Here is a 144,179-nt window from a genome sequence, read left to right as displayed (position 1 = left end):
AAGATTATCAGGGCATCTCCAGCAAGTGAGCAACAATCACAGCGTGATAGTGGCCTCTCTAATTACTTTCATTACTTCCTACTTTCACCTCATCACCTATAAAACTATCGCTCCCTCAAGGTGAGGCTAAATATCTTCCTGCCTTCCAGTTTCCGGTCTCCATATTTCAGAAGTAAAGCCGAAAATGACTGCCACCGTAGCACGATCCAGAATGTAAGAAATATTTTAAGAAACTCCTCCCTTTAATGGGAAAATATTGCCCAGAAGGTCCATCATGGGGAAGCAAGTAATAAAGGGAAACACAGGCGTTCTCTATCTCTTTCTCTTGCACACAAACACATGTATAACATGTCCAGGCACCCGACTTCGTCTCATTAAAATGCAACAGAAATTCAAGTTTTGCCATTATCGGATCCCTGTGTCATTCATATGAGCCTGAATTGTTAGGTGTCCCACGACTACTACTACTAAAAATAATGCCAGTAGCATTTAATTTCGATCAGAGGATTCTTCGTGACTGATAAGCATACAATCAGCTATTTCAGCATTGATAACATTATGATAATGTTATCAATGTTAACATTGCACTCAATGTTTAAATGTACAATCCAATGTGTGATACGTCAACGGAGAATTATAGACAAATACAACTGAAAATCACTGTGGAGCGGATGGGACGAACAGTAAAATTCTTTGTTCGGAAATATATTAACTCACTGCTGAGAAACAAAGTCCCGCAAGGAAAATACCTGATGTGTGAACACTCCGCATCTACTTGAGGAGGTTTAATTATAGGGTTTTAGCACGCTAGAGCAGCCAAGTAATTAGAAAATGCCACTTCGGGGTCACCTTAATCGTTTTCATCAACGTTCCTAGAATTGTAGCTTGCTGTTGCTGGGCCTCTTTTCTAATGGATCAAAGTTTTATAATATGGCACAAACATCACTCATTGCTTTGAATCTGAAAGATTTCACCCAAAATCACTTACATATTAATCATTACAACGTCATATCCTTTTTACAGAATATGCCGTTCGAGTAACTCTTAATACTGACATCTGACAATCCTAATTCTGCGTTTATTAATAACTGCATTAAGACTATCTTATTTTCACTACGAGAATCATTTGGCGTTAAAGTGATGCTAGGGCGGATTTAATATTGATGTTGAGTAGACATTTCGTTGTAAAAATCCCGCGACTCCCAAGTTGAAAACTAATTACAAAACAAACAAGAGCGCCGCTCGTCAGCGATATTATAGCAGCTTTGTGAAATTTGAACATACTGCATTTCAATTTTGCTGGTTAAAGAAAGGTTAGCCTACGCCAAAAACGTTTACACGTTGCAACCCGGTGAAATCCTGAGACGGTCTCATCATCATCATCATCATCATCATCTGCGGTCACCATGTACTACTGACGGAGAATACTGTCGCGTCTGGTCCCGAGGGGTCTCAGTCTAAAACTGCCACAATCGCCCCCCAAAATCCGCTTCATTCGGCCGCGGTCTCTTCCCGAATAATAGAAAATAGGTGACGATGCCCGCTGAGATGTAAAAACAAAAGAACTCATCTGTCCATTAAAGATCCCCTCCTTTCCAATTAGGTATCGCACGACTGTCCATCTTCGGGGTCTATTCATAGTGAATGGATAAAACAAACACATTCGCTCGAACTGGAAACGTACCGAACAGGCTGTTTTGACTAAACGTGCGTTGTTGTTGTTGTTGTTGTTGTTGTTGTTGTTTTGCAGGACTCCTTCTTGTTTTATTTCGTTAGCTGCGCACTCGATGCCAAGACTCAAGCCATCCCGATATGTAAACAAGACCCTCATCCCTTACAAGTTGCCGTTTGTTTTGTCTTTGGCGCGGCTCTGCATCATGTGCGCCAATATCACAACAGTTTGTTTGCATCACTGATTTCTTTTAAAGCTGCACTGGCCTCTTTTCCTGGACTGACCCCCTTCGTCACTTTATCAGAGTCAAGATCAGCCAAGCAGCGCTTTCCTCTGCACTGAAGGTGACTTTTTGGGGTAGCACGCAGCAAGCAAAGGGGGGAAAAAAACGACAGAATCTACGGTTGGCTGGATTCGAAATTTGCAAATGTGACAATAGATGTAGCTTTAAGCAACAGCATTGTTTGGTGAAACCCGTGCAGTGCCCCGTTTGCTACAATCTCTGGCGAGCACGTTTAGAGAGCCAATGCCATCATCTGCTGGTACACAAACACATAGAATTTAACACTGACAAAAATCAGCTGCATTAATTTTTTTTTTGTTAAAAAAAAAATCTTCACACTGGTGGTGTTTCAATAGAGTCCAGCCGGCAAAAGCTGGAATGCTTTTTTTTTATTGAAAGAATGAGCGATCAAAGAGTCCTGTCCAGTGGCTTCCTTAGGGAGTTACTCTGCTGTGAATTCACTGTGTTCTCCTACCTCTTTGCAATTCTAGTATTTTGATGTGGCTGCTGTTGTTGTTGTTGCTGCTGTTGGGGTGCCCGTGTTGGGACTCGGAGACAATCCTTCTCATCGGGAAACAGGCATTTCGCATTTAGAAGTGTTTAAAACATGAAGGGGGACAAGCCAGTAAACAAGTAGCGACCCCCCCCCCCTCCCCCCTTCCTCCAATCTCGGGATTTTCCCCCATCTCATTAAATTATATTTATGCAATATATGAGCAATGAATTATGGGTATATTCCATTGTATATGTCCATTTCAGCAGCCTGTTAACGTGGTGTCATATCACGGCATGGTAAAGAAGGACTCTGCAATCTGTACTGGACCAGAAGCGTCTTCAGCTGCTAAGCAGCACGGGGACTTTTTTTTTTTGTGCTCATTTCTGGGGTTTTTTTTTTATGAGAACGCTATAGCTTTAAAAAGGGAGTAAAGACGAGGACTGGAGTGCTGTCATTTAGCGGAGAGTCACGGTGTCACGTGTTGAAATTCCTCGCACCCCATTGGTCCAAGGCACGTGTCTAGGATACCGGACTGCAACGTCACCCGGGGGACTCGTATTAAAAATAAGAACAAAAATCCAGAGTGAAAGTATTTCAGGATCAGTTAGCACCTCTTTATTTAACCTTAGTTTAGATATTGAAGCACAACTATTGGATTCACTCGGAAAACGGAGCGCGCCGACTTGGCTGACGTGAAAATGTGTGTGGTTTTTTAAAAGGAAAGAAATTAAAAGGATAGTCCAGTTTGGGAATTAACGAACAAAAAAAAAAACTATGCTTTTTCTTTGTGAAAACGATAAGAAAGGGGTGCTCGGTGTTTAAAAACAAAAACCCAAACAAACAAGTGTTGATATCTAAAAGATTTTTTTTCCTTCTGTTAAAAAAAAAAGGGTGGAAAAGTAGACGAAATCTCCCTGAAACTGGAATTTGATTGTACACTTGAGTGCCGGAGAGCAAGAAAGGGGTTAAAGACAGAGAATTGGAAAGTGTATCACTATGGAAGAGAACGATCATAGTAACAGAGAAGCGGACCCTCAAGAGTCGGGAGACGAGTCCAACAGAGCAATTATTCCACTTTTACAAGCGCCCGGGAACCTCCAGCTCCCGCACCGCATCACTAACTTTTTCATCGATAACATTTTGCGACCGGACTTCGGGCGGAGGAAAGAGGTAACCTTCGGTCGCGATCAGAGCCATGCCTCTCGCAGGGAAAACCTCACCCCCTCGGCACCAGGGACGGGGCAGGTCGGAGGGACTGTGGCAGGAGAAGGCAGCTCCAACCCGCACCCTGTCAACGGGGCAAAGAAAGGCGATATTGCCATCGAGGAACCTTTGAATTCCCGGGGAGAAAGTGGTGAACAGTGTCTGAGCTCAGACTCGGATAGCTCCCAAGCCAGCTCGACAACACCTTCACAGCCCATGCTGTGGCCCGCCTGGGTCTATTGTACTAGATATTCGGATAGGCCCTCGTCAGGTAAGGATCTGCGATCGCGTCCGGATACTTGCTCCATACGCCACGGACTTCATTGTCTCTGAGGATTTCCATATCTATTTCTTTAAAAACAAAACAAAAAAAAAAGACACCCCACCCCCCCAAATAAAATAAAATAAATAAATAACCAGCCAACCAGTGATTTCCTGGAAACTAGTGTTGATTTTTTTTTTCACATGATAGTTTGGAAATTATCTGGTTGGCTGACCCAGTGCACTGGAAAGGAGGGCTTGTTAACACAGAAACCTTGATTCCTGTTAAAGACACAGCACGTCGAGCTCCAGTTTTTTTTTTTCTTTACGATTTCTGCAGGCAAATGCATCACTTATCGTAATTATTCGCATTTTTTTGCCTGTAAAACCGCAGAAAAAAAAATATCATTCCATTAGAAATATTATTAAACGAGTCATAATACTGAAGATGCCGAGTTCTGTGTAGAATGATCCATTTTCTTTAAAACATTTATAGTGCTAGAAAATATCAGATTCTAAAATAAATTAAATTTACTACATAACATTTGACAGTATTCTAAGTGGCCTAAATATAAGCGCATACATTTATTTTGTTTTATTTAGAATGCATTTTTTGTGCCTTTTTAAGGCACTCGTTGTGTTGTTTTGTATTTTTTTATATCCGAAAAAAACATGAAATAAATTTATTATTCTCAGTGTTTTTAAATCTGAAAATAACACTTGACTAGATTAAAAAGAAAATCTGAGCAATTTAAGAGGCAATTTCATTAATAACTGCTTTCACATTTGAAGTAGTTAAATTACTTTAAATGTATTATTTAAATAAACATTAGTCAGTCAAAGCTTGGAAATGCAAAACTCATTTTAGCCTATTTATAGAAAATAAATACGATAAACATTTAAGGCTGTAAATTCAGAAATTATTCATCACGAATACGATAGTGTGGTGGATAATACGATTTTTTGGTTTAAAGAGACAGTTACATCAGCCTAAGTATTTTTTTTAAAATAAAATGAGTAGCGGGGAGTTTTTCAAGGAATGAAATGTAGTTTTGCGCCATTGTTCCCTCGTAGCCTTTGTTAATATTTAATTAGCATATTTTGTGACAAAGGCGTAGGCCTTCTATACCAAGCGTATTTTCGTACAAATTATGAATTGCAATAGGAACACAGATGCTAACATGCGTATATCCACATATTCTTAGGCTACATAAATTGACGCACTCGCAAATTATTAACTTAAATCCACGATTCAAGATATTGTTTTTATTTTCTATGGTAAAAAACAACAATGTATAACTTTTTTTTTAATTGGACGTGGATGCGTTTACCTCCCTCATCTCGAAACTCGTTTGCCTTGAATATATTAAACGCTTTTTAAAGAGTATTAGTGCGCAAAAGCAACGAAAACCGTTCATCTCCCTTCCAAGGGTTTTCATCAATTAATTCGCCGCTTTCCGCTTTGATTATTTATCCTTATTATTTATATTCAGACATTACACTTATTTTCGGTCAAAACCCGCATAGTTCCCTTGAAATAAAAAAAAAGATTTCAAATACTAAACGGGTTGAATTGGAATAAACTAGAAAGGAATCAAAACTGCACTATTTATAAGTTGTCTTTTTCTGTTTTGTACAGTTATAATAAACCCAACTTCTTTTCGTCACTGACAGAATTTGACTGTAGTGTTTATTTAATAACAGTTTCAACCCTAGGATCGATAACGTCGTCGTCGTCCCCCCCCCCCCCCCCCAAAAATGTGAAAATTAAGATTTCGATACGATCAAACTTAAGGGCCTGCTTTAATACAAACGCTTACTCGTTACGGCATCATGATGTGCTTCACAATCAATTCTACGGAACACGCCTATGGCCTATATATGGGAGAAATCCACGAGTGGGGCAAATATGTTATTTTAAACCCGTCTTGACGCGTTTCGGGCATTAGTACGAACAGCGGACGTGTTCTCGAACTTACTGTAAAATCCGTCCGGTTGAAAAATCGGGAGGCTATATTCAGAACTTTTTTTATTATTATTATAATTTTGTGATTTAGAGGTACATGAGATAAAAACGGGTCGGCTGTTTCTTTTTTTTTTACCTTGTCAAATGAACTTCGCAGTTCAATGGCTACAGGGAGGAATCACGCACCTCCTTTCCCTCGCTCAGTATGCGCGCACGCACACACCACGTCCACTATCAACACCCTCCTTCTCCCCACCTCTCCCTCTCCACACAAGCGGTTTGTGTTTTAGCTTGAATATACATCTGCCTCATCATCATCATCATCATCATCATCGCCATCATTACTACTCCACAACTCCTACTACTACTACTAATAATAATCACAGTCGTAATCATCAGCACCACCACCACCACCACCTTCATCATCAATATCAGTCGAAACAGATTTCACGTGTGAATAGCCCCCGAATACGAGAGTACATGTCTGTACATGTGAAGAATTATTGTTGTTTTGTTGTTGTTGTTGTTGCTGTTGCTGTTTTAAAGGGGGGGGATTGTAGGGGAAGGAGGGGCTGGTGAAGGACTCGCAACATTAAACCGATTCCCAATTGTATTTGATGATGTTCAGTTGTAAGGGAGTCGCCGAGCAGGCCCGCCGTTCGCCATGTGTGTTTCTTGAAAGCCGAAAGCGTAATTACACGTTTCTTGTCTCTTATAAACCACAGGACCCCGCTCTCGTAAACCAAAGAAGAAAACCGCCAGCAAAGAGGATAAGCGACCAAGGACAGCCTTCACAGCTGAACAGCTCCAGAGACTAAAAGCTGAGTTTCAGACAAACCGGTACCTGACCGAACAACGGAGGCAAAGCCTGGCCCAAGAACTCAGTCTAAATGAATCTCAAATCAAAATCTGGTTTCAAAACAAAAGAGCCAAAATTAAGAAAGCCAGTGGAAATAAGAACTCGCTGGCTTTGCACTTAATGGCGCAGGGACTGTACAATCACGCCACGACACCGAAAGATGACAAATCAGACAGCGATTAACTTAAAAGAAAACAGAGAAAATATACAATGCAATAATTTCATAGAATAAGGGCCAGTGTATAAAATATACCAGCATTAATGGTTTAAAAATATGTATCAGATATAATTCTGCAATATTCTGTATATATTATTTACAAGTAAGGTGTTGTAAAAACTTACGTTTTTCAATCTATGATCACTTTTGTCGTTTGTTTTCTGAAATTTTAGATGCTTCTTTTAAAAAAGAGTGTTTTCATTACATTTTATACCAAGCGCTTTTGATGGGCACTTGACGTCTAAACACGTTTGACGGTGAAAAATGAAAAACCAACTTGCTGAAGTCCAAAGATTTTTTCTGCTGCATTCAGGCAACTGTGAATTTAAATAAATTGCTGATTGTTGTGCGATATTTTATTTTTTGTTTGATTTTCGTATTGTTTTATTTGTTTTGTTGTTCTATTTGGCTGGTTGTTTTGATTTTGTTGATTTTTGTATTGTGTGACGAGGACATAAGCAAAAGTTGTGATTTTATGAAGAGACTCAGTTACACATTTGATGTAGGCCCATACGTATTTGTGGTCAGCTCAAATCTTGAAAGAGTTTTCAATGCTTAAGCGTGTACTATGGGGGAAAAAAAAACATCACCGATTAATAATGCGTGCCGGAAATTTTTTAAAAAGTTTTTACGATTACAAAAACTGAAATAATTCAGAATAAGCAGGCCCATTTCGTCATACACAATCCGTTCGGTACTGAAATGAAATCAATGTGCGTTCAAACAGGGTAACGTTGGAATAAGAAATAATAAAAGTATTTTTCTAACACAGTAACGTTTTTATAACATAGACTGGCGTGATCAAAACTAGGTAACTGTGTCACCATGTCAACTGAGTGTTCCCCGATCGAAAACATGCTCTTCGGACGTTTTCGAGTCAAATGTTTCAGTACGTATATTGCTGTAAAATATATTTGCAATCATTTTCTAAATTCTGAGATGTCACTAAAACAATCGGCGCGATTTTAATATTTACACGCTTTAAAAACGCACAAATTCAATAAAGACTCAATAAATGACGAATCTCCGATTTCATGTGACCTGTTTTATCGTATTTCAAGAACTACACATTTTCAGATTTACAGGAAAAACGTTTATTATATTAAAGAGCAATACAATTATTTGACAATTTTTGTAGTGCGAAAAGTTCGCATTTATATAACACTGCCTAAGACCTGTTAGCATAAAGACAATGATTTAATATTCTTACGCTACACTCTTGGTACTTGGACATACATAATGTCAGTGCCCAAACAAAGGACGTTTATGCACGTTCGAATATATCTGATAAGGATTCAAATAAGTTTCTCCCTCGTGTATTAAAATAGAGAAAGGATACCGCTTTGTTGTTGTTTGCAATGAACTGAGTATTTGTTGACTTTGTATTTATATAGATTATATTGAAAATCTATCCAATGACCCATTTTGCTTTTTCGAGAGTAGATTCTGGGGTGTTTACACTACTTATTTATCATGCAATAACGTTTTTCTTTTGGTGAATGAAGACGTTTTTGGGGCCCGTGCATGAGAGCTGCAATTTGATTACCTGTATAAACCTGGAACCTAGGCGACGACATTAAGATGAGGTTTTTACGTTTTAGACTGTATCCATACCAAATTGTGGATTTTTTTGTGTGATTTGTGTTTAAGTGTATATCTGAAAAGTGTGTATGAATTTGAATCCACCAAACTAAACACACTTTGCCTTAAAAGTTCAAATGTGAACTTTTTACATCTCTTTTATGAAACAGAACTGTGCTGAAAACAAAAAAAAAGTATTACATTAAATGCATTCTAGTCGTGTCAAAAATGCCTTTTATTTTAATAGCTGGGACGACACACTTCGAACAGCTAAAAAGTCTATAGAGAAATATGTAAAAAATAATATTTGCGTTGAGTACAACGCGATGGATTTTTATTTTATGTGTTTGTTTTAAAGTATTCTTTGGTATAAAAATATAATGTAAATACTTTGTATCATTTATGTTTAATTGTGTAATTAACTGCCTCCTCAGAACTGGAAAAGCAAATAAACCTCGAAGATAATATTCTTTGTTGCACATCTTTCTTTATTTTGGAACTCAAGTTTAAGTAGCGGGGTCAAGTCCTCAAACTGACGAAGTTAAGGGCGCCATTGTAGCTGTTTTACTGCTACAAACGTTTATGCGTTGAATGTTTTAACCTGTACACAACACACTACAATTTTGAAAATATTTCTTTGGAAAGAACCGCATTTACGCCTTTCGACGGAAATGACGTCACTGTCATCTAATTAGATCGACTTTATAGGACTGGGCAGCACACATCTCGAGAGCTGAGTAAAATGCAGTCCATCTTTGTGTTCGTCTGTAAAAACACACAAACACAAATCGCAAACTCGGATAAAATGCAAAGTAGATTCATTTATTCGAACCTGAAAAGAACTAGTTCATAAGGAGCTTTTTCAAGAGCCATCACCGTAGTTGAGCACAGAAAAGGGAGAAAAGACATTGTCAGGTCTTGTGATTTGCTTTGCAGTAGGCCTGTACGTACCTTTGTAAATTTGGCCTGAGATACTTGCTTTCTCTCGGTAAATAAATACGTGAAAAAATATCTGGATAAAATTAATAACGTTTGAAACATTTCAGCCCTCTTTTCAGTTACCTTCCCAATAAGTTATAGCTGGACATAAAATTCCTGGTGAATGTTATACTGCCCTGCTTTTTATTATGGGTGGAGAAGTCCACAAGATTTGAGTTTCCACAGCCCTGAAAATGTTAACTTACTAAGAACAAATTCACAAAATACGTAGCCCAGATCTATGCTGCAAAGTTGTGTTCCCTTACTCAAAACAAGTGATAACTGCCTTCGAAATACGTCTATTTTTACTATATTTTAAATCAAGGAAACAAGAATTTAACAGGTAACATTTCACGCAACTGATGTGTTCTTAACAACTACACGGTATATATGTACCATTTTAAAAGGAACAATTTTCTTTAGAAGTTTCAACATGATTATCTAAAGGTCGACGGGTTAGCGTACATACAATAGTGTATAGTATATTTTGCGTCGTTACTAAGCATTCATGGGTGACTTAAAATAAGAAAACAAGTTACCGGAAACAAATCAAGAAAAAACTGCCGAAATAATTCTTAAAAACTGCTTAAATATGGCTAGTACTCCCAAAAAGAACAAATGTGTAATACATCTTAAGGGTAACAAATTATATTGATAATTATTTACAACGCAGTGTATACGATTCATAATTTCATTTTTGAAATTTCAGAAAATGACAAAGGTAGACAATAGGCATTACTAGGGAAAAATATATGCGGCCCACGTTTTTCAAATGATTTTTTTCAGATGTCATTTAATGTATTCTTAGACAGTTAACTGCAATTTAGTAAGAAAACCGTGGATCACTCCGAGAAATTATAGTATTTCCAAAACACTTAAAAAAAAACCTCTAACCATCTAATCCATTTTAGTTAAGGAAACAGAGAAATACATCGCTTAAATAAAATATTGCTTAAAATATGTCCAAAAGTCACTGTGTTACCTAGTATATTTTAAATCACCCATCCACACATTATATAGAATATGTTTATATGAGCAAACGTACAATCTCATTTAATGGAGTCAGCCCACTGAAAATGTCTCCTTTTTCATCTCGGAGCGCTGCACTATATTTGCACGGTGGAAGTAAGTAAAATGCGTAAATAAGCTACAGTATAAAAATATAAACCATGAATGGGTTTACTGTTTCAAACACAATACATATATTTTCCTTTATGTTTTTTTTTTCATTCATAAGCAGCAGCGAATTGAAAAATAGCTGCTGGAAATGTTGGGAGTTATGAGAATTGACTTGATGTATCTCATGAGCGCACCTATGACGAGATGAATCAATACCTAATTGTCATGGAACTGACAACGTCTGGTAAACTAAGTTATTTAAACACTAAAAGCCAGTTATGATGGTTTATGTTTTATGACAGGTTAATTATAGAATACCATCGTTAATTATGTGATGTGGTGTCAAATCTGAGATGTTTTTTTTTAATAAATGAGAATTAAAGCCAACACTACAAAGCATTATAGAGAGAACAAAATATTGACCTGATTATTTACAGTCAAGTATCCCTACGTTGCCTGCTCTTGATTGTATGATATATATATATACGCACGAAAGTACACGGGAATACATGAATTACAGAAGGAAAGGCTTTAAAAAAGTTTGGATGTATTGAAAGTCATCGGTACTGAAAGAAAAATTCGAAAACTTCAAGATACTGGCAAAGCGGCCATTATTTTCATATTCCTGTCGCCTTGTAATTGCATGCAAATTGTGAAGTTCGGGAATGTCTAAGGGCTCTGGATATACTTAGAACACTTCAATGACACATATTCTTTATAAATCTGACTTATTTGTCACTAACTCAGAATCTACGTTGTCAACACGTCGAAAACAGTAAGTACACACTGTTAACATTCTTAAATAGTTCGCAACCAACTCAAAATCAGATCATGTTATGACTTATACTTACTTTAAGCTGTTTTTCTTTTAGTTTGAGAAAATGTAACGTTTTGAGAAATAAACTGAAATAAATCAAAATCAAGTTTCATTTCGCGTTCATGATATTCAATGGCTTCGGAAATCCAGAATGGAAGCTAAGTACAGACTGAAATCTGTATTAAAAATAGTCAGCCTTCTTGCTACATTTACAATGATTTCTTATAGCAAACAGGAAAAATTCAATAGAAAAGATAAAAATGGTTAAAAGATAAAAAGTCAAACGCTTCTCTCCTAGATGACACTTTTTAAAGTGCGAAACACTTCATTTGTAGAAAAGCAAAGTGCATAAAGTTCACGTTTAGTTTTTTCGGTTCTTTTTAAATATCTCATGTTTCAATCGCTCTTATTAATATTTCGTGTAGGTTCACGCAAGCTCTTTTTCTATTTCAGTTAGTCGCATGTGTAACAGACTCCTTTAGCCTCGGCGAAATCGTTAAGCTTCTTTAAGATATCTCGAAGGTGTTACACGTAAAACAGTAAAAAAAAAGGCAAATAACAGGACAATAAGAATGACATATTTCTTACACTTAAGTTGTCGTTCCGTTATTTTTAAGGATCGATAAACTTCGCTGACACATCATTCAACGTCAAAACACTTTGAACACCAAACTACCCTAACATTTTTTTTTAACTCCGAACTTGCTTTCTTAACTTCCAAGTACACTGGTCATCTCAGTTAACTGGTCATGACAAGGTGCTACACACACTGTGAGTGGCTATATTTACCCCCTATACGCGCATGCCGAACTATCATCGAATCGTGCATTTTTCTCATCGTTGTTTATCGAATGTGTCACCCCTTACATGAATATAAGCACTGCGCAAAGACACATTATTATGCTCCATATTGTTAACACACTCTACACCAGTGTTACCTGAGGCTTCTAAATTTTTTTTAGAAAAAGTTGCGAACACAGAAAAGATCTGGCACAAAAGAAGCCGTCTGTGAGGACCATTTCCCAGCATTGACCTGCTCTTCAATGCTAAAGAACTGATCTGCATTTCTATTCTTGCCCTGCTTGTATGTGGAAGTAACGCCCAACGGTCACTGACTTGATGAGCTCGGTGCAGAAAAAGGCCCATGCTTCTCAGACACTCTACACTGGCTATGAATGGAGTCTGTGGCCAGGAGACCCCGATGAAGGTCAAAGCCTTCTGTCACAGCTGCAGGTGGTTCATTTCCTCTCCCCCCAGCACTTCTACACCTCTGAATTCAAGACATCCCTTTAAGGAATCTCATTAACTCGGTGGTTTTCGCGTTTTCATCTCCAAAACCATTTTTCTTGTCTTTCGTTCCCACACCAGGAGCAAGCAATAACCCAGTGTTCATAACCTGCTCAGTTAAATACATATCCACCCCATTTTCAGCCCACTCTTCCTGGTGGGGAGTTGCCGTCAGTTGGCAAACTATTTTGTCATAAAATAAATAAATTGCCACAAAACATTTAAGCACTTAACCCTTTGAGAGCTTTAGCAATTCAATTGCTTTGGCATTCATCACTGAACTTTCAAGAGGAAACGGAAAACTTGGTGCTCAGTTATATCTTTAGAGGCTTTTAAATGAATTTTTCTAAAGAGGTTTTAATCTAGAAGTTGTTGGCTGTTTCAGGAAAACAACGGACAGTGGCTTGTCTACCTTTAACAGGCCGTCTGGAAAGAAAAGTGTAAAACCTGTGTCTCACTTGAAACACTTTCAAAACTTCTTGTAAGGAAATCTTTTCTTTCAACCCCTCTTGACTTTTAAGGTTTTAAAATTTCCTCACACGTCCGCACGTAGAAAAAACATCGGGCAAATTTCAGAAACTCGGGGCCTGTGGGCCGAAGTTTAACTCCTGCAAACGCCTCTGGAGGTGAGGAGCAGTCCAATCAGAAAATATCAGAAAAAGTATTGACGGGCCCTGTCTGTCTTCCACACAAAAAGCCATCCTGTCCCCCTCCCCCACTGCGTTATTTATCCATAGTTTTTAAATGCTTCCTAGTCAAACTTGAATATGCAATGAAGCGCCAGAGCTTTGTGGCGGAAATATAATTAAAGTGGTGAAAGATGTAAAAGGTGAAGAATAGGGATGACATCAGGCCAATTTCACACTTGGCACTCGGATGACCGAGCCCAAGCCAGGCTCTTGCCACGCAACACAGATCAAAGCACATTGCCACTACCAAAAGGCAAAGGGGACTTAAGTATGCTAATCCCCAGGACAAATATATTTTAATCTTGTTAGAATACAAGTTAATGCTGCAGCTCAGTGGCTGAACTTTGTCAGAGAAGAGAGATCCATTTTCCTACAGTTCTGAACGAGGTGGACCTCCTGGTTCATTCAGATTGAATTTGGGTAATTTTACAAAATAGTCGACCATCCAGTCCACATACCCCTTTTTAAAGAATTCATTTCATTAGAAACTCCAGCAGTCAAGTCAGTGACCTTGCCTGAAACCCCGCTAGGGCACCTAACATGCATAGGAAATGAGTATTTAGTGGTCCAGTTTGTAGCGTCACATTGATTCCTTACCAACAGCACCTTGGTAACCCTTGATCCGTCATGTATTATCGCCAAATCCTGGACTTTGAGGGACGGCTGTGCACACAGAGAATTACTTATAATTACACCGATTCTGAAGCCAGAAGCAAAACTCCTGAATTTAGCAAATGTTTACATAAAAATAAAATTAATGTTCCTTGCACCAGGAACTATTAGAGAAAGGCTTTGCACACAGCAGACACCACAGGAATATTTTGTGCACTGTCTCATGTGCACCACTCAGCTTTACAGATCACTCTGTGCTTTTAATTTCACCTTGAGTGAAAGTGAGCTTAAATACTTGAAACATCTAACTGTGAAAGCCTAAAATACTTTACAAAGAAAGGTAGGCTCTGACGTGACATCTGATTTAATCTGTTTTGGCACGGCTGCAAAATTAGAATCACTGCTTAATTTTTGTGGCGTGTTTTCTGAGAAACTTGAGTTCAGCGCTACAACCTAACATGTTTCACATTACAAGACATTATCTGAATCTATTTGTCTGAGAGGAGACAAACACATTTAGCAAAAAATGATCAATTTACAGAAAATTTAAGGAAGGAAAATCTTATTTAGAATGGCCTAGGGACAAACCAGGTTTGGTGAATTAGTATCATTATGTCTGGTATAGGGATTTGGTCACTATGCAATATTTTGAGTATTTTGGAAAGAGTAAATTTGAGGAAAATGTCCAATACAGCATACTGAAATGTTTATTTATGAAAATGCGATATACTCACAGTCTGACTTGTAGTCCGAGGTTGTATATCACTTAGATCTCGGGTCCTTTCTGAAAAACAATGATAAAGTCAACAAAATCCTGTCAGTGTTTAGAAAGCTGTCATATTTGACTTTAAACACAGCTTTTTTAACTTAATCATGTTCTCAATTAACTTTTGTAAAGCAGTATATTTTTTATTTTAGTTCTGAAGTAACTTCAAACTTCTCATTTGCCAAACTCAAAAACAAGTACACTGTAAGCACTTTTAGCGTAATCTGCTATCAAATATACAATATTCAAATACATTGGTCAAACTTTGCAGATATTGTCAGAATATCAAACTTTAATTGTATTCCACAATAAAGAACAAGTCAAAGCTAATATCTTTTAGTTATGTACTCTAATGCCTCCGTTACATTGTCAGTATTACGCTAAAGATTGCTAAATTGATGCTTAAAACACACACATTCATTATTTGTGTTATGTTTATGTTTAAGAGTATATGCTTGATATATAAATTTTTACTCTGCGAGAATAAATTCAAATCAAGGGATTACTTGCTTTCCAACTGAATGAACCACTTTTAAGTTGCTTTGACAAATTACTGGTGAAATCGATCAAAATGTTGCCAATTCATTTGGCAGATAAAAGAAAACTCATTTCCAGGATATTTTTACAATAAGAATATCAGACCAATGCACTTCATTTACCCCTGATGGTTTTTGTTTAGTTTGCAAAGTACCATAAGACTTTAAACTACATTAAGTAGGGACAACACTATGGAAAATATCCATTGTAATATTTTACTTGTAACATTTATTGTATAACAAATGTTCAGCAAAATTTCTGACTGTCATTTATCTAATAAAAGCTGTAGGATATTAACATGTTCCTATAACTTAAAAGTGAGCGATTTTTCACCAAAACACATCTTAAGATCTATGAAGTGATTTTCAAATATGTAGTCATTTTGTGCGAGATTAGAAAATGTTAACAGTGGACATCTGGTGTGAAATTTGTTTTACACTTGCACATCATTTTTCGTTTTAGTTCCGTTATACATAATGCAAGACTAAACTGATTTTTTTTTATTAGAGCAAAATCCCTTGGAAAACTCCTACAAGCTTAATAACAAAAAAGCAACTCTCATGTAGCCTGTTTATGTACAATTTTAAAAATGAGCAGTAACATATTTATGATTAGACTGTGGTTATTAAAGAAAATATAACATACTTAACATAAAACATCTACATTTCAAAGGAAAATTTAAAAATAATCATATAGAATAAATCTATATACTACAGTATTTGGATTCAGCTTTGTATTCAGAGAGCATAACATTGCATTTAAATTCTGAAAAATATTTTAAAAGGAAATGTAATAGAAATGTTTAAGAAGTATGTACTAAATATCCTTCCTACTTCATAAACTAATCTTCACTGCAAAAATAATTTAATAAAAAGGTATAGTTTTGACCCATTTGCTTAAAGCAAATTGAGTATTTTACCAAAAAAATAGTTCAGCTTAATTAAACATGTTCCTTATACTCTTTATGTTAATAGTTAAGCTCACTTCTGCATGATTGTTCTTTATATTCCAGGAACAGATACATATACGACATGTGCAGCAAAGAATGAAAATGCTCACCTGCTGTCACAATGACTGCAATTGAGCGAAACCGCAGTTGTTAATTACAAATCGTTAAAATTAATTATTGCACGAACCAGCGCTGATCAGTGTTCATTAGCTTTCCACAACCCATGTGCTTTGATTCCAAGTCTCCAAAAGTTATAAGTCATTGGAAAAACGGCAGTTCTACAAACAAAGCAGTGAGCAAGTTAACCTTTATATCGTAATTATTCTTCACATCTCTTCCATTTTGACCTTTCTTACTTGAGTATGACCTTATGAGTCAAAACTGTGTCAAGTTCAAAAATAATATGATAATTATGACCTACACCCATCAAACTTACCATTCCATTACACATTAGAAATACCCTTGAAGTACATTTGTTTTCAGATTCCTTTGGAAAAAATGTAATTAATTGTTTATAATATATACTGTATTTTCCTAAGCATAATTAGGACGGAAAACATTCATTAAAGTGACATTTTGAGTTTGAAAGGAACATCCAGGAGTATTAGAATGAAATATGTTCATTCTGGATTGATCTTAAGAATATTTTTATTAAGATTAATACACACCGAGCATTTAAGATGTTGGCTTGTTTGCAATGATTTTCTTTTTCATATCTGGTCCAATTAGTAAAATTAGTATAGCACCAGAGAAAATTCTATTTTTATGCTTGTTCAGCCCTCCATTTTGTTCTTCATAAAAAGTCTCTTGTGATGATGGTAGCAAATATTTTTATCCCTTTTATGTCTTTGGATACGTGATGCAGTTTTATGAAGGCACATCTTAAATATAAAACAGGATTTCATTTTAAAACTAAAGTGATGGATTTTTAAGCACACTTTTAGCACAAATTTGTCATGTACCGTGCAAACTAAAATTCTCCATGACATCTAATCAAGCACGCAGTTTTAAAGTAAAGTTTAAACTGCAACCTGTATAGCATGGACTCGTGTTTACAGTTATTCGTTTACACATTATCACGAGAGTTTAAAAAAAAACATCAGAATGTACAGTAGATTTTAGCGGTATAGAAAAACAATTCAAATCAACTTTGTGAATTTACTGAAGGTGACGGGAGGAATTACTTTTCAAAGAGGCCATTGCCAAAAAATCAAAACTACCAGTTTTATAACCATGTATTATTGCCATGTGTTATAAGTGACAATTTATGCAAACCCATCTGACCAACAGGTACAGTACATTTACATTCAAGGAGTTGATGATTAGAAAATGATAAAACTTTAATATATTAAAAAGAAACTTTATTAACAGTTAAAAACATTTAAAACACAAAGCTCTCAGTTTGCTCTGGCCAATAATGCAACACGTATTTGACCCATTATGGTGCTTTTTTCTTTGTTCTTGATCTTCTTCAGCTCCGAATCATATTATAGTTCACCACGGGAGACAGGGACACCTTTACACAGACCTGAAGAAGAAAAAAAGTATTATTGGAAAAACACTGACAAAAATACCTCCTTTCTCTTAAACCTTGATCTATAAAACTTAAACCTGTACAGAAGTTTGAGAATGGCATGCATTTCAGGATAGGCTATACAGTTATTTAATATACATATCCTAATGTATTGAATGCACGTGTAATCTAAAGTTAAATCAAGTCATTTATGACTTTGAACAAACTAAATCCAATAAGGGATTGTCAACAAGCTACATAATAGTTGCATTAAAAATGCAAATAGCATATTTATTAAATTAATATGGCTGTTAAAAATCTACACAAACCCACGCCGTTGAGCTTAGGTATTGTAAATTATTAACTTTACATTTGCCTGTCAGGTATATAAAATGATTAATATTATTTGTTTAAATTACAATTTCCTAGATCGTGGAAAAATAAACCATGCTATGGAAGCATCCATTGTGTCCAGAAATGAATCTAAATATGGGGTCATAAGCATTTGTAAAATAGTACACCTGCTAAAATGCTGCGTATTCTTTGACAGTTTACTGTAATGCGAGAAAGTGTGTTATGTGAATAAGGGATACTTAGGCATACACTGCTACAAATCTACAAACATTTATTCAGCCTTCCACTAAAGGATGCAAACAGCCTTACGACACCTTTGCACAAACGGCAACCATTCCGATTAAGACTGTGTGCAGTTCACGGATTCTAGAAATGAAAGCTCTGAATGAGATTCTGACCCTCAGAAACATAACTGTAAGACATACATGTAGGTTCAGAGCTACAACATCTCTATACATGTTGGGATCAACAAAAAGATCTAGCAACTCCACTGCTTTAAAAATGTACTTTCAGACCGATTCGGAGTACGAAACATAAGGCGTTACTACATTTTATTGAACCTTTACTCCGCCTGACGTAGTAGCAGGATAGAAAAAAAAAATATCTGCGACAAAGGCTTTGGTTGTATTGAAAACAGTGACCTTAATAAATGCTCCAATTAAACTAAAAGGTTTCACATCCTGTATTCAATTTCTAAATCTCATCAAGGTCTATTTTGTTTTAATCATGATGTGGCACTCATAATTCATACTCCAAACATAAGGGGCATTCAGTCCTATATTTATTTTACTTGGCCATGTAGACAGAGATCAAAAGTGACTGATTTTCTTAAACACAAAAGACAAAAGAATATATAGGTTAAAAACAGATTATGGGGTACCTTGTTAAAGAATTGCTAGTTTTATTCATAAGCAGTTCCACAGCATGGAAGCACTGTGGAGCTCAGTGAAGGCACAGCCACATCACATCTGAAACAGTACCTGATACTTCGCTGCAGAGCTTGTCGGCCACATGGTCTGCCTCTTGGGCGAACAGCGAAATTATATCATCTTCATACTCTTCTACCACGCTTTCACACTGCGAGGGGAGAATGAATATAGACAGATTTACACACTGCGAAGCCCTGGAAGTGAATCATCTTCACAGGGCTGATCTGAAGTGCGCCATTGCACAGAACAGTGGGCATGTCTTTGTAACATGGTGCCATTTTATTTTGCCTTACAGCTGAACCATTCTGGAACATCATTATGCAGAAACCACCGTCTGCATCATATCCTTGCTGGGATTCCTTTTGTTCAATTACACAAAAATGACCTTGATATTACACAAGAAGTTCTTTTTCAGACAACACGTAAAGAGTTGAAAACGTAGCCTACAACGTTAATGAATGCATCCTCTTTTAACATAGCACTGTATTTTATCGTTTTTTTCAGCATTACTAGTATTCTGACAATCTATGTTTAATATATTATCTCAGCTTTATAAAGAAAAAAATAAAACAGAACAGATTATTCTATGTAAACATTTAACTTGAATTATTTAGTTAAAACACAATGTCCACCAAGACTAGTTTAATGCTCCATAATTCTTACATAATATTTTATCTTTGAAACAATTCCAGAAATTACCAGCTCATAACACTTACCGGGTAGACAACTTGACCTACAGTATGAATCATTTAAAAGCCAGGACTTCTATCATTTATGCTATATGGAGCTAGATTGGGCGAAAAAAAACTTTACTGAAAGATTTTTTAAAGTGTTATTAGACTGGCCCAAATGGATTACTGACATTTTCAATTAAAAATATACATCTTTGAAAGGGACACTGATAAATCCTCCATCACAGGACATTTTAATACCACTTCACGATGACAGGCTGGTGTTTTAATTTCATTATCATAGAAGATGGTCTCAGCTCACTAAAGTTGTTATACTTGCATAATTTTCATAACCAATTGTGACAACTCACAAATAAGCCAAATTCCTAAAAAACATTTTGATCTTGAACACTTACGTTTAACTTGAGCACAGCTAAAATAAATTCACCTTATAATATGAAATATTTTTCAGATTTTCCACATAAAACAAGTAGTTAATACAGAAATGCAATAACATTTAAGACTGCATACATAAACTGGACTCTGGATGTTTTTATTTATTTTATAAATCTCTAAAATAAGATTTGGCCTTGAAGGCCTGAACACTTCTCCATAAATCTTTTTCTATACAAGTCAATAAGCAGTATGCCAAATTCATTTGGAAAAAAAAAAATTGTAAAAGCAGCAATTAAAAAAAAAAAAGAACTGAGAATATACGTCTCTGTCCGATAAGGAAGAAATACATAAAAACATACTTACAGCAAATTTTAAGGAATTTGAAGCCTCAGGACCCTCACCGAACTGAAAATTCTGAAAATCTGCAAAACCACTTTTGTCATCATCCCTTGGAGCAAACCTTTTGTAACGCTTTTCTTTAGTGTCTGGGTCCACATAGAGAGCATAATCACTCATGTTGTTGCAGACGTCTTCCAGCAGCTCAGTTAAATGAGTCTCTGATCTAGCGAGTGGAACCTAACAAAATTTAAAAATAAATAAAAATGAACAAAAAGTTCTAGAAATTACTGCGTATTACGCAAAAAAACAACCAAAACCATTATTTTGTCCCGGAGAAATTTTAATAAATTAAAATTTGTGTGTGTGGGTGTGTGTTGGGGGGGGGGGGGGGGGGAAGTTTTGCTCTGGATCGGTGAGCTTTTCTGTAAGTGAGCCAATGAGAGCAAATGCTTGCCTAATCACTGTAGTAAAATGAGGCAGATATTCTAACGAAGCCAAAAAAAAAAAAGAATTTGTACAATGTAACCCGAAGTGGTGTCATCTCTCCCAAAGGTATCCCGCAAACAAAAAACAAAACAAAAACAAAAAGAGGTTCTCTTAGCTACTGGTTCCGTCAGACTGCAAAGCATCTGGGTCACCACTATGCCCCCCCCCTCCTTTCTTTTTTCAACCCTAAAAAAAAAAAATATCCCCTATACCATCTTTGTGGCTCTCTGAACCAACTGCATGAAAGGTCAAAGTGCGCCCCTTCCCCTTGGTAACGGGACAAAAAATGCTCTGGCGTCTAGACGGGTCAAGGTGCAAGATGCTCCTGCCCCTACAGCTTCCTCCGGAAGGAGGTGTGAACCACAGCCAAGTGCAGGGTAAACAGCAGAGAGGCATCCTCTGGCCTTTGAGGGGCTTCTTCTCCTCCACCCTCCACTGATCAAAGTAGGAAGTTTTCGTGTCAACCGTGGTCAAAGGGGATGAATTGCAGATGAACTCTATTTCGGCAATGTAGATATATCCAGACTCTATTGTCTTCTTTTAGACACAGTATGGTCCCTTCCGGTCTCAGCGCTTACATTATGGGGGCCATTTTCACATGTGTGCTTCCTTGACACAAAGAGGGCCAGCGCCGTGCATCGCTGCCATCTGGTCACGATTCGGATAAAAGGTTCTCCCGGCAACAAAACGAACCTTGAAAACGCCAATTCTAATTCCCTCCCCCCCCCCCACCCCGAACAAAACTGTTCCTACGGGGCACGACGACAAAATGCTCGTTCCCCCTCCCAGCACAAACCGAAGAGGTGGAAATGTTGCCGAATTTGTAATGCAGAAACAAAAGCGCTTCCCTCCAAGTTGCGAGCGGGATTTATGCAAAACCTGTGGTAGCTGAAGTTGGAACTGAACATTACAAAATATCATCCAGTACATAAAGTGTTGGGTTTTTTTTTTTTAACACCATCCTGCTAAAGTCTTTTGTTAATTTTCAACTGTGCACAAAAGGCCACCTTTTGTATTTGATAGGAAAAGGTTCTAAATGGAAAACAATGGTTTAATTACAAGCTCAGAGTAAAATACAAAATCTTTCCTTCAGATCTCTTTTTGAGGCTTTAATAGGGCATCCTCAGCTGAATTGTTATCATCATGCAATCCTGAAAAATGGTTGAGAATTAAATTCCTTTCCTTAACAGTCTGAAGGTTTTGAATAGGACCTGTCAATAAAGAATTTCCAGAGGAATAAAAAAGGGCTAGGCTGCCCTTCCACAGAAAAGACTTCTCAGGGATACCATCCTCAATTGAATTCCCATTGGAAAGACAGCCATCACTGAAACTTAATGAAAGAATTCTCAATTTATTTTGTATACCATTTGAAAAGTAGATACTTCATGTTTGAACAGAGAAAAACTACAATACTTCTAATGTCCCAATGCTGTGTTTCTCCAGTTACATTTGACCCACTATATAACGTATTATGATGAGCATTTAAGTGGCTTTGTACTGTGTAAACTGCAGTTTGTTCCATATTTTAATTCGGTTCATTTTAACCTGAATGGTGAGAGAAGAAGTCTATTTTTACACACTATTTGTAAAGAAACATCTTCTCACGTGGCTGTTTTCCAGTTCAATTGGTTTTTGTAGCACAAACAAAACACATCCTGGGAGTTTGTGCACAGTGTTTAAAAACTTCAACAAAGCTGAAAAATATTCAAAACACTTTCATTAAACATGTACAAAGCATTAATATTTATATTTTAATCATACACGCAATATAGAAAGAATATTTACCACATTTGTTAACAATGAGGATATTTAGGGATGCATTGCTGAAGCACAACTACTTTGCTTTAGGGCAAGCCATGTGGAATATATGAATACAGAGTCTCACTATGGGGTTTAGGGAACTATAATTTGCATTTATTTTAAATGAATCCATTCTGAGGAACTGCGTATAAGATTTCTTCATATAATATGCAAATCAGATCTCAAGTTTTATTTTATTGGACAAAATGACTGGAACAGAAAATAACATTTAACTCCGAAGAGACCTAAAGTAACACTTAAAGAGATTTAAATCAGTATGTGAAATGAACAAGAACTGACATAACACCTGGTGCTACAGAGCAAAATGTGTTTATACCTACCACACGGCACACATTGATACAATATGTAACTTAATTGTGTCTGTGGCAGAGATAAATAATGAATGTATTTAAATTTCATTGTTAGGTCGAAACAAGATTTTTTTTTTAAACCAATACCTCTATAGAATAGGAGAGCACTGCTGTATGTCAGGACCTTAAACTAACGTTCTGTTTCCATTCCATGTGCCAAGCATTTAATTAGTAGAAAAATCAACATGCAACATAAAAAGGTCAGCAGAAAGGGACAATCGGATATTCAAATAATAAAGCATAAGAGGAGGTGTTCTATTCTGGCAAACAATTTTGTCAGCGTTTGGTAATGTAAATAGCAATGTAGTCCCAAGCAAATCAGAACATATTGCCTGTGGTTTCTAAAGTGTCAGTCACTGCCTCCAGCCCTTATTTAATGAAACCCCCTGAAGTCTTTTTAAACAAAGTGTGAAAAACAAAATCCTGTGGAGAATACTGCAAATAGTACAAAAAAAAAGTATCTTTCCATTGCATGAAATAGCCAGTTTTAATGTAGTGATTTCCACATCTTTGTCTTCATAAAATAGGTATATTATAATGCTTTAAAAATAAATCTGGCATCGAGGATGGGTTTCTTCTTCAGTTTTCAAAACAGGAAAAACTTTTGCAAAGTAAAAATGTCAAACACATTTTTAACTGCAGTACACAATGGCATAGTAAAAACATTGCATTCATTAGAAATATGCAGCATCTCTAGACTGAAAAATTAACCCTGTATATATCTTTAAGTCTGGTAAAACCTATACATTGTTTGCCTAAAACAATGTATCTAAAACATTCATGTAAGTGTGAGAAAGGTGAAACTGAAGTAAAAGGAAAGGTATATTTTAAAAAAAGTATTTTAAACGGTCTTTTGAACTACTTCAGATGCTCTCCTTGTACTATTAAACAATGAACTCCCGCAGACTGAGTGAATACCATGTTATCATCTATCAATTAGAATCAAAAAAGGATTAACCCCCAAAGCTGACAGAAAAGAGCCATGCTTTACTACATTCACAGGATATCAGGGGTCATGCTTCTTACTTTATCTGCCCTGACCCTTTGAGACCATCGAATGGTTTGATTAAGAGCAAATCGAGCTGCTAGTTAATATAGCCAGCATTTATTTTGCTGCAAGCCAGGGCAAACGTGTAAAGATCTTGATGTGAATTTTGCCCTTGCGTCTTCTCAGCAGAGAAGAAATATGATTACCATTCACCAGGTGACAACACTCAAAATCTTCAGTGTGCTCCGAAACACATTGTTGTTCCACCACCAATCACTCTCCTCCCCAACGCCAAACGCTAATTTCTGAAGTCCACATTCCACTAGAACATGAAACGTTATCGGATTAAAAATTCCTGAGATACAATACATTTTGTTTAGTATATACCGTATGTGTTTATGGGCTAGGTGATCACTTTAAATACATTTCCTCCACAGTGTGCCACAGAAAAGTAGAACAAATCAACTGCAGTGTTCTTCAGTGATAACTCTTAAATGCAGTACCTACAAACAACTACTGTACTCAATGGATGCCTAAAAATTCTTGTCCCTCATTCAGTCTGCATATGCCCTTTGCTATTAAGAATGCTGCAAAATAGTCAGTTATTACACATACCTGCTATTAATGCTTAAAGGTTGAAGCATACACAGCACTACAAATGAGAACCCATTTTTGTACATTATAAAGGAGACCAAGGATCAAAATGCTGTGGATTACACAAAACTGCGAACAAACTTACACAGCATTAAAAAAAAAAAGTTTTACACAAGTGGTATCCTATAAGATACCTTTAAAAGTATGTTTTGACAATTTTATAACTAAAATGTCAAAGTTTTTTTGGCCATTAATCTCTGCATGGTATATGGTCAGCAGAAACCTCAATTCAATAAAGTGCAATACCAGTTTAGGTTGAGCACGCTACCTCACCAACTGCAGTTGAAGTTTATTTTTAATGCTGTAGCTTTCCATTTGTATGATAGATGCGTACATGATACTAGCAAACTCAGTAATTGGGCAAATAGATTTTAAACAAAAAAAAAAACCTTAACACCATTACTGGGATATAAGAAGATAAAACATTCATTTAAGAAGTCTTTTTAAAGCAATGAAAAATTACCCAAAGCAACTTGATTTTTAAGATCTGTGCTAACACACAATAAATCATGAATTCATTAACATCATAAAAGTGAAGTATATAAAGCAGCTTAAAAATAATCAGTTTTAACCTGTAACATAATACTGCATTAAAAATGCAAAGTTTGTACTAAAGGTTCTGAAGCAAAGCAATATTTAAAACCCAATGTACAGAATTAGATGACTCATTTGCTTATCTGCTGCAATTTCTTATGACCATTTTAGATACATAAATAAATCTCCCCAAGACTATCTCCAGATTTCCTTCACTTTTACTTTAAGAACTTAAAGGTAAAAATACCAGCAGTTAATTACACATTTCTATAGTATACTTTGAAAATTAAATAGGGAAGAGAACACAAGAAATATGTCCAAAATCTTGCAACCTGTTAGTTCAAGTTAAACTAGACTTTTTAAAGTGCACTTTTGATTTTTTATATATACATACACACACATCCTAGAATGTGCACAAAACTGTATTCAACAGATACAGTCTGGCTTGAAGCAGAGTCTCTATACAGACTAAAGCATGCGTATATCAAGCACATAAGATTTTAGTAACATTACAGGTTAGGAGTCTATACGGGGAAACTGTACCTTTTTGTCTTTCAAGCTTCCATCAGGATTAAGTCTGAAACTTCCTACATGGATGGTCCTCTTTGGGTCCACTTTCTTGATTGAATAGTTCAGCTCGTCAACAACTGCCCTGCAAGCTAAAAGGAAAAAAAAAAAAACTACTACCTTGTTCTGTACAGCCTAAGAAGTGGAAAAGTACAGGAACTCCATCACTTTCATATTTGTCATTAAAACTTTTAGATACCAACATGAATGCGTTTCTGTACTCCTGGGTCTGAGAATTGCTTCAAAATTCAAAAAGTTCTAAACCCACTTAGACAAAGCGTAGGCAATGCAAGTCTCGAGAAGCAGTTGCCGAGAATTTGATACAAAGGGCTTTGATGGAAATGTAATCAGCGAGTAGAAACAGCTGGTTTGTTTTATAGTTGAGCACATTACATTTAGAACCTTTTACAAAAAGTGAGTACATTTAGAAAAAGCGTATACTGGCATTCAAATATCCAATTAATACTCCTAAGATATTTTGCGGTATACAAAGTTTTTTTTTTTTAATCACTCATATTTCTAACAAGATATAAATTTGATCTTTTCTGTAAAAGCAAGAATTCAGACTTTTTTTTTTAAATATTTGAGAGGGAATGAGGTGCAAACAACGATTCACACTCTAGACAGGAAAAACGTCAACACTGTCAAACTTTTTGCAAGAAAGTTGCCAGAACATTCTTCCATATCATAAGTAATTGAGAGGACTGTATTCTTACCCTCATGATGAAAAGACTGGCATTAAAACACGAAATTATGAACAAGTAAAAAACTTTTCATCCTTCGCATTCACAGGCGACCAAGGATCATTTTTTTTCCAGAAGGGTGTACAATTGGCTTCACAAAGAAATGGCTTCACAAAGTAAAGGCCCACCATTTTCTTCGTGAAAAACAAAGTTTTTAGGTGTTAGAGGTTTCTCTTTGATTGAAAGCCGTAATCGAAACATTTACCAATCAAGCTTCGATTGCTAAGGTTTAAGGCCAAAATTACCACAGGCTACAACAGCAAACAGTAATCTGTGAATTGTTGGACTCTCGTTCATTTTACCATCTCCTCCTGAATGTCGACTCTGCAGTGTTCCATTCCCTTTATGTTCACTGTACTACGATGACAGAACCATTGGTTCTCATACAAGTTTCTCCTCTCTGCTGAAAGGCTACATTTTCAAAGTCAAAAAGAACCTCAGTCATACAGAGTGAAATGCAAGGAGAAAGCACAGCCTTGCCTTCATCACCCCCAGCACAAACAAAAGTAACAATAATGCTCTTTTCCCAGTCCCGTGCCTTTCCATTGACTGGAAGGCAAAAAGAAGTGTCGCGAGGATGACACCTAAATATCCAGATCCGCTTCTTTTGACATTGAATTCTCTGCATGTCGGATAAATTCCAAGGATGAACCTCCAGGATTGTTTATTTTATTGACGGGTCTGGACAGCCAAGACGATGGTACACTCTGTCGATTCATGCAAAGCTGACATTGGTTCATAGCTCATTCTGGTATGATAAACATCTTAAATCTAGTGAAACATGAGGTGTGCATCTTACTCGCCAAAGAAGCCCATAGTTAACTGACCGTCTACTGCATCTTAGATTCCTTACAGAGTTTTTCCATCCTTTTTTACTCTAACTGTGAGCCGGCCATCCATATCGCAAATAAGGACAGTCGGAACTATTTAATTGAACAGGTATTCTGTAAAGGAGCTCTTGGTCTAAAGAGCAAAATTAAAACTGTTGCGATGTCCTGAACAGAACAGGACATTAAGTTAAAGCTTGGTCACACTTAACACATTGGTAACTGCAGCACAGCAGGCAAGTCCAATCAATCACTTTTGAACCTTCCGGGTGTTTTGGGAAACTACATCAGTAGTTGGAAACAATCCCCACAGAGTAGAGACAAGTATTCTTTATTAAAAGACCCCCGTCATAGCGCAAGATACATAACTACTGTGACAAATGCGTTTCTTCGAAAGGCCAATGAGCCAACAATTTGTTTGGATGTGAAAAACGGAGCATGCAACTTAAAATTTCATTTTAAAGAAACAAAATGGTTTTGAAGGGCCGAAACACAAAACATTTAACATACACCGAATCAATGCTTACAGTCTAAACATTCAAGGGATTTTGTCACCTCCCTTCTAAAACGACGTTCTTCTCTGCAATCTCCGGCAGGTCCTGAAAGCCCAGTAGGCCAGCCTGTCACTTATTTCAGTCTTCACTTTCGCCCTCTAAAATACCATGGCTGTGAAAGGCATTCGGGCAGTTTTAAAACTGTGCACCAGTGGGAAAGGAAGGTGAAAACAAAATTGGATTTGCCGGGGGGAATAAAAAATAAATAAAACTGGTTAAAATTTTTCCATCAGATCCAATGGGGTGCAAAGAAAATTTAAATCTGAGGGATTGAGATGGTGGCGGGGTCTTGGAGACATACTACATAGCCTGTCTAATCATGTTATTTAAGGTTAACTAAGAAGTAGCTGGAGTCCCTTCACTGCATTTTTACGCTTATAGAAACTCCACTGAGCTCATAAAACCCAACCCTTACGTTTCCTGAGAAGTTTTAAGGAAATACACTGGGGGGAAAACGTTCAGACAGTCCTCTCCACTGATTGGTGCTGCTACCATGATATTCAGCCCCGTACACAACAACCGTGTTGGTGAAGGAGAAACATGAAAAGTTACGTTAAAGAGCAGGGAACCTTGATCCAGATTAACACAAAGTATTCAGGATATCTTTAGAGTTAGTGTATTAAAAAAAAGAGCTAATAACTTATTTTGCATCCATGTTGTTTTCAACTATGGTTTGTCAAATTAAACGGAACGCGACTCTCTAAAACTGGAAACTTTTTAGTCTGTAGCAAATAACCCTTGTGCTCACTGAACCGGAGCTCCACCCACATGGTTACTGTTGCTAGGCCTGACAAACCCGCATAATGACAAAGCAGGAGGCTTATTTGAAAGCCCTTCTGTCAGCATTTTCCGCAACAATTTGCGATTCGTTTGAATATACTGACCACCAGTATGAGGGGCGTATGAAATTATGTGAAAATTCAAAAGTAATCATTATCAACAAACACTCTGAACCCATAACTTGTCTACTAAAATAGAAGAGCACGAAAAATGAATGTATGCAATCAAAACCCTAAGCATTATGCATACATTTTCAGTTGTAGCTTATATTTAATATAATAATCACGGTTGCGAATATTCAAATGGACAGAAGATACTGATCCCTCCTCTCCTTTTCCCCCCCCTTCCGCTTTTCTTAATCCAGTTTTCTTTTTTAAACTTGCACTTGTCAATCGCCAATTTATTTTATGCACCCTTGTGTCAGATTATGACACAGCGGCTACCCGAAAAAAACCAGCACAACCCTGGTCTACCGACCACCACGAGGGGATTCCTGGCCTCAACAACATCGGCCGCACTCCAACGAGCGATCCCTGGATTACAGGGCCAGACCCTCTGAAAGAACTCCCTATTTACTGTAAATCACTAGAAACAAGAAGGACACTTGCTGTGCTGTGTGGTTGAACGCTACCCATCATTAAGACATCACGCCACAGAGCACTGTACACAGACACTGTCTTGCAAGTTACAATTTTAGCAATAGAACTGGTAAGGTATTTCTCCATTATTTTTGTCTGAGACACTGTGGCTAAACAATTCACAGGTAAAAACTGATTACTTGTTTTTAACAGTGCTTCGGCGAATACTAATTTGTAAGCATTGTGGCAGTCATTCACTAGGCTAATCTAAAGTCATCCACACTCCTGTTTGGAATGCTTTTAAACGAGTACAAACAAAGTTTATCCATCATCTATCCATTTTCAGAAACAATTTAATCCACACAGCCCACTATCTCCTTCACTCTTGTTTGGTTAGGATATTTACATGATAATTTGCTTCTAGAAAGATGCAGGGCTTCTCTGCTCTCAGCCTCCAGTACACTGACAGCTCAGGACACTGCAATTAACAAAGCAGCTTAGATATGAGATGTTTCATATTCCTTGATGAAGTAGGTTTCTCCCTCCTTTTTCTGTTACTTTTGTTTTTTTTAATTTGACTCTTGAACCTCATACATCTCTGGAAGAAGCATATCTGGTGTTTTGTTCTGTAATTGCCTCCGTTTCCACCCCTCCCGGGGCTGGGTTTTAAATAAAATAATTGTTAAAAGAAAACAACTATGTAGACCAATACAGGGTTGTGGTAAGCTGGAGCCTAGCACAGGGCGCAAAGCAGAGTACAACCTGGATAGGGTGCTAGTCCAACAAAATGCATGTGCACCTGTGTACAAAAGAAAACTAGTTTCCCCCCCCCCACAAAAAAAATAATTCAAAATATTTTACAAATGTTAGTCCATGTTGGAAGAAAAAGGTTACCAACTGCTGAAAATGTAATTTGGCTTGCATTTCGTTAAAATATACTCTGTTCAATCGCGTATATTTTCCCCACAGACAACAATATCCACGTGTTGAACAGCTATCGCTATTCAGAATAGTGCTCGGTCTCAAATACAAGATAATGTTTACTAGTTATTTGAGGGCAGCTGCTTACTTCACACCTTCAAAGGTTTTGTCAATACATACAGTATTGAAGATAGAGGATTTACTTTATGTGCACTTTGTATAAAATCAGTTTCTTCCAGGATGTAACTGCAGTCACTATGAAGCCCTCAGTTCATGGGTCCAAACCTCTCATCCCTATAGAAAGATATTCCATGTTTAGGTCTACATCCTTCAAATATCCAAGGATGAGTGTCAGCCAGTCTATCCTCTTGTGTGGATCTTTTGGTCTTGGGTGCCTAATCAGCCTTCCGCAGCACCTGAGGTGCTTTATTGTTCTGGTACTTTTTCTTTGAAGGAAAAACCGAAAGCACGTTTATCTATAATGCGTTTTAAAACTGGTAGGTTTTTCGTAAGCCATGCTGACATGATGACGTGATGCATCAGGGATAGACACGACAGGAACACACAGCTTCCCTGGTAAAGGGGTTCCAATGAGGTTTTTTTCCCTCCCCACCAAAAGCACAGCAGCCACTTGAAAAATGTAAGTTAGTTGTTTCAGTTCATGCCAGGAAGAAGACATTTGGTCTCCCACTGAAATGTTTTACTGTATTATCATCTGTGTTTTGACTGAACCTAATTGTCTAATGTAAGGGTTCAACAAGTGACAAATGTGGTGGAAATACATTACAAATTAGCCATCATGGAAATTTCAAACCTATGTTGGACACCTCTGATAGTAGAGGAGTGGACATTCACAGTAATGGTCACATTTCAATTTATGTCCTGAGACGGTCCAGGAGCTAATAAATGGACAAACATTTACAGTTAAAATAAAACCTATTACTACAATATGTTAAAAGCAGGAATGTGGAATAAAAAAAAAAGCATTCCGACTGTACAGACATTTTCGAGGTCTCAGATTTCTTGAGGGTGAAAACCATGGAAAAGAAACGTCAAACTGATCAAAATGGACTGACCCTTAAGATATTAATCACAGAAGAAGCCGAGTTGGGAGATTGCATAGGTGGAGCTATCATGTGGTCAGCGAGGGAGCAGTAAAGTACAGGAGTGTCTAAGAGAGGATACGAGACCAGCAGGCTGCATCACTTATTCAGCTTTAAGGTATAGCGAACCAATCTGACCCTTAAGGACAGGAGTACAGCGGATGTTTTCTCAATTTCTTAAATATTACTTGTTAGACCCAAGATGAGCAGAAAGTAAGAGCAGCGGACTGAAAACTCATTTTTAACTCCTCTGACTGAAGCTAACCAACTTATTTAAAGTTAGATATACTTGCTGTCAAGACTAGTAATCTACGAAACAAAACCTAGAGTTGCCATGTGTTCACTATTAAACCACCAAAAGCCTACTACCAGAGACATTTATGAAAATCAACAAGCACAGCAACTGATAAGTCTCATGGTACCTTTTCATTTTAAAATGACCACTCTTTACACAAAGAACTGTACCTATTTCACTAGCAAGGAAAAAGTGAGCTTCCTCTATTTAATTTACAGCCAGCGCACAAATTAGGGAAATATCATTACCTGATCCAAAATGAACAAATTCTTTTTTCCCCCCCCCGTTGTGACATTCCAATGTGACAGAAATCAATTTGAACCAAATGCTAGCTTTTTGAGTTACATGTAATTAATTTTTTGTACATGAGCGAAATATTTCTGAATGCTAAAGAGTTTTATCTGCAGTAGGAATTTTTTTCTTTATTTTTTAAATTAATGCCCCTTCAATTAATACATATATAAAAGGATATTTTTTGCATGTTAGTAATTTTTTTGTGTAGAACAGCTTGCTAGAAAAAAAAGCACACAATCATGGCTAAATGATTTGCAATTCGGTTTGCTTTCACTATGAAACAGGAACTGACTGGGAAATGGGAATCAACTGGAATCTGGGAACAGGGACACAGAGCAAATGTGTAAAAAAAAAAGGAGCAATCAGTAAACAGGAAGTACAGATACATGCTTTGATTTCATCCATTTGTCTTAAAAGATGCAAAACTCAAACGTGGTGAACAAAACCCTTTATTCACACTAAATTTGTCATTTTGTTTTCATATTTCCTCAAATACAATGTGTCGATCTGTAACTGAAAACTGCTTAAAACTGTTATACAATTAAGAGAAGGAAGTCCAAACATTTGTGTTTTCTTACTTTGCTACAATATAGCCAACTAATATGCAACAAGTTGAGTGTTCAAATGTCAAAGATGTTCCACAAGTCAAATATAACAGCAGGACATTAAAAAAAAGCATCAGAGGATCACTTAAATCCACAAAACCTTAAGGGTGGGAATGGAATAATTAGGCCAGCATTTTGTAATCCATGATTGCATAATAAGAATGAAGTACTGGTACAACACTGTCATTTTATAGTAACATTTTTCCACTTTAACTTGACTAAGCATTGCAAATATTGACAGGTAATATTTTTTCACTACTTATTTGCATCTGTTAAATAAGATGTTTTAGGTTACTAGCCTTTCTTCTATGACGCATGACGATATTTTAAGAACTATTGGGGCTTCTTATTATTAACATATATTTCTTATTCTGTTTAGGTGGTGTAATTGAACGTTGATGAGTTTGTAACTGTTTTTAAGGATCAGAAAAAGATATAAAATTTGAACATGGTTTATATTAACCTGTCCCATCCTGTTTTAATTTCTCTATTAAAGATAACACTGCATCACCATGGAAGTATCAAATCCTAGGAATGATTTCACTAGATTTGTAAAAAAAAAAATCATTTACAATTATGGAACTAATATTCAAATCAGGTTGATAAAATTACTCCTTCAGCACTTTTACACAGATTAGAATTGTAATGGTTTCATCCACACAAAGGATAAACACAGAGCTATCTTGCCAATTGAAATACCTTTGTGAACGTAAAACCGATTTAAAAACCGATGTGATTTCAGAGCTTTAGGTTGACGTACTACAAAGTTTACGCAAAACAATATCAGCACCTGCCTCTCATGGATAGAAAAACATACCAACGCCAAAATGTTGTCTTTTGCCGTTACTGGATATACAAAATGGGAGCATCAGGAGTCTAGTATTTGTAAGAAAAACAGAAAACATTCATTGCGAAATACTGAATCAATACACCGCATGCACTCCTACCTTTAGAGTGCAAAACCCACTACCTGCTCAGTAAAAGCGCTGGCTAAAAAATTCAATACCAGTCTTTTCGTAAATTGGGAGCAGCACATTCATTTTCATAGAGCTGCCTCATTGAATGCACCTAAACAAGCAAGCAGCTTGGCTGCCAGGGCTGCCTTCTGAACGAACGGAAGTTAAGCTCCTCTCAAGATTTTGTTTTTTTTTAATCATCATCGAGCGCATTTCCAATAACCGAGTGCCTTGGCTTTGGAATCGTGCTGGAATGTCATCTGAAAATTCTGACATGCATAAAAGGTTGGGGATGGCTTTAATTATGTTCGGACCGGAATCAAGCAATCTGATGCGTCGCTCAGGGTGCCTGCCGAGGAAATCATGAATGATAATGAGAGGCCTTCAAAAAACTGCAGGTTCAGTTTTCTTCCTCGTCTTTTTTTTTGTTAATTGGCAACAAGGCAGGGAGCGAACTTTCACGGGTAGGTTTTGACTACTTCAAAATGGAGGGTACTGCCCTGTTGGATTGACATCTTAGACCTGCTGTGGATACAGCTGTATGCAGAACGGTGTGCAATTACACAACCGTCAGGAATGCCAGTCTGCACTCTTGGAAGGCTGCCAGTGGCTTTCTTAAAATGTCATTGCAATCGAAATCCACAGTCTGCCACATCAATGTCAGTGTGCGACTCCTGCAACAGCCTGTGGTTGGATAAACTGCAGTTGTGGTGTCGCTGTTGTACACTACAAAGGGGAAAAAAAATGGCCAAATAGAGAATATCATTAAGATGTCATTGGGCCCGGGAACTGACAACTGACAATGCGAAAAAAAAAAAACTTGTCTACTGAAAAGAAAAAAGTTCAATATTAATAATGCCTATGCGTGAAAAATGTTGTAACAGGGTAATAAGCTTGTATTTCTTTGTTTTCTGTCTTTTTTATAACCAGAATGTAACCAACTTCAAATGTTGAGCAAAAATAAAAAACGTTTGTCTCGCACAAAATAATTTTAACTCCATTTGATCAAAGTGGGAGATATGTTTTTACATCATTTAAACAGTTTTTAGCCATGGCCAATATTCAAAGTTTTAGACAGTCCATTTACTCATTTTGTAAAAAAAAAAAACTATGCAGGATCTTACAGATTTTACTTGTATTAAGAAAATGATATTATGGGATTTTCCAATGTATCTGTTATGCAGACATAGCCAGCTATTCCTTAGTTATGCTTAAATTGGTCCAGATACAATATATTATGTCCAAAATATTTATTTAGCCCATATTTGTTATAAAAACAGAATTCTTGATGTCTACCTTAGCTTTAAGAAACTATTTCTGATGTAAAGTTAAATTCTTAATCAAGTTTCTTAATAAGCAAATGCAACAGTGAATATTCACAGATCTATACCTGATCATAACAGTTGTTTTAGCATTTTTCTTTTAAATAATCCTGTTAATAATGATGGTATCAGTTTACAATCCAATTAAATTCTGGTTTAATTAAATACATCTTGCATTAAAGTAACTGATATAGGGACCAATTGTGCAGGGCTGATAAAGTGCTAAAATAGTGTAATATTTATGGACTATATCCATACAGCTGCCTGCACAGCACATCATTTCTTACCTTTATTTCTATTTTGCAGATAAGAGCAAAACGGCTCTTAATTTTTTTCCAGCTTTGTTTATGCTGTAGACAAAAGTAACAAACTACATTTCTTTAAATTTCTTGTGCTGCTAACTCAATATAAATCAGATAAAAATCATTAAAGAAATTAATGTAGTACAAGGCAAGAGAAATGCATATTCATATTACCTAATGGAGTCCTGGGGGATAAATTTACTCCCCAACAAAAAGACTTCATAAATCATGAGAGCCCTAGGCAAGACGGAAAGTAGAAGCTCCTCATGGATTGATATAGTGCATTATCCTTCTAACACAATTTTCGGGAAAATTTAAAATACAAGTCAGTATGCACCCATTACACTAGTGTCACAATTAGTCATCAAAAAGGCCTCACAGTCACGTACTGTAGCTACTGTGACTTAAAACGATTTGCACCCATCAAGTCCATTCTACCACTGGACAAAGGACAGCAATAAAGGCCAGATGGCTTCTCGCCTATGTTATTTCTTACTGACCAGCTGTGTCAAGTTCTCCGAAGACATGCACTGACTTAAGCTGAAGGAACCCAATACCTGAATACCTGTCAAGTAAGACATACTCATCTGATGAGATTTTTACATTGTTGGGTACAATATTGTAACACTGTAACGGTTTTTACCGTCATCAGAAGATCTATCTATCCCATGGTCAGAAAGCGTCCTATTCCTGAGAAGGGTCCCAGCAACCCAGCACTGATCCCGAAAACATGGGGCGCAGGCAGGACCATGTCCTGGATGGAGTACCAGCATATCAGGATGCCAGTACAGCACAGACACAAGGACAAGTTACAGATGCCAATGAATGTGGCAAGTATGCATTTGAGAGGTGGGAGGAAATCAAAGCATCCAGGGTCTTCAAATGACAACACTCTTTTCGGCAATTTATATTCTTGGGTTGAGGGGTAGGTTTTGCACAGATGAAAGCTGGGACAAAGACGGTTTTACTAGAAAAGTAGAGTAAACTGCAGATTTGCTTACAGCTTCTTACTGAATTGTCAGAAAGAAGAAGGCCAAATCAGAGGTTCCAAGAGGCAGAAAAGGAGCTATTTCTAACCCTAATACTTCGCTTTTCCTTTCCTAATACACAGCAGTCTGTAGCACATACAGCAGTTTTGTATTAACACAAGGAAAATAACCTTTACAGACATCAAGCTGTAGAAGACTGAACAGGCCAGGTATTTTGACATCCTGTTATGGTAGTGTTTTAGAATAAACATCAGTGATCAGAATTTCAAAACAGGCTTCTCTGCTCAGAGCAAATACCCTGACAATATTGCGCTGCACTAAACTCAAACCTAAGCAAATCCACAACAGCAGAAAAAAAAAAATGAAGACTGCAAACATGAAATGCAAACGGGGAATTAAAGTCATAAAGAGCTTCGTTTCCCCCCCCTCAGCCTAACTGGTTGACACAGTGATCTGAAATAAGCTTTTATGAAATGTGATTGCAGCAAACGGTTGGTCTGAGAGCTGTCAAAACTCACCATCTCCCAAAGCAATTCTGTCAGCTTCTACAATGCAACTTTCTGCTGTTAACCGCAGACCCTGCGGTGCACATTTTTCTCCCAGAGGCCTTCACATTCAGGCTTTCCAACGTCTTTAAACATTCCTTGCATTTCCCCCCCCACCACCTCAACATGCCCAAATGTGCTTCACTGACAAATGAACATTTTAACTTACCTGAACAATACAGCACTTCATCTTTCTTCCCTTCTATTGTCTCCGAGACCACGGATATCACTACAAGCAGAATACTACGCCGAAGAAGAGACAAGGCCATATCAGTTTCCTGTGGACAATAAAAGAGTTGCACAGCTTAGCAGAATCCTAATCATTTAGCATACACCCATTTTATACAGGTTTTACTAATAATGAAGCTGCATTTACTAGCTATTAAGAATGGAATTTGTTTAATGTGATCCACTTGGCGCTAATTATGTGGTTTCACACATCCAGAAACACAAATCTGACAATCTCTTTTCCTTCTGATTAGCTCAAAGGCGGGAAATAAAATTCATATTAAATTCCACTTTATTCACAACAGAAATGAGAGAGAAATCAAACATAGGTGATGCCACCTGTTCTGGAACTCCACGGTTTCTTCGGAATAGTTAAGTGAAGTGCATATCCACATTAAAATGAAATAAAAAAAAACACCAAGCATACCACCACCTCCAGTTCTAACTTGGTCTTGAACATCATACAGGGCCTCATACAGATCAGTTGCAGAAAGGAGATACCACACAGACACAGAACTACAGTACTCACAGAAAAATGACTGGAGAGTGTGACCACTTTGTGCGTCACTCATTTTAATACAGCAGAGCTCTGTAATCAAGAGGGGTATTTTTTTTAATTAGTCAATGACGCCTTATTTTTTTTACACTTTTGACCACTCATAATTAATAGATCCCCACGAAAGGCAAAGGGCTTAAGGTCTTGACAAGTGCACATTTCAAGCCCACGGCTGAGACTGCTATTATGTTGTTGGGAGAGTTCCTCACGGTGAGGCTTTGATTTCCCCCCCCCCACCCATCTTCAAACAGAAGGTTAAAAAAAGCCATTTAAACTGCAAGCTAACTGGAGCTTTCATGCTACAAACTGCAATGTACAAAGCAGTGCAATGCAAAAAGCACATAGGATCAAGGGGTTAGCCAACAGAAAAACTAGACCTCCTAGGCATTGTTGTGCATAAGTTTAATTTTTTACATGCAAATAAACCCAAATAATATCCAATCCACATCTGACATTTGTTTTTTGGAACAAATGCAAGAACACTGATGCAGGCTTTTAAAACGACAAATTAAATTGCATCACCGGCAACCTGGACGAAAATCCCGAACACCTCCTAACTCATAGAAAAGGCAATGCTATCTAACCTCCTCAGTCCCAATATCCATTTAAATGAATAGAAGTAAGCATTTTGTAACAGTATATATTCCCCGTTTCAAATTCTGTCCTACCTGAATGCCTGCTACAGTACAGGACAAGATTCAATAACACAGCATTTATTTTACTTATAGTTATCAAGTTTTTCTTGAAATTTCTTTTAAAAATGTGCCTGAGCCGTCACCAACAGGGTCATTCTCAGCCACAGATGAAAAAAAAAAACAGGTGAAGGAAAAATAAAATATTCAAATAAAGTATGAAGTGAACTGTTAAGGCTAGTCCTTGATAGACATACAGATAAATACATCAGTGCAAGCAAGTGAAAATGATTTGCACTGACAGGGTACATTCAAACTAAATTTGGGCACACTGAAGTGGTCAGTCACGCTGTAGGGCTTCTGCGTGTGAAATGTATATGGGTAATTTTAAAGGTTAGGGAGAGCTTAGCTAAACCCTAGAAACAGAAAATTATTAGCAGAGACTGAGACCACATAAAAAAAAGAAAAACAACAATTTTTTAAACCGACTATTCAACAAATTCTGTTTTGAGCTTTCATAACCTACAGCAATGCCTCACATTGCACTTTCCAAAATGTCTGTCTAGCGTCAGCAAATTTTTTTTTGATACTTTGATTTGTATCTCAGAACTAAGACAGAGCATGACAACCTCGATCTCTGCCACTTCTGGGGAAAAAAAAAAGTCAGCCCCAATGCCTCCGTTATCAACAGCATCTTTGCTCTCTTCCTGAGGAAACTGAGACCTCAAGTTTCCTGCCATCTACCAAAACACTTCAGTGTATAACATTTCCATATCAATGATATCCTTAAACCCGGCTGGAGTAAAATTGTGCAAAAAAAATATTAACCCACATAGTATCCACCTAAAATCTGACGAATGGAAAAAAAAATATTTTACTGGACGTTTTAAAATGCGAGACCTTCAACAGTCAGGTGTCACTATAGCCCTAATGTCCCTCGCAATTACCAAGTATCAGAGTGTTTGGTATGTGTCTGCTGGGGAGGCAGCTGGTTGATTCAAGTTCAGACAAATCTGACACCGGGCTGACTAGCAGTCGTTTTAGGGCAAGGATCCACAGGTGCACTGCACGCCAGCCTCCCCATTAGTACAGACGGATACACTGGCGCCACCAATTGAGCGCCCGCAACACAAGCACGCCAGATCTCCCGTCTCCGAGAGCGGAGGTCGCTCCTTTCTTCCCTGCTAATTAAGCGCCGGCTGCTTCTTTCCCACACACACACACCCCCACCCCTCCCCTTGTGTAGGTTTCCAAATCACCTTGTAGGTCATGTCTCATTACTGTCAGAGTTAATACGGGCTGGAGGCACCGTAGTGATCGGGACACCGCCGCGTGAACCAACACCAGCAGAAGTTCGAGATCCCCCCCCCCACAACAATGTCACGTTCCAGTCATCGCGTTCGGATTCCATTACACCTGCCTTTCAGTAGTACCTGATGGGGGAAATAACATGGTTTCTGAAACGATATTCTTCTTATCCGTTTTTTTTTAAATGCTCATATCTCTATAATCACTTTATGTGCTAAAGAAAAGAAAAACTTCATGAAAGCCACCCCCCCCAGTCTAGAGCTCTTCAAAAAAAGGTGTTTTTCGGTTCACCGAACAGGGAGAACAGCTCTCCTTGCATATGCGCGCATTTACCTACTTACATTTTGCGAGAAATCGAGCTTCTCTGTACTTACCCGCAAAATGCCGTTTGTGTGAATTACGCTTATCGACGGTATCAACCTAACACTGCCACACACCAGTTCTGCGTGAAAACGGAGAGGCTTCTTCTAGAAAGTTACTGGGTGTAAAAAAAAAGGCAACTACACCTGCTCATCTTGTTCTGCGGGTATGAATGCGTGTAGAAAGGCGATTAGCTAGCACCTGGAAAAGCCACTACCTGATCTGAACTTGACACTTCATTCAACAATTCCTATTAAAGAACAACGCAGTGGACGTAATTTTATACTGTACAATGGGTTAGAACTGCCAATAATTGTAAGTGTCCGTCTAAACCTGGGTTGCCATTTTTTATGTAATGTTACTGAATTACCTTTTGCTGTTCAACAAGAGCCCACTTCGGACACTAGTTCTGAGCATAATCCTGCAGTAACTACACATAGTTCTGCTGTCATTTGCTGTATCCCCCCACCACAGAAACGTGGATTCTGTGAGCACACAGGTGTTCATCTTACCTGTATTATGAACAACTGTCTTGAGTCTGAACAAGAAGAATAAGGAGAAAAAAAAACTTTTCACTGCGTAAAAAAAAAATGTTTGCAAACAGAATAAACAAAGGCAGTTTTTTTTTTGCTTTTCAGACACACCACACAGAGAGACGCTAACAGTGTTTCTTTTCCGCCTCCTTCCTTTTTTATATGTTTGGAGGGAGAGATTAACTCTTGCATCAGTGGCATATCACTTAACAGAGAGACAGTGACCACTACGTGCTTGGCTGTAGCGTTGCCACGATGCGCGAAGAAGCCCGTAGCGGGCGAGACTGACAGCTCCCTGAGCCAATAGGACTGTAAGAGCGGGGGCAGCGGACCAATGACCGGGAGCAGCCGAGCACCACAAAGGCCCGGATGCGGCAGTGAGCGACTTCAATTCCTACTGGCGCTGCAGGTTAGAGATCGAGCACGGTCGCGATCGCTTCGTTCGTGTTGGAAGTCATGAAGGGACATATGCACGTCGGTGGCGCAAAGCATTTTGCCCCCCCCCCCCCGTTGTGCAAAACCAAAGAGCAAAGACATGCATAAGGTTGTCTAATTTAATTGTTAAAAAGTCGGTAACGTGTAATAATGTATCCCGCGTTGTGTATCCACAATTGTACAACATGATACACACGTAATCATGTTACAGTGGATTGAATTGCTTTATTATCTACATTGGGCTAAAGAGCAAACATTTTTTTTCCCTACAGTTTCTTAAATGTGACTTTGATTTACGACCGCTGTCTGCAGAGTATTATACAAGAAAAGGTGCCGGATATGTATGAGAAACGTGAACCCTGGCCTTGCTGTTCTCAAGCCAAAGAGAACTTCCTGCCTTAACGGTATGGAGTGGCGTAATGATGTTTGCTAGTTCAGTACTGGAAAAAGAAATAGTTGTAATTCATAGCTCATATTTAATTCATGTGAGCAGAATAAATAAGCATATTTTTCTCAATTCTTTTGCAGATAGAGCTAGACATCTGTGAGATTGAACCCACACTATTTTGAAACCTTTTCAGCAGAATCTGTAAGAAAATTGATGTCTTCACTAATATTAATCTGTTTACTAATTATATATTTAATTCAGTGTCCACAAGCAACATAAGTTTTAGTACCCATTTTGGGAATACGGGAGGATCACTTTTTTGTGATGTTGAGGAAAAATCCCCTTAATATTTCCCTCAATGTTGCTGAATAACCATCTCAGGTGTTGCCAGGCAGTGTAATTGGGAAATAGTTATTTTGAACAGTGAGGTCTAGCAAATGAGAAGGCCTTTAAACTGCTGCTTCTTCAAGGCCAAGAACTACTGGGCAGACAATGCACAGCTGTCTTCCATTGTCACCTCGATTGCATTCCTAGTGCTGTTGCTGTACCTCTGTCTCTAGTCTGGGATCTAAAGTTATTTAGATGAACAACTTTCTTTTCCACAAATACTTTGTGTCTGGGTTTCTCCCTAATTCCTGTAATGATGAAATTAAATGAAAAAGAAATCAAACTCTGTACGGTGTGTTTTGTTTGTGTGGTAACACGCAGTGTACAGTATGTTTCCATGGGCTAGCTTCCTTTAGGTGTGGAGATAAGGATCGTGGAGGGTATGTACTTGTCTGAGATCAGGGTCTGATTGTTCAAGCATTTGATCTCCCTTTTGTTCACCGGCAGGAAATCAATGAGAAGATTAAAGCACCTGAAAGTTCGAGGTTACTTTTGCAGCAGGAATGCAAACTTTACCTCATTTAGACACCTGAAAAACCTATTAAAGCTGAACTGCAGTGGCATCTGTATGATATTGATTTATAACAATGCTACAGTGTGTTTGATCACCATCCATCCTTGAATGATGCGTGATAGTTTGTGATAATAAGAGCATTATACAGGGATTGTTGTATTCTAAGACGTTGTTTTCAAAGATTTGCTACTGTTGCAACAGTATTTGGCAATATCGGTGTTTAAATAATACATTTTCAAAGAGTCGCGGAAAAGACAGTAAAAAGTAAAAGTGAATGCCACATCAAAGATAGGAGAAAAATACTTTCCTTCATGAGCAGCACAGTATTTGGAAAAATGCATAACATCTTGTGACAAAGGCCCATGCAATTACAAACAGAAAATGGTTTGATCATGTCATGTCAAATCACACGTCAATGGAGCTGTTCTGCTCATTTGTGTCTCCTGCATTCTCACTGCAACAACGGCTGGCATAGGTTAAACAGCAAAGAAAGGATTCTACAAATGCCCTAAAAGATCCACCATTTTCATCGGCGTCGCCCCCCAAGTCATTATTTCATTTGAAAAACCAACACGGAATCGGTAACCTCTTCCGGAAATTGTGCCACTTTCCTCTCCACTAGTTCTTGGAAGTAAAACGAGCACGTTCAATGCAGGCTTGGATTTAAAAGAAAAAAGAAAAAAAAACTGCCTTCCAGCTGCTAACTGCAAATTCTACTAAAGAACCAGCTGTTAAGTTGTTAATATTTTATAACCCAATCTTTTCTCCTGTCTTTTATCTTAATGAATATTAATAAGTATTATGTTAATAGGTATCCCCAGAATACTGTAGTAAGGCATGTAAACATCTCTTCTGTCACAGGAAAGTTACAGCTGGTACATAGTAAGAAGACATCAATGTGTAGATAAACTAATTGAGTCATAAGAAATGAAATGAAAACTGTACGTCTGCCTTTTAGTTGTGCCTTATCATTTTTGACGTTTTTAAAGCTGTTTGTGATGCTTGTGGTTTTGAAGACAACTTCCATGTGCGGGCAGCTTTTATAAAATAGAAACAGTTTCCAAACACGCACTGGCCCTTGTAATGGTTATTAATCACAGAAGGCATAATGACCTTTGATTGAAAGGGCTGCCTGTGCTGTCTACTTTTCCTGCCATTATATTCCTGCTTCATTGCTTGCATATGTGGATGTGTGTATTGATTTTCCTGATGTTATTCAGGTTTGGCCAACTATCTACATTTTGTGTTTTAATTTATAGAGCACACAATGGTATACACTATAATCAAACCTATTTACTGTTGTTGTCAACTTCGTTTCACTGCATGTAGTTCTGAAATATTATATCCTTCTTAATTATGTCTGTTTTATATTTAGTCTTATAAATTGACTTACTTACTTGATCTATTTAAGGAACGTTTGCTGACAAACCTTTGGATTGTCCCAGACTATTGAAATGTGTATCTTAAAGTGTCTTTTGATACCACACTTTTTATTTCAGCACTATACTGACATGGGAGCAACTTTAATAATTGGAAAATAAAACCTGCAACACCGTTTTAGTCGAAGGGTTTTTTAATAAAATACACCAAAAATGAAAGGTGTTATCCGGATGACAGATTTGGATGTTCCCAGGATGTACAGTAAATGATGCTGTCCAACATCTGAGTTCTGCAGGTTATAGTTCAAAAAGATAATCTAAACGCATTTGCAGCATGTTGTGTTGTGTCCATATTAATCATAATTGTACATTAACCACAAGGAACAAGCATAATACCTGAAATATAACAAATCTAAAAATAAATTGTGATATACAGTAAAGGAGTTATTGATGTAGCTGTAGTAAAAACACAATGGGAATTCAGAAGACCATTTTTCGTTACATAATACATAATAAGTAGGGTTTGGATCTTAACAGAGCAATACACGAGCCACTCGTACTCTTACGTTGTTCAATGTTGTCGCTATCACCACGGTGGTTTTTTTTTTAGTCTGACCTCATGATTTAAAACAGTAACAAACTGATTTAAAGTTGCATACGGGGTCATAGGTAGTGGACTGCATTCTTAAGTGATACATTTGTTACAAACACCCTGTTACATTCTTCAGACCTTTAACCACCTACTTCAGCAAACATTTCTCTGAACTGAAAGAGAAAAGACGCATATTTAAAGAAATAACTTCCAAAATTATAGTTTATCCATGTAATGCAATTCATATTTCATTATACATGAAATACCTTTATAGTACATTCCAAAATAACATGCAACTTCTTACACCTCATTGCATTTTTGGAAATATATACTTTTATACAAATATGTATATGTTTCTTTGAAATGTATGTTTCTTTGTCCTTATGCCATTTTTAAGAAAAAAAATATTTCTTAGATTTGCTGCATTCTAAATTTGTTTCCATTTCAGTATTTGCTTTTCTTTTCGTCGTGTGTTGCTACAACTTTGATGAAAAAATTGCATCAGCTGTACATTAGGCATATACAGTAGACTCAGTTTTGTTCTTGATACACACAAGTGTAAAGGTATTTAAATATAAAAGAAGAACTACAGTCACTGCCAATGTCTGCTAGTCCTTCTGGCATTTTTGTGAAAGTCTAAAATATTTCAGCAGAAGCAACTAAAGGTTACACATTTTTATTTTGATTTCTACTGATCCTACACTTTAACTTACAAAATGATATTACCTCAGAAATAGCAGTAAAGAGAACCAGCCTTCTGTAGTTCCGGGAAACCATTAAAGACAGTATGACTTGACTTGTAATTTATAATTATAAATGCAGAACATATGTTTTTCTAAAATATGTTGAAAAAAACTAAACTATTGCTGCTGAGTTCTAGTTCAAACTAGTGAATGACACTGTATTATTGGATAAAAGAATGTGGCAGGTTTCAATTTTGCATTCCCTTCTTTGGAATAAGGCTTAATAAAGGCCTGGAAAGAGTCGAGTGTGTTTTTCGGGGAGTTTCAATGCTTTAGGGAGCCATCTGTGCTCTTTCAATGACATCAAAGCAAGCGCTCCAACCTTCCCCAACACACAGAGAGTCAGGCATGAAACCAAACAATAGGAATTCAGCATGTTTGGTGTAATATTATCTACACCTAGAATTATTTCATTTCCCCTTGACTGGATAAACAATTCCTTATTTCTTTTATTATGTAGTATTAAGAAGATACACAGGGCCGAACAGCAATAGCACAATATTATTTTTTGTAAAATCAAAATAAAGTTACAGATGTGCATCCAACCCCTGTTCTGCCATATTATTCTTATCTTTTATCCCTCCTCTTACCGCAAGCTGATATATTTCCGATAAATCAAGCTCACCATTCAGGTATTTGATCCTTTTATCTTATGTACTGTAAGTCAACAAGCGTGCCACACCAAGTGCTGTGAACTAAATGCCGTTGGTAAAGGGTTTGGTCTCTGTAGTATTTACCACATACTTACTTCCTCACCTTGTGTTCTCTGCTGTAGACCCACAAGAAGACCCTTTTTAAACAAGCCACTTCTTGAAATTGTCGCAATGGCAATTGTTGGGCAGTTCACCAAGCAGCAATATATTTATATACTGTGTGTATACGTATATATTAAGTAAAAACACATTGGCACATAACAACAATGTTTTATAGGATTGGCAAAATTCCGGAGATGCGAGAATAACAATGCACTGCAGTACGCAGACTGCATGCTCATGCAACATGGACATTGCAATAATGTAGGCCGGTTGTGCACCTCCGTTTAGGAGTTCTCGTTAAAAAACAAAGAAGACAATTTGTGCATGAGTGATAGTTTCCCTGCACAAACGATTCTTTCCCCCATGGAATTATTACTGAGATGCAGTAATAATTCTTTGACCGAACCAATGTCCAAGTCATCAAAGGTTCAATTCCTGTTTTTACTTATGCTTCTTTAAATGTTTAATAAAACATTTGTTGTTTCTGTCACAATAGCTGTGAGAATTTGTGATTATGTGCTATTTAGTTTCATGTAGATTCCCTCTTTGCATTGGAGATCAGGCAGTTTATTGAAAACAAAGGGGATGTCAGCTGAAGTTTAAGATGCTTTATCTATGTTAAATGGTGAGCTCTATTATTGCTGACATTGCACAGATCAAAGGAGGTAATGATCCAGACTGGTTGTGTCATCAGATGAAAATTGAATGTGTGATGTATTTTTATTGTGGCATTTTATTTCACTTAACAGTTTTAAAGAAAATAAAAAAAAAACAAAACAAATGAAATTCGAAGATGATTTTCTTTCCCTGCATAAGTGAAATTAGATTACACTTTTTAAACATTCTATAGGCCTTCTTACAAAGAGATCGGCTACAAGTGTGGGTAGAAATGGTCAGGTAAGCACACTGTGTATTAGAAGAAATGAATCTCTCAAGTCAATCAGGATTCACCGGTTGTCTTGTGCCAGTAAAGTCCCTATATACTTTCTTAAATTAAAAGTCTTACATCTGATCCTCTTTATCCTTTTGGCTTTCAGGTATTGACCTTGAATGGTTAGCACGATGGCCTCTTCCAGGCCACAGATCACATAATGAGGTGATATAACGAGACTCCAGATTACTGCTCAGCTATTTTTTGGTTCTTCCTGAAGTCCTTGTTGATGTTTGTCAGGCCCAGAGGACTTTCTTGTCTCACTTCACTGGTTTTATGCTGTCTTGCCAACTCTCAGCTCCCTGGCTGGAGTTTGCTGGACTCCAGCAATCAACATTTCAACACAATAACCTTCACTGTCTTCCTAAACGTTACCTGGAGCCATCTTTGGCTTTGACCCAGAAACCACAAAACGAGCATCCAGGAGGAGAAGTACTGGCATTAAGCATCAGACTTGACGGTACCTTTGTGCTTCAGTATGGTAACTGTTTTTTAAGGTTTCGGCAGGCTTTATTTTCAAATTACTGGCTTCCTGAAGAGCAGTCAATACCACTTAGGGAGTTTCAAAGATAAGCTATAGGTCTGTAAACAAATGGGAATTAACTTCGAAGCAGTGTAAAGAATATTTCAGGTAACGTTAGAAGAGGGCAAGTCTGTTTTTACACTAGAGATTTTGACACTAATCTCATTTAAATAGTCTTAGTCTCTTTGTAAACATCACCTTAAGTATAAAATGTGGTTGATGGGGATATCTTTCCCCTTTACTATGTTATTGATAAACTCTTAGGCTGTTATTTTAAATATTTAAAGCGTTTATCTTGATACAAGAGTGTATTATATGATTAGCCTAGTGTGCAACATTAAAAAAAAATGAAAGAGTCATGAGTGACTCAGAGGCCACAGGAAGACTTATTTGCACAATCTCTTGTCTACAGCAAAAAAATCTGTCATTTACTGGTATCGTCTAAAAATGAAACCCCAGATAAGGAGTTATATTCTTGGCATACAACACGGCCCCTTCTTGTCTTACTATATGTATTAAAAACTTTTATGCAACTGTCACTAGTCTGCAGCTTTACACAGTTGGACAGAACGCTTCAGAATGCTAGAGATCGCCCATGGAATCCTCTGTCTATTAAACACAGTGGAGTTTCAGAACAAGCAATTGCTTCAGAATTAAATTAATTACAGATGAAGTACTGGTTTATTTTACAACACATAACCTTTTACCTCTTTGTGAATGACAAGGGGTCAAGTTAGTTCCCGTAGTGTCTTGTTTGATTAAGAGGTTTTTGTCATACAACTTTGCATGGCTGACCTTTTTTTATCGAAGATGTCTCTTTTTATAGATTGTTCTCCATTCAATATCAGGCTCATTTTACTAATGTATGATTATTATACTGCGTGTTAGGTGGGCAACACTGTTTTCATTGTTTTTGTTGTGTCTCTATTTAATATTTGGGAGTGCTGCTATTTTAAAATGAGTGCCACCAAACACCAATTGTGCTATTGTCAAACTCCTCAACAACACTGTCTCTCTTCTGGTTGAGCAGCCTTTTTCATCTGAATCAGGTGATTATGATACTCTTGACCAAGCTTTTTGTGTATGCTCCATTTGGTGTTGTGTCTCATATTGTACTGTTCTGCAATGCTAATCTCACAATTTTCTCAAAAGGAAAACGAAACAATGAAATTATAGAATAATCTGGAATAAATCCTGGGGATTGATCAAGAGTCACTCTTACAGTTTTACAATTCATTTTCAAGGTTGTTATGTTGGAAAATTGTTCCACTTTTTTTTTTAAACCTATTTGTGGTAAATTAACAGCGCACCCAGGTACAAAGCTGACACCCCTCTATTGATAAAATACACTTCAAATTAATTGCTTTTGTGTTTATCACATCTTCATTTGTCTTGCTATATAAACACTTCTGCATTTTAACAATTAACTTCAAATGAGAAGCAGGTTTTGTTCAAGAGAAAAAAACTGAAAATTACTGTTTACTCAGTTCACGTTGTCTCATGAATCTGAATGACTTTACTCACATACAGAAATGGTACTAAAATTAAAAAGTTATGGGTTTCTCGAGTGGCTCAGTTGGTACCTGAGATTAGATTGACCTGAGATTAGATTGAGCTCAAGTGTAATGCATTTTAGCCTGGATTATATCATTAGCTAATTGTAACCGAGAACCCCAAGAAATGTTACACAATTGGTTAAGTACTGGTGAGGGTGGCATTAGTCAGAAGGAATCGCCTGTTTCATAGTTATTATAGATGACGTAAACTAAAAAGAATATATGTAATCACATTATTAGTATGTATAACTTAATTCAATTTCTAAACAATCAGTTATTCAAAAGTTACCTGGGTGTTAATCACACACAATATGTGGTACAAATATTATGCTGCCATGCAAAGGTGGGTGTTGTCGTGGTGAAGCACCTATAAAAAAATATTTTAAAAAGCTAGGGGAAGCGTGTCTTGTTTTTTTACTTTTAATTACAATACTGTGCAAAGGTTTTAGGATGACGAGGATGACAGTACATAGGATGACAGTATATTGACATTAGATGTCCGGAAGTTACTCAAGGTAGAACCACAATACAACGATTGAAACAAAATAGAAATCATGAGTTCAGAAAAATTCATGTCCAGGAGGTCCAGACAGATGCGCACAGGTCGTCATGATCATTTCTGGAGTCGCGATACATTCAAAAGGGTTTAACTATTAACCTACAGCTATACTTTACCACCACTGCATAAGACCCCTATTGCCCATACATGTATTTTCAGGTTTAACGTTGTTTAGCATCCCAAACACCCGCAGAGACACCTGGAAATTGTACTGGCGAGATCAGTTCGAGTACAGTAAGACTGCGTCACGCGAGTAAAATGTACCACGCACTTCTGGTTGGGTGCTAATTAACAGCCACAGGGCAATGCCTCAGAGACACCGCGACACAATTTAGCCAAACCTTGGGGCCAGATTGCCAAACTCCTCAACAACACTGTCTGTTTTGAGTGACAAGCCACGCTTCTGTCTGTTCGTGAACTGCAGTAGGCAGTTTATCGCCGGCGCGGGCAGCGATGCAGTCCTGGTTAGGTTGCAGAAGTGAACTGGCTCAGACAGGGAGGAGGTGTGATGATATGGCTGCAATGATGTACCGATGGAGGTGAGAGTAGTGCTACACAGACAATATCCTCACCCAAGACATACTATACTATTTGGCGACCTCAAAATGTATGCATGCCGATGCTCGGCTCTGTGCTGTCAAACTTTCCTAGTGGGACACAATATTTATGTGTTGGCCATGAACCCAGCAGAACACTTCTGGGACCCATTGGATTGCGCGTGTTTTGTATATGGCAATAAGCGCCCCAGCATTGTGAGTTGTCCACCTGTGTTTTACCTGGAATATAAATGCATATGCTTTATTCCACTTTAGTAAAGTTCTTTCTAAAACAATTTGTTGCATTTGAAATGTTGCAATGTAAAGAGTTGAAACTCACAGCTCTTCAGTCTAGGTTTTGACTCCAGCCTGCGATACATGTTTTCTGTGTAAAACATCCTCCCAGCGGCTGCCTGGATTTTCTGAGTGTGCTCGGATTAATTCCAGAATAGTTTTGTTAAATGGGAAATAGAAAAAAGACCTAGAAATCTGAATCAGATATAACGATGTACTCCTTGTCCTAAAAAAACAAAACTTGTCAGCTGGCAAGACAGTGAACACTTTAATATCTTTCTATTTCTATTTTCTGATACATAGATTCCTCCTAAAAATACATGTACTTATTGAAATTCTATGTAAAATAAAATCGCAACTGATGGAAAACGACACATGCATATTATTTCATAATCTTGAGGAAAATATATTATTTTACTGATCCGTTTTATTATTTCTTTCCCTGCATTAAAATCAAGTGAATAAAATTATGCATCAACCTTATAGCCTCTCTATGAATTCTAAGCTGCTCTGCAGGACTCCTTTAGAAATAAGACATTTGCATCTCAATCAGCATAATCCAGGATAAAGGCTGGGAATAAATATAGGTTCAGATGACATCTGTAAGTGTACAGCTAAACGTTTCAGCCTTTTCTTTACAAAATCATGTACCACTGTCATACTTGGATGAGAATAATAATCCTAAATAATAATAGGAATAATAATACAAGGTAAATGTCATTTTGGGTGTTTTGACAATACTTGACTTGTAATTTTCTTAATATGTAACTCTAAATCAGGATTTTATTTCTGCTTGACAGTTGTTAGGCACTTTTATACAAGAAAAATTATCTTGAGAGATATAATTTTTCAACAACCAAAAGATTAACGGCATGCTGTTCACCAGCGTAGTTTTTGTTTTTGTTATAGCTTTAATTTTTAAGAAGAATATTATTGGAATTTGTCATAAATTGTCCAGTAAGTACTATTTAGGATAAAGTTATGTTAGATAATATATAGATATATATAGATACCGAGGTCCCATCTGTTCAAGAATACATCACCTCCCTCCAGAAACTTTGGAAAACCGGCCAGACTAGCACTTCAGAAAACGGCACAACGACAGAAGACAGCAGCCGATCGGCACGGGTGACCATTTCCCAGGCTCGGACGGGGGCAATTCGTCTGGCTGTCCACTAGGAGTTTTTCCCTGCGGCAACCCTCACACGAGTTGGGACCTCGCTATATAGGCCCTTTTCAAGTACTCACCCAGCTTACGCCCGTCTCTGGTCGTCTTGCTCTCCCTCCGACCCTGAACATTCACTCCACTTTCCATGTCTCCCTCCTCACGCTCTTCCACAGATCCTCAATCTCCAGACCACATCCATGTCCACCTCCTCCCGGCTTGTTGCTGGCCTCCCAGCCTTCACCGTCAATAAGATTGTGGACGCTCGCTGGCACAGAAGCCCCCTACAATATCTAGTAGACTGGGAAGGATACGGCCCCGAGGTACGATCTTGGGTTCCCAAAAGTTCTGGACCCCAGCTTCATCCAGGACTTTCATCGCGCTTTCCCAGATCACCCAGTTAGGGCCTCAGGAGCCGCCCGTTGTGGGGGGGGAGGTACTGTCACGGCCTCGACTAATCAGATACGAGCCCCTGCTGCTTCCCACAAACGCCAATGCGCATCCTAATTACCCGACCACGCCCCTCGTCCTGCACCACACCTCCAGGCAACCCACTACTTAAGGAATCCTCACCTGCACCTCCATGCTCAGTGTTGAGTTAATCCTCACAGAGCTCCCTTCGCTAACCTTCTTCGCCTGACAAACCCCTTGTCTTGAGAAATCCTGGCTACTAGACCCACGATTCCTCTTGACCGCGAATATTGGCTATGCGACTTGGCTAAGTAGACCCAGCTTCCGCTCTCCGCTTAATCTCTCTCTCTAACATTTTTTACTAAGCACCACTTAGGGTCCAGTCCCCTTTGCTGAGACTTCCAGTACCTTACACTCCCTTCTGGAAATCCTTCCTCTCAAGGACTGCCTGCTTCAACCTCAGCTTCGTTCCCACTGCCATATGAGCTCTGAATTCACGTTGAACTCTGAATTCCATTGTGTAATTATGCTGCCACATGGATAGTTGTTTACATATGTATGTGACGATGTTTGTTTGTCTTCTGTCCTATTTAGATTTGTACCCTATATGTTGTACAGGTATGTATGTCTCATCTGTGTTCTGTGCTGTACCGAAAGCAAATTCCACCAACTATTGTTGTGTGGCAATAAAGAATAATCTAATCTAGTGTTAATTTGAGCTAATTATACTAATCAGTGAAGTCAAACAATTAATGAACCCCGATGTATTTAATGTGCAAGGATCCCCATTCAAAGAACATAGCAAATTTAGCAGGTATGGACCGAAAACCAGATTCCACTTCTATCATGGCAGTATAGCTCATACTAGGGCATAGTCCATCAAGACAGTATAGTTCTTTGAGCAATTCTGCCCCAAAGAATCAAAACACAATATCAGATAATGCAAATTTGAGATTAAGAATGGATTTTGTACCAGAAGACACTCCCTTTATATCTTAGCTCCTAAAAGGTGCCAGAATATGAATAAATCAAAGGACAGATTCATTATAAACTAACGTATAGAAGTGGCTTATCTTATATGACAAGCAGATTTATTTGTCAAAGTGAATTTTAATACACTTCTGATGCCATACAAAATAAGGCTGATCCCAGTGTGTATTGCAAAGTCCAACCCATGCTCTCACTTAGGAATTAATCATGTCTACCGTGTGATGCGTGCTGGTGTGGTAGACTTAATGTCTTCAGCCGTGCCTGACGTGGATTTCCACATCTTGTACGACACAATCAAAAGAGCAATCTGACACATTCAAGATTCAAAGAGTTTACAAAACCGCAGTCTGAGTGGTTCAAAGTGATCTGTCACTTTGGCTATGAGACTGTAGGAAAAAAAAGAGAAAAAATATCAGTGGCAAGAGGTCTTTGGTGCCTAATTAGTAACTTGGGTTTAATTTACTCCACATATTTTCTTGCTTCAAGTGGCCACATAGCTTTTACTAGATTTTTTCAAATTGCAAATGAAGCAAATTAACTAAGGACGATAGAAACATTGCAGCAGAACCAGTGTGGCCAAACTCTCATTATGGTGTTGTAATAAAGATTCAGTTTACATTTGAAGGCTCCAAAGTATTTTATTGTGCCCAATTGCAATCTGTACCTGTCTGCGAATGTTTAAAAATGTTATTTTTCCTTGACTAAATATACATCTTACTTCTCTTTTTGTTGGAGTCACCTTGAAAACGTATAGAGAATAAAAATAAGACTGCTTTTTATCACCATCAAGAATGGCATTGGATTAAGTACAGTATAATTATTTTTACTGTCAGTGTGTTTGACAATAAAGTCTCCTGAGTGGAGTGGCTTCAGGCCCTACGAGAGGGGGGGCCAGCAGGGACACACCTCACAGCGGGGCCTCACCTCAGCCAAGGGTGCAGGGTCCTCCACTTTAACCCTTTGGCTATGTTTCTCGACTTGAGTCGACTTGAGAATACCGTGATTCTCGGCTAAAGTCCATGGCTGTGGAAAAGCGTCCTCCTTTCGGTGCTGAATCTAACATTCTTCAGGAGTTTCAAAATGCCCGCCTTAATCTTCCCATCATGCCATTCTTTTCATTAGAATACTTTTTACCTCTCTTCCCAAACTATTAAGGGGGCTCACAATGTGAAATGGCCCGGGCCTCATCCGAGCTCTCGGGGGTGGGGGCGAGTGGGTTATCTGGCCAAGGTGCTTGCTTGAGTGTCTGTTGAGCTCTGTGATTTCAGGTGCAGGACTAGGACAAGTCACAAACTCTCTGTGACAGAGCTTCCCTCAGCGAAGGTGGACAATTGGCTAAAAGCCACTAAGGATGGGACAGGTTTAACTGACCAGGGCTCTCTCATCTCACGCCGAGCCCTGTGCTTGCAGTCATGGAGGTGCTATCAGTGAGGTATATCTCCTCCAATCAGTGCTGAACATCTATATTGTATGGCTCCATATGACTTGGTAGACTTAATGACCTTTTACGCCCCAAAACGATATCCTGTGATCATCAAAGGACACGTTGCTGGAGAACTCCTTGGCCAGACATCAAATAGTTCCATGTCCAATTTTAGCCACTAAAGCTTGAAATGGTTTTCCTGCTAAAATAATACATGTGCACTGAATTTGTTCCTTTACTTGCTTTAATTTTTATATGAAACACTCTGCTGTGTATGTGCACATATAATACACATGCATTCGTATATGCTGTATATATATAAAACATACATCTGCATGCCAGAATACATTCAGTAGGCGGTTCTCAGCTAATGCTGTTTTCTGATAGCACCTCATTCAGCTCAGTTTATTGCCATCTTTATCAGGTGACCTTTATTCAAAAACCATCAGAAATAAGCTGTTGCTGCTCTCATGTAAAATTATTTGAACATTTGTAGATTTTGCACTTTTAACAGGAACAAATTTAAGGCAGGGCCTCACTTATAAAACATTAATACTACCAACATTGATTATTTATAAAGCCTTCCCCACCAAAGCATTAAAAGGGCTCTGTAATGAGTAATTAATTTGTATTAGATTTGAAAGAGGACTCATCAGAAGGTCTCTGACCATTCTGGGCGCTTGAAAAATATGTAAATAACACTTGTGCTGGATGTTTTTTCAGGGCAACATCAACTTCACATACTATTCCTTTTCAGAAGTATTCCTGGTGCACTGGTAGTGAACACACCTCACTAACACTTAAAATAGGATGTTTTTTTAATGATCTCACATGTTTTCCACTGAAAATGTCTGAAGATTTTAAGTAGTTCAAGTAGGTAGCTGTGTAGGCTGCAAAGGAACAAGTAAAAGTGTATTCCATGTTGAAAACAGAAGAAGAGAAACACAACCTTTTGGCTGTGCAGCCTTCTTCGGGTGTGATGCCCCAAAATGTTGTGTTTCTGCTCTTCTCTTTTCAGCATGGAATAAAACATTACTTGTTCCTTAAGATTTTAGGAACATAAGAAAAGTTACATATGAGTGATAGCATGATTAGGCTTTAAGAACAACAATCTAGTCATTGCTTGAAGGAATCTGCTTCATCAGTATGAACAATTAAGTTAGGTTAAGAATGTCTATGACTTTCTGTGAAAATAAGTGCTTCTTGTCCTGCATAAAATGTCCTCATATGCCATGAATTCTTGTTTCATTTTTGATATTATTACCTCCTGGGTTGAGCTGAATCAGCATTTTGAGTAAGTGAATCAAAAGCACTCATGGATTGATGTAGCTTTACAGACCCTGATTAACAATATTCCCAGACTTACTTACCCAAATTAACAGAATTCCATGATTAGTGACAATTAAAGCACTGTATGATATCCTGCTTTTGGGATTATAGAGACTGAGTACTTAATCTGCCCACTGATAAGTACACATCTGTTTATTTATACTGGTTAAAATGAAAATGAAAGTCAAACTTAAGATCAAGTTACCCCCCCAATTATAAACCCAGTATTTGGAACTGGGATATTTTACACCTGCAGTTCAAGCAATTGCATCATGTAAAGATCAAAGACTCCTGTTTTGAACTTTATTTTAATTTAAAAAAATGTTAGGAAAAACATGGTGATCCTCTACTTTGGATGTTTCTGAGGTTTTCTGTTTTATTTTTTATTATTTTCTGGAATTCCTGTTTTATATTATGTTATCCTAGGTGATAATACATTCAAAATAATTACTGAACTGAGAATAATGAAGAGTATTACAAACCAAAAGGGTTACACTATACATGTATACATATAGATGTTCGACATGTAGAAAGAGGACGTCTGTGCATCCCGTTTTCATTGTTTTGTCTTTTATCGTTCATGTTTCATTTGTCTCAAGAAATCATTAGATCAAAACAAAATCTGAACAGGACTTTACCTCCTCCAGTCTGCGGCTGCGCACTCTCACTGTACTCCTGTGTACTTCCCTTTATCCCAGAATGCACTAGCAGCAGGCGGCCATGTTGAGATTATCTGCAGAAACTGCTGGAGAAAAACATACACAAAAGCCTTTCGGTAGAATTGTTTTTCTGAGCATATCAGTGTGTTTGAAAACTACATTCATGTTTGCCCACTTTTAAGAAATATTTCTGTACAATGGCTGCGAACGCCCGAGGTGAGTCGATTATTCAGTTCGATAATAAGCAATAAAAAGTTAGTTTATTGTGTGCAATATTGTGAGGAGATGTATTTTCCTGGAGGTCTTGGGCCTAACCCACAGTAAGCAGGCAACGTCTTACCGCTAATTCTCTCTAATTTACCGTTTAAGAGCGCTTTATCTTTCATTTGATGTGCACATTTTCGCAGTTAAAGATGTTTTATCTAAATCGAGGATCTGTTGCCTGAAGTAATGTCTTGTGAAGGTATCCTGAAAATATGAGAAAATCCTTCAAGGTTATATATATATAGCGTTTGAGATTCCCATTGCACTGAACGATAAATTAATTTTAGAAAGTTATTCTACATTCCCGCGTTTAGGCCTGTTCTTGCGCATATTAGAGCAATATTCTTTGTGCATTAGTACCAGTGCAGTGGAGCGTTGAAATCGGATTTAAGAAAAAGAAGTATCGTAAGGGTGAATACAGTAACGTCATGCTGTTGAAAAACAGTATTTGTGTTGTGTGCGTTACATTTAACTTTATAATCTCCTGGTATGACTCATTACTGACTGTTTACGTGTTTTAAAGATTGTAGTTTATTGTAATATATTCTTCTACAAAGAAAAGCAATTACCACTGGTTTGAGGCGGTAAATTAGTGCAGTAACTGTGGTGGCAATAGAGCAAAAGCACGTTTTTTTCTAAGCGTCCTTGTCTGCTTTTTTGCATGTGTGTAGGGTTTTGTCAAATGTTTCTCACAAACCCCGGGAGACCCATGGCGTCTGTTGTGTTGCTCGCAGGCTGTATGGAATGAACTCCCAGCTCATATTAGACCTTGCAAGTCAGCACTTTTAATTCCTCTTAGAATTGATTTCTACAAGCCTTTTCTTCTGTTCAGTTTATCGTATCAAATTGCGCATCCGTGTTTTCCTTCCTTTCTGAGGTGCCTTTGCGTTGTGAATTTTTACCTGACAAGGCACATGCAAAGTTGAGTTTGTTTTGTCTTTTCAAGGAACTATTTGTTTTTCTAGGAAAAAGTAAAAGGTTTATTCCATGCTGAATCGGGTTTGAAGAAGAAGGCTCCACAACCGAAACGTTGTGTTTTCATTCTTCTCTTTTCAGCATGGAATAAACCTATTACTTGTTCCTTTGCAGCCTACGCATGCTGATGCAGCTACTCACCTGAACTACTATGTTGTTATGCTTTGTTTCTAGTACCTCCTGGTAAAATCTTAATTGCAGTATCTGCATGACTTTGTAGCTTGATGTCAAGACTTAGAAACTAAGCCTTGGTCTGCCTAAAATGCCAGTCTTTCCTTTGTAATGGTTTTGCTCTGATACATAGGTGTCTCTCTCAGTACTTCCCTCTTCATAATACTACCCCAGCTTGTTAGAGTACTGAAAGAGACCTAACTAACCCACATTTCCTTAGGAATATTCAGATGTATTGTATCCTCGCAAACTGCTGATTAACACCATGGAACAAGTTCATTCTCTGGACCATGCACACAATAAACATGAGCAACATGGTACAGTATTGTATAAATATGTAATAGCTAAAAACATCACAATATATTTTTAAGTGTGGCACTCATCCTTAAATGTCACCTTGGGTAAAGCCATCACTTATTGCCAGTAGTGCAGTAATGTATTATGATGTGTATCTTCTGGCACAAGTCTCTGGTTCCATGCTGTAAATACTTGCGTGAGAGGAAAAAAATATGAAAAGGTTTTTTCGTCTTCAAATCAAAGAATCCAGACATCAAATGCAAATCAATATGTAAATCTCTGTAAATTAATATACATTGATTAGATACATTGATTCATTGGAAATTTCATTTCACACCTCTCTATACCTATTCTGACTTCACACCTCTTGATTGGCCTCTCTTTCTGTCCCCTGCTCCCACCTCTCACTCCTCCTCTCTCCCAGCCTTTGTTCTCCCACTACATTACCTTTGCCTGCCTTGTCTCTCACACCTCCACGGCCAAAACGTTGTTTTCTTTCTTTTTTTTTTCAGCATGGAATAAACCTATTACGTGTTACATTGATTAGTGTTTGGTTTTCATTTTATATCTGTTCATGAATTGTGGGTCTCTTTTTAAGCACATTCTGACAGACTGATGCCAGACCAGTATTAAATGTCAGAGAACCATAAGTTGAATATTCATTTTGCTTAAATGTTTAAAATGATTCTTCTGCATTAAGTTCGAGGATTGTACCAAAACATGTGCGTTGACTGGGACAGTAAATCAGCACTTTACAAATCGTCAGACTGGCCGTTAATTTACCAGGATGCTAATGTAAGAAACGTAACAGCAAGCTTCTTCATGAGTGACATGAGGACTCTGGCAGCGTACATAAACTTTGTTTTTGTAAATTTAAAATGTCAGCATAAACTTTGAGCAAGCTGTGTTGTAGAACGGATAGTTTATCTAAATATTGTGGGCTTGGTTGATTTCTGTTTGTGTTGATGCCAGCAGCTACTATGAATTAGTGTTTGCAGTACAAGAATCAAGGAAGGTATACTACATATACTTTTCTTGCCAGTTTTATAGGGTTAACAAGGTTAATCGGCATCACTCTTGAGACCACTAGAGTGGTGGATCTGCCTGTTGTTCTATCATTGGGAAAGCATGGTTTCTGTTAAGGGCTTGTTCTTTTGTTGCAACTGCATGCTGTAAGAAAGTTCTATGTGTACTGTTTAAAGACAATCTTTCTCCCAACATACTTTCATGTCCATTAGGCTGTTTTTTCCATCTCTATAGCCAACATTGTAGTTCTGTCTTACTATTGAGTGCTTACTCATCTGAAGAAGGCTCCACAGCCAAAACGTTTTTTTCTTCTCTTTTCAACATGGAATAAACCTTTACTTGTTCCATTTGACATTGTATGTCTTGAATCTGGACTTTGCGCGATGGTTTCGTATCGCCAATAATAGATCCTTGGTTCAGTTAGCTTCTAGCAGTCAAATGTGGTTTACAGGGCAAATGACTCCTCATGTTTTTGTGATCCTTCCTATATTTTCATATGCACAGGGCTAAAGCTCCTTTTGGTATTATTCAGAAGAGTATTTGTAACACTATATAATAGTGCTATAATATCCTTTAACAGCAAGTGCTGAGGGAATGATATTGATGCTTGATCAGTGTACGCAGCTCTGGTACTCTCCTCAAATGCGAGCAGCAGACACAAATACGTCTAGGAAATCCTGTTGCTGAGATGTCGAAGCTGTGAACGATTGACACTTGAGCACATAGAGCAGACCTCTGAGTTGATCTTACAGCGACTGCAGCATTTAGAATGTGGAGTTCCAGCATGTCTTGCATGACGTTTTACAGCAACTGGCTCGCTCTGTTTTTGGGTTAATTTTTCTGCAGATGGTGTAAGTGATCACCACATCACTATCTGAAATGGACTTCTGTACAGAGTCCTTGCTTGCCAGTTGAAGGTTGTGAGAAAAGCAAGAGATCTCCTGCTCCTCTGTAATGTGGGCATGGTTGTTCATAATACCTGTACATAAAAGTCATGGTCATGGACATGTCACGGTTACATAATAATCATGAAAATTAGTGTATGTATTTTTTCTTATACAGTAAAAGAATATTACATGATGTTAAGTATCATGTTCTGTCTTTGTCCGTTTCCGTTTTCTCTCTCTTTAGTCTCTATCTGCCTGTTTTATGCTGTGTTTCTGAACTGTTGATTAACACTTAATCATTTACACTGAACTTAAATTAACCAAGGTAAACCAGAGGATTCCTTTGATCAACTTCACACCCAGGACAGCTAAAGACTGTAGTTTCTTTTTGTGAACTTCAGACATGTACCCTATCCAGGTGTTAACTATTGTATCTAGATTCCTAAAGACTCCAGTAGTGACCCTTATTTTGCCACTGCAGTTATATGATTACTAAATAAAAAGTGTTCTTGTTCTAAACTGTTTTGAGAGTGTTTTCAGAATGTACATTGCCCTGGGATTTCTGAAGCCTAAGAATTTATGATCATTTTCAGATTCCCCTAAATAAGCAAATTATAAATGTAATTATAATTTCTAATCAATTATAAATGACAAAGTAGTTTTTGAAGGTCTGCAGTTTAGGTGGTACAGCAGTTCTCAAGACGGAAGAAGAAAATCTAATTCTTTAAAAGCTAATAAAAAGAAATATCCTTGCAATCACAGTAAGTCATCATGCTTGGAAGTTTAATTTTTATTATTCACGGTTAAAATTCCTTTTTTCCTTTATAGGAACCCTTTATTTCTTTACTCTTTAATTCTTTTTTTTGTCTTAACATCTTATTGTCTGTAAGTATTTAAGAAACTTTAATATTTAAGTATTCTCATGGATGGTCATTGGGTTAGTCTAGTCTGGAAGAATGTGAAGTGGCAGGTGATTCCTGAATTTCCTACTGTTACAAAACCAACTGACATTTCGGGTGAACCAATTGTGAAATAGGCTCAGAATACATCTCAGAATTTGTAGGTCATCAGAATCTGTGGGACATAGTCAGCCCTGTAAACTACCTCAATCAGTTATTGCATAACTTTCAGTCAAAATGATCATTGGAAACATTCATCTTTGCCTTCCCCGCCCCCCGCAATTTTTATGTTCTGTTGTAATTGGGTATTGACACGCTGAAATGTGCAGGAGCTGCCGAGGATTGCAACAAAATTCTGCATTTCTGTCACGCTTGATGTGATCAGCAAAGAGATTAATGATGAGCATAAATTTCAGAAAGCTGTTGTAAGGGAAATGCTAATATAATGTAGTAATTACAAGGCTACATTAAAGCGTATTGTAATTCTAGCAATAGAAATGAACTGCAGATTGAAATGTAAAATTGTTTCTAAGAATGTGACCTTGTAGTTCTACAATCATTCAGTCTGATCAAAGGTTCATTGAAAAAAGTCCACGGTGGACGATTCTAAAAATGATTTGATATTCATTGGAATACTGACAGAATTAACACTATTCAACGTTGAGAGAGATTGACCCCTGAGCTTCATCCAAAATGATTTTGGATTCTCGAGCTGTAGGACAACAGCAGCAGCAGATCACTACTGTGTGCTCCGAAACATCTGTGTATTGGATTGTTTAACCACTAGATGTTTTCAGTCAAGGCAGTTATAGGAGTCATGAGTGATGTGCTGTCCACACCTTTGAACAATTGGGTTTTTGTCCTTTCAGCTCAGCAATGTTGCAGTTGTCCGATTAGTGTAGTATTGTCATCTTCAAGCTCTGGTCTGTGAAAGATACACTAGTAGTGGGAGAATGTTAGCATGCGGGTGGTGGAATTGTCAAGATGGCCACAGTTATCTCCATGTCTTTGGCAGTCTACATTCTTTGATATGGTTACATGGCAGTTTTCGTTTTGTGAATGGTTTGCCCTCGTCATACTAGGCTGTGATAATGAGACACAAAGGCATGAATCATCAGGTTGGCCAACGAAGTAAGGCCTGTAGATCTTGGCTATGTGGGACATGAGGGATAGCAGAAAGTGCCCTCTGCAATGGAAGGCTGGAATTGAACTTTGGACTCCATCTTTGAGCTGGGAGGAAGCACTGCTAACTACCATGGTCACGGAACCATTCAACAGGTCACAATGCCATTATAGAAGAGAACTTGCTACCTTAAAAGCATACCATTTTGAAGAGTTATGTGATTTTTTTGTTAGTTCTGTTCTTATACTATACTAGTCATACTATTGTGAATGCTAATCAGGCTTTAATTGCGGTTTTACAATAGCAGAATTTTAAGGTTTGTGACGCATTTGAAGTTGAAGTATAAAATGAAGGAGAACAGTATTTTGACATACTCTGCATTGATGTGGAACAAAACTGGTAAACCACAAGGAGTAGCGAAAGGGGAGAAAATACTTCCAGCAGGGTTATCTGCACTGAAGAAAACATTTAAAAATACAACCTTGTACATTCATGGGGAAACCTTAACATGAAGCTTTTTTTAAGTGTATAGCGGTACTCCAGGCCACATGCTACATTATGCGTTTGGGATTTAATTCCACAAACGGAGCAGACTCATGTTATTCATAATGAAACCAGTGTGTTATTCAGATATTAACCATGCTCTTTGTTTATCTTGGTATAAAAAAAAAACTTTGAATGGAAAAAATTAAACAACCTGAAAGGCGCAGAGCACAAAGTTCAAACATGCACGAATCCTTGAACTTTGTGAAATAGCTTGTTAACAAATGCCTCAGATACAGGTGGAATTCTGGATCGTCCGGTCACAGTGGTAGTTTACTACACATTAGAGATTAAATCATATACTCTGAGTTGAGTCCTCAGTTGGTAAAATGGTCCACAGACTTCCTTGAAAAGTCTTTTTGTATCAGAAAAAACTATATGAACCGCATATGATAAAGAGTTTTATGACGGAAGTATTTCATGTTGTACTGTTTTTCGTTGTTGTTACCTAATTCTCAGTACCTCTGGTTTTTGGCTTTCAACTTTGAAAAGTCTAAAGTGATTCTCTTATTTACTTTGAGCTAAGACCTTTTCAGTAGAACAACTGTAATGTACCTGACTTGTGTATTGTCATTAGGTTTTCTACATTATGCTGGTGTGCAGCACAACATCTTAATGTCATTGCTGTTTTTATGTTTCCAGATGACGAGTTTGATCAGTTTGACAAGCCAGGCGCCGAGAGGTCAAGAAGAAGAAGAACTGGAGATGATGACTTGGACAGGTATGTCTGCAGATTCCTTGTTCAGAATAGCCATCACGGGAACGTGTGCATTATTATGACTGGCACATTAATTTTACTTCAGGCAGTCGGGATTAACCTTTGCCACTGCTTCAGATATAGAGTTTAAATTATAGTTGAGGGATTACCGATGTTAGTTTAACTTAATTGCTCTGGAGGGTTTTTTTGTCCAGTTTCTTAGCTTGTGTTGATTCTGAAGTAATTGTTTTACTTTGTTTACCCTCTCATGTGGTATGAGTGAATGAATAATAAAGAGGGAGGATGTTTTTATACTGTGAGTGGAAGGTCAAGAAAGTGCTCCACGTTTGGTAACTCCATCCATGTTCCACCCAAGGAGGTGTTTGAGCCTAACACTGCAGTAATAGAGTGTACCTCTTGCTTGAGATTCCTCTCTGTTAAATGGTTCCACACAGCCTGATGTGTTAATAAAATGGGCAGAACCACATTGTCAATAGAGCCAGTGAGCTATTACAGTCACTTAATTGCTAATTGAGCCTATTTTCTGGAACTCATTTATGTTTTGTCCTTATGTTTGATTGTGACAATGGCTTTGTATTTCACTGCGTATCTGGACTGTGTACAGAACGTTGCTTACAGATAAGAGCAGTGAATGTTAGTTTTTTTTCTGGTTCATGGCTTGGGTGTTGCATAGTTAGGAAACTTATGTATTCTTGTATTACAAAAGTAAGGACGAGACCTTGTCCCCTTTTATCCTCATTTAAACTGTTAGAGCATCTGCACATTTGTCAGATTGAACTATTTGAATTTAACATTGAGAGAGAAGTCAGACAGATCAAGCTGGGCTGCTCAGGCCCTGACCGAACCATTTTCATGGCTGACCCTTCAACCTTTACTTTGATTCTTGAGTTTTAGGTGCCATGTAGGAGGATCTGCAGCAGATGTTCACATTCTAGACTTTCACAGGCTTGTGGCGACAGGTTACAGACAGAAACCACCAGTGTGTTCTTAGTTTCCATTCACCAGGCATCTGCTGTTGTCCAATAAAATTATTGAAGTGTCAGATTCATAATATACAAGTTCAGTCTTCCGTTTGTTGCTGATAATGTTACTGAGAAAAAAATACATGCATTGATCAGTTTGTTGAATTGCATGCACCGCTTAAGTGTTTTGCTAATAAAAAGGGATTATAAAATTTCAGCTTTATTCACTCACTCATTTCCAAAGTAGTTGCAGTCTGCTGGACAGGTAAATAGGTTAATAATGATTAAATGGTTAATAATGATACCATGGTAAATGATTAGTGGCAATGAAGAGGTTGGACAGGTGTTAAAGACTGGGTCTTGAAACTGAAGAAAGCAAAGTGGTACTGACCATGGTATCAGTTTTACTGGTTCCTGCTGCCCTGGAAATGACTATTTCTTATCTGTTCATCCTTCTTCAGTGTGCTTTTTCCAAAGCTCACCATCACATATTCATTTCTGATAGCACAAGTAGAGGAGACTTATGCATGTCAGATGTCCCTGTATTATAGGATTAGTACATTTAAGTGTGCCATTAACAATCGAGGCATTTCAACTTTCAATTTTTAATTTAAAAATGCCACTTGAGAAAAGCAAGGAAACAGCTGGTTCCTGGCTTTTATCTGTGTAAGGAGCATATGGCCAAACAACACCCAGTATAATGACAGTATTTTCACATTTCTGCTATCGTCTCATATCTCGACTTCAGCCGTTCTTTAATATTGGACTTGAGTCAGGAGCACCTGTAGGTATGTACTTCAAATCAAATTACTTTTAGTGTCTGTGGTGAATGTGAAAAATAATTGTGGTGTCTTCCCCTCTGAAACGCAAAGCAGTGCTTACAATTCAATCAGAGTGAGATCCTTTCCATATTTATTAGGTATACAAAATCCAACTTAATATCTTTAAATAAAATTGTCACAAAAAAAACTGAAAATTGCCTTAGTGACCTAGCCAAAAGTAGACTACATAAAAGGGTTCTACAGGTACTATGATATCATGTCCCCTTTGGTTACACCAACAATTTCTTTTACTAATTCTTTAAGTGCTGCTAGGGTTTTTGATCCTCATCATCTGCCTTTTTGTAGTTTGTCTGAGCTACTAAAATAAATCCTTGAAAGACAGAAAGGTCCTGAATGTAACAAAGGTGCTGCCTACATATGCATTTTGTCAAAACCCTGTGCCATTAAAAGTAACTTCGTTTTCCATCTGGTTTCCAGGACTCTACGACATGACACAAATAGTCTTAGGGACTCTAACCATGGTTAGTTCCTTGGTTGCAGACCAAGAAGTCCGAATCAATGGCTTTTTGTGTTATTACGCATATATTCTGGTTGCTGTATATATAACACAAAACACTATTTATGATTTTTCCAAACTGTGGAAAATGTTAAAGTTCTCCTGCATTTAAAAAGACCCCAAATTATATCTTTATACAACAATTCGAATTGCTGTGAAAGTTCAGTTTTCTCAGTCGCATACAATGTCAATCTGCCGAATAGCAGGCGGGGAATTTCGTTCAGGCCATCAAAAGCTGGTTTGTCTCTGGTGCCGATCCTGGATACGACCACAGTCAAAAGTTTGTTTTAAATTATAGCAGTCGAGATGAAACACTTAAAGTAGAAATGTGGGAACAAGCTTTTGAGAAACGTTTAAAGGGAAAGTGGTGACTTTAATGTGTCAGTCTGAAGCCCTGCCCACTGCAGCAGCTGTGATCCCAAAGAATGATAGATTCCATGAGGATCTGCCAGGCTGCAGCACACCCCTGTGGTACAGCCGTGGGCCAGATGGAGAGGTTAGTTCTGTCTGTGAAAAAGCCAGTGGTAGTTCACCAAGTATTCACTATATACACAGACTATACTCAGTGATAGTTTTATTACTCTAAAAGAGTCACCAAGATTTCAGGCTTTTAACTATATAACTATGAGAACAGTAAAAAATGAAATTTTAGTCAACCTAAAATGAAAATATCTTTGCTTATGTGAAAGTCACCATTGAACTCTGAAAGTAAAGCATCAACTCTGAAAGTAGTGACTGGCGTCAGCTGTAGAATTATTTTCTTTAGTTTTGGAGCTGTGACAGTGAATTTGCTTTAGATTTAAAAAAAATAAAATAAAATTAGGAATCTAAGTATGTCTAACTATGCAGTATAATTTGAGTATACTGTCCAAACTAAGATCTTTAATATTTTGTCCTTTAAAATCTCTGTGAAGGCGAAACCCCTAGGCAGATGAAATAATACAGTCAATGAACAAGCTAGGTGGTACCATATGAGAATTAAATTGGAGCTGGCCTGAGGAAAATGAATTAAAATACCAGTCAAGCTAAGCATCCTTCGTTTTATTAACAAATGATATAGTGTTAAATTACAGTATTTGGGCTGGCCCAACTGAACCCTTTTATCACTTCTAATTATAATCCTAAATGCTGTAGTCCCCTCTGTCTGTCAAAATCACAATCTTTTCTTAGTGAGTTAATGTTTTTAGTGCTCCTTTTGCAATTTTTGTTTTTTATTTTGATGTTTCATTTTTCAGAATTACTTAATGAATTATGAAACTAGTCCTGTTGCTTTTAACAACTTATTTTATTTATTATATTACTATATTTGTGTGGGTTAAACTAGCCATTTATTAACAATGATTGTTAACTAGTACTTGCTTTCTTAGTACATTCACTTATTCCAGGGGAGGTTTTCAACAGGTTGTGAACATGACAGCAATGAGAGTACTTGCAGGTGTCTTCTTTCTTTGATCCTCTCTCATGTGCTGGCACCATAATATGCTGCTACATATCAACCAAGCAGATGCTATACTTCAATGGTAGATGAGGTTGTTCCCCTCCTGTGTATGAAGTGCTTTGGTATCCTTGGGGATACTTACATTAGTACTGTTTTCCTCTTTACAGATAGCTGTGAAAATAATTACAGCCCAGTGGATTATACTCTGTGGTTGGGTTCATGTTCTAAAATTGGTTTTGTGATCCTAGCATGATCTGCCTGGTTGCTTGGTCTGACTTCAACAGGGGATGATGCTCTCAGCAACTGAATCATGAGCTACTGTGTACAGTTGCTTTGTTTCTGTACATTGTGTACATAGTAAGTTGGTTTCTGCACATATACATTTTAAATTTGTTTGCCATGGAAATGTGTTGCAAAATTCAGTCATCATTCATTGATTAATGTGATGATGAATCAAAATAACAAAAGGAGCGAAACTGTGTGAACATACATATTAACAATGCGATCAGACTAGGAAAAAAGTGCATCATTGGGATATATGTGTTTTATACTGACATTTCTGCATTATTGTAAACCTAACAGATGAACGAATTATGTCCAAATCTTTATAGACATGTGAAATAAAAGGCTTTGCATTCCAGCTTGTGATTAGAATTTGGCATAAGCATTTATCATTAGGTGTTCTAGACAAACCAGCTGTCTTGGCAGAGCAGTGCTGGTGTCCTGGAGATCTGGATTCCTGTCTCTCCTGGGTTTCACAGCAGCCATTTGTTGCAAACTACAGGTATTAAGGTGTGTTGTACAGTCCATGACATTCAGTTGGTATTGTCTCTGCGTCTCGGGGCAGAAAAGAAGAACATCATGCTGCCGTTTTTTTTTTTCCAACTTTTTATTTACTGGTTTGGCTGAATAAGACAGTAACTTGGTTGAGCAGATGACTGTGCGTGTTAATTAGGTAGCCTCTGGCTGTGCTACATGAGCACTGATGGAGAAAACGAGAGGGTGCCTTTGCAGTGCTTTTGAGAAACGGACACCTTCAGGAGAAGTTGACCGAAACGCCAAAATGTACAGTCGAAACATTCAGCGTAGCAAACTAAAGGAGGACTGAGGTAACCGTTGTAATAAAGCCCCAGGCTCACCAAAGAGCACCTGCCATATTCTAATTATTTCTTTATTGTACATCTTTTTTTTGCCACATAGTAAATTAAAACATGGTTTTCTTTTCCAAGGTTGGACAGGAAAGTGACGATCTGCTTTTTAAAAATGACTGCAAGAGGTTTTTTTATAATGAAAATCCCGGGGGGGGGAATGGAATAAGTTTTAGAATGTACTGGAATACATTTATTTTGTGTTGTGTGCTAATTCTGTAATTCTGTCGTTGTGTCTCCTTCTCATTGTTCTGCAAGCTCTGGCGGAGCTTCCCTTGCAGGCTGTTGTCCCTTCTGCCTTGCAGACGTGGTTCTTTTATTGCTGCATTCTGTAGCTGGCCCTGGGTTGGCCACTTTCTGATCCTGCTCTGGTTCTGTCAGCAGTGTGCCTCTTTAGTGACACATCTTGTGGGAGGATGCTGGTTGACAGTGGAAGTTAATGTGCTTACATCGGACTGGCAACAGTGCAACAGATACTGCAATCTAGTCTTGGGTTCAGTAATCATGATCACTTACCCTGTCTTGAGATGGAGTAAACTGGTTGTACGATCACTGCCATGGTTGGGAATTCTGCTGAGACATCTGTATCTGCAAGTTCTGTGGCTGCAGTTTAGTCTGTAATGCCTCTAGCTTCAATATAAGTGCTACCTTGTCCCTTTGCTGTCCGTATTCGGAGCGGAGTGGTGGCTCTGTGGCTAAGGATCTGCGCCTGTGGCTGGAAGGTTGCCAGTTCGAATCCCGCAGCCGGCAGAGGAATCCTACTCCGTTGGGGCCCTGAGCAAGGACCTTCACCCCAACTGCTCCAGGGGCGCTGTACAATGGCTGACCCTGCGCTCTGACCCCCAGCTTCTCTCTCCATGTCTGTGTGCCTGTGTCTCATAGAGAGCAAGGTGGGGTATGCGAAAAGACGAATTCCTAATGCAAGAAATTGTATAGGGCTAATAAAGTGATGTTATGTATTCACCCAAGGGCTGTAATATTGCTCATGAGTGACTGCAATGTCTTCCCAAAGCTGTAGCATGTACCGTCTCTCTATGTAAGTTCAGTTGTGTAGGGATCTCCACTCTGTTTGCTTTCTTTAATACTTGATTATTAATAAAAAGGGAATTAAAATTATGATGAGAATGTGAATTTCATTTTATGTGCCTTAAGTGAGATTTTTGAATTTCTTGAAAAAGTGCTCAGTAATGTTAAAGATACAAAATGTTGAAAAAACTGTTCTTCGGAAGGGCACTGTTCTGTAGTTCATGCAGTGTTGTGTTAGAGCATAAAAGCAAAATCAGCTGTCAGCGATCACTTTAAGTAATAGTATTAAAAATCTGCTTTTGATTCAACACAAATTAGTGTGGTAACCATCTGTACATGTTCTAAGTCTTTTGGGACTGCTGCAAAAAAAAATTGGTGAAACAAGAAAAGATAGAATATGACTGGCTGTCGTAAACTGAAAGTGATCTGTAGATTTCAGCGTTCACAGAGAAATATTTGTTTAGTTAAATGTCAGCAATAGAATTTTGTGATCTTTGGGATATATCTGTCACGTGTACAGTTTTTTTAATTCGTGAGGCTCTGTGGATGTTTCGACCCCAAGTGTCTAGGGGTAAAGGGGTGTAACATTTAGGATAATTCTTTTGGAAGCAGGGGGGTTTTGGTGAGGGACTAGGAAGCGTGATAACAAGGGTAAGGAACTAGAGTGGTGCCAAAGGAAAGAAAATAACAAACAAAAATGGAGCTGGCTAGGACAGTGAGGGAAAGCTAATCTGACTACAAAAGAAAACCCGAAACACACGGTCTTCGGCGTCTTCAACACCCTAGCTAACCTGCACTGACTACCCAAAACCATACAAGACAAACGGCACTCACCCGTACTAAACTAGTGTACTAATACAAAATCAACTAAGTGTGTAAGTGTACCCAACAACCTAAACTAACCTTATATACAAAAGTTCACACAAAAACACAAGTGAACCAGGAATACAAATAAGGGAAAACAAGAGTAATCAACAGGAGCAGGGTACAAAAGAACACAAAAGTTGAACATGTAACACTGGGGCAAGGTAATTGCAAAACAAGGATGAACACACAAACAAACGAAAGTACAAAGAAACTAACAAAAAAAACAACAAAACAACAAAGCCGAAGCTATACGAAACTACACACACACACAAAGCAAAACAAACCAACAAACGAAGCCGAAGCAATAACCAGAAGCGAAGTGAAGCGATAACCAAAACCAAACAGGACCGAAGTCAAACGAAAGGCCTTTTCTTCCTGAAAGCCTCCAAGTTATATAGTGAATAAAATGAGTTCTGATTGGCTGAGGGCTGATAGATGATGACATCATATTGAAACAGTGGTGTGATGGTTGGCCAATGGAGAAGGGAGAACAATCAAGGGTCAGCAGTGTGGACATAACAGAAAAAACACACACAGAACACACACTGGGACGTAACAGTGGAGTTTAATAGAAGTATTAACAGAAGGCGAGAAGAGGTGGCTGGGTCACTGAGCCACCACTTGAGCAATCCTGGTCACAGTAGGCTAGTGACATAACCCAGACACAAGCCCATAATTGTTGAGTTCGGCCTGTGCTCAGTTTACAGGTTGAGCCAGAGGTTAATACAGTGCTGCATTAGCAATGCCAGTTAACTTTTATTGTTTGAAATGTGTTAGCGAACACATGGCGCTTGATAATGGAATAGGAGTATGACTAGGCACCCAGTTTTATCACAAGTAAGCCACAATGCAATGCAAAAGTCAGGAAAAACCTTGAAAAATTGTATTTTCATGATGTGTCAAGATGGAATATGAAAACCAGGGAGAAATGTGTTGTATTGCCAGCAACTGTCACCCAGTCTGTAGCAAAATTCTGATGTGAGCTCCCCGATTGGTGTGTCACACCGGTGTCTTCCTATCTGACTGCCAACTGTACCCTGCAAGTAATTAAAATGCAAAAACATCTCTGGAGCTTCTGGGGTAGAAAATTAAACAGTACTTTACACTAGATAACACCCTGTCTAGCAGTACTGGCAGGCGTGTGCAGTTTTATTTAGCTGTCAGTGTTTTGAACCCAAGCCTTATTTAATGACTGGACAGGGAAGGCTCACTTCTGGATTCCATACCTCAATCTATAGGACATTCTGTGAAAGACATAGGTGGATGTCATGTTTATGGTTTGCAGGTGCCTCTGTGACTGACGTTCTGCATTAACTAAAGTATATTCCAACAAATAAACTTGAACCCCTTTAAGATGCATACATTTCCAATTCGCTACATTAACCTTCTTTGTTTTTTTCACAACTGAATCTTCTGCCACTGAACTTAAATACTGGGCAGATGTTAATGTATTTTTGTTACCATCTGTATCATATTTGTGACCATGTTCAGTATAAAAACAATTAAGGATCATCTTTCTGAGAGTACTTAAGCCAATTTCCTTCATAGTTTTAATAACTTGCATGCATTTTGTACAATTTGCACCTGTTCTGAAATAGCATCTGCAGAATTTTATATAGTTTTAAAAATTAGACTTTACTTACATAAACACTAAACAGTAACATAAACCCATTATTTTCCTTAAGAGAGTGAGATGAAAATACAGGTTCTCACTACTATGCCTCTTTTCAAACCTTGTTATTAATGTAGAAAATGGTCTTACTGTTAAAGTAAAATGTTGAAATCGAATACAAATTCACAAATGAAATACCTAGTTCTAATCTAATCAGTTCAGTACGTGTTTACAGCTGCCGTTATAATGTCCTTTCTCTCCCAACCCACAGTGATTTGGAATACGACTTACTTGATGATGATTGGCTAACGGCCAAAAAGGTAAGGCTCACTTTCTCATGCTCATAGTTTTTACCCGTCACTGATGGTGTCTGAAATATACATATAAAAATATCTAGCATACTATACTGATTAAATTAAAATGTTGATTTTTTTGGAGACAAATTACTTTTGCTCCTTTTGTTCATAGAATAAGTATGTAGTAGACGTTTTACATTACCTCATATTATGAGTTTCAGCACTCTGTGTATCAATTAGGAACAATTTCCATACAAATGCCATACATTAATAGTTGTGGGGCATTAGTGAACCATTCAGGGCTGACATTAATAAGTAGGCATTCATAAATATATAGTCCATTTTTTATTCTTTTGGTGTCAGTCCTGAGATCTGGTGGCTATCTTCCATACCAGAAAAAATAACTTTCTTCTTCTCTTTACTGTTAGATTCACATATGCAAATAAATGCAAAACTAATCTGTATTCTATTTTGGTTGATGTTTCAATTATTTTCTGGCAACTCAATTATCTTTCTGGTTTTGATTTGTTTTAGAATCCTTCTGATATGTCAGACGAAGAGCTGAATGATGACTTGCTACAGAGTGATGAAGAAGATCAAAATATTGGGTATAGTAGTCATTTTCAGCGAGTACTGGGAGTGAGGTGGTATTGTGCAACATATCTAGTTATATTTTATGATCGCTTTATGTCACATATACTCAAAAGCACTTTATTAAATTAGATTCCTTACAGGTGTGTAGATCAGTACGGGGTACACCCTCAGTGTATTTGTGATGGAGAAAATCGGAAGCAGCTTTCATCTGTTACCACCAAAAGAGTGTTTTGTGCAGATATAAAAAGTTTTAGCTGGTGCACTGTTCTCTGAGGAAGAGTGAAAATTGTTTTGAACAACTCTTTACCAACAGCACAGGTAAATTATGAAAAACACCTATGGAGCTGGAAACCTCTGAGGTTATAGTAACTTCCTCCTCTCAAGTTTGATCAGCTCTGCTTAAAATGTATCAAAGTATTTGAGCAGCAATTTCAATTTACAGTCCTTGTATATTTGAGTATTCTGCCTCATTCCTTCTGTGTGCAGTGCAATGTTCTGCACATTTCTGTATGGTTGTAATCTTCATGTGCCGAGTAAGATACCAGTTATCTGTGCAAAACATGACCTGCATTCCTTTAGCATTGTAACATAGGAAATTGAAAAGAAAGGGCCAAAATTAAAAGTGTACTCTTCGTATCATGCAGTGCCCAAGGAATGACCGTAAGCCTCAACACTACAGCTACTCTGGTTTCTTCGTTCGACCTTAACGAGCAGTCCTTGGAAGATGCAGACTACACAGACGGCAACGAAAATTTGGAAGCTGAGGACTACGAAGGTGGAGAGGGGGTGGAGGGTTATTCACAAGAAGAGTATGCAGAACAGTATGAAGCCACTGATGCCGAGCTGGCAGAGGACCAAATAGAATACACAGGAGAGCAGGCTGAGGAAGAAATTTACAACGGTGAAGTGTTAGACATTGAAATCAATGACCCACTAGATGATGAATTTCAAGTAAGTCCTCTCTATTGTATCTCAAAAGATAACATTGCTTTCCTCCCTTGGTTTAGGGCTGATTTGAAATCTATTTCCGTCCCATGGGAGGGGGGGAAATTAGATCTATTATCACTCTCTGCCAGTTTATTTATCTGCTCTCTGACAAAGTTTGTGTTGACAGCTTGTTTGGCGGTAGGTAATACTCTTCTGTCGGCTCTGAGCCGGTGTGGAATTGTGACCTTGAGGGCTGTATCCTTGTGGAAAAAAAGCTGCTTTGTGTGGTGGAGATATGCTGCCAATTGTCAGAGGTGGTTAATGCAAAGCTTTTATCTGGGCTTTAGACAAGATCTGATAAAGTGCCGCATAGGTGAAAAGATTATTGACCTCTTTAAAGACACCTATAAGGTTTAACTATGGTTGAAATGATTGATGCTCTTCTCCATTTTTTATAACCTCATAACAAGCTGAATAAAGAGATTAACCCATAGATGCTGAAGGGATATCTGGCATGGTCCATTTATCATTATTTACAAAGAAATAATGCCAAGACTCCTTTTTGACAAAGATGTATGGCTCTCTTTGCTATTTAAAGATAAGCATTTGACCTTTTCACCAGCAATACACAACACTACTTAAAAGTAATTTTGAAAAGTATCTGTTGTGTGTTATATCTCTGTTTACAAGGGCACTGAACTGCTCAGGCTTAACATTTCTGTTTGCTGGTATTTGGAGGTAATATCTGGAACAGTTTAAGGGATTAAGTCATTTTCCTAGGGGGGAACTGTCCATCTACTGCGGTGGTGTTAATGAGTATTTGTCTTTAATAATGCAGTATTAGCAAGTTAATTACTCTGGATAGCACCTTGCTCTATCCTGACGCTCTCTAGACTAACCTTGCAATTTAAAAATTTGATCTTTTTATAAATTAAATAAAGTTTGAAGTTTACATTTCTTTGAAAGTACATTTCTTTTTCCATTTAGTGTTTAGGAACTGTAATGAGGAACATGGTTCCTTAGCTTGGAAATTAAAGTAGTTTTTCATGCAGCTAATAATATTGCCTTAATCCATTGATGTGGCAATAAGGTATTATTTCACTGTGTACAACATTCTTGGCAATGAGTCCCATACAAAATCAGGAACATGGACAGCAAAGTTGGTAGGTGATATTTTCAACATCACTGAACTAGAGTGTTTATCTTGTATTTTTGTATATCGTGTCAAATATTTACATCTCATTGAATTTCAAATACTGCAAAGAATAATAATGAGGCTGGCTGCTACTGTTATGGTAATTTATGGCTCACTTAGCCCCTTTACATGTTTCTTCATGCATTTGAAGCTGTTTGTGAAAAACCTTGTTTTTGCCTCCATAATTAAACTTTAAATATGTTTAAATATTTAACATATATAATCTACAATATAGCTTGTTGAAGAAAGGATATGATAAAAATGCACTTCAAAATACCTTATGAGAAGTCTTTTTTTTCTGAATGGATTTTGTTTTTGATGTTATCAGTAATATTTTACTCTTTGAAATTCATACTACTAACTGCACACTTTACAGAAACCTGTGTGAAACGCGTGAGGAGGATTTAACTTGGGGGAAATGCTAAAAAAGGATTAGGTCAGTGTGCTGTCTGTAAAACAGTTGCGTGTTGTGTGTGTTTGTATCTGAAGGATGATGAGTACTCCCAGGATTACCACAGTCAACAAACTGTGCTGCAGGTTCAGGTGGACACGCCGAACGAAGCTGAGGATGAGCAAGCCACCGCAAGCACACAGGCCGTTGATCCAGAAGAGGTAAGAGATCAGAACTGCGAGCAGCTAAAAATCGATGATCTTCTCTCACCAAAGCTGCTTTGACATATAGGTATTACCATTTATACAGTAACCCTTAGTGTCGCCTGACCTGATACTTTCTGTTGAATCTGAAATTATTCAGGTTTGTTTTAATAAGTCTTAATGGCTACAAGAAGCGTGTCGTTTCCCTGAATCTCTGTTATGTGTAACTAATATTTGGAGTTATTGTAGTGCTTAACACATAAAATAGCCATGTTTCTGTATGGTCATTTTTTTCTTTAGATTTACAATGACTGGGTTATGCGATGAGGAACCAAGTGCCGGTATAAATTTGTATTTGAAAGGCATAAGTAGGAAAGCTGGGAATAGCAATTGGGTAATCATATCACAGAGTGCTGTTCTTTAAAGATATTTCCCAGCTTTGGAAATCATTTTTATCAGACTCATGTATTGATATTAATATAAGCAGCAAATGTAGGAAGCCAATTCATTTGTGATTGTCATTAGAGTGTTATTAATCTAATTTGGTGGAGAAGAGTAGTAGACTGTAAATTATCGCCATTCAGATATTAATACCTTTTCCGTGTTTGATTTATCCTTAGCATTGATGGGAATGACATAGATGGCCAACTTTAGATTTTTTTAAAAATAATTCCCTTTGCATGAGCTAATCAGTAAGTGGATGCTCTTAAATAGCACAAGCTGTTATGAGCTGTATACTGATGTTGTAGCTTTTTGTCACAGTCGTGTGTAGGTCAATCTGGAGCTGTTCCCAACTGCTGCTTCTGAAAATTCAACAGTGTCTAGTTTAAACATCTTAAGTGGACTAATTCCAGTAAGGGTATCTTCGTGTAAAACAAGCAGAATGAATTTAGTTCTGAAGCATTTTGAGCTCCATTTAATTGCAGCATTTAAAATATAGTTTGAAATTAAAAGAAAATTTAGCGATTAAAATATTAACTGTTTGCTCCGTCTTGATTATGGTTTTATACTGCCTAACCTACACATAAACACTGATGCCAGCCATAGCCTTAGTGGAGTACTTGGTGCTTTTTATATAATTCTAAATGTTTTCAAGCCTAATGAACACATAAAAAATGACCTGAACTGCCAGGCTTGTTTTCTAGTCAAGCATTCAGAGCTTTGCTGACCTACTTTGTCTTTGCCTGTCTGTGACTGTGAGCTGCATTGTCTGTGTCAGGACCCAGGAGAGAAGGCAAGGCAGAAGATAGCTTCTTTAGCTTAGTATGACTGCAGAAGAGTATAGGATTTGGTGATGTCCAGAAAAATGTTATCTCTCAATTTGTAGAATTAGGAAGAAGTTGTAAGTCAACTAAAATGTTATAGTCAAATATAACTGGTAAAGAAACATACTGCACATCTTCATGTGGAGAAATACATCATAAACTGGTTGCTGAAAGACCATATGCTTTTCAAGCTGCAATGTTAATGTTTTCTTGCACTAGTTCCCTAACTTGTTTAAACTGTAAATTTGTTAAGGTGTGCCTTGAACTTTTTTGGAGTTAAGTGAATGTAACCATTAAAAAGTACTGAAGACTTCGTTGAGTCTTGTTCCCGTGTATTTAAGACCATTCAAAATTGAAACATATGTTTCATGGATAAGATTACTTTAAAAAGAGGTGGGAGAACTTGTAGTCCTCCTGGGTAATGAAAATCAGATGGGTGAAACATGTTCCCCTTTAACATTTCTTCACAGTCATGATACAGTCTAGAATTCTTCTGTGTGGTGCGTGGTGGCCAGGTGAAATTTAAGTCATCCAAGATGATTTATGTGATTTTAATTCACCACAAAAGTCAGTTAGTGCCCTTTTGCTTTCTGAAATCATTTCGGCAAGTGGTCAGAATGTACTTATGCCATTATTTGTTTCTCTTTAGTCAATATGGTGGGTTTCTGTTCGTAGGTGTCAGATACTTTTAGTCCTTATTATTTATCTTAATGTGTCAAACTTATTTTGAATCTTAACATACAATTACTCTCAGATGGAGAATGAAACTGAGCAGGAAGAGCAGCTCAGGGAAGAGTCCGATGAGGAGGAGGAGGAGGATGAAGAGTCAGGTCGACAGCGTTTTAAAACTGAACGAAAGGACGTCACCGTAATACGCCTGTCCGATGCAGCGAGTAAACGAAGAAACATTCCAGAAACCTTAGGTACGTTTGTATGCATCTTATAACCTGAATGGTGGGTAGTGTCTTGACTTGTCTTCTGAAAACAGTAGGGTTTAGACATGGCTATCCCCATATGACATAAGGAAACAGTTACATTTTAAGATTATGTCTCTGTCAACTAGAATTCTCTCTTTATACATTTGTCAGTATTACATTTTTTTACTCGCTCTAAAAATATTTTTAAGGTAATAGGTTATGTTAAAGCATTATTTGCTTACAGTGATTCAGTGTTTTTTTACGTTTGTTACAGCTCTTCATTAAGTATTTAACAGCTACATATCATTTAAGTTATTTTGTATACCTAAGAACCTCTTCAGTTCATTCTGAATAGAAGGAATTATCCAGTTTAAAAAAAAAAAGGCGACTCAAGTTCAACATCTCCCAAGTGTGAAATCTTGAAATAGCTGAAGAAAAACATTTAACAAGCCAATTGACATTTCAGCTAAAGTTACAAATGCAATTTCCATTTTGTCACATTTTGGTGACCTTATGTGACAGCTTATTTCTATTGGAAGAAAGCACTTCTTACTTACTGATTAAAGATGTCGTCTGAAACCATTCTGTTACTGAGGATAGTAAAATTAATCTCGACATTTAGTGCCGGGAAAATAATTGCTGATTCACAGTATTAACAACGCGTGAGGAGAAGTGCTTGATGACATGGTTAGAATATAAAAGGCTGCTTTATTTCCCTAACATTATTTTTTTCAAAGATATTATTGTCACTGAAAAACTGTGCTTTTGATATAAATATTGATGGGTGATGAGCTTTATGATTTTATCTTCTCCTTTGGAAAAAAATCTTGTTGAGTTGAGAGATGGGGAAAAGATAATCCAGGCACAGCGTGTACGCCACCTACAGGCAGACCAAGGAGTTGCATTTACCCCATTTCATTTTCAATTATCTCATGAAACAGTTCTGAAAAAGAAATTAAAATGGGCCTTGTCACTGCTGGTTCTGGTTGTAGAGCTTTCAGAAGAAGCAAAAGCAGCCCTCTTAGAGTTTGAGGAGAAGGAGCGCCAGCGGAAGATGGGCCGTTTCGGGGGCCGGGGCAGGGTGCGAGGGAGAGGAAGAGGAAGAGGAGGGAACTTTTCCGGTTTCGGACTGGGAGACTTCAGGAATGATTGTCCGGATAAAGGAAGAATGAATGAACAAAGACCTCCGCTCCTGCACATGCCACTGGCTATGCAGGTGAGGAAGGGCAGTGAGGTACTGGTTTATGACAGTTTCCTGCATGTCAGCTTCATTTAAATTTGTCTACATGGGTTTGTATACATGCGGGGGGGACATACACAAGGTTCTCTATAACAGGCAGATTGGTCATTGTCTTAAAATTGCACATAATCTGAATGATTATGTGCTTACTCGTATTTACATTTTTAAATACAGTACACTTCTCTACTGTCAGTGGCCTGAAGCATTCTATGCCCAGACTATCGTGGGATCTGTTTAGAAGAGGATGTATATTTCACTCATGGTGTTTTGCATTGTATTAAATAATTTAGTTGAGAAAATGAAACTTTCCCAAAATGCTTAAAACCCCTTAGTTGTCTGCAACAGTTGTTCTAGGCATTAAACCTGCATTTATCTTGTTTATTTGCTAAAATACTTTGTCTAGTTTCTGTTTGTTTGTCTAAGTGAAAAGTATGATTTTGAGAATATAAAGAGGTCTGTTTGTTCCTCCAGGAAATGTTTTCAGATTATTTTTTAAAGTGGAATTTAAAAAGGTTACATTTTGAATAGCAATGTTGCCCTTTACAAGCTGTATATAAATCAGCAGTGTATCTTGAGATATGTACCTTTGTTAAAATGTGAAAGAATTTAATATTTTGCCATTTAATAACCAAGGCAGAAACCACTAAGGTAATCTTTTGTGATATTTACCTTTAATATTAGCTGCGGTATGACTGCAGAATTGGAATGTTTGCTACCCTTTGTGAATATGTATGTTTATCTGTTGGCTTTTGTCCTTCTTTTGGCATGTCCTTTTGGAACAGTAGTGTTCGTTTGCTTTTGAAAAAGTCAATTAAACAAGTTCTTTGGCCCTCTTATCCATGTTGATATATGGATTATACTAAATAACTTGGCAGTAGTCCATTCAGAAAGCATTACATGAAATTAAATTTGTACTTTGCCCAGGATTTAGTTTCTTGTGCCATTTTTTATTATTAAATATCTATTGGAGCATATAATCCGTTCGTTTAGACTGTTCATGCACTCAAGCAATGCCTTTTGAAGAGAATTTTTGCAAACTGACAGGGAAAGCCATTTCAGAGGTATACTGTTAACAAAAGAAGAGATTATTGCTCTCACAGTGACTGTCCAATAGCATATTTGAAAAGTGCACCCAGTAAAATACTTAATGTACTCTTGAGTCTAATACTTCAGAAAAAATGGCTTAAAGATCTTGTGAAGTGGTTTCAATATAATAATACCACAAAGTAGTCTTATTTAATAACTTAAACCATACCTGTATTTCAGAAAATATTTTGTAAAGGAAGTTTTTAAATTCCTGACAAATCCACAAAATGCTGAGTCAGGTTTGTGGCTTTAACAGGTCAATTGAAGATCAAATAAAGTTAATCAGAAGTATTTAATTTTACTTTGAATGATTGAATCTGAAAAAGAGCATCACCTTTTCCTGTGCGGCGTGTTTTAGAGAAATGGTCATGTGAACTGCAGTGCAAAACATTTTTTCTTCTTTGACATGAAATATTCTGGGGTTTGTTGCTTTATTGTGTTGTGGTTGGTTGTGGTTAGGATTTTCAGGTAAGTATAATAGTGTTTTACCAAAATAGATTCAACTTTAGTGCAGACTAATTGTCACTTTGTTGTTGTTGTTGTTGACCAACAATGAAATGTAATGAAACATTGCTTTTGAAATACAAACCGCACACTCGGAAGTTTAAGTATACTGTGCTTTTTCCTTAAGTTCTTTTGTTTTAGCCAATGAGTAGTTTGGCAAGGAATCACCTTGATGGCAGATGTTAGTTGGCCATTATAATGAATTGGCAGGGCATTATATAAAACAAATTAGTATGCAGTAGGTTGCCCTCCTTGTCTTGTCTTCTTTACCTAACAGTATTTACGGTCTTTGAGACAAGCTGACACTGGCTGTCGATGAGTCATGGACATTATTAACTGCTCTTTTCATGTGCCCTCTTGTGCACTGTGTATGGGCCTCATCTGGAGTCTAATATTAATGCACACAGACAGCGAAGAAAAAAGTCATTTCCAGGTTAAACCAAAGCTGGCCCTTCTTAAATTAAGAACTGTTTTTTTCCTTGCAGTCATACAGTAAGTGTATTTGTCTGTTGTGCCGAAGAATGCCTTTTACTGTTATTGTATGCATATATATGTGCTTAAAATGTGAGATTCCTATTTTCAGATCAAGTCTCTAAAAGTATGTATTGCAGGGCTTGATTTTTGTTTGTGTATTGGTGATGGAAATCCCACTGATTGTGTATAGCAAATTTTGATGTTTAAGTAACTTGGAAAACAAGTACTGAAATAATCTTCGCTTATTCAATGTATAATCTAATGGAATGTTTAAGTTTTTAGAGCCCGTGCACTTAAAATTTCAGACGTTTATGGTGCCAGTTGGTAGAAAGTTCAGATCCTGTGGCTTAAACAGCATTGTATAAACTTTTTAGATTTTGTGTCCATTCCTGAACATGTATTTTTATTTGCCTCCTGATAGTATTATCCCCCCTACCTCACCTTTGAAAGAATATCCACCTTTTAAAATGGCACATGGCACAGTTAAAAACTCAGAATCTGAAGGGTTACCATCATGAGTTGGTATCAATCAAGTAGTTTGTTTAACTAGAGACAAATAGTGTCTAAGATTTAGTGGGCAAGAAAGTCCTGTTCAGCCCAGGACTAGAAATATTAGAAATCACTGTGTTAACAGGAGGCTTCAGACAGTTCTATGAAAATTGACCAGGTTTATTAAGACTTGCACACCTCTTGAGGTGTGTTGGAGGATATGGGAGACAGCAGGATTAAGGGGCAAGGGGATGGGATAAAGAGAACAACAAGAACAGGAGAGTGAGGAAAAGGGTGGTTGTAGAGATGGAAAAGAGGGTGACTGGTTCCAGTGGAAGTGTGGAAGGCAGTGATCTGTAAATGAAGGAAAAGGTTGAGAAGTCATTGGTCATGGAGTGATATATAGTGATATAGTAATATTTTTGCTTTCTGATGTCTTGCTGGCGTGAGAGTCTATGAAACACTTTGAAAGGATTTGGGAAGGATCACCGTAAGCATGGCTGGGAGAGGCTATATGAGGTCACTGTCATCATGTTTAATCCTCACCGCTCTAACGTGTTCTCAGAAACAGAAAATGTAAAAGCAAACTGTCTGTTTTATGGTCCCTTGAGTGTCATATTTGCATAGAATCATGGATGGCTGTTATGCATCATGTTTCAAATCTCTGGTTCAGCAACTAATTTGGCAAATCCGTACATGGTTTGAGCGGAACACAACAAGATAACTTTTAAACTCGTTTTACAAACTTTAAACTTCAGTTCCAGTCAACAACAAGGTGCCGTGTTTTGGGACAGTCAAAAAACAATGCCCAGAAAAAAGTGTGGGATCTCTGTGCCTTCAGTGGGAAATCTTTTCTATAGTTTGTATAAAATTACTCGGCATTTTGACGCAAGACCCTTTATATTCGCAGTGTATTTACTCGTGTTCATATTGGATTGCTAAATAATTGTAATATTAGTATGAAAGGTTTTGAAACTTGATTTCAGATTTCTGTTTTTCAATTGAATTGATGTAATCCTGCCTTCCTGCCAACTTTCCAAGCAGACCCCTGGGGTACGGGCCACAGTTTTCTGGTCTAGCCTATAGATTTGCAACACAGTGATTTTTATTTGCCTGTTTTTCGAGTGTTTACAAAGCCATTCCCTATTTCTTCTTTTTTTTTTTATGTAGCAGCAGCAGTCTAGGGTGCCTCCCCAGCAGCAGCAGCAGCAGCTGCCGCCGCCGCCGCCCCAGCGGAGTCATTTCCAGGAGCCAGGTCCACAGCGGGTCTCAGCCCCTCAGCCTCTCCTCCCTCCCCACCAGCCTCATCGCTCCTCCCCGCCTCAGGGGACACCCATTCGCCCGCAGATCGAGGGGCCGAGATTGACCAGCCCTCCCCTGCCTGCTCATTCTCCGCAGCAGCCCAAGAACATTCACATCAACCCACACTTCAGGGGACCGGTTTCCTCTCACGTGCAAGGTTTCCATTGTTTTTGTACCAGATTTTTATCTGACCGTGTGTTTAACGCGCGGTGATGAAATTCAGATGATCTCCTTGAAGTTGCATCAGGTCCAAATAAGTAACTCCTCTTTTTCATTTCCCTGTATGACCTTTTATTCTAAGTTTCGGCTTTCACAGTAAATTGTTGTTACCAATAGGTCAAATAAATATTATATCGTGTCTCATGAGAGCCAGTGAACATTAGAATTCAGTAGCAACAAGCATAAGTCTTAAACAACAGAGACCTTTTGATTCCTTTATTTCAACCAGTTGAGTGAATTGACAGCAGATTTTCATTTGCAATGACAACCTGGAGGCTTGTTTATACAGCAGAGCATTTACTGGAGTATTTTGAGTGAAGTCCCTTGCTCATGGGTATAAGAGTAGAATCCCACCTGAGATTTTAACTCTTGAGAGCCCTAATCACTGCTTCACACGCCTTGAAGCAAAGCAGACATCTCTCTATGGCTGGTCTAGTCTGCCTTCTTAAGAGACCCTAGCTTACCAAATGCAGGAATTGCTGAAAGAACTGGTGCCCAGGTGAAATTGAACTGTACTCTTTTCTGTGAGCTTGTTACTGGCTTGGAGGTGCATTTGGGTGTCCTGTTGAGGTCGAAATGAAAATGCATCTCTCTGAGAGATGAGTGGGTGGTCCCTTTAGGGCAGGGAGAGGGGCACTGCCTCGTTATGGATGGTGAGAACATTATGCCTCGAGTCATGATTAATGGTTTTATTTTATTTTTTTTGTTTTTGCAGTGGGGGGGGGGGGGTAATCTTTTTTTTTGCCTTTTTCTTACATGCATGAATTTATAACTAAATCCAGGATAAGTTACATTTAGTAAAATCACTGTTCATGTTTTAATAAACAAATCCTGCATTTAATCATAGCTTAATTGATCTACACATTTAGCATTTACAATATACATTTTCTTTGTAACTGCAGATACCCATCAAGTTAATTTGAAAACATATACTCAGATATAATTGAAATCTGAGCTGGTGTTTCTGGTTAAATGGATAAGTAACCTTCTTTTGCACTTTTGCATTAAACTGAACAATTTATGTGAAGTGAAACTTAAGATCCCCGTGTGTATAAAACCCTTTCCCAGAAAGGTATCTAATGGGCTGTTTCGTCTCATTGCAGTGCCCTTGATGCCTGCGCAAAACCAGCCCAGGCCTGCTGTGGTTCCCCAGAGATTCCCGGTGAGTAGCAGCTGCTTCGTTTTCTACAATGATATGGATTGCATGTGTCTTTGTAGAGAAATATTATTATAGCAATTAATTGACTGCCCTGGCTAAATACTGTTTGAGAATCTGTAAACATTGATATGCGCCTGCACAACTGGAAATGTTTGATATGAGCTTTAGGCGCTGATGGGTTTTGGTTGGCTTAGGTATTGCTGCTTGGATCTAAAGTCATGGGCTGGCACATAAAGCAACCTAAAAAGTCAACCATGGAGAACAAAGAAATACGGGCATATCGTACATGAGATTTTGCTTTACTCATTTGTTTTTCGTTGTATCTTTCAAATGCCAAAAAAAAGCTTTTAAAATTTTAAGCCCTGGTGTAGCATAGAAAATATCTGCAGCAGCATCTAATTATCTTTTTTCTCTCAGCAGAACATTGCATTAAATAGAAGTTCTCATTGCAAAGTATCACAAATCAGTGAAGGGCTTAGAAGGAATGGCAGTTTAATGATGAGAGAGAAACTATTACTGCAGTGACACTGGGTCTGTAAAGTGATTACTGTATTGGAAATAGATTGCCGAATGCGTTTCAAGTGCTCTTACTAGCTAATGATGCGAGGCATCAGGTGGTGTTGATTGACACATCCTGGGTAGAGCTTTTTATAGTGATTTATGCAAATCAGGTTAGAAGGGGAGTCTGCAGCAAATTGCATTTTATTCAGGTTATAGACCTTGCAGAAATGAGCCTGAGCCTTGTACATAGTACTGCTCTTTCATTTTTGAATGTTTTCTGTTTTCACAACATGTTTGCAAAGCCCAGTAATTATGGCAGATAGCAGATAGCAAAGGAATGACGGGCATTTTCTCTGATCAGATCTTTCGGCAGAGGAGAGCAGATGTAGCATTAGATCCCCCAGCTGTCAAATGCTGTCAAGCTGGCATAGGGAGAATACAATTTAAAATGCAGGTGACAAAATACCCAGCAACTTCCATTTGCCAGTGGGCATCTGATTAATCATGATTATCATACATTATCATATTATCAAATTTAATCGTATAAGGAGGTTCCCATCTGCAGTATGACTGTAGTGAATATTTTCTTGGAAGAAGTGTTGAAATATTAATCCCACCTATCATCTTAAGCTTAATTTCAGAGGTCTACTGGTGTTACAACTGCAGTCGTCATAGAAGCTACCAAAATTAACTGTACTACTTATAGTTCCCTACATATTGCTGTGCTGAAGAGAAGACATTTGGCAGCTACATTTTTTGGTAGTCCACTAATGGATTCAGATTTGTCTAAAAGCATCGGTACTTTTGTAGGATTCTGTTGCATTATAAACGAGCCTTTGCTTTAATGTTATGAAAAACATTTCCCATACACCATAACTCAAATAGATTTTACATGTAGACCATGTTCCTGTAAAGACAAACACATTAGTTGTATAATCTTTTACTATCCCCAACTTGAATCACATTTTGGTGTAATCCACAACATCAGTATAAATGCGTGTAGGAGGTCATTAAAAGACTTTTCCAGGTCAATTATTGTGTGAATAATATCCACTTTTTCTTAAAGTGCTTAGAAGAGGCTGAAATAATGAGCCAGAACAATTACAGCTATTAAACTGGCAACTTTTAATACTTTCTTTGAAAGGAAATATTTGGTCACACTATCTTTTGAAAAGTACTATCCTTTTCTCCAGCTGTGTAATGTATTACTGTCATTACAGAGCAACATGAGCAAGTCTGTCAACTTATTGTTTTTCTCTTCTCCCCTGAAAAACGTATATAATTACCCAACCCTAACCCCAGCTTCGAAACCGTGTTTTTGACTTTAGTCTTGGAGCTGTCTTTGTGTGCTATAGTGTCAGATACATTCTGAATATTTTTACTTTTATGAAGGATTAGTAATGAGAAGACAGACTTGGCTATCAAATTTGTAACATTTCTGAGGTATTGTTGTAGTATTTAATTAAAGTCTATTGTATGATTGGAGCTGACCTTTTGAATTGAATGATAAGATGCACAATAGCGGTTTGATCCTCTTACTTGTCTGGCACATAAAGTAGCTGATTAACTTTCTGTTAAGCAACTTATGTAAAGTTTTAGCTATATATTTCATTGCTGTGCAAGAGTCATCAATTCTGTTTGAAAAGGTGGATTATGGTTGATAGCATCAAGTAATTAACAAAAGGTGGGAAGAAGTAAGAGCACCATTTGCGTAAGGATCATATGGTGAAGGAAGGTTAATTTCTTAACTGAGAGGGATATTTAAGAGGATAAAGAGGAAAGCAAAGTGGCTTCTTATTCCATGAAAGGATTAGAGGATTGTTATCTTATTTTCTTTGAGAGGTAGATGGGATTGCTCCTTGTGTATGTGAACATCATGTCCAATAAGGCATTCAAGCTATAAAATGAATGAATGTAAGGCATCAAATTAGCAAATAGCGATAGCCAGAAGCAAAAAATGCAGTTGTCTTTTGGTTGTAAAGTATAATGTTCTGTCATCTTCCACAGGAAAAGTTAGAAAAATGTATCTATGAAACAAAAAAGTACCTCAGAATGAGTACATTGTGTAGATCTGTAATGCCCAGTCTTTTTTTGTTTACCAGTTCATTCTAAATTGTAGAAAGAAATATGATCAGTTCATAACTATTTTTTTATCTTTTCCTTACAAATTCGTTCCTTTACAAATTTCCTCATTACAAAGTTATACCTAAAAAAACCTCTGCTTCACATCAGAGTACATTACTATTTACAAAAATGTTTCCATTAGTATTGAAGTACTTTGCTGTATGTACTTAATGTCCTTTTAGGTAACTGATCATCTGTTTGTTTTAAATATTGCCTAGGTAGGAAATAGGAATATTCAGTAGATGTCGGTCCCTCAGGAATAAGCAGTCCAATTATTTTGCTTCAACTTAATTTTTAGATTTTTGGGAAAATGTCAATCTAGATTTGTGAATAAGGTATCTTTTTCTACCTTTGAAGGTGTGATTGTGAGTGTACACTTTGAACTGTGAATGTAATGTAGAAATCTGATCATAAGAGCATATAATGGTACAAATAATGAAAACACAGGCAGCCTGGGCGACCTTGTACTGGGAATGTGCAGTAAATGGCTAAGCCAAAGAGGTTTCTTCTAGTTTGTATTGTATAAAGTGGGAAATTAAAAAAAATCTTATTTGTATTGGGTGTTTCAATTTAATAGATTTCAAGACTCTTTTCTAAAAATTAAAGATTTTTAATAATATGAGGTAAGGGTGGTTTATTACCAGTCTTCCAATGAAAATATACAGTATTGGACAACTGTGGGATTCTGGATTTAAGATTTTAAGATGTTTTCGGTTCCTAATTTAATTTCAGTATCTGAATTTTGCAATTCAGATTTAAGGGGGCCTGCAGTACTTGTGTTCGGATTCGGTATGATTTGATAAAGTTCTCCCCTTATGAGATCAAAGACCATCTGATTGGTAACCCTCTTCATGTCAAATGTTGTGATGCAATAGATTAGAACATTTCTTATTCTTATAAATTATTCTTATATATAAAGACCCTTATTCAGTAACAATTAAAGATCCAAATTCCAGTTGGGACAGAACGTCAGCTGAGGTTTAATTGTTGTTTTACTCAGGGGCCACCTGAGTTTCAGCAGCATGTCCCTGGAAATTTTAACCACCCTCCGAGGCCTCACCACCCTGAGCCCTGGAGAGGACCCCCACCTCCTCAGGAGAGAGACCCTTTCTTCATTGGCGGTAAGCTAGACTAACCAAAGAAATCCAAGAAAACATCTTTCTACTTGTATTGTTTGTGTAACTAAATTATTGGTCGAACGATATGTTTAGATCAAATTATTACAGGAAATTAAGCTATAAATTATGCCTTGTGCTTGCTTTAATTTTGGAGATTACAGACTCTATAACACATTTCAGAAATTGCCATCCATTTTCAAATTTTCAAAACTACGCATTTCTCTATATATAATAAACGTGTGTGCGTGTTAATTCAGTCTTTTCAAAATGTGTAACTGTAAAACCGTTAAACACTTCTTTGAAAATGTTTTTATTTCTTCAAGCTTCTCTTTGCCTTTTAATCAAATAAACCCATTACATTCTGTACCTAATTTGTTCAGATCCGTGCAAGGTGCTGATACTGTAAATTACTTTGCAGTTTTAAGGTGTGACAGAAGTAGAGATGTCACATTTGATCAATGGATGCACAGCAATATGGCACCACACGTTGATTCTCCTCTTTGTTTTTTTCCTCATTCACAGAGCCAAGGTTCCCAGGACAGCATATGTTTGATCAACAGAGCCCAGCTCCGCTCATGAATAATAACCACCCTCTTCCTGGCCAGAATCCCATGGCTTTCAACCAGCCAGGGCCAGGGTTTAACCTACAAGGACAGCAACCAATGTTCCAGCGGGAACCCATGAGACCAAACCTCCTTCCTCAGGGTCCCTTGGGCATGTCCAACCTAAATCAGCCTGGACCTGCCAATCCTAGACCTTTTATGCCTCAGAGACAGCAGTTTCCTCAACCAGGGCCACCTTTTCAACATCAATTTGGTATGCAGGTACGACCGAGAGTAAGTGAAGCTGCTAGCTTTTTATGAAATATGGTTACTAAATGTATTTTTAATCCACTATCCTAATGTGTCTGCAGAATCAATTTGCTGTTGAATTTTTTTGGTAGCTTTTTCCCCCTTATTTCCTTTATCGGAAATCCATTCACAATGAGATTTGTTGGGGGTGTATGTCAAGGCTAGAGGTCATATTCTTCTTCTGTTCATTTGTGAAGGTTTTTTGACCTAGTGGTAGCCTAGACTGCCCTCTAGTGTTTAATATTTACCAAAGAGGTCAGTTTCAGTTTCACTGTGCTTAGGCTGCTTTAGATTAGATTCATCCTAAAGCCACAAGAACAAATTTAAACAGGAGGACTAAGTTCTTGTCCCCGACTAAAAAGTAGTCTTCGAAAGCATTGTAAATATTTCTTACCTCTCTTCTTAGCAATCATATATTTGAAATGGATGCTTATTTTGCATACACAATAATTTGTAACTTCAAGGAGTTACAAAAATATGGAGAAGTCTTCTTAGTTTTTTTGTTTTGCTTTATTCAAATATTCAAAGTGATTTACTGTATTTGAGTTTCAAGGATTCAGTTTTTCTGGACAGGTTTACATCACTGTCATCCTTACTTGGTTGAATTTTAGCCTGCTCTGATCATAGATATGTGAATAGAAGATACTAACAAAGCTAATAATTAAAGCCCTTTACCAGGGGGTCCAAAATCAAAAGTGGTACATTTAAAATGAGCCGTTCTCTGAGTGACTGAATCGCCTGTGTCATGCAGCTCTACTCCCTTTTTCCATTAAAGGGGTTGATGCATCCTCCACTGCATTCCCAGCCTCCTCACCACGAGCAGCAGCCACAGCACCATCTGCACCAGTCTCTCCAGCACCAGCACCAGCACCAACACCAACACCAGCACCAACACCAACACCAGCACCAGCCCCAACACCACCCTGTGGCACAGCGCCCCCTGCTGCACGGACAGCAGCCTCCCTTCAGACAACAGCTGCACAATATACAGCCCCAGATCAATCCCAGAATGCAACATCCCCAGTTACGTACAGCGCCCATTAAACCAAGAATGGTAAGTAGCACGGTGGTCCGTGGGTCTCTTGACTATACACTGAACATTACTTGAATGTTTGCTCCTATTTTTTACTCCTTGCTTCATTTTTGCTTACTTTAACGATACATTGCTTGAATTTTTCAAAAGATACTGAAACACTATGCAATTGTTGTTCCCTATTAAGTAAGCAGAAGCAATCAACCTATTAAACCACGATGTGAAACACATTAATAAAATAGTCTAATTTAGACCTTGGTACTTCATGAGTGGCTGTAAACATGAGGGGTTGTAAAATTTGTGAGCATCTCTGAGACAACTTGGCATCTGCTGTCATTAGAACCCGATTGTTTGGACAGCAGACACCATGTTTAACCAATCATATTGCTTATTTTGGGTTTCATAGCTTCAGCTGAATTCTGAAAATGTACAGAAACACTCCAGGACCACAATGCATAAGTCACTCTAAATGATGCAGTGCTATGCAATTGTGTAAGAATTTCATGAGTGATCGGTTTGCCTGCACAGAATGATCAAGTAATAGGTTTATTCCATGCTGAAAAGAGAAGAAAACAAACACAAAGTTTTGGCTGTGGAGATATAATGTGCCGTTTTTGTACTTATTACCCCCTGCATATAAAATAGTGTAACAGTTCAGTTAGAACTGAATTTAAATGTCAAAAAGTGATGTTTGAATCCATCACAAATACACAGATTCTTCATTTTTTTAATGCAGCTACAATAATAAATGTCACAACATGGCTTTTCAGTTTTTTTTCCCCATTGCTAGACTCAAGGAGTAGTGCTACTCACTTGTAGGATATCTGAAACTACACCTAGTCAATCTCATGTAAAGTCCCAAGATTGACCACGTGAGGGACTGGTACCATACAACAACTGTAGGTGTTAACACAGTTGGGTACTGTTAAAGTTTCTTATACCCGAGTTCCTGGGAGCCATATAGTGACATTTGTTTCATCATGAGCCAGTAACATGGGCTGCACTGCTAATTTGGTCATATGTATTATGGCAAGTCCCTGGAAGTAGACAAACGGTGGTGTGGTTCAGCATGAGTTTGTAGGAGAGACGTTAATATATTGGTTGAAATTGCTGTAAGGGAATATCTTTCTGGGTAATAGTGCATCATAACTTTTGGGCTATTGAGGGCAGTTTTGGGAGTGCGCTTATTGCCATCCAAGGCAATCTCACTGCACAGGATCACTTTAGATTCTTCACATAACCAAAACCGAACCCTCATCTTGTCCTGTCTGGTCTCAATCTTGTGTCTGGGTTTGCCTTTACAAGTTTTCAAGTGTTTCATTGTATTACAAAAAGAAATGACTTCTGGAGGCGAAATGCAAGATGACTGATGACTGGTGAAGTCATAGGAAAGGTTCTCCTGAGGATCGCTCTTGTCCAGATCAAGAATTTTTGTCCTTTCTTCCCAGAATGCACCACCTCCAAACGTGATCAAGCCTCCTATCCAGCAAGTACAGGTTCTTCCTCAGCGCAATAGTAACCTGCGCGAGCTCCCCGTCGCACCCGCTAACGTGAATGTCAACAGCAGCCGCCCGACGTCGGCTCCTGCCGCGCAGGTGAGGCCTGTTGCCAGGCCGGCACAGACTGCCAGGCCGGCGCCCGATGCCAGAGGGCCACCCGCCGCCCGGCCCCAGCCCCCTGCCAGGCCCCAGCCCGCGGTCAAGGCCGAGGCAGCTCTCAGAGCGGCGGTGAAGAACACGGTTCAGAAGGTCAAAAAGGAGACGCCGGTTGTGCAGCCTACCCCTCCGCAGAAATGTGAAGCAGAGGTTAGTGCGGCTTTGTTGTGCAAACAAGGAGGTACTTTTAGTTCCAAGCGCAACTCGCATATTGTTAATGCCTTAGAAAGTCATTTTTAATTAGAGATTAAGTGTACGGTTGTTTAATCAGAATTCAGTAAAGAATAAGAAACTGTAGAAGTCCAATTTTATACAGTAAGTCACTTGTTGAAATGACTGAATTTAATCTAATATTGTATATCTTTTACGATATGATTTATGTGCGTCTGTGCGTTTGTATTTCAGTTCAGTCCGTGCTGCAACTTAAAAATTCCTGTAGCCTTTAAATCTTTATAATGACAAATGTCAGTTGCCCATTTTGTTGAGTGCAGCTTTGTGAGACGTTCCATCCCTTGAGAAATGGGTGTGTTTTATAGGGGATATATAGAGGTGACTTAAAGATAAAAAACCGATATTTACCAGTGTAGTCTTTCTAGAATTTTAATACCCTCTTTAACTGTCGGTAATGGAGACTCCTACACTCAACAAATAAAGTTCAAGGTCAGGTAGATTGAGTGAGAGCTGTTCATTAGACCCAATTATTAGGTCACAAATGAGATGGATCTCTGAAAATGCAGTTAGAAAAATCAATACCTCTGGTCAGAGTTCTTTTAGAGGTTTCTCTCTTCTCTGCTGTTGTGGACCATTGATGTTCATGGGATTTGCATTTAAGCATCTCTTCTTTTTCATTTTAAAGCAGGTGGTCTTACTTTAAAATGTAATCCACAGGATTTAGGGATCTTTTGTGTAGATAACTGAAATATTGATTTATGAAAATTGACGTAATGTTTTAATTTTACATGTTTTGTTCAATTTAAAATCATTTTGCAATGAATGTTTACCACTGTACCTTTCAATAATATGAAAACCTTTAATTTAGTGGACACTGTATGCATGAAAATAGGTCTTATTTATGTCATTTTCATTATACTTTGTAATTTTAACCTGTGGTAAACTGCTGCAACTGAACAGTTTATATTTAATGATGTAATTGAACATGTACTTTCAGTAATCTAATAATATGTGAAAATGGGAATCTAAAGATATTACAAGGCAATACAGGAAGTGGTTAAAATACATCTTTCCCCCAGAGCCTTAAGAGAGTAAGTAATTTTGAGTGTCTGTAGGTTTTCTAATCAAAAAGTGAAACGAGGAAGACAAAGACGACGGACTATGATGTCAAAACATCATCATTATACTTACAGCGAATGTTTAAATTTGAAATTGCATAAACTGTCCAAACTGTAATTCAGGTGTAGTCAAATACCGGAGTTGTTCTTTTTTTTTTCCATTGCAGGAGTTTGGAAGACCTTATACTTTTTTCCAGCAAACTTCAGTTTTGTTATTAAAGATTTCATTTTACATAGAACTATGAATTGGAACAGATATGAAGGTCTGAACTTTGACTGTCCGGTAGTGCTAACTGAATTCCCCTCATTGCCAGGCCTCCAGTCTCATCCATTTTCCGTATCATTGTAGATTCCAGATGAGGATGAAGAAACCAGGCTCTATCGGTTAAAAATAGAGGAACAGAAGCGTCTAAGAGAAGAGATCCTGAAACAAAAAGAGCTGAGAAGGCAGCTGCAAGCTGGCATGAGAAAGAAAGAACTGCTTGAACGAATAACGAGCCAGTATCAGCCGCAGCAGCAGCAGCAGCAGCAACAACAGCCCCCCCAGCCAGCTCTGCAACCTCAGCCCCCTGTACAGCTGCAACAGCAGCAGCCATCTCAGACCCAAAACGCGCCGATGCCCCCTTCTAATGGCGTTCAGCAGACGCCCCAGCCTGGAGCTGTGCCGCGACAGAATGTGAAGAACCGCCTGCTGCTGAAAAAGCCCCCGGCACAGGGGTGGCCTGGTGTGCCCCAACAGAACGTGAGGCCCCAGCAATCTGGGCTAAACTTGCAGACTCAGTGGCCGACCAGGAAAAATGAGAACCAGTTCAATCAGGCCAGGCAAGGACCCCAATTCCAGACCCCGCAGGCTCAGTCCAAACCTGCGGCCGTGTCAGCTGTGCCCGGGCAGCAGCAGAGTGGTGGGAGGGAGGCGTTTGGACAAGGCAGGCCGCAGGAGCTGAAGCCTGGTGTGAAAAGGACTGTAATGCAGAGATCCAACAGTGGGGGGAGAGATGGGCCACATGGCGTCACAAAAGTCAGGGTAGTCAAGATATTAGGAGGGGTAAGTACATTTTTATTTGAGGTGGTTGCCAATGTGTTCAGGTTTCGAAATGGTAATATGCTAAGGGATTTTAAAACATGGGATGTTGTACAACCTTTTTTTGTAACTTGAATAGTTACTTTAGCTGCTCTCCTGGGATCTTAATTTGTGTTTAATCCTGATTTATTACCCTAATGTTATGAGCCCATCTGGGCTGTGCAATTAGGCAGCTTAGATTCCACAAGCTTATAGCCAGGGCCAGGCACATAGCGGTGTGGGTAGGCTGAAGTCGGCCAGGGTTTCCCCACTATAGAGACCCTTGTGGCGTGCTGTCACCGCTGTGACAGAGCGGTGGTATCAGGACCTGCATAAATCCTCAAATTGATGGTACCTCCACCTGCAGTGTGTTTTGTAGGTGAGCTGTGTGGGTGGCTCAGACAGTGCTGATTTTGCAGGAAGGATTAGTGCTATGCTTCATCAGACTTTCCAGTATAAGCTTCCTTGAGTTTTTGTAGTACATGAGAAAATAACATAAGACATGTGAAATCAGTTTAGCTTTGAGTGTTTTTTCAATTTGTTTTGGTGCAAATTTGACTTTTTAGTCTATTCTAACGCCTATGTTCGTGATTACATAAGTTGCTGCTGTTCTTCTCTTCACTTCTGAAGCAGGAGGTTGAAATTTTGAAAATCAGTGCTGTTTGAAGGTTCAAGCATGAAGCTGTTTAATGAAAACCTGTAGGACTTTGTGTTAAATGTAAAACTTGGTCTCTGTTTGCCAAGGCAATGTGTTGCTTTAAAAGAGCAGGGTGATAGGAATCTAGATTTTGATATTGCAGATCCACTCTGTTCACAGATTGATCTACTGTACTTCAAACGCTAAACTCGGGGAACATCCACATGTTGAGATGAAAACAATCCTGTATGCTAATGCAATTTATCGAATTAAGCAATTTGAGTACTGAATGTTTTTTACAACCTTAATTCTTGTAATGAAAATGGGACAGGTGTAGCCAAGTTTTGTTTAGACTTAATGATGGTATTGTGATACGTTTTTGTCATAAAAATCCTTTTTATAATCATCTTGCACAAATGCTGTAAAGCCAGAATTATGCTGTCAATAAAGATAACTTGGTGTCAGTGGTAATAGAAACTTGCGCAGAAGTATTTGTAGGCAGTGGAATCAGTGGCAGCACCTTTGACAGTGAGGAATAGCCCTGCTGAAAGGCAGATTCACAGGATGCTGCCCTGGGACGTTGTTCTGCTGTCCTTCTCGGCAGCCTGACAATGTTATCTTTCCTTTCAGTTTTGAGCATCAAACATCTTTCAGGTGTACAGAAATTAATGTCATCCGACGACATGCAATTAATCTTTTACGGAGACTCTATAATACCTGTGAAGAAAGAGTTGCCAGTTTGGCGGATTTGGATTTTGGAGCTTAGCCATAGATAAGGGAAATTAATTTTTCATCAAGAATAATACAGGCTAACAGGACCACAAAGCCTGAGGGAAAACGGATGGGGGAATTTGTCAAGTGTTGTCACTCCAATATAATGCTGCTTAGCATTTGATAGGTGTAATCAAGGGTTGTGATTTCTATGGAGAGGGATTAATCAATTTGCACTCTGCTGAATGCAGGTTGGTGATAGCGCTTCTTGCTGGGGCTGGAGAATGAAAATAAGATTTGATCTGTCAGATTCTGAGAGGACTTTGGGAAGACTCTTTCTCAGACAGCATCAAAATGAATTCCTACGTAATTGTAAATGAAAATGTATCGCTGACAAATGCTTTCATTTAACACTCGAAGTCTTATATTGAGAAAGAAAAACTTCACTGTGCAATAGGGAACACATCAGAATCCCACATATATAATCTTAGTAATTGAAATACAGCTAAATTGTTTAGAAAAGTGTTGTTGCAGTCTTCAATTTCCATTCCTGTATCGTAATTAAGCATCCCGTCCTTTATGCTGTCATCTCTGTTGATATAGTTCTGCTGTTATGGAGTATCATATTAGTTATTCTGAGCCCTGTAAGTTGTTTATGCTTACAAGGTTCTCATTAAGGTTTTACAGTGGGAGGCTTCACAGTAGGAAGGTGAGAGGCCATATGCAGCCTGGGAAGGTCACAAGGACAGAAGCATGTTGCGGTAGACTGCTAGGAGAGCATGGCACTGCTAAAAGTTTCCAGTGTTTCTTGGGAAATAGCGGATTTGCGTTGCTGTTGAGGTTAAAACAGGACTATAAGAAACATAATGTTACATTTCTCGGTTGGTTTTTATAAATTAAGCTTTAGAATCCTAACATCCAGCTCTGGTTTATAATTTGATTGTTAAGGGTGAGCTTCCCAGCTTTTCTTTAATACACACAAGATGAGATCAGTGTTCATAAGCTATTCTGTAAACAATTTTCTGTCATTTAAACTTGATTAGTTTATGTCCTGTTGCCTTTGCTATAGTTAGTTATTGAAAACATTAAATTTACATTTGTTCAACTACAAAAATCTTGGAACATTTTAACTTCAGGCATGATCCCTGAACGGTGCAATTGAAGAATATTGGTAGTAAAAGTGTAGAAATTTAGATTTTTACTTTTACTGATACCTCTGTTTGGTTTCCCATCTTTGATTTGAAGCAGTGTCAGCAGAAAGTAGTTTTCACTGATTTTATTAAATGCTTCCATCTTTTGCACAAAACTGCAAAAAACCTTGAACAATAATTCTGTCATAAACATTTTGAATCAGATTCCCTCACAGTTATCTGTTATCGTATGATTAAAGATTTGGTTGGCTGTTTAAAAATCTAAATAAATTGATCTGTTGAAGTCTTAGGAATTTGCACTCAATTATAAAAAACTAATTGAGGAATCAGCTCAGAGTATTTTTATTTCCAGGCAGGTTGTGCAGCATTTAGATTCATTATCAAGAGAACATAATTTCTGGCAGAACTGCAGAAAAATGTTGAGCACAAACTTTCTTGCATTTAGCATGTTTACTGACTTCTCCAGTGCTAGAATCAGCTAGTCAGTGATAGTGTAGCTGTTGCACATTTAATATCAGTAGACACTCAGAATAACATACCAAAAATAGCACAACATAATTAGAAAAATCAGTGCACACTTTATGGGCAGGTCTTGTGTAGATCTGAACTAGGGAGTGTGCTGTAACCTGAAGTAACCGGGTTAGCCACCATCGTTTTGTCAGTGGGCAAGTGGTCTAATGAAATGCTGTTTTATATTCTGTACTGAGCCCTAGCATATTTAAATGAGCAGTCTCAACACTTAGGTAATACTACTATAAGAGAGCTCATGATTGAGTATTCATAACCATGACCCTGATTTTCGTGTTGAAGGTTGATATTTATACCTTGGCTGTTCCTGATTAGAAAATGAGCAGTTTGTATATTTTGGAGCGTATGCCTTTTAATATGACAGCTCTCTATTTTTCCTCTGTTTTAACCTTTGTATATCCAATTTTAGATTTATTTTGTTTAAAGTCACATTATCACTAGCATCAGAAAGGTTTTAAAACTTGTTTGAAGTAGCACAAAAAATAATCCGTGTTTTTTGTTGTTTAGTAATTAAGGCACAGAAACATCTTACAAATTTTATACATCAGAGTGGAATTCATAATAGTATATTTGTAGCAACAGCAAGATTGGAAAAATGTTCTCTCTCCATCTGGAAGAAGTGATATCTGGGTGCATTTTGTGTTATAGATTTTAAGATGGGATTGGTGAAACTATACCTTTTCCTAGTTTAAAGGTAGTAGACAGAACTTTCACATAGTTTGCTGAGCTATCAATAGGCATTCAAAGAAAAAGAGAAATGGTTGTAAATCAAAAAAGGTTGATTCACTGGCATAAAAGTTAAGGGTATATCTAGAGGTTCAGTGCTGCGTGTTTTGTAACCTAGGTATTTAACAGAGTACATTTGTGCTAGAGAATATAATTTTTAAAGTTCTCACAGTCCAGATTTTAATAAGCATTTCCCATGAGAGTCTCCCTGTAGAACATCAGCTAAATGTAACTTGTTTTCCTGAGTATTTTGTGACCTCTTGTTACACAGGCCAAGAAGAAGCAATCCTGCACTTCCCTGTCCTTTAGAAATCATCGCACTCAGAGTACTCATTCAGAGAGGTATCATAGCTTCATGACTGCTATGATTGCCACAAAGCAAAAGCTTCTAAGCACCACAAATACGAAATTTAGTACTTACATTAATAAAAACAATTCATACACGTTTCTCCATCAACAGGAATCATCACTTGAGGTTAATACTTTGACTTTGGCCTTACTTCTTGACTTTTGTTAATGGTTATGCCACCGTGTGCCAGTGTCCTGATGGTAGATGACAGAGCAAGCGAAGACTGTTTAATCCCAAGGTTTAAGTCCCAAGGTGTTTAATCTACAGGGGGAAGAAGAACCTGACTACACTGATCCAGTGCAGCAGCAGCAGCAGCAGCAGCAGCCGCAGCAACAGAGGATCCAGCTGCCACCTCAGCAACAGAGGCAGCCAGCGCAGCAGCAGAGGCAGGTGCCTCTGCGGAAGGTCACCATGGGCAGAGCACCAGTCCAGCACCTGCAGCAACAAAAGCAGAACCAGCAGCAAGCAGGCCTGCAGGGAGTGAGAGGCACTTTTGGCATTCAGTCTCAAAACAGGGTGAGTTACCCACACAGCCTCCCTCCCTCAGTATGGTAGTCCTTTCTCTGATCATTAGTTGGGTCCTGAGAAAATCAGACCTTTTGTAAAAAAAAAAAGAACTTATTTGCTGAGTGTATGAAGAAAGTAACAATTTGACTGTTTATTTCACATAATTATTTATAACAATGTGAATTTTATTTGATCAGGAAGGGGGGGATGGGGGATAAAGATTCTTGTCGTAGACAGTAGATGGCGATGGTCAATTGACAAGCGCCACTTGGCCCATTCCATGATGTTGGAGAAAGCAGCTTAACTCTGCAGATCTGCAAATCTGATTCCTTAAACTTGACTGTTTTGGTTAGATGTTTATACTCAGTTGCAGTTGTTTGCATTCTGCTTGAAAAAATTACCTACATTTTGTTTGTCTATTTTAAGTGGCGTATTTGTAAAACAAAAAAAACTTTTAAAGATCCACATTTAAAGAGTTTCATGTGTTTCTGGTTTCAGTAGACATGTGGAATGTTACTCTGTTAGATTTGCAGTTTGTGTGTTGGATTCAGTTTCAGCCTTTAGATGAAGACTGGAGTCCATTGCCTTTTCAGCAACGATCCACAGTGATTTTTCCGGAAGTACAAAACCGCTTGTAAAGTTAAGCATGTAAAGCAGCTATGAAAAATTGCCAGTGAATACTGGTTTCTGGACCCAGCTGCTGAGGCTTTTTTAGTTGGTTTTGACACATGCAGTTTGTCTTTCTTACATTTGGCCTACAGTATTGTACTTCCTAGAAGAGAAATCACATGAAGACGTTGAAAGAGTGACAGATACATAAATTAAAAGTTGGCAATTGTCTACCATTTTTTGCATTAAAAAAATTTCATTTTTTTGTGTGTGTGAATAACATTTATATTGCCAAGGTGAATTTCTTAGCATCCATTTTGGAATGGTGTCTGATGGTTACTGTGAAATTTTGTGTATTTTTGGTATTGTACTAAAAACAAAGTAACAAAGGACACACAAATGTGCTTCTTAGAACTTAATATATGACACCGGGAAGAGTAAGAAGGGATATTTACAGTTTACGCATGGGCAGATCTAAGCATACATGTTCGTATTTGCATTCCCTAATTGTCATCTTTTGTGTTTGAACATATTTAAAATTGGAAGTTTAAGGCACCTGCTTGATTTAATTGAATGCTTTCTCTGATGGTGTTGAAGTTCTTTATAATCGTGTGTGTGCAGATGTCTCAGACAACTTACATCTGCATCCATGTCATAAAGTGTATTTTAATGGTTTGCAAAATCACAACTATAATACTCTATAATGCCTTTAAAGTGTCAGCCGTGATACGAACGATGGCTAATTTTACAAGGATGAGATGTCTCAAACAGTAGATTTAGACACCGATATTTTTGTAGTTTTTCCTGAATTTTAATTCCAACTATTAAAACATCAGCAGGCGGCAGAAGGGCAAACTAAATTGGTTGGCTCGCTCCACACCTTGTGCTCCCGGCAGGTTGTTATGCAGGGGCGAGGCAGAGTGGGAGCAGGCCAGATGGGCCGGGGCCGCTTGATGCCAAACAAACAGAACATGCGAGTGGTGGAGACTCAGCCATGCGTCGTGTCAATTGAAGGGCTTTCTTCGTCAACCACTGATGTCCAACTGAAAAACCTGCTGATGTCAGTAGGACCCATTCAGGTAGGTCACCCTTCTTCATGCTCTTCGCTGTCAGAAGTCTTTTCACCCTCAAAGGTTGATATTATCAGTGCAATTTACTGTGAAACTGATTAACCCTTTTCTAGCAGCTCTTTATCATGAGCACCGTGAGCTGCTAATATTAATTTTTTGAAAGTGCATGCAGTCTGATTGGGCTTCATGTTTATACAACTGCTTCATTTGTGAGGAGACAGAAGGGGTAAAAATATTAAATCTGTTCTACTAATTCTTTGCTACTTGAGTAGCAAATATGTTTGAGGTTCTTTGTGGTTTTTCTGAAATAACAGGGTTTTATTTTTTTACGTATTGCACAGTTGCAAACTAGTAAAGCAGGACTATTTGCATTCAGCAACAGTTTGCTAATTGGAAATTTGAATAAATTCAATTTTAATGAAATGGGAGAATGTTAATGGCCATTGTGTAGTAAGGTTCTTGAACTCTAAGGAACAATTTTGCTTACTATGGTAAACAATCTTCCACCATGAAATAATAAGTTCATAGGTTTTATATTTTAATAAAATATTTACTTGATTTGTGATGGAAATCAAATAAAAAGAGAAGTTGTTACATTTTTATGAAGTATGCATGTGCTGTGTGTTTTGCTGAAATTGGTTGTCACTTTAAACCCTTAACTGCACATCAGAACAACAATACTTGTTTATTCAGCTAAACATTCCTGACTTCCTAACACATTCAAAAATGAGAAGTATTGAAGTTATAAAACAGCATTTTTTTTTTACAATGATGGACTCAGTCTTTACTTTCATAGTTAAAACTAAAATGCTCATTGTCACTATTGAAATTATTGTAGCAAGGAAGAGAAGGGTAATATCTTTGCTATTCTGAGGTTTCGGTTTCATTGTCACTTCAGTTTCTGTTTGATTTGGGGATAAGGAACAGCATGCACCTTCAGAAACTATGAAAAATGTGTACTTTTTATTATACTTGATATATTCAGACATACAATATTGCGATCTATCTTGACTGTGCTGTTGGAATCACCTAAAGAAAAGTTTGGCCTTAATAGTATGTTTTCTGTATATGTAGCTCTTAATATTTTTAACTTCATGGTTTAGAGGCAGTATACTTTTTCTGTCCATTTCTGCTGATTGTGTATGACAAACATATTTCTCATTATGGAATGTTTAAATCATCCCTGAGAGAGAAAACTATTTTAATGGATTTGAATAAAAAATAAAACCCAGTGTTAAATTAATCCCAATAATATACACAAACAAGAGGTCCCGAGTATTTGCAAATGCTTAATGGTATTATCATTGTTTTTCTGTGTTGTGAGTAATTTCCTTGCATTTGTTATGTATTGCTCTAAACATTCATCTTGTATATATGAAACCTATAATTTATCTAAACCATCTAAGCACTTTATCAAATAACTTCATTCTCAGGACGTTTATAGGTGATATGTTCTGTTTCTGAAAGTACTGATCAGTGATGTGTACATATTTTGGAGATACTTATGCATCCTGAACATCTTGACTATTCTAGTGATTCTGGAATGTTTGAAGCGTAGACCACCCTGCTGCCTAGATGCCAGAGGTTCAACCAAGACTTAAGTGAAAAGTCTTTAAAAAGAATACAGGTTATCTGAAGAAATTTAAACTTTGGTAGCAGCTAGCTGGTGACCGCAGCTGTTGATTAATTTAGCTGCAAATTCAAAAAGAGCCCAACCACGTCTAATACGATGTGTCATTTCAAAATGCGTGCTTTCAAAAACTGGCTTCTGAGGAGACATTCTTATAAATGCTAGTATCATTTCAAGCAATGTCAGCTCTTCTGTAAGTAGTTTCCAATGGGAGAAACTTGTTCATGTGCAGGTACTTCAAGAAACTTACGCCACTTTTCTGATTGTCTAGACCAAGCAGTAGTCCATGCAAACACCAAGGATATGTCAGAAGTGTGTATAGCCTAGTCTTGGCAATAGGTAAATGCTCTTGAGAATAGGCCCCTAAATATTTTAAGGAAATGGGAGCATTTGACTCCCTCCCATAAAAAATAATAGGTGATCATTTTATTAAAGTAATTTGTGGACAGTAAAAGATTGAAAAGATACAATTCTAATTAGTCTTGTCAGTTAAGTCTGATTTGCCTCTCAGGAAAGCACTAATAGGACCGATACAAATATAAATTATTATTAATGAAACTTTCAGATTTGTTGAAAAGTATAATAGTATTGAAGAATTATCTGACCTTTTGACAGAGATTTCTTTAATTTTATTAGGAATTTATATTAGTTTTATAGAAAATTAAGACCAATTTTTTAACTTAGTTCTGTAAGCATTGATGTACAGTTCCTAAATGTATTTTTTACACAGTTATTAAAAGTGAACACATTCGTTCTTGATAAAAATCACTGTCCTAATATTTCTAAAGCATTGTAATGTTCACGGTAGAGAAATACTTTGGTTAAATGTTTTTTTTTCTGGACTAAATTGGGGTCTATATCATGTATGTCTGCTCTTTCCCTCATAGCACAATATTATTGGAGAGCAAGGACAGATCCATATAAAGTAAGTGTTTAAGGGCACATAAAATGACTCACTGTCTTGTATAAAGCATAGACATTAGATTTAAAAAGACAAAGATAAAAGCTTTCTGTTATTGCTTTTTTGTGGAAGATTACCTCCTGGCTGTTGGGGACGTTAGCATATGAAAACAATAGTGATTTAAAACCTAAACTTCTGAATTGTTTCAGTACAAAGACCCATATCTCATTCAGATGTGCAGTATGAGACAAACAATGAAATTGCCTACAGATGTCGAAACCGCTGGGATCTAATCACGTATGATTTTTTTTCTTGTTTATAGATATTGTTACAGTTCAGAGTTTTGAATGGGGGTTTTGGGAATCTTTGCTCTAAGGGATCCCTGCTTTTATGTTATGTTCTCCTTGTTGATCACCAGATTTCATGGTATTTTTGCATTTTAGTGAGATTTTCTCATTCATTAAGGGAAGAGAGTGATGCATAAAGCAGCTCTAATTACTTTAACTTTGAATAAAATGGGTTATTAGAAACAAAACATTTAGTTGAAATACTTAATTGTATTAAGAGAATACATTATAATCACTGATTTTGGTATCTTACAAGTTCATAAATAGTTCACTATATAGTGCCTTTCAGAAATTTTCACCCCATTTTCCACATTTGATTTCCTTCTTAGCTTGTAATAAGGACACTTTTTAAATAGGACTTTATAATGTGCTTCTGTATCAAATGGATAGTTTAGAAATGCATTATGTATAGAAGTCGGAATTTTGTAGAAAATTCCTGCAAAGTCTCTCAGTTGTATTGAACCCCTGTTATAGCAATCCTACATTAGGTTAAGGTGCAAAAGATTAGTTTAAAAGGTCACAGAATTATTTATCTCCCTTTGAGTAACCAAAGGTGACTTCAGATTCATGCATCTGTCTCTTCGTTCCCCCTTTAAGAACATAAGAGATTCCAGATTAAAAAGAAGCCATTCAGCACATCTAGCCTGTTGTTAGGTATTAACTTTTAAGCCACAACTCACATAGTGAGATGACAAACCAACCACGAAGATCAAAGCTATTTTGGAAAAAATTGGGGATAAAATAGCAGAGAAGAACTTCTTTTGCTGAATTTTAAAGTCACAGACAATCTTGGAATATCCATCATACTATCCTGACAACCTGCATCAAAATGCCTTTCCAGCCTGACTAGCAGGAAGCTGGTTAGAGGTGCCACTGTGAAGCCAGCAGTGACTTTGAAGAGTTTTCCAAGTTCTGTGTCTGAGACTGAAGTCATTGCTGATGCATATCCTGGATGATATCCACATTATCTCTACATCTACAGATGCATATTGGTGAGTGGCAATAAAGATGCCATTATTTAAAATATTTGGCAAATTAAAGAACACACAGACATTATAAAGGATTGTGTGTTCAGAGGAGATGGGCATTGAACGTTTTCATCTAAAGACAATGTCATATGCAGAGTAAGATCAATGCAGCGCATTTTCCATTCAGTACCATTCTAGCTGTCAGACTACAGTGGTGTGGGAATGGCATGTTATGGGAATGCCCCTCGTCATCAGGGACTAGGAAGCTTGTCAGTGGATCCTAGAGGAAAACTTGCTTGAGTCGGCCAAGAATCTAAAACTTAAGTGAAAAATTCACATTTTAACAGAACACTATTTTCCCAGGAACAATAGGCAAAAAATTGCACCATCCCACTGTGCAAAACACGTGGAGACCTACTGAAAAAGACTCAGCCCTTATTGATGCCAAAATCACTTACTACTGAACATGGGGGATGAATACTTATTCAGTCAGCGATTGTGATTTTTTCATATTCAATTCACTTTCACAATTCAGTTTGAATATTTGCGGGTTTAACCTACTTCATATGTAACTGTTGAGCTTGATGCAGTTTTGAATAAAAAACATTTGTGAAAATACAAGTTTTTGTGATGTGGGCTGGAGGTGAAAGTATTTGCAAGGCACTATATAAGCATATTCTTTCTGTGTGGTACTGCATCGTGTCTAAAACGAGTCTTTTTGAATTGGCCGTGACAGGAGTCGGGAATCTTTGACCTGGAGAGAGTCCCCTGGCCTAGTTGAGAGGTGGAAGCCTGACCTTGTTGTGAGGATCAATTATTAACCCCCAAGCGGTGAAGATTGTCACAGTAGAAAAGTAGCAGTTCTTTTGAACATGGGCGTGATAGGCTCTGTGCAGTATGTTCTTCATTGTGATAACTTTCCAAAAGATGAAGACAATGTGAAGATCAGATGCATCTTGTTCCATTTCCGCATTATCACCTTTCTCGGATTTATTTTTCTCGTCACCGAATCCTGTTCCTTGCCATGTCTGTGAGCTACTGCTGTGACTGTTTGGGCCCATGCAGATTATGTGCCCAAGCTGTGCCGTAAGATCGTTCAGCTGTGGTATTACACCAGGGAGTGTTCCACAAGGGTATCATATCAGTTGTGCTGTGCATTTTAGGATCAATTTAATGCTAGTACTTTTTGTCTGAAGTGAGGTTTACAAACATTCTGTTCACCTCTGCGAACAATGCAGGCATATATTAACATTACTTGGCATTTTTAAAATTTGACGCCTTCTCTTTATAGGTCTAATTTAAAAAAGGGGTGTGTGCAAGTTCCGTGGTCTCGAAATTTAATTTCTGAATTTTTCTGCTTGTGCTGGTTGTGACAGTGTGCCTTTTCATTAAAAAAGGCACAAGGAAGAGTGCCAGAGGAGCTCCAATTTGAGCATATTGTGTCATTTGTTAGTCCATGAGACCCTGAACCACATCCTTTGTTCTGTTTTCTAGTTAGCCTTCTGGGTTTCACTTAACTCTGTTGCCTTATAAAATCGAAAGCACATAATCCCATCTGAAGGATCTCACCCTATTGGAGAAATCTTTATCCAAATTGCACTTTAATGCTAAAAGTTTTCTTTAAATTATTTATCATTATTACTGGCCATAGAATCACCAGATTCTAATGGATATCATTTCTCCTGGTACTTAAAATGAATGTACTTAATTTTCTTAGAAACTGGCTTTTGTTTTCTAACAGAGTTCTTGGAGGAGAAAATTGTACTTAATGAAGATGATTCCATTTATGTTTAGTGGTGGCCTATGCATTTTGTTTGTTGCATAAAAAATTACAGCAGGGGTATAGTTATTTTTTCTTTTGCTTATTGATACATGTTGCTGCCTGCAGCCTTAAATTGGCATTATACCAGGTTTGTAGATCACTGCACTTGCCTTTCATGGGTAAGGTGAAATTAACTTTAATTGCAAACCCACCACCTAAGTTGTACATTTCTGCTGTTAATCTTGCTTTATAAGTTGATATCAAATGTTTGGCTGCCTCACTCCTGTGTGAATTTTGTGAAAAATAAATTTTTGAGAAATACTAAAATCTAACTTATAGTTCACTGTAGTGTCTCATTTGAAACTTACATTACCTGACTAAAGATTGTCTGGCCTAAATTATTTAGGAACCACAACCCTTGATCTCGTTAATGAAGTAAATCATTCTTTAGCCTTTGTTTTTGGTGCTTGAGCAGTGTGCTCTAAATATGAGGTTGAAAGGTAAATCACCATGTTCTGCCTTCATGTTCAGCAAGCAGTGTCCACTGCCTCATGCAATAAGATATGCAAGACAAATGATTTTTAATTTCATTTAATCAATGATTTCTATAAATGATAAGAAGCTGTATGATTTGAAATATATGCAGGGAGGCATTTTCAAAATGTTAATTGTACATCAGATCTTAGGATGTGATCTTAGTTTGCTTTTGTTTCTGCTTGTCAGTGTACAGCATTTATGCCTCTTAAGGCCATTCGGTCCCATCCTGTGTTGAAATTTAAGTACAGTCTTGTATGTGCTGCATGCAGCATACTGTTTCCTTTGCACCTACAAAAGACTGCCTGAACATTGCTTTTATACTGCAGCAATATGTAAGTTACTGTAAGACCAGCTTTTTCAAAACTTTTTGCAAAAAGTCTGTTTACCTCTACTATTGGAAGCAAGTGTCCTGTTATTACCGATAACCATTTTTTTCTTTCCCTGTATTATTCCTATACCGTCCCATTCCAAAAAAAGCGTGTTACCAAATGTGACATTTGGCATCAGTCATTCTCAACTGACGGTGATACACCGCACTGACTTTGTTGTAGAAGCACTAAATCACTTCGTTGGAGAGAGGGTTGATTATTTACATATGATAGTTATTTAACCTGTTTGATTTCAAGCTCAAGATTTGTAAGTTTCCTGCAACCAGTTCAACTGCAAAAGAAACACTTGTACATTAGAAGTTCAGCTGTGAGAAGGCTGCTAAATAACTATCATTTTCAGGGTCGATAACCTCACCAGGCTCAACAGTTCACCATTGTAACAATGTCGTGAAAAAACTCAATCTCAGGTGAACTCACTATCACTGGAGCCAGGTTCTCTTTAGCAGTGAATGAAGATGTACTGTGCATCACTCTGATGCACATCCATGAGTTTAGTGCAGACATGCAGAAATATACACTAATTGTTGACCAATCAATGGGCAAGTCTAGGTGTGCATCAGGCAGGCAGCAGTGTGTATTATAGAACTCCTCTTGGAGTAATTGATGTCACTCCAATTCCAAAGCACTACATTAGTCAAGTGCTAGAGCGAGATGACAGCATTGTTGGCCCGTATAACACCGGCATTCTTGTGAGGTGAGAATGGGGTAGTTCTGCTTTGAACTCCTTACTCAGACCTGTTGAAAAAGTGTGGAACATGCTGCAATAGTGTGTGGCTTTTAGAAGTCAGAGACCAGTAAACAGGCACGTGCCTGTCCAGGTTGCACAAAAGGAATGGGACAGAATCCCACAAGACAGCATCTTTAACATATTGTAAATCATGCTGGGTTTTCTTCTAACGTTGGCTACATATGCCTGTGACTTTCAGTTGTCCCTGTTGATGACCCCTGTTTATGACAAATTTTAATCACCATAAATAATTTACCTTTATAATGGCTGCTCAAGAGAATATAATATAGTGCACCTGCTTCGTAAAAGGTTATTTTCCCGTTAATAATCTTGTATATTTGTGGCAGTTACAAGTTACTTTTAATGCTAAGTATTATTATAATTAATAATTCATGAAGTATTTCCCATACTTTCTTTATAGGGCAGTGTACCATTAAGGGGTAAAGATATAGGTTCCTTACTTCAGAAGATGTCCATATTGATGTCCAGTGCTTGAAGAGACTTGTATGAACTTGCATCACTTACAGATGAGTTACTCAAATGTGAAAAAGCACATAATACGTGGTTATATATTTAATTGAAGTCAATTCAAAATTTCCAGTTAGACAAATCCATGACTATTTTATTGGCTTATTATTCATTATTATTATTATTATTCTAATGTGTGGTTTGCAAATGGGGCGCACAATGGCGCAGTGGTTAGCGTTGCTGCCATGCAGCCTTGGGGCCCCGAGTTCAATTCTGGACATGGGGTGCTATCCGTGTGGAGTTTGTATGCTCATTAGATGGGATCTCATAAATGTTGAATTAAAATTGAAGTTGGCATTTTTGCTTGTGACTTCTTAATGAGTCAGATGAAAATAAGGCTAATATTGCAAAATACGCAATAGATAAAAATAGCAGTTTACATTAAACATTAAAACATTGTAAGATGAGAACAATACTTAATGAAGCACTGAAAAACCTTAATTTGACTAATTTTCTTTTTGAATAGCTTTATCTTAGAGGGGTGTGAGGTAGTGAGGAGAGCCAAGTGCAGAGCAACCTAGGAGGAAGAGGACAGCACATTGTTCCCCACAAGGGGAACATCGTGGCAGAGCTAGGATCCCAGAAGGGTACGAAACGTAAAGACAGACAACCTCAAAAGCAAAAAAAACTAATGCAGGCAGTGTTGGAATTAAGGTGTCGTGTCAGAGGATGTCACACGGCTTTTCTTGTATTTTTAAATTGCATTTCAAAGCATCCATTACGAATTTTACCTTGTTCTGAGTAGTGTCTTCATGATAGAAATCACAGATATAGTTGCGTCTAACAAACACTGATGCGGCCAATTTGCATGCTATAAAAGAGACGGGGAATTTCAGTTTTTGAAATATTCTGTAAAAAGGCGGAGGAGCTCAGAAAATTAACTTGGGTAATTCTCATGGGAATACATGTTCATATGGTGATTTTTCTCTTCCTAAATGACTAAAGTTACTGATCTCAAACTGCTGCTTTAATTTTTCATGTCATATCCTTTAGCATACTTTGGAGAAGCGATTTTAGTGCCTAATATTAAATTAAAATGTCATATTATTCAGACAAAATGGAAAATCGAAATGCAATAGTAAAGCCAACCCAGTGGACTTTCCAAATCAGCATTGAAAGAAAAACTCAGAGGGAGCAAGTGGAAACTACAGAGAAGTTCTTTTACAAAGTAATAGTAAGCATTTTGTTTCACGAGTCATGGGCGTAGCAGGGATACTACCCAGATAGCCTTGTTGAAGATTTTGGTGGCCTGCCTTTTTTCAAAAAAAGACTGGATATAATCCTAGGATTAATATTGGCAATTAAATGAGCTCTACACGTTGAGTGGTCTTCGCTTATTTTTTTAACCTTTGTATTTTTATTCGAATGAAAATGCCTTTGAAAATGGGAAGTACTAACTATAAAATCCTTAAGGAGATGCTATTTTGGACCAGAATATCAGGTTTTGTAACCTTCGTTATAAATGATAAATGTGACACCTCTATTTGTCAGTGGCGGTGTTAAAGAGAGATTCTTTCCCTCCTTCACGTGTACAGTCTCTTATTTTCAGTGCCTGCAGATTTATGACCCACTTGTAGTACGTCAAGTTTATTTTGTAACTGTCCTGTCATTTATTGTAACCTAAATTAAAGAACATTTTTTGAAGTGTCTTAGGTCAACAGGCACAATGTGATCTATATTTAGCTCCTGCCAAATAGAGTACTGCTCTCTTCTGTCCAGATCATATACTTGATCTCAGACCTGTTTAAGAAATATAAAGACCTTGGCCTGGATTTAATTAAAACTTCTACTACCTGCCAAATGCAACTTTCAGCTTCAATCCATTCGGGGCCCTGTTTGCAACCAGGTCATTGTCTGAAGAAGTAATTCGTGGCAATTAATTGCTGTTAATCTTTCCAATTAACACTAAGGTTGTGTTCAGTTTCAATTAGCCACACTGACAAGCAATTAATGTAAATTAAAATCACTACCCTTACCTTGCAGTGGGTGCAATTAACATTAATCTCTTGACAGTGTAGGATTTTCGGATTGCCTGCATGGTGATATATTTTTAAGAAGGTGGGTTACATAGGGATGCTGAATGACAAGTGGAATCCCTGTTTTTACCCACATCTTGCCTAACTCTTCATTCCCTGTAGTCTAAAACAGGTTGTGAGCTTTTCACCAGTGGTCTTTCTTTATTGTTTACATCAATTAAAGATAAATCAGATATAATGAGAAAAATATAAAATGGGGAATCTATTGGATCAGCTTTTGCTTTGTGACTGTGCTATTTGCTTTCTTAGCATGGCATGCACCTTCTAGAGTAACCTCTAAAATGATTTATGTTCCCTGGATAAAATCCAGGTTTGCCCAACATTATTGCATTATTGGTTTGATATTTTCTGATTTTAATTTTCTGATAAATCAACAATTAAAACAGAAGTGTTGCTACCTTAGTGTTTAGATAGGCCAGAATTAGATGAAATTGTGACCTGAGAGTATTGCCCTGTTTTCTTAGCTTTATTTCTGACATTTAAATAGTTAACCAGGTGTGATTGGGTGCTGTATTGCATTACTTTGTGGTTCTGATATGCAAATCCTTTTGACTTTGATCTTTTCTCAGTGTTCAGCAGAGCTTCCCATCTCACACACCTAGTAGTCTGATTGTTTTTTTTTAATTTTTTGTTCCAGATGTTTGAAATGCTGCCAGAACAAAGGAAAGCCATTGCAAAATTTTGTAATCCACAGCATGCGTCAAGTTTTCAGCAGAGGTTCCACAGGTACAACTTTTTACTTATTAATTTCTACTGCCATCTACCTTGAAATTAAACATTTCACCGTGTAGCTAAAAACAGACTCCCCTTTCATTAAAAAAAAACTGAAATCGAATAGTGGTATGTTCACTCATTTAAACCTTTTCTTTTCACGTTCTGCAGGCACATGATAGATTTGTCACATATAAATGTGTCACTGATCGCTGACTAAGATGCTGTGTGTTCGCACTGAGCGCCGGGAGACGTGACGATGTAGAGGTGGAGGGGGAATGATGGGGAGGTCGTTGTGAGACTCATGTCAGCGCACACAGACGCACAGGCAAATCTAGCTTCAACTCCTGACACAGCCTTGTGGAACAGTGGAATCTGCAGACTCACGGGATGAAACGGGCCCAGCGACAAAGGAAGATGTGCACTGCTACCTGAGGATTTTGTGCTTTAACTCACAACTTGTGACTATTTTCTGGTCATCCATGAATGCTCACTCCAGACGTAGAATCACAGCACGTGCTCGCTTTACTAGTGATGACTTTACAAGGGAAGCTGGTGAAGATTTGCTTTTCCTGTGCATAAGAAAGACATTAGTAGTGAATAACACTTGATAATGGTTGTTCTCATCTTTAAAACACTTTTTCTCAGAAACTCAGCTCAGTCTCATATAAACTCAGTCTGCGTATCTGGAAAATTCATGGTCAGAAAGCTTGGACATCTCTCTGTAGGTGGTTTCTTCTGGATAATTGATCAACTTAATTGTGTTTGTACAAGAAACAAGTTTTGATTTTTATGTAGGTGCTGCTGTTACTCTGGAAAGACGATATGGCCTGCACGTTAACATTTTCTTTTCTGTGCAGTGCCGTAGAGAAGCTTTAGATGGCAGCATTTGACAGTACAAATCAAACCGAAGCGGTCACTTTCTGCATTTTGATTTGCAGTATGTGACCGTTCCAGATGAAAGCCCCCTTAGTTTTGTCAATATCGCCACCTTGTGGACGTAAATGGGTGAATGTAAGCCATTGTGTTCAATCACGGATTTTTTTCTCCTGACATTTTAAAATTTGACTAAGTTTAATTGCTTTTGTTTCATTTGAAACATGAGACAGACAGTGTGGTTTTAAAAAAGACAGTATGCCTTCTCAGCAGAGGATTTATTTGTTTAGGTTACTGCTAAGCTGAGTTTCAGGATAAGCTTTCTGTGTATATGTAACTTATACTTTTGCCTTTCGTAACAAGTTCTCTCAACAAAGGTATGAAAAGTTTCTCTTGACATAATAGGTGAAGGTCTAGTAATTGAGTGCTGCATATCTCATCTGGCATTCTCTTAACTGCAACTAGGTTGATAAGCTCATAGCAGTAATGAGAAGGTATTCTTTGCTTCCCAGCAGAGCAGTCTGACATTTTTACTTAAATTTCCAAATTTCTACTGTTCCATGGTCTGAGCTGCATTTTCGGTAGAAAATGACTTTGGCTCTGTGATGCCCTATTGCGTTTCAGTTATCATATGTAGTTTTCATGGGTTTTTTTTAATCATCTCTTTCTATAGAACAAATATAGCTCCTCAGTTATAGTCTGGTCTTCGTAAGGATTGACAAGTTCAAATTTAGAATTCAATCAAAATAAAGTTGGTGGTTTTGATCTCTGCATCCATATAGAGATTCCATTTGCAAATTTTTAATTTGCAGGATAAAATCCTAATTAATGTGGTTGCTCTAAGGCTTCATGGAAATATTTTGCCAATGCCTTCCTACCTGCAGCCTATTACAATGTTTATTTTCAACAAATACCTTAATTCAGGCAGTCTTTCTGTTGGCATAAATAGTGTTTATGTGTACAGTATATATTCATATATACAGTAACAAGTTGTGTAAGTTAATACAACCTAGGTAAAGTAATAGTGTATTCAGTGTAGATAATGTCTAATCATTACCTGTAACAAACACATTATTTGCATACAGGATACCCTTATCCAGGGTGAATTTAAAATCTTTTGAGGACTGTGCAAGTTTTCACATACATTGTCATATACTGATTAAGGCCAATGATCTCTACAGAGAGCATTTCCACTCACAAAGAATAAAGATATTGTATTCTATATTACAGAAATATGTAATTTATAATATTTTTCATAACACCTTTTCAGAAGTTCAAAATATTTGCTATGGACAAATGAGAAAACAAACTGTGTGCACGAATCTGTATAGTATCACCATTTTCAGAGCAGTAGACAATACCTAAGAGGCAATTGCTGTGCCCATGACCTCTGCAGCACACTCACAGTCTCTCCATGACCATACCTCTTTCAAAAGCTTCTAGTCGTTCAGTTAATTTTAGTGTAATTGCATTTTAGGAGCTCTCAGTTTTGTGGTGATAGGAACTGGAAATTGTGTATGAGATTTTTGTAATTTTATTTTAAACCCCCCCCCATATCTGGAAAAGTCAGTTTTGAAATTGGCTTCCTTGTGTCATACAAGGAAAATGAAAAGCTGTAGACATACTCCTGTGACAATCTGACCCTTGGGACCCATTCGCATGTGATATGCCATGCGCGCCACACTGCGCTGCGTGCTTGCAGGCTATCTTCAGACCCCCAAGAGCCTGTTGTACCAAAATCCAAGGCGATGCAGGCTGACTGACCAACCGCGGTGGTGTTCCCCATCTTGAGGAACCGCAGTCACGGTCTGCTCATGATATGGCCCAGGCATGAGTCAGTGATGTCTTGATTACAGGACTCCCACCTGTTTCTTCATTGAATACCTTTACTGTGCTGCTTTTGTGGATCTCCTGGGGTTGATTCCCTTTAGATTTGTCGTCTCTTTTGGTACCAAGAAGGAGTTACGGTTGACAATTTATCCAACTTGTAATGTCAGATTATAAGAAATTAGTGATTTTTGTAGAAAACAAATAGGACCGTCATCTTACTTGATTTATGATCAGGCAACGTGTGCATGTAGCTATATGTGCGTGTAAATATTTGAGTGTTCAGTAAAGTGGATTCTTTACCAGATACATTGTGCGAAGACTTGTTTGTCAGTGTTGACTGCTTCTGCATCCACACTTTTGCTGCCACCTCACATTTTTATGGATGCCCATGAAGTGAAAACAATCTTTTTGTCCATAACCATTCCTGTTCTGCCTTGGAAAGCTTCCTTCACTTGGTCAAAGTGATAGAAGTCTGAGAATTGTCTTTTATGCCACTGATGATGAATCCAGCTGTTAGGAAAGCGATGACAGTATTCTGTATATAACATAGTCTGCATTTGTGCAAACACAGCTGTAACCACTAATGTGTACAGAGTGTCTCGGGACAGTCATCACAGGTGTCATTCTGTAGGATGACAGTGTGAACTCTGTCTTGCTATGAGGGCTGCAGTGCATTGAAGATCTAGGTTGGAATTCTTAACACTACCACCTTTCAGTCCAGATCTTGCACAGTTCAGCCACAAAACTCTCAGAGATAGGAACTTTAGTGATAAATACCCATAAGCTTGTGAAACAATGGCAGGAGTGTTGCGATGTACAATATTGGGAAAATAAGTCTTCCCCAATATTGAAGGCTGAACCACTTTATTTTCCCTACTTATTTTTTAGGCTAAAATTCTGGTAATATCTGATTATGTATCTACCTTGTAGTCTAAGTTTAGGGCCTCGTTTTGTTATTATACATGCATAGATGAATGGGAAAGCAGTGCTTGCTCCTCAGTTGCAAAAGGACAGGTTTACTTTGGTACAAATGTGCCAGTCAGAGCGTAATATAATAAGCAGACAGCTATCAGTTGATATTTTAGTGTCTAAGGTATGCTTATACTGAAGATGGGTGATTTTTATTTAGTGTAGAAACATAAACCATTATAAGGCTATACTGATCATTCTGACTTATAGCATAATTTGTACATTTAAGACAGTTTCAGATTTGCAACAAAGGAAGATGAATGCGTAACTTAATCAGTAACTTTTACACAAGCACAAGTATGTGTGCTCAATTCAGTGTCTTCTGTGTGAGAATTTGTAATAGACTGGTGAACGTTTAACAGCAGCAAAGAGCTGAAACATTCTCAAAAACAATTTGAATGTCAGTTTTTCCAATTCTTGATAACATAATTTATCGTGCTTTTATTTCTGGTAGATTGCAAAGTTCATGTAGGGCATAAAATGCAGAAAGCTCAAAGGAATTTTGAAAACTGTTTTTTTGTATTGCACAGGTTTGAAGACCGTTAGGTGTGGTTACACTGGCAAAAACTTTCTAGAACAAGGCCAGGATATATTCCCTAATGGGTTTCTAAATGCATTCTTATCGTGAACAACATACTGCAGTACCAGTATATACAATTTCCAGGGTGCATTGCATGCCAGTAAGCAATATTATATTTCTGCCTTCTCATAACTCATTTAAGATCTTCTCCAGGCAGGAATATGACCTGCTGCTGTCACACAAGTATATATAACAGTTTGGAGCAGAATGTAACAGAGTCCTTGCAGAACGATGCCAGAATTCAAGTTTAAATACTCAGGGGATTATACCCTAGCTTGGAGTTTTATATCAGATGTGGATACTAGTATAAAGTGTCCATTTCTCTTGAATTGGAATCTAAATTTAAATACCTGTGTTCAGATTAGGGGGGATTAGTGGTATGACTGTACTTTGAATTCCTTTAATGGTCATGGTTTCAAAAAAAAGTTTACTGCAGTAGTCAGTTTGCATTCCTGGTAATGTGGAAAAGACACTCAAGGAAATAGATTCACTAATCTTTCAGATGCTCAGTTTTAACATTACTTCATATAACAAGTTAATACCATTTTGCTAAACTTGTCATTTCAACCTGACCAGTTCCACAAAGGAGGGTTGTATGATGCTTCCTCAATGTATTTTCTGCTTAACCAAGGGTTAAGGTATGAAGGTGCTATGCACTTTAAAAAGAACTCTATCTTGATTCCCTTATAAGAGAAAAAGATCAGTAATGTAGGTAGTTACAGAGTCAGACATGCTCTTCTTGAGTGTTTTAAAGCTGTAGCCCTCAGCAGTTATTACATGTGGGTCAGGCATACTTCACTCTTCTATTCCATTACATCCAATGTTTTTCATGTAATCGTTAATCATTATGTACCTCCATTAGGGAGGAGCATGTAAGGACCAAAGGGAATATTTGAAGAGGTGAAGTTGCCTATCTCTGTCCAAAATAACTAGAATTCGAAAGTCTTAAAAGAACTGGCTGATCTGTGATGCTGTCGTCACATTGTGGAGCAAATTACATTTTCTTACACTTCTGCTTGTAAGATATCTGCGTATCACTGCAGGAAGGGCTACAGTTGTCTTAAAATAAGTTGCTGTTGTGCTTTCTGCCACTTTAGTTTTTCTGAAATGGAAACATCTGTATAAAGCTGCAGATAAGTAACATTATTTAGCCTTTTCAGAAACCCCAGCCTTTCCTCGCTGAGTGTTGAAAGGCTGTGTTGTTTTTTTTGCTCACCTTTTCTTGGTGGTGTGTGATGATCTTTTTATCAAGATCCAGAAAAAATGTAAGTGACTTAAAAGACCTCTTAAATGTCATGCTATTGTTTTCAGTCATAGATTTGGGTTTCTCATTGAAGGTGAAATGCACAAAGAAAGCTGCAATAGGGGTTTAATGCTCTTAACCTCCCTTTTTATCCTGTGAAAGCATACTGTCTTTTTTTAAAAGCATTTTTTGAGAACTCATTGTTTTACACAATGCAAAAGGGTAAGATTTTTACCTTTTTCAAGTAGGGCTGTAAGGTTTTCAGGGGATGTAATACTAACTTTATTCCCTCCTGTTCTTAGTTGAGGGAAAATGTCATGCACTGTAAAATTTATTGTGGAAGGTGTTGGGCAACCATTATCAGTTTGTTCTTTATCATGTAGTTAAAGTGCAAGAAATTGCATCTCATTTACATTTAATGTTTAGGTTTTTATTTTTGTTTCTTGATCATTGTTTTGGACTACAGTAGACTTCAATGTACATTTAAAGTTTTGGATCAGTTCTTCTTAGACTTGTATGTATCAAGAAAAACATTTTATAAAGGTTGTGTCTATAAGTAAATGTTATTTGTGTATTATTTGTATTGAAATTGAGGTTTTAAAATACGTTTAATCACAAGATGTGGAGCCAGATAACCCCATTTTTAAAGTGCACATTTTGTTTTCCAGTTTATATTTTTAATTCCTTTTGTTTGTGTGGTTTTGGGTTTTTTTGAAGGGTACATTCTGATCAGCCTGTTTCAGTTACATTGATTGTGCATTTCATTTGTTTCCTTCTCTGTCTTTATGTATATAGTACAGAAACGAGACCTTTCCAATTTCCAAAACATAAGGATAACTAAAGCCTTAGCTTGCTCATAACGTTTCCTTTATACAGTAAGAACACTTCTGTCCATTAACCATTGATTTCATAAACACTATTTTTATTTACTCCTATTTTTGAATAGGCAAGTCACATTATATTACCCATGAAATAAGATATAAATTTAGTTTATAGGAAAACATCTTAAAATCTTAAAGTTCCAAATTTAAAGCATGGGTGATAAAACAGAGTTGAAACAAATTCTGGATTTAAGATATTTTACTAACACTTACATTAAGGGTTTTCTTAATCTTTAAGAGTATCTTAGAAGAAAGGACATTTTTAACATTTTTATAAGTCTACTTTTTCTATTTGGTAAGGTTTTGATAAGATTTTGGGATTGTGCATACTGTAATAATGGGTTATTTTTATCCGTTTAAATTCTTAGTGTAATTTGATTAGTTCAGTCTGTTTCCTAGAAGATGACCAAAGGAAAAGTCCTTTTAAGTCTTCATTCAACCGTATGAATTTCAGAAGGAAGTAATTCAATCGATTATTTTATCTTTTTGTCACATTTTTCCGTATAGTCTACATCAACATTGTTTCTCCTCAAATAAGGTGTTTCATTATGTTTAAGAGATGCATCCGGTACACTTGCAGGTCAGTGGCAATAAGGTATGTTTGTTCATGCATTCCTTTAAATTCAACACAAGTAACCGTTTTAGTGCGTCTACATTGTCTTCCATTTAAACTGTAATGTTGTGGTTTTATGTGCTGTATATAAGCCATTGGGTGTAATTATTTTACGTATGTGCTTCATTTTCAGTTGTTTACTTAAAGCTATAAATCTTTGGGTAACTGTAAAGCTCAGTTACTTTTCTAGATGGGTTATTTCTGCTTTGTCATTTTCTGAAGTCCTTATCTTAATGAGGAAAAGAAAATCAGTTATGGTATTCATAATTCCAAAAACAGAGTACCTTCCAAAACACATTTTGTGTTATTTGGGGGAAATAATCTCAATTCTATGAATTTAAACAAGGTCTTTCATAAATTTTAAAAGGTCTCACAGTAATGTTGCATTACATTAATGTTACATTACAGCGTAAGGTTATTATAAGCTGGTGCTTATCTATAACAGGTTCATATTGAATCTTTCTGTAGCTGGTTTTAAAGCAACTTAGCACATTTAAGTTATGAAGAATTGGTATTATTGTACTTAGCTATTTATGTATGTGGGAAACATTCGTTGCAAAATGATGAATGATACAGGACCATGGGTCTGAAATATCTGAGAAACAAAAATGTGTATTTTGTTTGCTTCTGCATTTCTAGAAATTGCTTGCAATAGTTGAAGTGTTAAATGATTTTCCTGAAGTCCAATTATATTTGAGGTTCATTTTCTCTCTTTTGGTGTAGAAAATACTCAGGATTGTCAACAGCAGGCATGAATACGTCTTCAGAAGTGTCTTAGACATTTAGCTTGCCTTGTGAATATAACAGCAAGCTGGCTTGGGCTCAAATATTTTTAAAGTGTGCATGTTTTTAGACTATCAAGGGATTATAGACATTCTCATAGAGCTGTGTGATATCTAGGACCTTCTTAATGGTGTACATATATTCTAAAACATTTTTAAATATGCTTTGGGTCTAAAATATGGTATAAGGTATTGATCTATATTTTGGTTTGTGTTTCTGAAAATATCCTTATCTTTCATGAAAACAGTTGTTTTTTTAGGAATATATATATAAGACCTGCAGCTCTTGTCCTACTCTAAAATTTGCCCATTCTTTTTTTTCCTCTTTTTAGGCAAAAGATCAGGCAGTTCACCTTAATTTGATAATTGATCTGGTTGTTTTGTAACTTCTACAGGTGGTGGATTGCAGTACAGAAGAGGTCCTGTTATCCTGTTTCAGAACTTGATTAATCGGTTATGCGTTTCTTTTTTTTAGTTTCAGTGGAGGAAGAGTATGCTGTTAACGTGTTTTCTTTCTGAGAAAATAACTTCTGCTGATATGCAGGGGACATTTAACATCAGCCTCCCAACTCCATTGTGGATACTGAGTAAATTCACCTCATTCTTTTACAGGTTATAGTGTCCCTAGGAAAGTGGACCATGTTGTCTGATATCTCTTTGCAGGCCTTTCCTCCTACCAGGAGAAAGAAGAATTACACTGCAAAGCTTTTCTTGACAGGTGGATTATGTACAGATCTTCATGTCCCTGATGTGATCCTTCTTAACCAGAGCTAACTGTGTTGGGGGTGGGGGGGGATCTCACCTGGGGTGTCAGAACTGCCACAGATTTGTGCTGTCCGTAAATAAACTAAACCATTGTGTGTTAAATAGGTGCCTGGATTTCCGTTGTTTGTTAGACCAAATCATGGAGGTTTGCATTAACAGACTGCACCGGTGTAGAAAAGCCCTGACCCATTCTCAGTCTCAGCTGTTCAGTCTCCTTAACATTCTTCCAGTGCATTCAAAGTGGATTGATGCGCTGAATCTGGAACTCTAAAGAAAAAAAAACTTGAATGGAAAAAGACTCTGCACTTGTCTTCAGTTGGATGATATGCGTTAACAGGTCCTATGACAATTGAACAGAGCGTTCAGAGATCTCAACAAAGACTGAATCATTTAAAATTATAATTGCACTGTTTATCTATTTTTGTACAAAAAATATCTCTGTAACAATTTGTATAGTCTGTATCACATCCTGTGCGAATGTGTAAACGTAAAAAATAAAAGGACTTTGTATTTTTTCAAATATTACATTTGTTGCCATTTTTTGTATATGTGTATTTGTCTGCACACACATGCACTACCTGTAACATCTAAACGCCATGCTAACATTAAATGTAAATAGAACATACAGAACTAAAGGTTAACCGGAACCTTAATCCAAATAATTCACAGCCAGGCGAGAATTGTATGTATACAGCACTGTACAGTTTTCCATAAGCATTTGATTTCCATAAGCATTAAAATTAAACCTGATGCATTTCATCATGAAATGGCTTGTATGTCTTACATTTTCTTCAGTGCTGGTTTTGATCAAAAAGATGTGCATTAAATCTTTTGAGTTTTTTTTATTAATTTGTCTATCGAGTTCCTTATTCTACTATACAAAACTTACGGCTTTTTCTTCAGTTTCTCCCATTGAATATACAGTACTTGTTTGAGTACTTGTTTGAGAAACAATATTTATATATTATATTTTACTTTTTTTTACTTGATTGCAGTCCTGTGCATTATTCACAGTAGAATGTTTAGAGATTTGCCAGTATATAAGCAAGGCAAATGATAAAATCAGGATGTTTTGCTCAAAGTAATTCCAGTTTTCACAGTAGCGAAATAACCACAGGTAGGTGACTTACAGGTGAAGGATTTTTTTATTTATCCTGATACTTTTTTACAGCCAAACTAGACCTAGACTGCTTCATTTAGAAAACTAGCTGTAGAGGTAACAGTATTAGCATTGTTCAAGTAAGAGGTTAAACTGATTGAGCTGATTATTCAGCGGAGAAACTAAACAGATTTTTTTCAAAATGGCATTATTGAACCATTTCAGGTGTGAGCCTGGTCAGTACTTGGATGGGAGACCTCCTGGGAAAAACTAAGGTTGCTGCTTGAAGAGGTGTTAGTGGGGCCAGCAGGGGGCGCTCAAACTTGCGGTCTATGTGGGTCCTAATGCCCCAGTATAGTGATGGGGTCATTAAAAATCCCAGGGTGTTTCTCAAATAGAGTAGGGGTGTAACACTGGCGTCCTGGCCAAATTTCCCATTGGCCCTTACCAGTCATGGCTTCCTTATAATCCCCATCTATGAATTTGCTTCCTTACTCTCCTCTCCTCCCCACTGTGGGGAGAGTACTGGTGCACTATGGCTGCTGTCGCATCATCCAGGTGGGGCTGCACATTGGTGGTGGTGGAGGGGAGTCCCCATTACCTGTAAAGAGCTTTGAGTGGAGTTTCTGGAAAAATGCTATATAAGTATAAGCAGTTATTACTTTTATTATTACAGTTGTTTTGCTGCTTAAAACCAGCAGATTATGCACTGGGTGTATAGACGACCTCATCCCTCCAGGGGGCACCATGGGCACACACTGCAAAATGGAGACATACAAGAACAAGGTATTGAGATTGCAAATCCTAGAACAAGTGGAGAGCATCCTCATTAATAATGTGAGTGTGAATATTTTTTCAAAGTGAAGATGAGAAAGGAGAATTTAGTTTGATAATGGAAAATAGGAAAGTGGGAAATATGTTCTGGGACTTGCTGACTGCAGGAGACCTGAAGTCTATATGGAAAGTCCGGACTTCCTTTAAGTAAACTCCAAGATACTGAAGTGTTAGAAAAAAACAAAACAGTAGAAATTAAAACTTGTTTTGGCAGAACTACCTTCCTGTAGAACCGTACTCCTGTAGAGGATGGAGAAATTGAAGTAATAAGGTTTTGGGCGGTGTAAGGATTGAGCTGAAGATAAACTGTTCCGCAGTTGTGTGACTGAATTTACAGATTCTGTTATCTGTCACGCTTGCATATATCATGTATATACTATATTGCATGAGGAAAAAATTATTTTATTTAGAGTGTAGTAAAACTTCACCTTTTTGAGAGGATGATAAAAACTTGTACGAAAGTATATTTCATCATAGATCTTTTTATTGTAGATATATTTGAATTGGGTTACCTGGTGATGTGATAATTTTGACTCTGAGCTTACAGATATTTTGTTGAGGAGCTTTTTGTTAGTGCATTCATTCTGTACAATTTAATTTGATATAATCATTCATCTAAAGAAAACCTACTTTTTTCCACATAGAGTTTTTTTTGCTATTACTTTCACTCCATGAAATATGAAACATTTCTCGTTTGCTAGTGAGAGAAGAGAGGACTTGTCTCTTTTCACAAAAATAAAGTTAAGATACTAAAACATACTGCTGAATTTTGAAACCATTAATGCATGTTAATATGACCAGTGTGATGACACATGAATAATTTATCAGTCCAGAACATAAGTAATAATGTAAAATGAATTTCTGAAACTTGCTTTTGATGAAAATTAAGTTGGTATGTGGACCATCCAGATGAGTAAAATACATAACCACGTAAGTTTAGAAAGTGTTGCAGTTCAAGAATGGGTCCCTCACACACAATTTTAAGTGGGATTTTCCAAATGGTGGCACACAGTTTAGCACAGCTGGGACTAGTTATCCTAGGAAGTGTCAGCTCTGGGTAAATCGACAATCTTCCGGTACTGGAGTCTGGCAAGATGCTATAACGTGGTCCCTTGACCTGTGCCAGGCAGGGTTCATAAGGCGTCCTGGAGAAGAACAAGCGTTTTATGTTAAAGGTTTGCTTTGCAGAAATCCCTGTCTGTTATATTAAAGTGGATTGTGTGTCTCTGGGAGCTCAAGGCTTTGTCACACCAGAGGAGACTCCTTCTGAATAGCGGATGGATGTGGTATTGGGACTCCTCCCAAAACCCCTAACTTGAGGCCTTCCAAAGGGCTGTGATTTCTGTCCATGAAGGTGGTATTTCGGCTGGATATGTGCTGATGGCTAACGGAACCACTCCATTTGTTGCCAGAGTCATTTTGCCTCTCCACATGCGCCAGTGAAGAGACGTGGAGTCATTTCATCCCTCTCTCTTCTCTACTGAAGACAATAGGTGGATTTGTATGCTTTGCTCCTTGAGGGCATTGCATGTAATACAGATCGGATGCACACTTGGCACCTGACTGCCCCTCATTGAGATTCTCATTGGGTGGTAATCACAGTGACCCAGGTCTCCCAGCCAAGGTTACAGCTTGCTCTACAAGACTTAGTTGCATCACTCTTGTAGAGATGCTTCCTTGTCAGACATACATGCTGTGATGACACAGGGTACGAGCTGCACAATCGATAGATTCAGGTATCTGATGTGCTTGCCCTTAGTAGATCTGGCCTTGTGACAGCTTGTGGGTGTAGCCCTGGTTTCCTGGAAATGCAGTAAATGACCATGTTGTGGACTGACTAAGGAATACCCGCTGCTTCCTGTAAGAAAGGAAGTAGCGTCAGACCAGTATTCATCCCCAAGACAAGAGGTAGATGAGATACCATGTCTGGTGCCACACTCTGGTAGTTTTGATACAAAGGCCCGGCAGAGCTGACTGACAGCAGTCTCCCTTTGCTTCAGAGTCTTCTCTTTCAAACCACCAGGGTTACATCCAGATCTTTGTTATATTGTATACTGTGCCTTTTTTCAAGGTTGCAACACTGAAGTGCAATAATATCCTTGCAATCAAAATAACCCCTTCTACTCTGATTCTTAATTATGAGTAAACAACTCCGAAGGTCTGTGTTGATATGGTCATTTGCAATTTAGCCTTATGATTTAGGTAATTTAATTGAGCTTCACTTTGAATTTACAGTGATTCCATTATCGTACCACTAGGTGGCAATAGAGTTCGAATCTAAATTGAAAAGCGTTTTTCTTTTTGTGAGGACGGAGATGGATTTGTACTGGTTACCTGGAATACAAAATGAACAGGTCAGACAGAGAGAAATACACTAGCGTTTTTCCACAGCTCAAAGGCTGAGTTACAGGATCGAGTCAGTAGAGAGCCATGAATGTCTTTCTGAAATTTGAGCTGATTTCAGAAATTCTGGGTTAGTTTTTTAGAAAACAAAACAAATAAGACCATGGTTCTTTCTGTTCTCCAAAAACAAAAGAAAGTTGGAGATGCATGCATTTTTCAGTCTGTGTTAAAGCCTGTTTGTGAAAATGGTCTAATGTTATCTCCAAAGGCCATTGCATTCGTATTTTGCTAAACATCAGTATTAATATTGTAAAAAACTTAAAGTTGGACAAATCTATGATGGTTTGCAGTGTGGGATTCTTGGGGAACCCATATTTGGTTTCTAATTCAGTTGGAAAATATCTGTTTGTTGTTAGTTGAGGGTGGGATGGGGTTGGACAATTGTTTTGTTGTAAAAAATAATGAAAGAAAAAAAAACTGAACAACTGTATGCTCCTGAAAAAACCCACAGTAAAAGTAAATATGTTTCAGTGAGCCAGGCAGCAATGTTCAGTTAAGAATGGGAACACTCATGGATATGTAACTAGGTATTTATTAGACAGAAGGTTTCATACTTCAGTCACCTTACAAGGCTGACTGCAGAGTGGTATAGGATATTTGATAAAAATACAACTGAGGGCATGGTGAATGCCATACAATGTGTGTATAGGTCCTCTACAGCAGGGGTTTTCAACCTGTGGGGCGCGCCCCCCGATTACGAGACATTTCGGCGCAAACGCGTAAACAAGGAAAATGGAAAAGAATGAAAACAACTGCAGCGAACGTGTTTCAGTCGTTAATAGCAATTCATCATTCGTCCACTAGAGGGGGGTGTTGCAATCTGGCTCGTTTCCCTGGCCAAGCAGGCTACCTGCCGTCTGTTCTCGTTGGCGAAGGCTGCGGCAGAATTGAGACTTCGCATTACACCACGATTACAAACTTAAAGATGGACCGGTGGCTTGCTGCTGAGGTTAACAACAGCGGCGAACGTGAAACTGTTAAAGCAAATTAATGAAAGGCGCTGAAATGCATGCATGTATCCATAATCTCAATTATATTGTGTGAGTGAGTGTGACGAGGCTGTTTGCGTTGTGTTCTCAATGGGTTTTTGGGTTGGGGGGGGGAGTGTGTGAAAATTCAAACATAGACAAACGGGGGGGCGCATGTCAAAAAGGTTGAAAACCCCTGGTCTACAGTATAAAATGTTTTCTGATAGCCAGTCATAGACTTCTCCTGGTTTTCAGGTGACACCTAGTGGCTTTGTGTGAAAGAAGCAACAGATTAAACGAGCCACTATGTGTCAGTTTAATTTCAAAGGGTTGTAAAAAGTGAGAAAAAAAAGGCTTTTCAATTTTCAAATCTCTCATTAAACTGAGGAGAAAGTGGAGGATTTGTTTTGGGATTGGAATTTTTAATTTGTAGCTGTGTTTGCTGTAGTTTTAGTCTCAAAGTAGCCCCTTTTTAATTGTTTTCAGGCACCGTATTTTTGCCAGCCTCCGGTTGAAAAGTTCTTTGAAACAGCAGACTTGTTGGTGTTTGCTAATGTCAACATTTTGTTGAAACTGGTTTCTAATCCAGCAGACACTGGGGCCCAAAGGGATTAAGAAGTTTATTTTACAGGTCCCCAGGAATGCTCTTGTTGCAGTGCTTTTGTATCTTTGATAGTCCAAGGTCAGAGCCATACTCGAGTTTTAGTGCTTTGTCTCCTTCAGGTTCCAGGGACTACAATATCAACAGATCGTAGTCCGCTCAAAAATGCGACTGGAATTTTGATTCGTGTTGCAACAGTTTTTTAAAAAAACAAAAAAACAGCAGAACCTTTCTTTTTCCATCAAGTAGTTTGAGGTATTTTTTACTTTAATTTTGAAGGGTTTTATTTCTGCTCAGTTTGTGAAAACATTTTTTTTTTTAGGCTTGCAATTTGGCATTCCAGTGTTTGTGTACACCTGCCCGCCAGATGATCCATCAATATTGGTGGCATTGCATAGTGAGAAGTCTAGGAATGTACAATTATTGTATTTTATTTTTGCATCCTATTTTATTTTGCATTTCACTGTGTCTTTTTAATTTTGCTTTTAGTGTCACTCTTCCAAGACAGAGCTCTGCGGCTTTGTTGGGTACGTAGCTGCTCTCTGTCTCTGCCACTTCTTAATTTTTTTTCAGAACAGCGTGTCCTTTGGAGTGAAATGATCGAGTTCAAATGTATTGCTGGACAACTGCCTTGAACAGGTCATGTTTTGAATTCGTGATGCTTAATATTAAACCTCCAGTATTGTATTATTTTGTTTACTGTTTGTGAGAATGTGTGATAATGACACACAGTGACACATTCAATCTATATTCTTGATCTAAAATATATAACTACTAGTTTAACTAGTTGACATTTCTATTGAATGTCTATGTATTTGTGTATAGGATTCGTGTGGCATTTTTACCAAGAGATAATAAGATAATAACTTCCTTGAGTCTCCCAAAACCAGAAGGATGAAGTCATGAAGTCATCAGCTCTACCTTAGAGGTAAAAAGTTGTAACAAACAGCTTTGATCTGCAACTTGCCATTTAATACAACAATTTTATTGTGCAGGTATCCTATGCATTTCATATTGTTCAAAACACATTCTTTGGACAGTTTGCAAGCAAAATATTTTTTTCCTTAGAAAATGTTTAAATGAACTAAGTCTGACTGAAATCACACATCTGATAATCTCACAATGGATTCCGTTGTAGGTATGTTGTTAAATTTGTGGTTTGTCTTAGCGACAGCATTGCATAAAATAGGGTGATAATGTACCTGTGACTGTTCCCTCCTCGGTACATGAATTAGATGGGCAGTTTGCAGGGAAGATCAGACACCCCCTGGTTTCACTGTGATTGCTGGCTGCACACTCTGTTGGTCTTTTTCAGACAGAGGTTGTGATTTCTAAATAATTAAAATTGGGATGTTGGTAGAAAAAAGCTTGGATGTTCCACACCTTGGGAGAGAATAAACACTCTTCCAAGAATGCCCCAGTCATTAGGCAATGGTTTCTCTTTAATCATTGAAAATTGTGTGTCCTTATGTTCGCAGTCAGGATGATTTGTTGGATAAACAGCTTGGGAACGAAGGTGTGGAGTTACCCCTTTTGTGGATCAGTCATCACAGTATAAATACTTTTACACAAAACCAAGAGTGAGAGGAGAGATGGAAAGAGTGAAAATATGGTTTGTTTTCACACACAGTATTCTCAGGGAAAAATACCAACCGGGAAAGTGACATGACTTTGCTGTTTTTCTTAATTATCAGCTTTTTTATTTTAGAATCAAGATGTTGGGATCATTGATCATGTTTGTTCAAGAGAGTAGTGGAATGGACTGTTCTTGTGTTTTTAAATATCTTAATTTTTAAAGGCAAATCAAACACACTTGAGTCTCATGGTCCCATATCATTATATTGTGACACTATAAAAAAGGGAATTTGAGATTTCAGTCTCATTAGAAGCCATTAAATTCACTATTGTCATTTTGAGCAGCACTTTTTAAAATGACTTTTAAAGTTTCATTGGTTGTATCAAAAGAAAGTCACATTCTTCCACTGTTGTAAAATCAGTAAATTTATATTTAATCACTGTGCTCAAAGTATTTAAAATAAGGGTTGGATTTCTTTGTTTTGTGTTTGACACCACCTCAGCTGTCATTACAGTTGTTTCTGAAATAGAAAGCCTGCTTTGATCACTTTTTTACAGCATACAACATATATTTATTTGTAGTTCTAAACATTTCAAGACAGGATTGAAAGTTAAGTGACCCAGAGATGAAAAGCGCTAAATGCAGAGATAAAGTCTGTTCATATATCGACCCAAAAGAAAGTTGTTTTCATATTGGCAGGTTAAGTATCAGGAAGACAAGCCTAAAATAGCAGAAATGACAGATAAGCACATGGCTGGATTTAATTTAAATTAAATAAAATCCATGTACATCTTAAAATGGCATTTATGTTTGCAGGGCACAGATGATGGTTTTTAACCACTGTGATTTGAGAGTGGACACCAGTATCACTCTTTTTCCAGATATTCTTCAACCCTACCAGTATACTTACTCTGCCCAATCTTGTAAAATCCAAATTGTATCACAGAGGTTGCAGTACTTTATTGAACCAGCTCCATACATTATCATTAATATTTAGCTCAAAACACTGGCCAATAGCTTTTTCTTACCTTACATAAATGTTTTTTTTCTTGTGAATGACTGAGAAAACACTAGGTCACGGTAGCTGTCTTTACAGAAGTTGCAGGATTAGTTTCATTAGATGCCGAACTGAATTAAATCCATAGGTGCTTTTAGATTAATTTTATGGTCAACCCTTTTTGCAGGCTTTGCATCAGAAATCATTCCAGGTCTTAGCACAATATTGTGTCTTACAAAACTCAAAAGTTGATGTACTATTTACTTTCACTGTGAAATGTGCATAAAAATCCAGTTTAGATTTAAAATTGGGGTAGTATTGAGTCCTATACCCCAAACTCTGATACAACCGCATGATTACATTGTGTGAAGCAACTGTACTGTACACACAGAAGAAAGGGGCTACACACTTTACTAACGGAGACAACTTCTGTCATGTCTGTGACCCCTGACCTTTTTGTGGGCAGTTTTTTTAGCAATTAAATAAAAAGTGGGTCAGTGACTTGGAAATGAAAAGATTTAGAATTTTGGTTATATAATGGAAAGAAATGCAGAAGACAATTGCCTATCTTTCTCTGATGTCCTCTGTTATAATTCAATAACATCAGAAGATGCGGCAGGAATAGGAGACTAAATGGGATTTCAAGGACTGTGGATACTTAAACAATTCCTGAATTACATTTACCCACTTTAAAAAAGCATATTATAATCATATATGTGTATATTCACACCTGAAGAAGGCTCCATGGCCGAAACGTTGTGTTTTCTTTCTTCTTTTTTTCAGCATGGAATAAACCTATTACTTGTTCCTTTGCATATATGTGTACAGTATATATACAGGTAAGCATTCAAAATATAGCACATGCTATGCTTTTAATTCCAACATTAAGTTGGAGCTCATTTTAATGCCTCATCAATATGTGCATGTACTGTACATGCTTTCCAACTGCTGATGAATTTAACATTGTTAATGTTTAATTTAGCATTTTGTCTAGCCTGAATGGTGTTCTCAGATTTGTCACACTCTATGAGAGAAACAACCATTGCTGGAAGAGATTAGGAAAACGCAAAAAAAAATGGAAGGCTACTACAAACTTATTGATTTAATCATGTGATGTATAGATTCAGTCCTTCCTTTGCATCTGTTGGGCCAACTGTCACCAAATACACATATGTTGGTTTTGAAAGAAGGAGCCAAAGACACATGAAATCATGTTCAGTGATGCTGAGAAGTACGGGCTTCTATTTAGGGTTCGTTATGCAAGATTAAATTAAGTAATTCACTGGAATGAAAAGAAATAAGAAAACATTCAAATGTTAATGTGCTTGGGGTGAAATCTTCACACAGGACGAACAAGAGAATTAACAGCATTTCATCACTATGTATCTACAATTTTACTCCTAAATTGTTGTGTTTTTTTGAAAAACGTTTTCCTCCACCGCTGTTGAAATGCAAAATCTTAACCCATTCAGCATACTGCTCCACCTCTCATGTTAACCAGCCCAGTAGAGATGAAGACGACCTGGGGGCATCTTCGGAAATATCAGGTCCCCTGTCTTCTTTTTTTCCTCCTCTGTGAGTGAGCACAGGTGTCGTAAGCTGGAGGGATGTACTGTAGCTGCCACTGTCTGTGCTGTAATCTTGCAGGCGCCTGGCAGGTGTCACTGTTGTGCGGTAAGCCAAAGACACTGGCTAAATCACACCCACGCAATGATAATAAACCAGTGGCGTCTAGACAGTAGGGTTCAGCCTACACTCTGAGCAGGTCTTGCTGGTTCAGTCAGTCGAGGGCCAGTATGCTTTTATTTCTCACAGACAACTTTCGCTAGGGGTGTTTCCCTAGTGATATCCATTTTTAAAAAGCGGGAATGTAATGTTAGATCTATTTGAGCTATGATCTGAAGTGACATCTGACACATAGGCTTCATTAGGCTGTAAAGAGAAGAAAATCAGTTTCACTGAGGCATTCGAATTCAGCACAGGCCATGAGTCAGCACTGAGAAATTGCTTAAGAGTGTACTGCGGCATAACTGTGTCACAAATGGTTTGAAGAGAATAAGATAGCACATATGATACAAAAATCAAACCCTTAACAAGTTGTTACGTGACTTGCAGAGCTAAATTTCCCATTTTAGTATGTTTAAGCACCTCTTCAACAGCATCACAAAATTTAGAACTGAATCTCTGAATATTGATCCAGCACTTATGAATGCGGAATTACAATGGTTTCTTTTATGTGGACATCTAGTTTTCTGCTTTTACTAAAACCTGGTTTCAAGTTGCAAAGGGGAGTGAAGGGATTGGAGTTGTAAATAATCTACGACTACTAAGGCTACAAAAATAATCATTTGTCATAAAAACACAGCTCTTTTCCTGCATAAAACGACTTTTGTGTTTGCTTACTGCGTTCACTACAAATTGTTCGTTTCTCTCTGACCTTGAAGAAACACTTGATCAGTGCCATTCAGTTCATGGAACAATTATTCCACAAATAATGTTTTTTTTTTAAAAGAACACCTGTGTTGTTTTTTTAAAAAAAGAAACGACAGGTTTGTCTGAGAAAGTTAATGAAAACGTTAAATTATCTAAACAAGTAGATTGATGAATGCCAAAGGCAGCAGATATTCTTTGGAATTGTTATCTGAGCAGTTCTGAATTTGAGTATCTGAAATCCAATGTAAAATTTTATATGAGTCTTTACTTTTTGGAATGCTTCGAAAATTCATTGCTGTTGATTGTATTTTTACACACTACAATACTTCAATAAAAAAACAGTTTGATCCTGGCCTCTTTGGATCGCTTTGAGTATAGGTAAGGTAGAGCAAAATGTGTAACTTTTTTCTGTCTGAAACTTCGATGTTTAGATTAAGTCACTCAATAAAACTGACTTTCAAAATAAAAGACATTTTTGCATTTGTTCATTGGAAAATGTTCATTTTAGACTGGCTAATTAGAAAATGCTTCTATTAAACAGAGAAAGACTCTTTCACGTTCTGTTTTTGTTACTCCTTTTGTATGTTGAGAATGGTGCATCTCCAGACATTTGTATTTGAATTTAAGGGTCTGCCTGTTGTTAAGCAATTATATTTAAATGCATCAGCTAAATAAAAATCGACATTGTAATATTAATATTCGGAGATAGGGTATGGTGTAACCCTGACATGGGTTCATTCTTGACCCAGGCTGAATATGTAATTTTCTGGAAATACAGTAACTGAAAGGCTGGTCTTACATGATCAGAAATAGCCATTTAAATTGAACAAAATGCTTCCACACAGGACACAACTTTTTTGCCATATGTAACCAGTACTGGTACAATGGAATTCTTACTTACAGAAAGTAAGAATTCCATTGTACCAGTACCGGTTACATATGGCAATAAAGTTGTGTCCTGTGTGGAAGCATTTTGTGTAGTTCTAATACATACAGTATAGTGCAATGGTTACGTCTAAACACCCATACATAATAGTAACAGAGGGTTACTAGAGCTGTACTCAGACTATAAAGCCTCCTGAAAAACTGCCAGGAGTCAGAGCACCATGCCATTTTGGGAGTTCTCTGGAAAATTGCAAAATTTCAGACCTTCACTGGACTGTTCTGTAACTTGATTATATATATTTATATAGCCATTGAGCTATTTGTAACTGAAATCTGAGGGTAATGAACCCATGTGTTTTGCAGGCCTTTATTACTGGACTATTAAGTTATCGAATGAGAGAAAATTAAAGATATATTCTTGTTCTTAACTTGTGTTCTCTTAACTTTACAGAGAAATGTCTATAAAAATCAGCCTGCCATTTGCCTAAGTAGCTTTTTTTTTATAGAGTCATGGCATTGCATAGACTTTTCAGGATGTAGCTGGACTTTCTTTTCTAATGTAATTCCTGACCAGGGATTTGTATATCATACTCAGTTTTCACCTCTCGTGTTCTCAGATGTGAAAGTCTGAGTTTGCTAGTAGTCTGACAGGCTTAATACATGGGGACATATTCTTTCATCCACTTCAAAGAAAGAGAAACACTATTTGTGGGGCCCTTCAGCCTTCCTCTGTTTGTCAGTTTTTTCTTTAGCAGTGATCCTAACAGAAGATGGTTTGTAATTATTGACACTGACATTTGCTGGCGCACCAAGTTTCTTGTGTTTTTAAACATGAGCCATCGTGTCATTCCTACGAACGGACATTGTAGACGCTTGCCGTCTAGGATCACCAAAACGGGAGACCAGGGAGATTCGGACTCGGACTTTCGGACTCAATTGTTCATTTGAGGTAGGAGGTCCTGAACTTTCTGGAAGAACTTCTTTCTGGAATTTGCTGTGTGCTGAACTACAGATTTATCATTTTTACCATCTGCAGTGAAGTGCCATTGCGATTCTGTGTACGCTGCTTTATTTTTGGCTTCTCAGCAGCATTATTTTATTATGAATGTGTCATTATACTACAGATAGTGTTGGCGATATCCAGAATTTGTTGATCGCATATTAGACCACCAATCAAGGTTCAGTATTGGGTCACAAATTTGTTGATTTCTCACTCTTAGAACTGTATGTTAAGATTTGTTATCTATTCTATAGCTGCACTGCACATTCTTAGATTTCTTTAGTTCTAAGATTGACAACATCCGGCACCACATTCTCTCCACTACGCATATCATTTCCATACCTCCTCCCTCCTCACCCAAGTTCTCTGGTTCCCTTCTCTCCAGCTTCTCTCTTCTTGACTCGGCATCCCTCAATAAACAACTTACACGCATGAAACCCACCACATCTGTTTTAGATCCCATTCCCACCACTTTATTCCAGTCCTGTTTCTCTTCTCTCTGTCCCATTGTCCTCAATATTTTACATGAATCCTTGAGCACTGGCGTTGTACCAACGGTCCTCAAAACTGCTGCCATTACCCCCGTGCCAAAAAAGCCTAACATGGCTCTTGACAATCTTAGCAATTTTCGCCCCATCTCCAACTTACCCTTTCTTTCTAAAATTCTGGAACGTGCTGTCACACTTCAGTTACATGACCACCTCATGACAAACAACCTTTTCGAACCCCTCCAATCTGGCTTCCGTCAACTTCACAGCACAGAAACGGCCCTTGTCAAAGTCACCAACTTCCAACTTCTAATAGCTTCTGATTCTGGCTCTCTTTCTATACTCATCCTTCTTGATCTCAGTGCTGCTTTTGACACTGTTGACCATAACATCTTACTCTCCAGTCTTGAGACTGTGTTTGGAGTTTCTGACACTGCCCTCAAATGGTTCAAATCTTACCTCACTGATCGCTGTCACTTTGTCTCTCTTAATGGGTACAGGTCTGAAATTGGTCTTGTTAAGTCTGGTGTCCCTCAGGGCTCAATACTGGGCCCCTTGCTCTTCAGCATTTACATGTTCCCTCTTGGTCAGCTTTTAAGATCACATGGCCTCAGCTTTCATTTTTACGCTGATGATACTCAAATATACATCCCTACCAAACCTGACACTGACGTGGCTGTCTCTATTCTAATTGCATCTCTGACATAAAAATTTGGATGACTCAAAACTTCCTTCATCTCAACTGCGACAAGACTGAAGTCATGCTTATTGGTTCCCCCCATCAACTTCGTAAAGCCAGTCCTGTAACCCTTTCTGTAGATGGCTCTGTACTTGAGCTTCAATCAAAATTGAAAAACCTTGGGGTTATATTCAATTCTGGCTTAACATTCGACCCACATGTGCAGCATACTGTCAAAACATCTTTTTTTCACCTTAGAAATATCGCAAGACTACGCCCAATGCTATCATTAACTGTGGCTGAAAAGCTGATCAACACATTTGTATTCTCTCGAATTGACTACTGTAATGCTCTACTCGCAGGGGTATCAAAATCTACTCTGAACAAACTGCAGTAAGTCCAAAATTCAGCAGCCAGAATCCTGACCAGGTCTAGTGCAAGTGTTCACGTTACTCCTGTCCTGGAGTCCTTGCACTGGCTTCCCGTCAAATTCCGTGTAGACTTTAAAATCCTCATGCTCACCTATAAGGCTCTGCATGGCTTGGCACGGCATCTCAGTACCTGTCTGAACTATTATCGCCCTACTCTCCACCTCGCAACCTCCTCTCTTCAAATTCTGCCCTCCTTACTGTCCCCCAAGCCCGTCTACATTGTATGGGTGACAGGGCCTTCTCCTGTTATGCCCCCAAGCTCTGGAACTCTTTGCCCAAGGATATCAGAGAGTCACCCTCTCTAAACTCCTTCAAATCCAGACTCAAAACCCTCTTCTTTAGAAAAGCCTTTACTGAACTGGTTCCATTCTTCACCCCTCTGCTCTTCTTAGTACCACCATCCACGGTCTCCCCTATATATTGTTATTGTGTCTTATCTTGTGTATTCTCCTTATTTATTGTTATACTCTTCTTATTTATTGTTATTGCCATCCTGTAAAGCGCTTTGAGAAGCCACCTTTAAAGGCGCTATATAAAATAAAGTTGTTTATTATTATTATTATTATTATTATTACTGAAAAGTTGTATTTGAAAACTCTTGCCTTCTGAGTGCATTAGGTATTGCCCACCACAACAAACATCTGATTTTTATGAAACGATGAACATCCCTGGTTTGACTCAAGATGCTCATTCTTCTGAAGTTAAATAAGAAGATGCTGTGCAAAAATGGAAGCTGTATTTTAAAACAGAACAGAAGCCACCTCTTTACACAAAGGGTTGTGGGAGTCTAAGACAAACTACCTCAGCATGGTAGTGTTTTGTGCATGGTATTGAAGCCAAAACCAATGCTTCCTTCACAAAATGGCTGGATGAGATCTTGATGCCATTTAGCTACTAACAGCCAAACAAGCCCAAGTGGCCTCATCTTATTTGCAGACACTCTTATCTTCTTACCCCTAACCTAGAGTACTGTACTGTGTTGTGGAAAACAGAAGGGCATTTGCTATGCAGTAGGAAATGCGGAGCAGTCAAATATTGCCCAGAAAACATCTAGTGAGGCCAAACTTGCCAAACCAACCATTGTCCCAGAAAACCAGGGTCAGCACTTCGACTGTGCTGACCCTGCCATGATATTTTTAATAATCACATGTGGTCTGCACTTTCTGTACACATTTCATCCAACAGGTATGTTGCCTTTCCACATCTGTTATTTATTTTGTGTTTTCAATGTTCTTTGATTGTGTTGGCCTATAGATATTTTGTAGGAAATGTTCACTAAGCTGTGTGCCAATTCTGACGATTGGTCTTTCATAGTTTTTTGAGGTGCAATTTGGATCATTAGACTAGATGGCGCTGGTCAAGACTATGAACTGTGCTCAATACATCCAGATTAGATCCGAAAAGTTTATACTGTTCTGCCTGGAGGGTTGTCTGTCAAGCATTTATGTGACAAAATGGTGAGTCAACTAATGTAATGAAGAGATGAGCAAAGAGCTGGATCATAAATGCTGTAGCTTTGGCCAAGCACCAATCACAGACTGAGTTATGCCCAGTTGATACCTGGAAGAAAATGTTTCAGAAGCTTATTTCCTTGACCTTTCAGATTCTGTAAGGCAATAGGTTGGTGTCACTCAGATAAAAATGTATGACCTTGTCCATCTAAAAATCATCTAAATACGATGCTATCTTATATAAGGCAAAGATCAATGCGAAAAAATATAATCCCATTACATTTTACGATTGCTTTGTATGGTTCTGGAAAAAAAAAGATGTTCTTCCAGACATTGTTGTCTATTTATCAATACTCAGTTCATTGTTTTTTTATATTTATTGATATTTTGGAATCTTGTAGGTGTTTCGTTTAACTTTGAATTTACAGATTGCCATTTTCTTCCTCTAACTGCTTCGTTTTATGAGCTGGTACATAGCCCTTGGCTAGGTCGTCATCGTTAATGCTTATTTGTTCTCAACTGGCTGTCTAGTTAAATAGAGCATTAAAAATAAAATATTTTGCTCATGTATTGACGAAAACACTAGATGTCGCGCTTGCATCATGTATCCTTTTGTGTTCCATAGGTTTGTCCCAAAATATCAGTTTTTATCACTTTTTCACTTTCTCATTCTAAAATAATATTTCAACTACAGTGTCCAATTTATGTTACGGATTCTACAAGTTTATACTCAAGTGCTTTATTAAAAAATTAGTAAGCTGTGAAATGAGGTTATATGTAATAAAATTGAACATATAGTTATATCTATAGTTATGTATATATCTATAGTTACTGGACAAACGCAGCGGGCTCACATCTTTAATTCAAATGTGTGATCCATAATCCTCAAAGTCAGATATATCATCATTGTATTCTGTGAAGTCTCTATAGAAAGAGAAATATATTTGTAATCTGTGGACATTTCTGATCATTATCCAAAAGTTCCAAAAACAAATTATATTGTGTAATGAGATTACCAATTGGGTTTTCCTGAAACTATTAATTATAATGGTTGATGATTGTTAAATCGTTAACGCATTGCTCTGAAGCCATATTAAGGCAAACATGGTTATTAACGGCAATTCTCAAGCACGAATACTACCCCTTTAAAAATCCCTATTCTTATTTTATCACTATTAATAATAAAAAGCATAGCCTACTAGAAAAGTTAGGTCAAAAAGGTTACGAACTTTTGTGTAGGAGTAAAAGATATCAAAGCATTTGGAACCGCGCAAATTATTGAACGGTTGAACTATTACCCCACCCTTAATTCCGTTGGTGAGGTTTTCTCACCTACAGTATTTTGATTTCACGTGGATTGCTGTATAAAAGCTGTCCAATTTCTTCCAGGCTTGTTCTGCACTTCAGTGGTGAAAGATGTCCTTTCCTATGTGTGTAAAGCGTTTTGAGATCAACGAAAACCGCTGTACAAATTCAATTAATTATAAGTAGATGCACCGATGGATAAACAGTATAATCGTAAATGAAATGAAAGATCAATGGTAATAATAGGTTATATGTCTTTGATTGTGGTGGGTGATACAACTGTCTTGATTATGGTAAAGGGATAGGCTGCGTAGTACAATTCGTTTCTTTCTCCCCATAGACTGATGGTACATTCTCACTCATCATCATCATTTCAGTTTAATAGTAAAATGCTTTCCTCATAGTTTCTATAGTTTGCCGGTTTCATTGTTCACAGTTTAGACTTTCATTATATTGAAATACTATTGTTGGAGATTAAGCTTTAACAATAAAAATAAACAGAAATGTAAAAAACATTGATGCCAGACAGTAGCGCACATGGCTTTTCTAATGTTTAAACTAATTTCTCATCATGCCTTTAATGGTTTATATAATGCTCTTATGAGAAAAGCGCACGTTTGTTTAACCCGTCTGCGTTTTTGGAAAAAGAATTTGCTAGGAGGCCGTGAACCTTCATTTTAACACGAAGTCTTGACTTTTCGCAGGGGAGCATCAGAGAGTTCAAAGTCTAATGGAATCCCGTAACTTTACGAGTGTTAATAGAATTTCAAGTAGCTTCCTCCGTGAAACTGAGTTTTCACACGACCAGAAAATACAAATAGTTATAAAAGATACTAATGAGTCACATTTACAGTAGTTTAGGATGACAAAATATAATCCATTGGTTTTACTGGATGAGAATGAAAAATGTAAGACTCGACCTTCAACTCTCTTTAGAAGGATAATCAAACTTAAGGCACTCGAATGTAATGCATCCTCTTACGATCAATTTGTATAAATATAAAGACTGATAATCTTACCAAGATGTCGTTAACCTCTAATATGTAAAGCACCCACAATTCCCAATTAATTTCAATGTGTTGTTAATAGTAACCGAGGTTCTATCACCAATAGAAATTATTTAAACCCAATTTTTGTGGAAACGAAAACTCAGGATACAAGAAATTTGGGAAGAAAACTCATATGGACCAGGAAAAGACTGACTTTCCTACTTAAGCGAGTGCGTTGCTTAGAAAACAAAAACATGTAACAGTTGTAAGTTTGAATATTTTCTTTATCTCATTTTGTAATAAACATATAAATAATAATCTCTAAACATTTCTTTAGACATATTGCCCTGTTATGAAAGTTAGATGGCACGAACACCTTATGTTTTATATACTATTCAAACTGTGCATCTGGCGCATTTTATTTCTATAAAACTATTTAACTATTACAAAATATGCAAAAAATACATTTTAGTAAATTTACAGCAGTTATTTTTAATTTATTAAAAGAAACATCTTGGTTTTGTACTACTACTTTATCATATAATGAAGTCGTCATGTTGTGCACTTGTAAGTCTTTTCTGAAACAAATCGTAAAAAAAGAAAGAAAATGTACCGTGTATCCTGTAAGAGACAGCTCGTGGCGGCTGTCTGCTTTACAGTAACGTGGCCAGTTTACAAAATAGAAATAATAATTAAAAAAACACAATCTTAATAAACACAAAACAGTACAAGATTGCCAAGACTTTATATTTCTGCAACTATTTAAATTAAAATAATATATTCTCATATCTTACACTATTTCAAATAACGAAATGTGATTCAGTAAGTAACGATCTGTCAAAAATCTAATTTACAATTCTGCGTATAAAAATATAATTTATGGACCCCAAGAAGTATGTTCAACCCCCAAAATATGATAACAGTCAGTTGCACATATGCACAGAACATTACAAACTGTCTAGAAGGTTTCATTTTTTTTTTCCTTTTTCCAGTTTTCTTTGCTGTTGGCTTGTGATATACAAAAATAGATTCTGCACGTTTGGCTGGTCACACAGTATGAGAATCCGTTCAAGTGGTACCAGCTAGAGTTCTCATGAGAATAAATTATTCAAAGAAAAGTTTTAAGGCTCTTGAAGGTCCATTTATTCTTTGAAAAAGAAAGCATAAATGTTCAATGCAATAAATATCCCAAAACTCCTCCGGGGTCTTTGTCTCTTTATTTCTACTATCGTTTATTATCCTACATTAGTCCTATTTTGCTTTGCTGTTAGTTGTTTCAACTGGAGTTTATTGGCATCCCCATTGGATGAATGGAGTTACTGTCCAAGACCCACGTTCCTATTTGATATAGCACATTTGAGTACCAATGAACACCTTCCTCTTGAAAGGTGCCGTTCGACAGTAAATAATCTTTGCGGAACAGCAGCGATGACAGACCATAAACGAGCCTCACCGGCGCAAAGGCCAGGTGTGCCCATTTGTGGTCTTCTATAACTGCGTAACATGAAGCCAACACTTGGTCAACTACAATGGTTCCCTGGGCAGTTACGGGAGCGAAGGAGCTTTCGTATTCTTCAATATAAATCCTTTCCACGGTCACGGACTTCAGCTGCTGACGTACGTCGTCGACGACGAACACCTTTTGTCCGGGTCTGACGTGGCTCGCAAAGGTCGCTTTCAGGGGGTGCGGGTTATCCGTCGTGTTGTCGGACACGAAGAGGAGGTGCGCAGGCGTCAGTTTGATCTGCCTTCGGGGCTCTTTGGTTTCTATCACGTAGAACTCTCTCCTGTTTTCCGTGTCTCTGTCCATGAACATAATGAAGTCGCTGTAGACGAGGTTACCCTCCTCGTCCGCGGCCAGGACCTTGTCTCCTGGTCTGAGATCCCTGATCAGTTTTCTTCTGTCTCCCTCGAGAATCACCGAAGCTGAGCCGGGAAAGCATCCTCCTGATTTAGCAGCAACCGAATTTTCTGTGAAAAAGGAAATATAAAAAATGAAAAGAAAACCAAACACACCTGAACCACTTTAGCAAGTAAGGGATGATGATATTTGAACTCCCTTTCCAAATCATCCCTTTTTATTTTTCTGTGAGAAGTACTTAATAATCATTTTAGGTACCCAACAGATTTCCGCCGGTGGCCAGTTTTGCAAACACTGCATTATTGCACCATCCACCGGGAAATTGCTTTCTAATTGTATATCCAATGAAGTACTGGCTGATTAATTTACTAGTCCCTTTCTCTTCTGAAGCAAAACTGATTTTAATTCTTTTGTTTTTTTCTACTACAAAATGTCAAACAGTGTGCACGTTACACCCGATTTCTGGGAGAAATTGAGGCGGGGACACCAACGGCACAGTTCTAAAGTTTAAAAATAGCAGGTTTAAACAGCTTTTGCAGTTGCCGTTCTCGTATAATAAAATGATTGGTTAAGGAACTTTACAAATAGATTACTGAAAAGTGCGAATAGTAAAAAAAAACCACACTGTCCCGAGAAGTGCCAGCTTGGGCCCTCTAATTAAAAACCAATAAAGAGCGGACATTGTCATTCTAATTCAGATTGTAGATGGACTCACTCTTGGAAAAGGACACTTACGCCTTTCCCAGCTTCTTTCCCGTATTTGCTCAGGTGCAGAAACCTATGTGCCAATTCACACACATACTCTCCAAACCCAAGGCACTGCAAACAGTATTTGCACAGCGCAGCCACTTTTCCAAGGCACTCAAGATGTGTATTTGAATTTTAAATGAAGGCAGAGACTCTAAATGCTCCCAACATCCCCTCATCAATGTCCCCTTTACCACCGCTGCCTCTCTGTTGTCTATCCTGATGACAATAATTCAAGCCTTGGGAGATCTCTTCTTTACATTCCAATCTCCAGGAATATACTTTCAGCAAACAGAGATCGAGAGAATGGATTCTTCCTGCTTGGAATTTTAGTATTTAATCTTCTCATAAGATTCTCTGGCATGAAACTAGGCGGTGACAACAGAAAACCAGCTTTAGTTGACCGGATTCAGCATTGCGCTGTCCAAATCCATTCGGTACAGTCACACGACCCTGCATGACATGGACTAAATATGACCTAAAAAGCCCAATATGTGTTTTGAATTTTAAATAGCAGATTTGCCACTTAAAACTAAATACAATACGCGTGGGGTGGGATTAAAACATTCATCTGGTGCTAACACAGTTGACCAAAAATCAAACAATGAGGTAATTTACAAAAAAAAAAGGCAAATGAGATTCTGAAACCGAAACGTACACCTTTACAATTATCCTTTTGTGTAGTGGTTTAAACCGTGGTTTTGTATTCTCGCAAAAGCCCACAGAATATTTCATTTTAAGAATGCCGTGATAAGGAAAAGCTTCGTGCACTTTTCAAGGTTTATTGATAATTCACAAAGCTAAGTCTGCGTTAAATGTGTTGGTTTCTTCTAAAACATCGTAATTATTAATACTCGTCGAATGCTATAACATTGTGGCAAGGGAAAACAATTCAATAAGTGAAGATAATTTATACAGTCCTGACTTTTATATCAGAATTGACTTTGTATTATCAAGAAACGTCTGGTCTGATTAAAACCAACTAAAACCTCAAAGGTCAATCACAAACATTTTGCCAAATAATATTTTTTTTATTCATGATTTAAGTGTTTGTAAAATTTGCGTACTCTACTTCAAATCCATACCCATTCCACTATCTACTAGCCTATTACCGAGAACATCGCAAAGATTTCTGAAATATTAAACTGGCCACAGCTCACTTTTATAACCCAGTATGCCATAAATATTTAAAAAGTGACGTTAAAGCCTTCCCTGTTTAAATACGGAATGACAGGCTGAGTGATTTCATTATGAAAACAGTATGGGGCGATGTAAGATCGCGGATAATTTTGTGCAGATTTCAACAACTTAATCGTGGGCTCTAACACGATTCCTCTGTAACTTGTTGGTGACTAAGAAGGGGCAAGTTAACTAGAGATTGTGTTTCCCTCAACACATAACATTATGAAATCAAAATATCGACCACTGAAGCGAGATTCGAACATTAAGTTTACTTTTCTTGAAACCTGATAAAATATCAATAGCAATAGCGTTAATTAAAAGAGTTTGTTGCGAAATATGCCTCCCACACAATTATATAAGTATTAATCTAATTCTATTTGAATGGAACCTATTTATAGTCCTTCAGCCTAGTTGTATTTTCATTAATCTACATTTCATTTTGATTTAACATAGCTGGATAAGAATATATATTCACTTTAAAGTTTACACCAATCCTGGTTTTATGTGAATTCCATAAATTTAATGCCATTAAAGATGACTCAAGAAGGTCTGAACCATGTTGGTATTAGCCTTTTATGAGGACTGACCAGATTCAAATGGTTACAGGCTTTTCATAGGGGATAACATAGTCCAACATATCGCATCAGTAACAACAATAAGAACCACAGAGCTTTTTCCTTGCATTGGATGGACAGCAGTATTCATTACAGAGTCACACTGTATTCTGCAAAGCAGTTTTTAATACTGAGTATAACTTATGTCCTCAGAATACATTATATTTGTAGAATCAACTCTCTCTCCTTTGACATATGACAAAAAGAGGAGTATAAAGAATCAGAATAATCAAGACTTGGAGAAAACTAAGGGCAGCTTCATCCCTTCTATCTGGCCATAGTTTGTATTGTGTTGGTGGCATACAACTAATGGGATTCGATTTGAGAGCTGTCAGTAGGAACCACAAGTTTATTCCATCCATGTATGTTTTTAAAGAGCTTGTATAAGTGTTCTCACCTGCTTTGACGGAGCAGTGGATGTGGGCTTTAGACTCATAATACACCCAATCAAATCCTGCCTCCACAGCTAGCCTGGACAGAGTACCATATTTGCTTTTGTCCCGGTCAGACGTTGTGATGTCCACTGCCCTTCCCTCATAGTGTAACGATTCTTCAAAATGGTGTCCATCTTCATCCCAGCCTTCTGTCACACGCAGTTTAACTCCTGGCCACTGGTTCATCACTGAAATAGCCAGGGAATTCAGCTTGTCCTTACATCTCTGATAAGAAAAAGAGAGAGATGTACTCAGTGGCATCAATTAATAAAAAAACAATGAGTTCGTGACTTTTTAAAACCGTTTTGCCGCAAAATAGAGTATTGTGTTTGGACACATGTGCAATTATTCTTCAAGAGTCTCATTTTAATGTGGCAGACATAATGAGCAATCACTTTATTCCAGATATAGATTAGTATTGCCTATTTGAATGTGATTCAATGCTTAATGAGCTGTATTTCTTGATTCCAGTAATAGTGTTATCTTGAGAAATAAAAACATCACCAACACCTAGTTTCAGGAAATTGCGGAAAGTGTCCATTTTGTAGAAGTCACAAATAGGCCAACTAAGCTTTGGAAGAAAGACGAATTTTGGAGCAACCAAACTGAACGAAAATCACTTTTCAGGCAAAAGTTGTCAAATGGCGTATAGCTTTTAGCGAATTGTCTTGAGAAATCAAAGTTCTCAAGGAAAACAAGGGGACAGTAATGCATCAAAAGGCAACAAAGGCATCTGTCAAGCTTCGAGTTTGAAAGCAACACTTTTAACTCTGGGGATTTAAAGTACGTCACGTGGAGGGGAGACTTTTGTTTTTTTTCTTCTTTCCCCTCACAAATGGATTTATTAGCTCTTAGAAGCTTTAGTTTTACAAATCACTCAGTAAAGTGCTTAACTTTGCAGATATTTGCAATGAACCTGCTGAGGCCCCAAAGATTCTTCTTGGCATTAGCTATAGATAAAAAAAAGGAAAATTGTGTGTCCTTTTCTGAACAGTCCATCTTCCAGGACATGTCCATAGACCTTATTTTGCTTTACAGTCCTGTTTTGTGATGCGCAGTTTATGGTGCAAGTCCCTCATCATCGCATTCATTAGAATTGGACAGAATAGAGACTAGTAAAAGAGACAGGAGAGGGTGCTGTCTGAAACATTTGATTTTCAAAAATGAATACTGGGATAAGGAAGAGGGCAATTAATACTTTATAATTTTTCATCTGCTTCACTTGCTTGAAACAAATAGATCCATCATTTTGAATGAACACTGTTCTCTGGATCTGTCTGGCTGTCTAGACAAGAACTGATGTTGAATGAATGCACTGAAAGAAGAAGCAGTCCTATGATTTAGAAGACTATGCAGTTACCAGATGCGATCGTTTAATTACGATCGTTTTACGGACTTTTTTCACATTCATTCATTTTTTATGCTTGAGTATCACTGACGGCGTTTAAGAATAACTATACACACGAAATAGTTGGCCAATAATTAGGATACTGCGCTTACTAATCTTTCCCGAGACCCAGAACAGAGATGCTTGGCCTTCTCCAGGACAACTCTTCCCAACACTTTACCAATATGTCAAGTAAAACATCACAAAGACTCTTTTCACAGCCCCCGGAGGGAGAAAGACACTTCCATTACTCTTGCAGTACTACTTTTTAGAGACGTGACGAGATTGCTTAACAAGACATCAATGTCTGGAAATCATAAACAACTATTCTCACAATATGTCAATTAATAAAACCAATAATTTACCTTATCAGAACGCCTCAAGTGCTTTAATACAAAATCATATTTATTGCGATATTGAAGAGGAATACAAGCTGTTCAAACAGAAAACTAAATGTTTCAGTTAACACGCTAAATTAAGTTGCGTCGCAGGTCGATCTTCATAAAATGCACAACATATGTTTCGTTTTTGACAAGCCAAAAATAACCAAGCGAAACAGAGCTTTTAATCTTTTATACTGTATGAGCATTTAAGTGTTTTCCACACACCTTCTACACCAGACAGTATTTCTGTGAAGACTAGAAACAACGCAGAAGTCCTATTGATCACAGAACCTCAAGCGTCAGTACTTATCTAAAATCAACCTGCTGCAGAGATTATGAAACATTAAGATCAAATAAATGCATATAGAGATCATCGGAAGCACTTGTAGCACTCAGAAGGGGTAAAAAGGGCCATGCCAAAAGCTCTCCCTTCCTATTCTGAGCAGGATTGTCAGAGTCAAAAGCCGTGAAGCCCAAACTATTTATTAATTCATTGGGTCGTGTGGCGCAAATCAAGCCAAATTCTGTTCAGTCACCGTGAAACCCAGCAGGACTCGCCGTACTCACGCTTTGTGCTTAGACAAAGTTGTTCAACAAGCCCTCGCTGCCAGTCCCTAATCTCTTCACAAATGAATTGCTTAAAGGAAACACTTATCAGGTACCTGTCAGTGTAAACAACCCGATGGACTCTTTAAATTCAAACACGATTTTAATATGCTCATCAGTTATGTTAGTCTAGATTCAGTTTAGCGCTATTTGTTTTTTTTTTAAATCCACACATCTGGGTTACACAAGAAGTTTTTTTTTCTTCTTTGAGGTGATCTCGCTAGTTTCACAGAAGCTTACGAGATGTGTCTTTGTAGTTGAAAGGTTGCCTGATTAACACGAAGCTCATCCAAATTGTTATGTGCACGCCCTCGAGCTACTTCGCGTTTATTGCCATAATAACTTTAACTGGTATATGATTTACATTTTAGGAAACCACACCA

General features: G+C 37.6%; 4 protein-coding genes across 6 annotated transcripts in view; 2 read left to right on the top strand and 2 right to left on the bottom strand.

Annotated features, from left to right (window-relative positions):
• Positions 1 to 3,447: 3,447 nt before the first annotated feature.
• LOC148833045 (homeobox protein engrailed-2b-like) lies at positions 3,448 to 9,002 on the top strand. Its single transcript, XM_088919103.1, has 2 exons — positions 3,448 to 3,925; positions 6,607 to 9,002. The coding sequence occupies exons 1-2, from the start codon at positions 3,448 to 3,450 to the stop codon at positions 6,921 to 6,923; spliced, it is 795 nt and encodes a 264-aa protein (XP_088775229.1). The 3' UTR covers positions 6,924 to 9,002.
• An 8,637-nt stretch (positions 9,003 to 17,639) lies between these two features.
• Positions 17,640 to 40,571, bottom strand: cnpy1 (canopy FGF signaling regulator 1). 2 transcript variants are annotated; one of them, XM_088918976.1, is made up of 6 exons: positions 40,305 to 40,571; positions 36,878 to 36,986; positions 25,871 to 25,986; positions 20,519 to 20,731; positions 19,140 to 19,236; positions 17,640 to 17,820 (listed from the first exon to the last, which is right to left on the bottom strand). In XM_088918976.1, the coding sequence occupies exons 2-6, from the start codon at positions 36,975 to 36,977 to the stop codon at positions 17,780 to 17,782; spliced, it is 567 nt and encodes a 188-aa protein (XP_088775102.1). In that variant the 5' UTR covers positions 36,978 to 36,986; positions 40,305 to 40,571; the 3' UTR covers positions 17,640 to 17,779. The 2 variants fall into 2 exon arrangements, with proteins under 2 accessions (XP_088775102.1, XP_088775104.1); XM_088918978.1 differs by lacking the exon at positions 40,305 to 40,571 and adding an exon at positions 39,807 to 39,883.
• Positions 40,572 to 55,968: 15,397 nt separating this feature from the next.
• rbm33a (RNA binding motif protein 33a) lies at positions 55,969 to 118,973 on the top strand. 2 transcript variants are annotated; one of them, XM_088918927.1, is made up of 19 exons: positions 55,969 to 56,110; positions 62,722 to 62,800; positions 71,460 to 71,508; positions 72,019 to 72,092; positions 72,723 to 73,029; positions 74,690 to 74,812; positions 76,814 to 76,982; positions 77,969 to 78,192; positions 81,940 to 82,228; positions 83,394 to 83,452; positions 87,075 to 87,195; positions 87,715 to 88,016; positions 88,819 to 89,097; positions 90,525 to 90,881; positions 92,370 to 93,065; positions 97,450 to 97,698; positions 99,195 to 99,377; positions 109,831 to 109,919; positions 110,076 to 118,973. In XM_088918927.1, the coding sequence occupies exons 1-19, from the start codon at positions 56,092 to 56,094 to the stop codon at positions 110,122 to 110,124; spliced, it is 3,717 nt and encodes a 1,238-aa protein (XP_088775053.1). In that variant the 5' UTR covers positions 55,969 to 56,091; the 3' UTR covers positions 110,125 to 118,973. The 2 variants fall into 2 exon arrangements, with proteins under 2 accessions (XP_088775053.1, XP_088775052.1); XM_088918926.1 differs by having other exon boundaries at positions 87,715 to 88,028.
• Positions 118,974 to 136,852: 17,879 nt separating this feature from the next.
• Positions 136,853 to 144,179, bottom strand: part of shha (sonic hedgehog signaling molecule a) — a 10,223-nt gene continuing 2,896 nt past the window's right edge. Inside the window, exons 2-3 of the mRNA XM_088918706.1 lie at positions 141,384 to 141,645; positions 136,853 to 138,553 (exon numbers count right to left, since the gene is read on the bottom strand). Of these exons, the coding sequence (XP_088774832.1) occupies positions 137,859 to 138,553; positions 141,384 to 141,645 (957 nt within the window). The 3' untranslated portion in view covers positions 136,853 to 137,858. The remainder of the gene's footprint in view (positions 138,554 to 141,383; positions 141,646 to 144,179) is intronic.

The sequence above is a fragment of the Atractosteus spatula genome, chromosome 6 (assembly GCF_055471065.1).
Source record: "Atractosteus spatula isolate fAtrSpa1 chromosome 6, fAtrSpa1.hap1, whole genome shotgun sequence".
In the NCBI taxonomy this organism is placed as follows: domain Eukaryota; kingdom Metazoa; phylum Chordata; class Actinopteri; order Semionotiformes; family Lepisosteidae; genus Atractosteus; species Atractosteus spatula.
The sequence above is the reverse complement of the archived record's forward strand: the minus strand, read 5'-3'. Positions and strand labels throughout refer to the sequence as shown.

Coding starts and splice junctions, on each gene's coding strand:
- LOC148833045 (XM_088919103.1), top strand. CDS start 3,448: ATGGAAGAGAACGATCATAGTAACAGAGAAGCGGACCCTCAAGAGTCG. Junction 3,926..6,606: donor TTCGGATAGGCCCTCGTCAG/GTAAGGATCTGC, acceptor TATAAACCACAG/GACCCCGCTCTCGTAAACCA.
- cnpy1 (XM_088918976.1), bottom strand. CDS start 36,977: ATGGCCTTGTCTCTTCTTCGGCGTAGTATTCTGCTTGTAGTGATATCC. Junction 25,987..36,877: donor TGAAGTGCTGTATTGTTCAG/GTAAGTTAAAAT, acceptor TTTTCCTTTTAG/CTTGCAGGGCAGTTGTTGAC. Junction 19,237..20,518: donor CAAATTCCTTAAAATTTGCT/GTAAGTATGTTT, acceptor CTCCCCTCGCAG/TGTGAAAGCGTGGTAGAAGA.
- rbm33a (XM_088918926.1), top strand. Junction 71,509..72,018: donor ATTGGCTAACGGCCAAAAAG/GTAAGGCTCACT, acceptor GATTTGTTTTAG/AATCCTTCTGATATGTCAGA. Junction 74,813..76,813: donor AGGCCGTTGATCCAGAAGAG/GTAAGAGATCAG, acceptor AATTACTCTCAG/ATGGAGAATGAAACTGAGCA.